This window comes from Mytilus californianus, unplaced genomic scaffold (assembly GCF_021869535.1).
Source record: "Mytilus californianus isolate M0D057914Y unplaced genomic scaffold, xbMytCali1.0.p SCAF_9, whole genome shotgun sequence".
NCBI lineage: Eukaryota > Metazoa > Mollusca > Bivalvia > Mytilida > Mytilidae > Mytilus > Mytilus californianus.
The window spans coordinates 92,462,677-92,596,474 of NW_026262745.1; the positions used below are offsets into that span (position 1 = coordinate 92,462,677).

A 133,798-nucleotide genomic window follows, 5' to 3' on the forward strand; every position below is an offset into this window, starting at 1 on the left:
AGAAAATGATAAGATATAGCTGCAAATACACTACGTATGAAATAAAAATAAGCAGTTTGAGATTTTCATATTTTATCCTGATTTTGTAAGTTTCAGAAGTTCTACATATAAAATTGATATTGCTTCTTTTTCTAAGGCTTTGCCAAATGAGATAATGTGACATATCCTGTACCAAGTCAGGAAAATGGACATTGTTATATTATAGGTCGTTTCTGTGTGTGTTACATTTTAAGGTTGTGTTTTTGTTGTGTCGTTGTTCTCCTCTTATATTTGATGCGTTTCCCTCAGTTTTAGTTTGTAACCCGGATTTGTTTTTATCTCTATCGATTTATGAGTTTCGAACAGCGGTATACTACTGTTGCCTTTATTTGAACGTCTAAGTGAGCTGTATTCAAAAAGGAAAATTCTACACCTCTTTTCCATTCTAAATAGAAGAAAGGGGTCATTAAGTGTAAACATTTAAACTTCTAAGATGGTAAGGTTCTCGCATATCTAACGAAAGTCCATAAAGCGTACATTTCAAATAACATAGTAATGTCTCCCATAATGGGCTGAGGAGATCATTGAGTGCAAAAATGGTGTTGAAGAAGGTAGAGTTGTTTCATATCAAATAAAAGGTCATTAATAGATATAAGAAGATGCGGTATGAGTGCCAATGAGACAACTCTCCATTGAAGTCACAATATGTAAAAGTAAACCATTATAGGTCAAAGTACGGTCTTCAACACGGAGCCTTGGCTCACACCGAGCAGAAAGCTATAAAGGGCCCCAAAAATGACTTGTGTTAAACCATTCAAACAGGAAAACCAACGGTCTAATCTATATAAAAAAAGAGAAACACTTATGAACCACATCAACAAACAAAAACCACTGAACATCAGGTTCCGATTTCGAACATTAAAGCAAATAGAGTCATTAAGAGAAAAAAGTTTAAGACGGTTTGCTTGTCGTATATCTAATGAAAGGTCGTAAAGAGTACATTGCAAATATCAGACTTTGAAGTGAAAACCCTTCCAATTGTTTTATAAACAATTGAGATACAAGTTGTTTTATTGTTCGGTTAATTCCTTTTGCCTTTATTTTTTTTTTTTTTTTATCATATTTTAACTCTACTGGCCGAAAGGCCAAGCGAGCTTTTCTCATCACTTGGCGCCCTTCGTCGTCCGTCGAATGTCGTCGACCGTCGTCGTTAACCTTTACAAAAATCTTCTCTTCTGAAACAACTGGGCCAAATTTAACAAAACATTGTCACGATCATGATAAGGGGATCTAGTTTAAAAAAATACCGCCTGCCAAACAAGATAAACGACATGGCTTAAACATGTTAAAATAGAACATAGGGGTAAAATGCAAGTTTGGTCTTTTATACTGAAAAACGATAGTTTTGAAAACCGCTATAGAACACGTAGAAAGAAAAAATCTGACAGGGGCGAAAATGTCTAGAATGTTAGAATGCTGCCCATTTACGTCAAAACTGTCAGATGACTTGTAGGAGTTATTGCTCTTAGATGTCAAATCTTACCTTGTTTTTCATTATTGTTTATTATTTTAAAAACAGATAGATAAAGAGAAGCTTTACTCGACAACACATATCAGGAAGATAAGATCTCTAAGTAAGTCAACCTGGCTACACTGTCTGACGACTCCTTATTGCCCTTTAAAGACAATTTTACCATATATTACGTTTTTGGTTAATATTTTATAAAAATCTTCTCCTCAAACCACTTTGCCAAAATTAAACAAATTTGGTCACAATCATCATTTGGGTGTCTAGTTTTAAAACAAATGTCCGAATACCACACTTGCCAACAAAGATGGTCGACATTGCTAAAATTGAACATAGGAATAAAATCCAAGTTTTGTCTATTGTCTTGAAATTGGTTTGAATAGAGACAATCTGAAAGGGACCGAAATGTTCAGAATGTAGAAAAGATCTATCTTCTGTTTATTTACGTCAAAACTGTCAGACAACTTCTTATAGGAGTTATTTTCCATAAACGTCAAATTCTAACACTTTTTTCATTTTTACTTATAAATATCAATATCTTTTTGACAGTTTCTCTGATGTATTATTTTTATTCTATTTGTGTAACGAGATATGCCAACTTCCTTAATCTGATCACGACATTTAATGTAATACATACATCTTAAATTTTTTTTTACACGGAATGTTCAATAGCTTTACCTAGTTCTTCCTGGTACATATTGAAATACAGAATAAATCATATTCAAATCTTTTAAAGATTAATTATTACAACATATTCATGTAAATCTACATAATTACACGTTAAAACCTTTATATCTCCTCTAAAATCTTCGCTTTCATTCAGTTGCAGCAAATTCATTGTTAAAAAGACCATCTAATAAATCAGAAAACTTTTGTTTGATAATATTGTTTAGAATCGATAAGTCATAACTGTCAACCAATGTTGATATGCCAATCAAAAGCACATTTCTATCTAAAACATTAAAATTTTGCTTTATTCTAAAAAATTTTTCTGTTATTTTTCTAAGGTCTATTAAAACTAGAGGATCTAAAGAGCCTGTATCGCTAACCATGGCATTTACAGCATATCATAGGCATTTTACGTTGAATCATTTCTATCATCATATAAGCAGGCTATGTAGTAAGTAAAGAAAGGTTCAATAGAGACAACTTTTATGGTGCCATTAGATGGAGGGGACACATAAGCAGGTGATGTCTTATGTAAAGAAAGTGTCGATAGAGACACTTTCTATGGTGCTTAGGGGATGGTCATATTATATGTCAATTTAGCAGTCTTGTATTTATTCTAATTCAATTAAGGGTATTAAATTTTGTAGTTGATATAATGCTACTCAATTTAATTGTTTACATATCATTTAAAGATGGTTTATACATTTTTTCTAACTATAAATATATGGATGATTAGTATTTCATTATAAAATATTTGATTTTGCATCTGCATGATTTCATTTCATGTATATTTGCCTGTAGCAACCAACAATCGATCATACTATGTAATTTTCATATCTTTAAGCATGTTCGTTATTTTTATTTGGAAGCAAGTAACTAGTTTTTGTAATTCTTAATTATTAAGAAAATAATATCAATTATAATGTGTTTCTATATTCTACGTATTTTTCAAATGCCATGTTTGCTCATCTCAGGCTTTCCACGTGAGGGAGTAAAATTAACTAAATAGTGGTTGCAGTTTCTACAAGAAAGACGTTTAATCAAATGGTACCAGCTGCCATATCAGTACCTGTACCACAATTGTCAACTACATTCGCATCAAACCAGATAGACACAGTACTAATACTAACTACCACCTCCAACATGATTAGCAATTCTTTATGGACTCAAGTTTATTCAGAGCTTTAGTTATCATACAAAGCTGATAGTAAAATGGCAAATCTAGTTGAGAAGTAGTTTCTACTGGTTATCCCGTATTGTCTGTTCACGAAAATCTGAATAAAAGGTTTCCAGGAAAATGCTATTCTTTTAACTATGATGGCAAATGTGTAAAGTCTTTTTGTCAATATAGTCATTCATGCTTACGGTGTAATGGCGGCCATCCAGTAATAAACTAGCAAATAAAACAGTATAATAGTTTGTCTTCACAAGATTTAAATAGTCAAATTTAAAAGTGATTGATGCAAGACTAGCTATTACAAAATTTGTACTAATAATAATTTAATTTTTGCCCTTAATTTGTTCCCTTATTATGAAGTTAAGCTGTTCGCGGCGGCCTTTTCATTCAACTATCTTCCTGAGATTAGGAGATTAGCGATAAGTAATGTTCAGTCAGTTCATTTAGCTCTATTTCTGATGTGTTATAATCATCTTGCCGAGTCTAAAATAACGGGTACATTTACCTTCACGGACCAAACGTTAGGTACATGTGCCCTAATTACATTGGAATACCAACCAAATTCAGGGGCTTCCCTATGCAAGTCGATATGTTTTTTCTAATGGATAGACCTCCTTTACCAGAAGCTTTTTTTGTTAATAAAATGGTGCATCTATCAATTTATTACAGTATTAAATAAAGCATTTGAGAACGATACGGTAAATTATAAACACTTTAGTTATCATTCATTTTGCAATAGCTGTACATAACTGTCAATTAGAGGTGTGCCTTGTGTCATATTCATAGAGGGCGATGGAAATCCAATGCTTAAAAAAGCTAACAGATCATCAAACTTTTTATACTATTTACAAATTTTCTTTTTTTTAATTCGCTTATACATTTAAATTTGTGCATCTATTACAGTAATAAGATCACAATTTGACTTGAACGTTTCCAATATGTTGAAGCAAATTCTAGCTGGCATAGGCGAGCTAGGTTGCTGCTTACAAGGAAGCTATTAACCCAAAGGATCCAAGTTGTAAATTGGAAGTCATCCATTCGAAAAAAGTTACGGCATCATGTGTTGGTTGACTGTTATTGAATACCTGTAAGATAGATAACAACGGATATCTTCCAATTGTCTTAACCTATATTTTTCCTCGAATGTGACATCACCGAATTATATTTATCACTTAGTTTGTAATTACATGAACAACATTACGAATGAAACATGTAAAACAAGATCTGCATACCCTTCCGGATCAACTGAAGACACCGTCCGGTTTTTGTTTGGGTTCGTGTTGATCAGTCCTTAAAGTTTTGTTTCGTAGACTTTGTTTGTCTTTATTTTTTTTTTCTCCATGGCATTGTCTGTTTAACTTCGACGTATGATTTGAATATCACTTTGGTATCATCTACCTCTCTTTTGCACGCTCTCATGATAACACTGTGCTGAACGTTTCTCCTAACAAGAATGAATATTTCACAGCTCAATTTGGGGACTCCAACACACCTTTTAACGGTACTGAATCAGTTCTAATCTAAACTTTGCCGGACATTACGTTCTGTCATTGTAATACTGTTGACCTATTCTTTTTAAACGTCCGTCAATAAGACATCGATCTAACCGCGTTTCTCGTAATAGGTGAAAATGAAGGAAAAAAAAGTGAAAAAAACACCTAATCCCATCTCATAGTCTTCAACATGCTAATTGTGCTATATTCTTATGCAAAAAAAAAAAAAAACAGAATTAAAGATATCTAAGAAATCAAGTGAAAACACAAAATAAACAAACACCGAATTCTTTATCAAAAACAAAGTATATTATAGGTTTACGTTTTAGTTAGATAAACGAGCTTTGGCTAAATAGCGTGTGCGGAAAAAAATTAAAATCAAAGCTAAATGCTTTGTGTTTGCTGTGATTGATGCGGTATTTTTTTTTCTATTTGTCTCGGAGTCAACTGCTGGAAATTTGAATGTCTGTAGTTGCTTCTAATGTACAAAACCAAATGAAGCATAAAAATGATTAAACCTTCTGAAGACAACAATGCCGGAAAAAGTTGAAAATTCGGGATGAGTCAAAATTTACAAAATGTAAAGGCTAAGAATATATAAACAATGTACACAATAAATTGAGACAAATGATGGTTGAAATCATCTGTATTTCGCAGTCTATTGTACTCAGTAGTTTCCTTGCAAGTCATTTGAAAGTTAGAAAATGTTGTGTATAAAGCAAGCCTTTTTTTGTTTACTTTTTTTAACTCTTGTTTCCTTTTAGGAGAATTTATTTCATTGTTTTGCTGAAATGTCAAAAAAAAATACAGTTGTTTCCTCATTAGCGACCATAATTCGATATTTAAGTTTGTCAGAGTGTTGAACCCTAGGACTTTCCAATCCATCGAAATTTGTTACTAACACTCTTTTATCCTGACCATCTGGAGATAAAACTACAACACTGTCGTTAGGTGCTCACAATGTATACAAAGCCCGTGTATCAACCGAATGTCCATCATTTGTGACCTCCCATATTACTGCATGTAACAACATTTTTGTCGCAGTCAGTGTATTACAGGTTGTTGTTGTTTACTGCAATATATCCAAACGATAAATCAGCTTTGACTATGGTTGATACTTTATAGTTATCCAAACTTATCTTTTGTATTCCTTCCTTGTGAATGCAGCACATTAATGAGTCATTGGTCTATGATCGGGTTGTTGTCTCTTTGACACATTCCCAATTTCCATTCTTAATTTTATTACTATAGACCAGTCAATGAGAGCAGTTTTCGTGGGGATTTTTTTTTGGACTAGTTCTGCTTTACTTATTTCGACAATATATATATATATATATATATTGACTCACAAATCCATGTGAAATGGCTAGTTTGGTGTTTTTATCGATGCATGTTATATCCAAGCAAGTGTTGGTAAGATTCTTTAGGATATCAAACAAATGTTTCCAATCATATAAATAAGAAGATGTGGTACAAGTGCCATTGAGACAACTCTCCATCCAAGCCACAATGTATAAGACGTTAACAATTATTGGTCAACGTACACCCTTCAATATGGAGCCACCGATTTAGTTGTGTTCGAAAGACTATCTTGATTCACCATATTAATCATTTTATTGATGATTTTAATATTTAAACGAAGTCTACATTGTTACACAATTAACAATTTAGACGAAAAATTTTCTTTTTCTACGAAGGTTCGATTTCATTTGTTTTTGCCTGTGGTGCTTTCGTATTAACCATGTTTTCATTTGTGACAATATGTCTGATATCTTTTTCAAGAAACACGTGCAGCGGGGAGATACAACTGACCTCTTATCTTTTCTCGTCCTATTTTGTTTACCTAGATATGTACGTCAACATCCTTAATCTAGTCACGATAGTACATACCTTGATATTGAACCCTTTATGCTAATACAATATATTCATTTAACATAACACGTTTGAGACAGTGAACATTTACTTTTGCTGGATAGAATATTCGAAAATGTATATCTTAATACGCGTAGATACTTGGTTTTTGTTCAATCAAATTGTGTCAAACTTGGTGGTTTTTAACCAATATTTGTAGAATTTCCATTTTTTAATATTCACATTTTAAGTAATATTTGTCTCAGTTTTGACAATGTTTTCGATAATTTTGATTAGCTTATAGATATTTTTTCATAAATAACTGTGATTTCCGAAGATTCTAGTTCTAACTTTCACCCAAAAAAAAAGGAGAATAAAAGAATCATTCATAGGTCATGTCGTATGATGCATACTATTGACAAGTTACTACATTCCCATAATTTTTTTATTGTTCGGTTAATTCAACTTGCCTTTGTTTTGTTTTTAATTAATATTTAAAAACACCGAATTAGTGGTGTTCAGAAGACTATCTTGATTCACCATATTAAACAGATAATTGTTGATTTTAATATCTAAACGATGTCTACATTGTTACACAATTAACAATTTAGACGAAAAAATTCTTTTTTCTACGAAGGTTCGATTTCATTTGTTTTTGCCTGTGGTGTTTCCGTATTAACCATGTTTTCATTTGTGACAATTTGTCTGATATCTTATTCAAGAAACACATGTTGTGCGGGCATACAACGTCATATTATGCATACTATTGACCAGTTACTACAGTCCGATAATTTTTTAATTGGCATTGAGCTTAACCTGTTTATCAAACTTTTAAAAATGGTTCTAAGTCCATTTGAAAGTGCAGGAAAGGTATCGTCCATATAGACAAAAAAACTGCCCAAATATAAAAATAAATTGCCTTTTAAACTATCATAAAAGATAGTGACGCACACAATTCTTGTGAGCATTGAAAGTATTTGGAAATTCTACTTTTTAACCCAAATGTTGAATTTTCAATTAACATAGCAGTGCCGCTGACATGAAAAAAGTCATAGACTCGTTTTAAGTGAACATTTTGTAAAAATCTTTTCACTAAAAGTTCATTTTATATAAATTCTACCTAAATATCAACAATTAAGCCATGCAAATAATACCCATAAAGAAAATTTTGAGTTTTGTATGTAGCTCTTTCTCTTTCAACTTTACACTGATTTTCAATAAAATTGCTCAACTAGAATTTTCCTCACAAGCAAAAGGTTTTCAAGGAGAAAAAAAACCTGTCTATGTTTTTTTTTAATCAAAATCACATATTTAATGCTACCAGAGTCTCATTCTATTCCAAACTGTTGTGCTTTATATCTTTTTCTACTTTTGTATGGTGTCTTGCATAACAAAATCATGATAATTACACGATTTCAGGTTTTTCCGTTTACATTGATAATGCATGATTTTTATTTCTCAGAAAGTACTTACATTATGCTGTTTTGTCATTCATGGAACACAAAAGCTACTTCCTTGCAGTGATTATATGCAAAAAATCCATCTACAGGTTGCAGTCTTGTAGTTCACTGCTCCATAGGCTTACACTTGTACTTTCGAAACAACTTATTTTAAATTGTCCTCCAATACAATGATACATAGAAATTATTTTCATATACATATATAATGTATGTAGAAATGTGAAATTGTCATTTGATATTTTTACAAGTCCGCACCACTTCCAGTAAACATGATAACCTTCCGTTTTCCTGGTTTGATATCCCCGACAAAAAAAATTCACTATTTTGTTTAATCTAAATAGATTATTCAATTCCGCATGGAATTTTAATCAAACAGAAAGTATTGAGTCTAGAAAAAAATTCTGAAAAATGGACTATTTTATTTCACTCCATGTTTAAACATGCACCGGAAACTTGAGTTGTAATACATGACTTGGACGTTTGACATACATCGGTGAACAAATAGGAAGTTAAAGATCAGATGTCATGTTTATATCCGCACAACATGTGTTGATTGAATAAGATAGCAGACAAACTGTCACAAATGAAAACATGGTTTATACGAAAACACCATAGAAAAAGAATATTTTTCTTCTAAATTGTTTTATTGTGTAATAATGCAGACTTCATTTAAATATTAGAATTAACAATTAATGGTTTAATATGTTGAATCCAGATAGTCTTTTGAACATCACTAAATTTTGTTATACACTAATCAAAAAAGAAAAACTGGATACATTAACCAAACAATAAATCAATTCATAAATTAGTGCTACTTAGCTTTCTTTTTATATTTTATAAGTAATTATTTGAATAACATATTTTTTGTATATATTTATGTTCGGCGGTTGTTATTCTACTAGATTTAATTTTGATAACGTCTAGTAGCACTTTTAAGTATTAAAACCGTTATAGCTGTTCAAGTATACCTTTTTAGTTTGACCCTTTTATGGGTGTATTTTGTGCTTTAATAAAGTATAAACAAACTCAAGACGTCAATTTACTTGAATATTCAATTTAGTACGTAAGCAGTTTATGATTTGTACATATTTTGTGAAAGAGACAGCAGCAACACATATTTTTTGGTTATTTTCTTTTTCACTCTTCATCATAGTTTATATTCAAAAGTAAATCTGATCTGAAGTATGTATTTTTAATGCAATTCAGGTATAATTAAATGCAGCTGTGTTTTGTTATTCTGAAATGTATTGCACTTTTTATCTCTATTTCATTATTGTACATGTACTTTTGTTGTTTCCTTTGTTTCCTTGATTTACTCTCTAATTTGGTTTGTCACGTGTTTCCTTGTCTTTAATTGTGGACTAAGAAATGCCCTAGGTTTACAAGTTTTATTTAAATCGCGATCCCTCAATCTTATCCAGTAATAATGACGTCATGACCTTTCAAATGCGATAGTGTTGTATGTTTAATTTGGGAAAAGAAATGGAATGATTATTTATTCAAATTGGTTAACGTTACAATTATAACTAATAATTAAAAATCAATTGTTCAGAGAACAATTGAAGGTCTTTCCACCCATAAAGATCAATTTTGATATAGAACTATGAAAATTCAGTTTGAAATATCATATCCAGCGTCAAATGATAGCTTATTGTACACTGATTCCAAAAATATATGGTTTCTATACATTTTTTTCTAAATAAGGGAGATAAATTGTAACTTCTTGTTTGAAATATGTCACTTCCGGTTTTATTTGATAGTTTACTTGATACTGATTCCAAAAATATATTGTTCAATATACTTTTACATTAAATAAGTACAGAAAATAGCTACAACCGGTTTACACAACGTCACTTCCGGTTGGCTTTTCCATGGTCAAGTGTCTTGCAAAAAGTCCCATGGCTTTATCATGTATACATATGAGGTAAAAGCAAAGGTCAAAATCTAGACCGTCAATTTTACCTATGACCTTGAGTTCAATTTCAAGGTCATAAACCAAGGGCTTCAAATCAAAAGACCATAGGTCTTAATTATATATGGTTAATGAGTTATATCACTTTATGCCTATTTTTCATTATAAGAGGGGAGAAAACTCCAATTTAATGTTAGTGTACCCTTTCAACCAAAATTCATGTGTTACGACATTTTGCAACTTACAATTTTGTAAAAATATGTTGTCGATATCTTATACGGTTTTTGAAAAGAATTGAAAATAAGCCAAAATCAAAATTTAAAATATGACCTTGACCTCTGACCTTGACCTAATTTTTTTTTTATCAAGAACCTCAAATCAAAAGATCCTAGGTCTCTATCACTTATGGTTTACAAGATAAAAATGCATATCACTTATATCACATGCATAAGCGGAAATAAGTCTCATATGGAGTGTTCATATCGCTTCGGTCAAAATTGGACAAATCATGCGAAGGATATAACGAGCAATTGTATAACATAAATTTGTCGCTTTCTTTTGCGGTTACGGAGGAGATGCAGTCACAAGGAAAACAGTGTTCGGGGAGATAACTCTTACAAAGAAAATTGTTCGGCTTTAAATGGGTGAAAATAAAAAGTGCATAAACTGTATGATACTATATAAGAAATATCTTAGCGACATATTGCAAAACAAAAATTTTACACGAGAACAAAATTTGGCGGAAGAAAATAATAATAATCAGAACAAAACCAATAGGTCTTTCCACAGAAAAGTGGAAAGACCTAATAAGCAACACAATAAAATTGAGAATGGAAATGGGGAATGTGTCAAGGAGACAACAGCCCGTTCAAAGAGCAGAAAAAAGCGCTTGAATGGTTGGAAGAAGAGTTTATTTTGTACAAAAACAGTTTTACCAGCATGAATTAACACTGGCCATATTGTGTGCTCTATGATAAAACTTGCATGCTAGTTTTATGAACCGGTTATTACTTTTGTATCATGGATGGTATCACAATTACAGCAATTTTGGTCGGCACTGACTAAAATTTGATGCCAATATTTTTTTTCATAATTCAAATTACGGCATATACATTCAGTCGTCTTGAAGTTTTTGGATGGATTCTATTAGTTAGCACTGACCATATACTAAAATGTGGTATCATTGTCATTGGACAACTATACAACAGAGTCTTAATGACGGTGATTTAAGCAAATATAGGTACGTCTTCAACAATGAGAAAAACCCATATGGTACAGTAATCTATGAAAGTCTCTGACATGACAAATGAGCTACATTTGTAATTTTACTCAGAAAAATAAAATACAATAACAATAGCTTGATTTATAACAAAACGATAAACGAATTACAAATATGACAGTCTTCAACAAACGACAGCCATTCTAATATGATGTTCCTCTTTCGCTTTGTAAACAAAGCCGTGTTCCAATTAGCAAAAAATATGTTTGACACATGCGCACAAGCTTACTGTTTACATTCTCGTTATTTTCATTTTTTTATCCTCATAAAATATATATTTTAACTGCTTACATAAAATTCATTATTTATTGTTGTTCAACATCATATATTTACCCTCTATTATTTTTTAAAAACTTATTCATAATTTAAATGGCTGCAACCGATAGCGTTCTTTATGGCTGTTCCGTTCATTTAGCAAACCTCCCCCTAAAACACATGTACGATGACTCATCGTCTGCTCTCAACGTGTATACAACATTATCTCCGTGGAAAATTGGACTAAGAGTAGAGCATAAAAGGTCATTTTATATGATTGCTGACCACTCCATGGAACAAAATGCTGTTAGGCAGTTTATTATTCAATCTGTGAATGATGGTGAAACAAAAAAGGTATTCAGGCATGAAATATGTGAGGTAAAAGTTAGTTCTTCATTCTCAAAATTGACAAAGGAGACCATCTTTAATTTTGAAAATATGGTACAGTCCAAGTCTGATGATGAACTTTTTCAAATTGATGAATCCATATCTGTTACCAAAGACCCACCAGCCAAAAAAGCCCAGATTTAAGGAGCCGCCTAGCAAGGCAGAGATTGAGAAATAAACACTGGCAAGAACTAAGCCAAGAACCAACCAGCACACAGTACGGGGTGTTAAACTACTTTGATGTAAAAACCATAAAATGCAAAATAATTGCAATCGAAAGAAAATACAATCATAAGTTTATGGTAAATTGGTTATTATAAAACCATTTTAATGATAAAAAAAAAAAGATACTAGTGAGATAACAATAAACGTCAATGAGTCAGAAACCTAGCAATATTTTTTTAACCCTTTTCAAACATGAAATTTAATCTTCTATGTTATAGAATGTTTCTCAAGTAACAAGAGTTGGAAAAATATTTCAATTGTTTGTAATGTATTCATTGACATGATGATGCAAGTTAGTATTCTTAAATGAGACGTACCTTCTATTGTCAAGACAAAGAAGAAAAAAATAAAATGTTCATGATATTTGTTTTTTTTTTCTTGTACCTGAAATAATAAATTAATGCACAAGATTTACATTAGTTATGTTAAAGGCCAAAAATTTGAAGAGCAGGTTCAATAATTCCAAAATTATTTTTAATTAAGCATGGTCCAATGAAAACCATTTTCTCTCTCTGGCTTTTATAGAGTATGCATTGGAGACCTTGCTTTAATTTTTTGCATTTTAAAATATGATGGAGGAGGGTATACTTTAAAACGTTAAGACATTGTTCATTTAAATTTCAGTTGAACCAGTTATCTACTTTGTTACCATTAGGGACAATTATGCAATTGTTGAACAGAGACACACTTCTGTAGGCCATAATGGACCGCATAAAACATACAATCACATTAAGACGCATTATGCCAACATAAGCCGTGAAGCAGTAAAAACTTTTCTGAAACTTTGTGATCACTGTGCTCTTAGAAAAAACATTCTCAGCTTTTGATTATTGTTCTTTATATTCAATATATTTCAAATGTATATTCTGCTTTGTTAAAATATAATTTCAAATTTTGTAGAAGTTAAACCATTCTTAAGCAATATTGTATAAATGTTATAACATGTACGAGGTATTCTTGTACATATTATAACTTGTATTTTTGCATTGTGCAAGTTATAACATGTACAATATTTCTGCACTTGTTATAACATGTAATAAATCGCAACTTGTACACGACATATACATAGCGTTGTGTAGGCTTTAATGGGGGAGTGAACATTTCTTCTGTTTCTTTTTTTTCCGCACCACTTCCAGTAAACATGATAACCTTCCGTTTTCCTGGTTTGATATCCCCGACAAAAAAAAATTCACTATTTTGTTTAATCTAAATAGATTATTCAATTCCGCATGGAATTTTAATCAAACAGAAAGAATTGAGTCTAGAAAAAAATTCTGAAAAATGGACTATTTTATTTCACTCCATGTTTAAACATGCACCGGAAACTTGAGTTGTAATACATGACTTGGACGTTTGACATACATCGGTGAACAAATAGGAAGTTAAAGATCAGATGTCATGTTTATATCCGCACAACATGGGTTGATTGAATAAGATAGCAGACAAACTGTCACAAATGAAAACATGGTTTATACGAAAACACCATAGAAAAAGAATATTTTTCTTCTAAATTGTTTTATTGTGTAATAATGCAGACTACGTTTAAATATTAGAATTAACAATTAATGGTTTAATATGTTGAATCCAGATAGTCTTTTGAACATCACTAAATTTTGTTATACACTAATCAAAAAAGAAAAACTGGATAAAGGCAACGTTAATTAACCAAACAATAAATAAATTCATAAATTAGTGCTACTTAGCTTTTTTTTTATATTTTATAAGTAATTATTTGAATAACATATTTTTTGTATATATTTATGTTCGGGGGTTGTTATTCTACTAGATTTAATTTTGATAACGTCTAGTAGCACTTTTAAGTATTTAAACCGTTATAGCTGTTCAAGTATACCTTTTTAGTTTGACCCTTTTATGGGTGTATTTTGTGCTTTAATAATGTATAAACAAACTCAAGACGTCAATTTACTTGAATATTCAATTTAGTACGTAAGCAGTTTATGATTTGTACATATTTTGTGAAAGAGACAGCAGCAACACATATTTTTTGGTTATTTTCATTATAAGAGGGGAGAAAACTCCAATTTAATGTTAGTGTACCCTTTCAACCAAAATTCATGTGTTACGACATTTTGCAACTTACAATTTTGTAAAAATATGTTGTCGATATCTTATACGGTTTTTGAAAAGAATTGAAAATAAGCCAAAATCAAAATTTAAAATATGACCTTGACCTCTGACCTTGACCTAATTTTTTTTTATCAAGAACCTCAAATCAAAAGATCCTAGGTCTCTATCACTAATGGTTTACAAGATAAAAATGCATATCACTTATATCACATGCATAAGCGGAAATAAGTCTCATATGGAGTGTTCATATCGCTTCGGTCAAAATTGGACAAATCATGCGAAGGATATAACGAGCAATTGTATAACATAAATTTGTCGCTTTCTTTTGCGGTTACGGAGGAGATGCAGTCACAACGAAAACAGTGTTCGGGGAGATAACTCTTACAAAGAAAATTGTTCGGCTTTAAATGGGTGAAAATAAAAAGTGCATAAACTGTATGATACTATATAAGAAATATCTTAGCGACATATTGCAAAACAAAAATTTTACACGAGAACAAAATTTGGCGGAAGAAAATAATAATAATCAGAACAAAACCAATAGGTCTTTCAACAGAAAAGTGGAAAGACCTAATAAGCAACACAATAAAATTGAGAATGGAAATGGGGAATGTGTCAAGGAGACAACAGCCCGTTCAAAGAGCAGAAAAAAGCGCTTGAATGGTTGGAAGAAGAGTTTATTTTGTACAAAAACAGTTTTACCAGCATGAATTAACACTGGCCATATTGTGTGCTCTATGATAAAACTTGCATGCTAGTTTTATAAACCGGTAATTACTTTTGTATCATGGATGGTATCACAATTACAGCAATTTTGGTCGGCACTGACTAAAATTTGATGCCAATATTTTTTTTCATAATTCAAATTACGGCATATACATTCAGTCGTCTTGAAGTTTTTGGATGGATTCTATTAGTTAGCACTGACCATATACTAAAATGTGGTATCATTGTCATTGGACAACTATACAACAGAGTCTTAATGACGGTGATTTAAGCAAATATAGGTACGTCTTCAACAATGAGAAAAACCCATATGGTACAGTAATCTATGAAAGTCTCTGACATGACAAATGAGCTACATTTGTAATTTTACTCAGAAAAATAAAATACAATAACAATAGCTTGATTTATAACAAAACGATAAACGAATTACAAATATGACAGTCTTCAACAAACGACAGCCATTCTAATATGATGTTCCTCTTTCGCTTTGTAAACAAAGCCGTGTTCCAATTAGCAAAAAATATGTTTGACACATGCGCACAAGCTTACTGTTTACATTCTCGTTATTTTCATTTTTTTATCCTCATAAAATATATATTTTAACTGCTTACATAAAATTCATTATTTATTGTTGTTCAACATCATATATTTACCCTCTATTATTTTTTAAAAACTTATTCATAATTTAAATGGCTGCAACCGATAACGTTCTTTATGGCTGTTCCGTTCATTTAGCAAACCTCCCCCTAAAACACATGTACGATGACTCATCGTCTGCTCTCAACGTGTATACAACATTATCTCCGTGGAAAATTGGACTAAGAGTAGAGCATAAAAGGTCATTTTATATGATTGCTGACCACTCCATGGAACAAAATGCTGTTAGGCAGTTTATTATTCAATCTGTGAATGATGGTGAAACAAAAAAGGTATTCAGGCATGAAATATGTGAGGTAAAAGTTAGTTCTTCATTCTCAAAATTGACAAAGGAGACCATCTTTAATTTTGAAAATATGGTACAGTCCAAGTCTGATGATGAACTTTTTCAAATTGATGAATCCATATCTGTTACCAAAGACCCACCAGCCAAAAAAGCCCAGATCTAAGGAGCCGCCTAGCAAGGCAGAGATTGAGAAATTAACACTGGCAAGAACTAAGCCAAGAACCAACCAGCACACAGTACGGGGTGTTAAACTACTTTGATGTAAAAACCATAAAATGCAAAATAATTGCAATCGAAAGAAAATACAATCATAAGTTTATGGTAAATTGGTTATTATAAAACCATTTTAATGATAAAAAAAAGATACTAGTGAGATAACAGTAAACGTCAATGAGTCAGAAACCTAGCAATATTTTTTTAACCGTTTTCAAACATGAAATTTAATCTTCTATGTTATAGAATGTTTCTCAAGTAACAAGAGTTGGAAAAATATTTCAATTGTTTGTAATGTATTCATTGACATGATGATGCAAGTTAGTATTCTTAAATGAGACGTACCTTCTATTGTCAAGACAAAGAAGAAAAAAATAAAATGTTCATGATATTTGTTTTTTTTTTCTTGTACCTGAAATAATAAATTAATGCACAAGATTTACATTAGTTATGTTAAAGGCCAAAAATTTGAAGAGCAGGTTCAATAATTCCAAAATTATTTTTAATTAAGCATAGTCCAATGAAAACCATTTTCTCTCTCTGGCTTTTATAGAGTATGCATTGGAGACCTTGCTTTAATTTTTTGCATTTTAAAATATGATGGAGGAGGGTATACTTAAAAACGTTAAGACATTGTTCATTTAAATTTCAGTTGAACCAGTTATCTACTTTGTTACCATTAAGGACAATTATGCAATTGTTGAACAGAGACACACTTCTGTAGGCCATAATGGACCGCATAAAACATACAATCACATTAAGACGCATTATGCCATTATGAAGCAGTAAAATCTTTTCTGAAACTTTGTGATCACTGTGCTCTTAAAAAAAAACATTCTCAGCTTTTGATTATTGTTCTTTATATTCAATATATTTCAAATCTATATTCTGCTTTGTTAAAATATATTTTCAAATTTTGTAGAAGTTAAACCATTCTTAAGCAATATTGTGTAAATGTTATAACATGTACGAGGTACTCTTGTACATATTATAACTTGTATTTTTGCATTGTGCAAGTTATAACATGTACAATATTTCTGCACTTGTTATAACATGTAATAAATCGCAACTTGTACACGACATATACATAGCGTTGTGTAGGCTTTAATGGGGGAGTGAACATTTCTTCTGTTTCTTTTTTTTCAAAATACGAAACCGCCATTTAAAATCACTAGTTTTGATATATCAGTATAGTTTGTTCGGAATTCCGTGTCCTAAATTTTCTTCGACTTTGAACTTTGTTAAGCCTTCAAGTATTCGAGTGTTACTGATTAGGTTTTCTTTGTAGTTGAAACACACGTCTGGAGTACATAATAATAACTGTTCTCTTTGATGATTTTTTTTTAAATTTTTTTGTGTATGACATATCTCAATATCAATTGACCGAATCAATTTACACTAGCCATGTTTATGCTTTATGATAAAATGTATATGCTGCTATCATAAATCAGTATAGTTGGTATCTCAGGATGGAGTGTATAATAATTAATAACACCAATATTGGTGTACAATTACTAAAACAATTCTTAGGCTTTAATTCTTAATGCCAACAACGTTTTTAATCTCATAAAACCAAACCGTCAAAACAATTGGTAGCTTTTATATCTGAGAAAAGAAATGTATAACACAGTTGTTTACCTGCATCATATAACAGTGGCAATATTTGTATTATATTTTGAAAAATATATACAGGTTTCATGTATACTTCCATTTTGTACAAAAAGAATAGATCGCCTAATATAAATGAAAGCAAAATAAATATAGATAGCTAAAAATAATTGAAGGGTGTAAATAGGTGTGACAACTTTTCTTCTTTTAATTCAAAATACTGTATGGTCGTCTTAGCATGTCATATTGTATAACAAAATATGACTTTTCCCCAGTACAAACGTTTAAGACTTGATTAATTACAACTTCGGTAATACCATGAAAATACGGATATGATGATATTGAAATTAACTGTTACAACATCTTGGAAATTATTTTGAATTAAGGAATTTAATGAAGAAAAAAACCTGATTCTTTGCACTATAAACTCTTTATTTTTTTAGTAAGTTTAGGATTTTTAAATATTTTGGTCTCGAACATGACGGAAGAGATATTTGTTGTAGAAATGCTCATCTGGTGCAGAAAAACGTGTACCATTAATGTTATTGCAAGAAACTTTAAACATACTTTTGGCAAAGATATAACCAAATACTATAATATTCTATTGTTGGGAGATATCAGTTGTTATATGCTTGTAAACTTGTAATGTAATACATTAAAAAATGCCTGTGTAGTTTCTGAATATACAAAAATGGTTAACGATCCTACCTGTCATACAAAGCGCAATAATTCAAGTTTTATATATGTTCAACTGACAAATAAATCTAGTTTGTGTATGAATATAAGACATTTTATTACTGTTTGCAATGATATCCACAATATAAATCAGTGTACAGATAAAGTCCGAAATAAAAAAAAAAACACACACACACACAGACAGACAGACGATACAAATTATAGAAGCATTAAGACTACATACCAAGAACAAGTTCTGTAAAACTTAGTCAATATTGAATTATTTTAGAACAATAGGCCAAGATAATATACATCAGGCATATTTAGCTTTTGATAAGACTGTCGTAAATATAAAAAAGAGAAATAAATGCGAACAATCTGCACCTTTTATGAAGCATGAACAAAGAGAATCAGTGTACAAAAAGACAACTAACTGTACAACAGCTATAACAGAAACAAGTTTAATAAAACCTTGGAATGTTATAAACAACATCTGGTAATTAACATAAAGAATAAATAAATTAGAATTATTTTACGAACGCTGAATTGTTAGATCTTGAACAACTTACTTCTGATCAAATAAATAAGATAGAGAATGGAAATGGGGAATGTGTCAAAGAGAAAACAACCCGACTAAAGAGTGAAAAAACAACAGCCGATGATCAGCAATGGGTCTTCAACACAATGAGAAAATCCCACACCCGGAGGCGCACTTCAGCTGGCTCCTAAACAAAAATGTGTACTAGTTAAGTAAAAATGGACGTCATACTAAACTCCTAAACATATAAATAAAGTGTATAACCTGTTATTACAGATATAGGCAGCAACTTCACAAAATATAGCATTATCTATGATGACTAAAACTATATTTAGCGAGCAAAATGAAAGAAACAGAACACTTGAATGTTTTTTTCATAGATAAATATATCTTAATATATTGGCAACTACTTAGCTGCTAACCAAATTCTTCCATGTGTTACAAATATACACGAAAACGAACTGTCTAACACAAAGTAGATGCATATTGTATGTACTAGTTCATGTGAGTTTGTAGACGAACAATAATAAATAAACAATAACAAGGCAACTGGAATATATGGTTTTCAGTTAATTTCCTAAAATTAGCACATATAAAATATTGATCACAAAACTGATCCCTGGACTGATTGGTAACATAAACAATTTTTTTTCAGACCATCTTAAACATATACACATTGTTCCACTCCACATGTGCTCGCCACGTGCAAAATTAACTATAAAACAGTAAGTATACTTCCTGTCATACTACATTGGCTAGAGGTATAGGGAAGGGTTGAGATCTCACTTAACATGTTTAACTCCGCCGCATTTTTGCGCCTGTCCCAAGTCAGGAGCCTCAGTCCTTTGTAAGCCTTGTATCATTTTTTATTTTTAGTTAATTGATATGTTTTGGAGTTTATTATGACGTCCATTTTCACAAAACTATTAAACATTTTTGTTTGGGGGCCAGCTGAAGCTCGCATCCGGTTGCGGCATTTTCTCGCTGGGATGAAGACCCATTGGTGGCCTTCGGCTGTTTTCTGCTCTTTCGTCGGGTTGTTGTCTTTTTGACAAAATCCCATTTCCATTCTCAGTTTTATTCCTGTATTCCTTATATATTTATGAAAGGGCAAGTTAAAATCAGTTTGTTGAATACTTTAATTTATATTTTGCACCCATATCGTTTTAATCTACATAAGCATTTCAGACGACTCTTCAAAGAATAATTGATGATAAAACAATTGAAAATTGTCAAAACAAATATAATTGGTCAATATTAATGAATCTTTTCAAGGCGTTCAATTGTCTTTCTCACGATCTTTGATTGCCCAAACTAGAAGCATGCAGTGTTTTAGATTCTGTTCAAATATCATAGAAGAATACTTGTCATTAAATCGAAACAGAGTTTTCGAGTATTTCAAGTCTAAGCAATAGATAAAATATCTACAAAAAGGTTCCATAAAATGTTCTATTCTGGGTGTTCTATACGTGTTAGCATATTCCTCAATTACTTCACACAGTTCTCTATAAGTATGCCAATAAGGATATACAACAAGATATACGTGATAATTGAAAAATAAAATTAAGGCGAATTAGAACAATGTCAAGGAGGTAATAGAATATTGAAAAGGAAAACACAAATTACCTACATTATAAAATAAGCATGACAGAAACAAACTGTTCTTTCCGTTATTAAAATTCAGATGAAATTCCGGTACAAGTAAAGTATACAGTGTATGGTTTGAAATCTTTCAGATATTCTGCAGCAAAACTATGTCATGAGTTACCACATTTTAAGTGCATTGTTCGGTTAAAAGTTCTAAATCATGCAGCGAAAAGTCGTTATTATTTGAGAAGATGTAGAATTATGATAGATCTTAACATTACATCAATCTCTTGTTGAGAAGTGGGATTGTTCATTTCGATGTAACGATTATGGTATGATATACCGGAACGATGTCTTCCGTGATATTCATACAGTGATTAGACAATCACTTAGAATCACTTCTTCTGGCGTAACAAATGATTAGTTTGGTATCTGTTTGATCTTCTTATATGCATTTAATCATAAGTGTCTGACTTCCATTCATATTACGTGTCCTTATATAAAGAAAGATATGACGTTTGCATTTACTATTATATACGACTGCTCTAGAACAGTTAAATTAAGCCGAAAATACATGCAGAAATGTTCAAACTAACTAGTCCTAAGTAATATCCTAGTTATTTCTTTTTGAAATCATGTTATACAAAACTTAAATTCTGTCGAACAACTGGGAGGTTTAGCTAGCTATCAAACCAGGTTTACCTGAAAGAAAATGTCTGTACCAAATCATGAATATGGCGGTAATTTGCTATTTGTTGCGTTGATTGATAGCGTTTGCTTTTGTTAGTTTTTATGGACTTCCCATTTTTGATTTTACCTTGGCGTTGGCATTTCTGTTATACTTTTTGTTATACTTATAATACCACAAAGTATGTTCCAATGACATATTAGATAATTCAGAATTACTTGAGTGATGATATATTGTAGCTGTACATAATGGTTTTGAATATTCTCAGTATCGAGTCATCCATAAAGATTTGTAATTGTTTAATCACAACAAACTGATTACATCTTATGGACATGTTTGTTATAACTTAAACCTTCATTATGTATAGACATATGCATACAACATCTAAGTAGCATTATTGTGTAGGTTATTTAATGTTTGTTTATTCCTTTCAATTTTGATTTGTTTCATTTATCAAATCTTGTTTAACATATTAAAATGGAAAATCAACAGTGTTCGAAGAAAAATCTTGATTTTCGATAGTTAACCAGTTTTTATCACATTTTATACTTAAACGAAGCTTGGATTATTATATAAAATACTTTTAAAGAAAAAAATCCTTTTTTAAGGTTTTATTTCATTACGTGCTATTTTCAGTGTTTGTGTATTTACCATGTTTTTTTTCATCAAATATGACACTATTTCGACAGCGAACATTTACTCTTGGCAAAATCGATCTATTGTTTGTCAAAATGTCCGAAAAATATAAATATTTTATTATATTTCATAATTGTTTTTGAATTAAAGTTTTCTTGTTGCTTTTATATTTTAAAGTTTTTGAATTTCTATTTAAATGTTATGTATATTTCGAGTTTAACATTTTTTTAAATGAGTTAATTACAGTTTTTTAAATAATCTTGATTAGCTTTTAGATGTAAATTGACAAACTTATTTGGTAAACTATGGATATGAGCATTGGTTCTTTATTTCCTGACTTTCCTAACGATCTTTTGGATAATATAGTAGTTAGTTTGCTATTTGCCAAATGTCTATTTTTAGCTCAAGGGTCAAGTGAGCTTTTGTTATCACTTGGCGTCCGTCGTCGGTTGTCGTCCGTCGTCGTCGCCGTCCGTCGTCGTCGTCGTTGTCCGTCGTTGTCGTCGTCCTTTGTTCGTCGTCATCGTCCGTTAACTTTTACAAAAATCTTCTCCTCTGAAACTATTGGGCCAAATAGTACCACACTTGGCTTAAATCATCCTTATGGTATTTAGTTTAAAAAATGTGTCCGATTACCCCGCCAATCAACGCAGATGGCCACCATGGCTAAAAATAGAACATGGGTGTAAAATGCAGTTTTTTGCTTATATCTCTAAAAGTAAAGCATTTAGAGCAAATCTGACATGGATAAACATGTTCATGAGGTCAAGATCTATCTGCCCTGAAATTTGCAGACTCATCAGACAACCAGTTGTTAGGTAGCTGCACCTGAATTGGTAATTTTAAGGAAATTTTGCAGTTTTAGGTTATTATCTTGAATATTATAATAGATAGAGACAAACTGTAACAGCAAAATTGTTTATCAAAATAAGATTTACTAATAAGTCAAATGACCAATATTGTCAATTGACCCCATAAGGATTTATTGCCCTTTAAAGTCAATTTTTCATAAATTTTTGTAATCTTATACAAAAATCTTCTCCTCTGAAACTACTGGGCCAAATCAAACCAAACTTGGCCTAAATCCTCCTTAGGGTATCTAGTTCACAAAAATGTATCCGATCACCCCGCCTATCAACTAAGATGGCAGCCATGGCTCAAAATAGAACATAGGGGGTTTACTATAGAAGTCTATGGGAAAATTGAAAAAAATACAATTTCAAATGGTCACAACTTGAAAACTAATTTAAAGAATGATAAGGATCTTCAGTAACAAGTGTAAGACTACAATGGGATGACCTGCTTTAAATTTAACTACTGGGCCAAATGAAACCAAACTCGCTCTCAATCATTATTGGGGTATCTAGCTAATATTATTTATTGTGATTTTAACCTTATTGTTACATGATTTCCAAAACCACAGTAGATACAGGTGAGCGACACAGGCCCTTGAGAGCCTCTAGTTTCTACATGCCATCATTCAAGCCCTAGATAAATGTTTTGATAAAAAAGAAGAAGATCAAAATATAAAAAGATACGGTTTCAATTATTATAATACAGTTCATTAGCTTTGAACAAAACAATACAGATATAGTAAATAAATTGCAACTATGAACCTAACGTTTAAAGTTTAAAAATCAGAACATTACATAAGAATCGATTGGTTTCCTGGTATTCACAGTTGTGCACGATCTGTCCTCATAAATAGGTCAAATACTTAAATAGAGACACTTAAAAATTCTTTAGTATACTGGTTATGTTGTTATCTAGTCCTTCTTCAGACTTACAGGGAAAACAATTTACTGAAAAGTATAAAAAAGAAAAAAAGAAACGATACAATCAATAAAACTACCTAATTTCTATGTATTTATATCAGCTGTATATATATGTTCAAAGGCATCAAAAGAGGCAAACAGTAGTAACCAGACGTATAAATCCTGTAAACAAATACGATACTAGAAACTAAAAGAAAATATTCAAAGTAATCAAGTGAACTCGTAACGAAGCAAGGCGGGTGTGTCAGTGTGGAGCACAGTATTTTTGTTATTTTACTTTTCAATATGCATGCATAACCCGCTTTGTAATCCTGACGCATGATCAGTAAAAACGTCAACATAAGAATAAGGGCATACTCAGTTTATAAAGACGAAAGAAATTGTGCATATCGGAGGTTTATTAGAGGTTTGAAATGACATAAACAAATAGTACGTCGTCGTATAGAACAGACCCAATCTAATTGATTACTTGATCGGTAAATATCAATTATATAGTATATAAAGTAAGGCATTATAGTTGTAATTTAAGTTATTACACTGCATAATAATGTAAGTTACATGGAAAATGTCTTTCAATTAAACAATACATAAAGACATGACAAGAATTATAACCAAGACATGACAACAAACTCCTACTTGACGTTTTCGAGAAAATTTTTGATGTCTTGTCAAACGTAACATCATTTAAAGAAGGATTTTGTGAGAGATTCAACGTATTACAAAAAATGTTTACTTGAATTGTCACTTTTTTCATTTGCGACGTGGACCAACGACAACCGGACAACATTCAACTAATATTAAAACATAAACCACATAGAAAGTTATACATGGCCTCGACATAACAAACTGTCAAACAATTAAAACCTTAAAACCAACGTCCAGATTTATTCACTAAACATTTCACAATGATCAAATCTAATAGACAGATAAAAACGACAAACTCTACAGGCTCCTGACTGTGATGTGGATTGATTGAACATGCTCGTAAGCGCTCAATCCTCACATAACCTGAAACAGCACACCATAAGTACAAACTGTAAAATGATAACGAAATCCCTGACTATTTGATTTGCAGTGATACATAGATAAGGTTCATTGAAACTAATAACGTCACTTCATACACGAGCAAAGAGAACCAAAACGAATATAAGAAAGGACAAATATTCAAAGTTCGTTTTCATTTGTATTATTTACAATTTAACATAGTTAACACTTTGATTGGTAGAATAAACCGTTAGAATATGAACAAATAGTATATTTTGACACACGAATACCGTTTTATAGTAAACATGCACTATAGATTTTAGTAACTTATTTCAAACAGAATACCACATAATATACTTTACGGTGATGTTGTTTACCGAGCCCGGAAATAAAGATACTATCCGTGTAAATTAATCAATCCTTTAAATACACTTATTCTAAAAAGTTACCTATCAAAACTGTAATTAAATCTTTGAATGTTGCTTTTTTTGGTATTAATAATGATTCTGTTAATTGAGTCCATACTAAATATCATTGTTGTATACATGTGTGCTTTTGCGGTACAACAATCTGTCGATACCTACTTTTGGCATTGCTCAAGGCAATTTTTTTCTTTGACTGCTAATTACGTCTTCACACTAAATCCATTGAATTTGGTTGTGTACTGATTGCTGTTTTAGTCTAAGATACATAAATTATATATCAGTTGTTACTGGCTTTTAACTAGGTGTCAGTAACTGCGAGTACTCTCAGATCTGTGCTTAGTATCTTATCTGTTGCTAAGGATGAGGAAATAATAAATTTCATGCCACATCCGGTCTGTGTTTTTGTTTGATGTTTTTCAGCTTTGAATCCATCTGATGAGTTTTATAGTTTGTTCTTACGTTGAACTAGTACACCGCTGTCCATGTCAGGAGACTAATTCAGAGGTTGTCGTGCGTTCATGTCTGTCATATTTGTTTTTCGTTAAATGTTTTGTTATGAATTAAGCCGTTAAATTTCTCAATCGAATTGTTTCATATTTTTAATTTCGGGAACTTTTAAAGCCGTCTATACGGTGTGGGTTTTTCTCATTGTTGAAGGCTGTACGTTTGCCTTTAATTGCTGAAATCCACTTCATTTGACATTTGGTGGAAAGTTGTCTCATTGTCAATCATACCACATCTCCTTATTTTGATATTAGATACATGATTTTTTTAGCTTTGAGCTAGCTGTCTGAAACTGTGAGTACTCTCAGATATGAATTTTGTGTCTTTTTTTTTTATCTTGGTATATATAAATACCCTTCCACGTCCGGTCTGTGTTTCTGATAGATATTTTTCTGTTTTGTATCATGCTAATGAGTTAAGCCTTTTTCAACTGATTTATATAGTTTTTTTCTGATGCTGTACTGTTACACCCCTGTCCCAGGTTAGGGAGAGGGTTAGCGCCTACAAACATGTTTAACCCCACCTCATTATATATGTAGCCTGTAGTTCAGTCGTTGTCGCTTGTTCATGTCTGTTATATTTGTTTTTCGTAAATTGTTTTGTTACAAATTAGACTTGCTTTTCTCAATTGAATTGTTTCATTTTTTGATGTCTGGGCCTTTTGTAGCCGAGTATACGGAATGGGGTTCTCTTATTGTTGGATGCCATGCAGTTGCTTTTAATTACTTGAATCCACTTCATTCGAACTTTGGTGGGTAGTTTCCCAATTGGCAATCATTCCACATTTCATTATTTGTATGCGTATAATCACTGTAGAAATTCATAAACAATATCTATCCTAATGATCGGTGCAGATTCGTTATTTATTCGGATAAACATGCTGATAATAACTTCAATGAATGATTTTGTCTCTTCTTATAATTATGATATCAAAATTTGTTATTTTACATGTTGTATTAGATATCGGATAAGTACGAGTAAATAGCTTACATGTATGGTCAAAGTCTAATGGCCTTGATATAAATCCATCAATAAAAAAATGATATGTCTATTTTAAACGGCAAAATTATTGGCTTATGAGGAAATCTGCCGTAAGGCTATCAGTTCGTTCAACCATTTATATACTCTAGGATTGCTTCGAGTTCCGAATATCTTGAACTGAAGAGACACAGGATAACAAGATGGCTAAATATTACCGGGTGTGTATTTCAACGCATTACTTAAAAGATATTTGTTTACGAATTTATTATTTATTGTGCATATATAGGAATTTGGTTTTCAAATATGAATTGCACATATGGTAAATCATATCTTTAAACCAGAAATCCGTTTTAATATATTAAAAGGTAGTTTGGGCTCTTAAGAATACATGAATATGTTTAATTCTAATAAGCAGCATGTTAAATTGCTTATAATCATCATCTGAATAAGAAAAATGCACATAGAAAAACCTAGACTAAAAATAGTTTTTTTTTTAAATGTTATGATATAAAACAAGTCAAAAATATATATTATAAAAAAAAACCAAATAGTAACTAGTAGAGAATTTCTATTTTAATTTGTATATATTCGATCATACGTTAGGGTTAGACATTTTTTAAATAACCATTTCAAATAAATTTAGTTATTTCTTAGGATAGCATAAGGTTCACGAAGAGGTAGGGTTCGTTTTGTTCAATTCTTTTGAATATATTTCGGAGAACTGTTTATTGGTAAGTCTTATTCCATAGGTGTTCTGATTTTTCTTCATTTAATGGTTTTGTGTAAGACATCTTCGTATTTTCCTCATTTTGTCAGGGTAATTGTTAGGACAAATCTGTAAGACCGTATTAAAAAGGAAAATTTACAACAAGAAGCTTTATCTATTATTCAATAAATGTATACATGAGCTTCTAAAAAAAAAAACAGGAGCTGGACTTGTTCATTAACTTCACGTTGCCCTATATAGAGGATTTCCTTTCGACGAATATGTAAACCAACCACGGTTGAACCAACTAACTACCGTGAGCTATTCATTTCCGCGACTTTCGTAAAAAGAACAATAGCGTAAATATAAATTGTCGTTTATATGTTACAATTCTTCTTTTCCATATACAAATTCATTCTGACAATAAGAAAATCCCGAATATATATATCAAGGCGAAGACAGTAAGAAAGGGCTACACGCGAAATAAAGTATCCTCAAAAATAAGTTTGTTTACAGTACACACAATACAGTATGTGTATAAACAGTTCAGCAGCTCTTGCATATGGAGTAAGCTCGTGAAGATTTGAGTTTTTATTTCAAATTGTAATATGAAAACTCATCAGATATATCATGTTTTTAATCTAAAATACATCTTGCTTAGTCGGGTGGTATTATATATTAGGTCTTTTTACTTTTCTCTGAAAAGACCTATTGTATTTCTTCTGATTATCATTAGGTCTTTCCACTTTTATGTATTTGACATAAGTGATACATTAATGTATAGCATAGATGGTAAGTGATAGAGACCTAAGGTATATTGATTTGGGGTTCTTGGTTCACTAAAATGAAATTGAGGTCAAGGTCAAAGGTCAAGGTCATAACCGGAAGTGACCTTGAGTTAACCGGAAGTAGTCATTTTTGCACTTATTTCATGGAAAAATACTTAGAAACTATATATTTTTTAAATACGCATACATAAACCTATCATTTGGGACCGGAAGTGATCTTAAATAAACCGGAAGTACCTAATATCTCCCTTGCTACAGGCATAAATATAAAGAAACCATATATTTTTGGAAGCAGTGTGAATAAAGCTATCATATCAGAACGGAAGTGACTTTTTTAAACCGGAAGTTGACAATTATCTCCCTTATTTCAAGCGAAAATATATATAAACCATATATTGATTGAATCAGAATGAAGAAACCTATGCTTAGACGCCAATAGTTACTTTGAGTAAACCGGAAGTAGCTTCTCATCAATAATTTAGACAATTGATGTGGAAATACCTTCAATTGTTCTCTGAACAATTAGTTTTTAATTTTTATTATTATTATTATTATTATTATTATTATTATTATATTTATCTTCCACCGCCAAACCCTTTTCTTGGGGTATACAGCTGTTTCGCAAGATGTCGCTTACATATTTTGGATATTATATCGAACAGTTATTGCCCTTTTTAAACTCATCTTTTTTAGTCGAAGACTTTTTTTATTGTAAGAGTTATCTCCCTTAACACTGTTTTTCTTGTGAGTGTATTGGCTGATTTGGATCAAAGCGATTCGATGAAATCTTATAGGAGTTATCTAGTTTTACCATATAAATTTGTCGTTATGTTTTTGTAACTCATAAACCGTTAGCCGTATAAACCTAGAGTCTTTTCATTTGAGGTCCTTGGACCCTAACTAAGAAAATTAGGTCAAGGTCAAATGTCAAGGTCATGTTCTTAATTTTGACATTTGCTTGTTTTTGCATTTTCTCTTACACTTTTTAAGATATATATGAAAAAACTAGTGCAAAATGTTTGCTTTACTGTGATTAAGATATGATACATTAGGTCTGAAACAATCCAATGACATCTAATAGGATTTTGTCATGGAAAAGTACATAGAAACCATATGATTTCTAAATACTCTTATAAAAACCTATCATTTGAGACCAGATGTGCCCATCAATAAACCGGAAGTAGTTAATTATCTCCCTTATTATAGGCAAAAGTATATAGAAACCATATATTTTTGTGTATATACAGCTAACATATGAGACCAGAAGCGACATTTTCTAAACCGGAAGTTGAAAATTATCTCTTTTTTTCAGGCAAAAATATATAAAACCAATAATTTTTGGAATCTGTGTGAATAAAGCTATCAAAAAAGACAAGAACAGACATTTTCCAAACCGGAAGTAACAAATTATCTACCTTATTTTTGACAAAAGTATATAAAAAACATAATTTGTTTTAATCAGTATGCACAAACCTATTATTGGACGCCAATTTTAACTTTGAGTAAACCAAAAGTAGCTTCTTATCAATAACTTTGAAAATTGATGTGGAAAGACCTTCAATTGTTCTCTGAACAATTGGTTTTTATTAATATGAAGATTCTTTTTAAGTTCTTTTCAGAGATACTCTTGCAACTCATGTTAAAAGACATTCAGCGACGTTCCTTTTACCTATAGAGTATGGTTGTGAAACATTTCGTTTATCTTAATTGTAAACCATAACTCGTCAAAGATAAATAAAGGCAACAGTAGTATACCGCTGTTCGAAATTCATAAATCGATTGATAAAAAAACAAATCCGGGTTACAAACTAAAACTGAGGGAAACACATCAAATATAAGAGGAGAACTACGACACAACAGAAACACAACATTAAAATGTAACACACACAGAAACGAACTATAATATAACAATGGCCATTTTCCTGACTTGGTACAGGACATTTTAAGAAAAAAAGGTGGGTTGAACCTAGTTTTATGGCTAGCCAAACCTCGCACTTTTATGACCATGTTAAATATAACACTAAAATGACACCATTACATGACATGAATACAGTACAACATTACGGACAGAGAATTACGCAAATAAACAATACAATATAGTACATTTGGCATCGAAACAACAGAAACACTGAAGTGAACAAACAACAAACGACAATGCAACACACACAGAAACAAACTATACGATAACAATTGCCATTTTTTCCTGACTTGGTACAGGACATTTATAGGAAAAAAATGGTGGGTTGAACCTGGTGTAGTGGCTAGCCAAACCTCCCACTTTTATGGCAATGTTAAATATAACATTAAAATGACAACATCACATGAAAGGACTACAATACAAATAAATGGGAGAACAAATAGGACAGAGAAACATACGAACAATAGCTAACAAAAGGTACCAAGTTTAAAATTTAATACGCAAGCACACGTTTCGTCCACACAAGACTAACCAGTGACGCTCAGATAAAAAAAGTACGAAAGCCAAAACAAGTACAAAATTGAAGAGCATTGAGGTCCAAAAGTTCCAAAAAGTTGTGCCAAATACGGCTAAGGTTATATGTCTGGGATAAGAAAATCCTTAGTATTTAGAATAATTCAAACAGTAAATTTATAAAAATGACTATATAATAGATATACATGATAACACCGAAGTGGTGACTAACTACAGAAAAAAAAACGGTTACATAAAACAACATAAACCAGCTCATAAAAATTCACAGCCGATTTAGCAAAAGAGATCAACGCAAAAAAAGTGACGGCACATTTGAATTTCTGAAATTTCCCCAAAATAGGATAGAATTAGGATAGAATTTAAGATTTGGTTTATAATACTCATATAACATTTATTAATAACAATGAAAATTACAATACTAATTAATATAAAATGTGGTAGTAATAAGATAATTAATAGTATTATCTAGCTATGTCGGTGTTTCATCTAAATCGTAAACTAAATATATCATATAAATTTAGTTGACCCAAACTAAAATCTAATAAATGAACTGGGTGATTAATTATCTTTACCATAACACACGAATACAACAGAAAAAAAAATAAAATTTACAACTGCAAACGATAAGACATTTGACAAAATCCGATGAGAATAACGAATTAACATAAAAACTAAATACATGAATTTTGGATAGAAAAGTACCGTGACACGTCTTATAGCAATGCGAATTCACACTCAGCAAAACAGCCACAATTGGGAATAAGTCACGTTCGGTAATTAAAAGATCAGACGACGTAATGTCAAACCACAATCTAACACATGGTGAAAATGTCCTAAGTTAGTTTGAACAGACACATCGTATGGATCGCCCAATTCGTGATGGTGTCCATAAAATTTACGTAGTGTCAATTTTAATCTGTCCTCCTCATAACTTTGTTGGAGCAGTTTCTGCGTTAGGAGCACACTCCTGTATATGAAGTCCGTATAGTGTGAACATGCACGAGCATAACGTATCAACTGAGATATGTAAACACCATACGAAGAGGTAAAGGGTATGTTACTCCTGAGAAATGGGAAATTGATAATTGGGAAGTTGAAATCGTCCCGTTTATCATAGATTTTTGTGTGAAGTCGTCCATCTGTGTCAATATTGAGGAAAACATCAAGGTATGAAGCAGTCCTTCTAGTATCAGTAGTATTCTTAATGAATAATGGATAAAAGGCTTCATATTCGAAATACATCAAGCTTCAATTTGGTTCAATTTATTTAATTTTAATTCATTTTATAATGATATATGTGATACACTTGCAACTCATTGTAAAGGAAACTACAGCTTCGTTCCATTTTCTTATCAAGTATGGTCGATTTGACTTTCGATACACCAATGTTCAAAATGTAAAAAACTGCGGAGCGTATGATTATGCCATGTTCATGGTTGGATGGTGTCCCTATTGGAGCGTATGATTTTGCCGTGTCCATGGTTGGATTGTGTTCCTATTGGAGCGTATTATTTTTCTATGTCCATGGTTGGATTGTGTCATTAGTACGGTCCTTATACTCTTACACAGTGTGAAACATGTCTCCTAATTTCGCTTTAGCTCAACATTGTGAAAATACGGATTTTTAATATTTTGAGTTGAATTATTATATTTCACAAAAATGTAACTACTATCAACTACAATATCTTTTTTATTGGAGTCTTTGTTAGATTTTTTTTTCATTTTTGTTTGAATTTATAAATAAGTTGTATATTTGCACAATTTTGTCTGCTGCATCCCTATTATTGTCAAATTATTTATTATGTCTGTTTGGGTTACTCACCCAATTTGTCAATACCACGCAACTATAAATAACAGTCAAACTATAGGGAGTTTTAGCTAGCTATAAACCTAGATTTAGCCCATTATTTTCTCAGGAAATGCCTTAACAAAGTCCGGAATATGACATCGCTCGTTCCGTTGACTGATAACTTTTAACTTAGTCTGTTTTTATGGACTTCCTCCCTTTTTGTATTTACCCTCGATCTCGGTATTATTGTAAATACATGTATTTGTTTTGAAATGAACGAATGCTTGCCGCCTGAAAGACAGTGTAACGCTTAAAAACATTTTTGAATGAATATCGTTTCTGTGCGATGTGAAATTAGAAATAGTCTTTTTAAAGAATTGTGTATATACTCAACGCAGCTGCCACATAGATATGTAACTTATTTTTTTTCTAATTATTCTTTTATTCTGTGCACATGTCAAACATTCTTTTGAAGAAACAAGAATGTTGCAATCGCAGCGTTTAATTTCTACGAATGAATATATACACGATATCTTTAGCCTCGACAATTAAAACTCTGGAATTCAACAACAACAAAAAATCTGATATAACTAACTCTCATATTAAATAGGATCAAATATTCATCTGAAGTAATATTTATATTTACAGCTATACATGGTAGTTCAGACTATGGTACATGCGTAGGACAAATCTTACCCGAACAGATACCTCGACAGATAATACTGGGACAAGATCAAGAAGAACAACAGAGAGGTATTATTGGTGAAAGTGGAACCACTGTTAACTTTATTTTCAATTGGTACAATTTTAAAACAATCAACTTGAAATATCAATGTAAATAAAAAATAAATATATCTATAATATTATATATAGTGTAGCATTCTTCATTTTTCATGGTTATAACGATCAAGTGATTCAAATGGCATTAAGTATATGGACGCTATGTCCATGCCTAAGCATGTAACTGTAATACGCTAATGAGTCTTTCTTCTTTTGATATAAAATGACCGGTGATTATTACGTCTGATATTGAATTTAGTTTCTGTTTCGCCAACATGCTGCAATTCGCAAGTTCCACAAATAAGAATATAAATACTATACACCGTTTTGCAGTTAGATGTAACATAGAGGTTGTATCGCTGCTATGTTACTGTTGAAAGAGTTTTCAGTGTTAGCGACTTAACAGCACTTACAATTTCTTCTTCTGGATTGTTTGTAACACCCGACTTTAGAAGTCTCTTTTATTTTTTACTTTAGATGTAACAAGCTTATCTTTGGGATTTTTTGGTCTGCGATAAGCAATAACAGGAGGTGATGGAAAAAATTCTTTTTATGAAGAGTCATTTCCAATAGGACGCCAGTGCTTGCGGACAGTAAATCAATTATTTGTGAGATCGGGATGGAAGAAGACAACAAACAGAATTCCATCCGTGCTGGTCGTCTTATCTTTGTATTCTATGAAGAACTTTCGATCTTTTTCTCGGATTTTATCGAAAGCTTCTGTAACATTATTTTTTGTATCCTCTTGATTTAAGTTACTTTCTGAGTTGTCTCATTCAGTAGTTGAGTTTGTGATACCGAGGAGCAAACTTGCTTTAGTCTGATGGCTTGGCTTGACTGTAAAAAATGTTCGGGTTTCGTGTTTCGGGTGACAGCTTTTCGGAGAGATAAACTGTTTTTTTTTAAGTTTTCTATGTGTGTAGATCAGTTATCATGACTCCGTTTTTTTACAATTGTGGTGGTGTCGAGAAACGCAATTTTCTCGCTTGAAAATTCAGATATAAATTTTTTTGAATGACGGAATTTGTTACAATGATCTAAAAAATATTTTGTAAATGTTCTGCAGTATTGTTCCATTTCATGTCGATATCATTAATAAAACGGAGCCAAGACAAGAGTTTGTATGGCAAACACAAACGAATGCTTTCTTCAAGATTCCACTTAAAATTCTCGGAAAAAGAAAGTGCCATTTTTGTTCCCATACTAGTACCGTCAATCTGTAAAAAAATGGTGGTCGTTGAAAATATAGATTTTTTTTTCAAGCACTAGTTTAAGTAAGTAAACTAGACAGTCAGTTTGGGGATGTTTATCCTTTCGAGTGTTCCAAACATTTTCACACGCGGTTATTCCTTCATTTTTTTGGAATATTAGTGTATAAAGAATTCCGTGCCACGTCGGGTCTGTGTTTTTGTTAAATATTTTTCTGCTTTGTATCGATCTGATGAGTTAAGCCTTTTTAATTGATTTTTATGTATAGTTAAGTCTAGAGCAGGGTTGGCGCCAGCAAACATATTTTACACAGCAAGAGTCTTTATGTGCATGTAGTTCAGTGGTTTTCGTTGGTTAATATCTGTCAACATACTTTTTTTTTTTTTTATGTTGGAGCAGTTTATAACCGACTATACGGTATGGGATTTTCTCATTGATTAAGGCCGTACGGTTGCCTATAATTGCTTACATTCACTTCATTTTAACTTTGGTAGATATTTGTCTCATTGGCAATCATACCACATCTAATTTTTATGCAGGTCGTGGTTTTTCATTCTTTCCTAGTCCTATTCCTCTTTTGACACTGGCTGTACCCTTAATAGTAATAGGAATGTTGACAATGATGACGACTGTCAATAGTGAAGCAAGTGTTACACCAACTACTGTTCCGTTGACTGTTCCAACAACTGTTTCGGTTATTGTTCCAACAACAAAAGCAGCTGCACAAACAAGTAAGTTTTGTTTGATAAAACTAGTACCGTCTAATGTGTAGACAAAATTGCATTATGTACCGGCTTCAACGTCAAACCTTATTAGAATGTTTATAATATTTCACCGATGAAAGCACATATTTACTCATCAATAAGAAAACTCGGTGTTAGATAATTTCAGAAATAAATATTTTCCCTACAATATTTCATCCAAATCATGCAAGTATACCACGAAACATAGATGCTAACCTTAACCGTGCCTTCCTAACCAGCATTATTATGATAGTTATTCAACTTTATGGGGTAGAAAAATCAAGTATTTTCTTTCCAATTGTTTTCACGTTTGTAACATTCCACACCAACCACCAATACCCGACCAATTATTAAGATTAACAGTATAACAGACCACACCAACCACCAATACCCGAATCATTCTTAAGATTAACAGTATAACATACCACACCAACCACCAATACCCGAATCATTCTTAAGATTAACAGTATAACAAACCAAACCAACCACCAATACCCGACCAATTCTTAAGATTAACAGTATAATATATCACACCAACCACCAATACCCGACCCATTATTAAGATTAACAGTATAACATACCACACCAACCACCAATACCCGAATCATTCTTAAGATTAACAGTATAACAAACCAAACCAACCACCAATACCCGACCCATTCTTAAGATTAACAGTATAATATATCACACCAACCACCAATACCCGACCCATTATTAAGATTAACAGTATAACATACCACACCAACCACCACTACCCGACCAATTCTTAATGATTAACAGTATAACATATCACACCAACCACCAATACCCGACCCATTATTAAGATTAACAGTATAACATACCACACCAACCACCAATGCCCGACTCATTCTTAAGATTAACAGTATAACATACCACACCAACCACCAATGCCCGACCAATTCTTAAGACTAACAGTATAACATATCACACCAACCACCAATACCCGACCCATTATTAAGGTTAACAGTATAACATACCACACCAACCACCAATACCCGACCAATTCTTAAGATTAACAGTATAACATATCACACCAACCACCAATATCCGACTCATTCTTAAGATTAACAGTATAACATACCACACCAACCACCAATACCCGACCAATTCTTAAGATTAACAGTATAACATATCACACCAACAACCAATACCCGAATCATTCTTAAGATTAACAGTAGAACAGACCACACCAACCACCAATATCCGACTCATTCTTCAGATTAACAGTATAACATACCACACCAACCACCAATACCCGACCCATTCTTAAGATTAACAGTATAACATACCACACCAACCACCAATGCCCGACTTATTCTTAAGATTAACAGTATAACAGACCACACCAACCACAAATACCCGACCCATTATTAAGATTAACAGTATAACATACCACACCAACCACCAATGCCCGACTCATTCTTAAGATTAACAGTATAACATACCACACCAACCACCAATACCCGACTCATTCTTAAGATCAACAGTATAACATATCACACCAACCACCAATACCCGACCAATTCTTAAGATTAACAGTATAACATATCACACCAACCACCAATACCCGACCCATTATTAAGATTAACAGTATAACATACCACACCAACCACCAATGCCCGACTCATTCTTAAGATTAACAGTATAACAGACCACACCAACCACCAATACCCGACCCATTATTAAGATTAACAGTATAACATACCACACCAACCACCAATGCCCGACTCATTCTTAAGATTAACAGTATAACATACCACACCAACCACCAATACCCGACTCATTCTTAAGATTAACAGTATAACAAACCACACCAACCACCAATACCCGACCAATTCTTAAGACTAACAGTATAACATATCACACCAACCACCAATACCCGACCCATTATTAAGATTAACAGTATAACATACCACACCAACCACCAATACCCGACCAATTCTTAAGATTAACAGTATAACATATCACACCAACCACCAATACCCGACCCATTCTTAAGATTAACAGTATAACATACCACACCAACCACCAATGCCCGACTCATTCTTAAGATTAACAGTATAAGATACCACACCAACCACCAATGCCCGACTCATTCTTAAGATAAACAGTATAACATACCACACCAACCACCAATACCCGACTCATTCTAATGATCAACAGTATAAGATACCACACCAACCACCAATGCCCGACCAATTCTTAAGATTAACAGTATAACATATCACACCAACCACCAATACCCGACCAATTCTTAAGACTAACAGTATAACATACCACACCAACCACCAATGCCCGACTCATTCTTAAGATTAACAGTATAACAAACCACACCAACTACCAATACCCGATTCCGTCTAAAGATTAACAGTATAACAAACCACACCAACCACCAAAACCCGATTCCTTCTAAAGATTAACAGTATAACAAACCACACCAACCACCAATACCCGACCAATTCTTAAGATTAACAGTATAACATATCACACCAACCACCAATACCCGACCAATTCTTAAGACTAACAGTATAACATACCACACCAACCACCAATGCCCGACTCATTCTTAAGATTAACAGTATAACAAACCACACCAACTACCAATACCCGATTCCGTCTAAAGATTAACAGTATAACAAACCACACCAACCACCAAAACCCGATTCCTTCTAAAGATTATCAGTATAACAAACCACACCAACCACCAATACCCGACCAATTCTTAAGATTAACAGTATAACATATCACACCAACCACCAATACCCGACCAATTCTTAAGACTAACAGTATAACATACCACACCAACCACCAATGCCCGACTCATTCTTAAGATTAACAGTATAACAAACCACACCAACTACCAATACCCGATTCCGTCTAAAGATTAACAGTATAACAAACCACACCAACCACCAAAACCCGATTCCTTCTAAAGATTAACAGTATAACAAACCACACCAACCACCAATACCCGACCAATTCTTAAGATTAACAGTATAACATATCACACCAACCACCAATACCCGACCAATTCTTAAGACTAACAGTATAACATACCACACCAACCACCAATGCCCGACTCATTCTTAAGATTAACAGTATAACAAACCACACCAACTACCAATACCCGATTCCGTCTAAAGATTAACAGTATAACAAACCACACCAACCACCAAAACCCGATTCCTTCTAAAGATTATCAGTATAACAAACCACACCAACCACCAATACCCGACCAATTCTTAAGATTAACAGTATAACATATCACACCAACCACCAATACCCGACCAATTCTTAAGACTAACAGTATAACATACCACACCAACCACCAATGCCCGACTCATTCTTAAGATTAACAGTATAACAAACCACACCAACTACCAATACCCGATTCCGTCTAAAGATTAACAGTATAACAAACCACACCAACCACCAAAACCCGATTCCTTCTAAAGATTAACAGTATAACATACCACACCAACTACCAATACCCGACTCATTCTTAAGATTAACAGTATAACATACCACACCAACCACCAATATTCGACCCATTCTTAAGATTAACAGTATAACATACCACACTAAGATTAACAGTGTAACATACCACACCAACCACCAATATCCGAACCATCCTAAAGATTAACAGTATAACAGACCACACCAACCATCAATTCCCGACTCACCCTAATGATTGACAGTAGAACAGACCACATCACCCTACAATACCCGACTCATCTTAACTAGCTTGATGTCTTCAGTTATTGTTGATGAAGTCTGTCTTACCAGCTTGATGCGTTCAGTCATGTCGGTGTAACCAGCTTAATGTGTTAATTCAAGTCTGTGTATCCAGCTTGATGTCTTCAGTTATTGATGTTGAAGTCTGTGTTACCAGCTAGATGTCTTCAGTTTTTGTTGTTGAAGTCTGTGTTACCAGCTAGATGTCTTCAGTTATTGTTGTTGAAGTCTGCGTTACCAGCTAGATGTCTTCAGTTATTGTTGTTGAAGTCTGCGTTACTAGCTAGATGTCTTCAGTTATTGTTGTTGAAGTCTGCGTTACCAGCTAGACGTCTTCAGTTATTGTTGTTGAAGTCTGTGTTACCAGCTTGATGTCTTCAGTTATTGATGTTTGAGTCTGTGTTACCAGTTAGTTGTCTTCAGTGATTTAAGTCTGTGTTACCAGCTAGACGTCTTCAGTTATTGTTGTTGAAGTCTGTGTTACTAGCTAGATCTCTTCAGTTATTGTTGTTGAAGGCTGTGCAACCAGCTAGATGTCTTCAGTTATTGTTGTTGAATATAAAAAAGAAGATGTTGTACCGATATGATTGCCAATGAGACAACTCCCCACAAGAGACCAAATGACACAGAAATTAACAACTATAGGTCACCGTACGGCCTGTAACAATGAGCAAAGCCCATACCGCACAGTCAGCTATAAAAAGGCCCCGAAATGACAATTTAAAACAATTTAAACGAGAAAACTAACGGCCTAATTTATGTACAAAAAATGAACGAAAAACGAATATGTAGCACATAAACAAACGACAACCACTGAATTACAGTTTCCTGACTTGAGACAGGCACATACATACAGAATGTGGCGGGGTTAAACATGTTAGCGGGATCCCAACCCTCCCCCTAACCTGGGACAGTGGTGTAACAGTACAACATAAGAACGAACTAAAAAAATCAGTTGAAAGAGGCTTAACTCATCAGATGGATAAAAATACAAATAATACAAATACAAGTGAACGTGTCCGGGTACTTGTACATCCAAACAACAAAAAGACACTAAGTACAGATCTGAGAGTACTCGCAGTTACTGACAGCTAGTTCAAAGCCACTAACAACTAATCAAAAAAAACATGCATCTAAGACTAAATTATTAATCCGTACACATCCAACATCCAATGGATTTAGTGTAAAGACGTCATAAACAGTCAGAGAAAAACATGACCTTGTGCAATGCAAAGATACAGGTATCGACAGATTGTAGATCCATGAATGTGTATATGTATATAACAATAATATTTAGTTTGCTTTTAATTTACTGATAACAAAATCAATATCAGTACCAATAAAAACAATATTTAACGATATAATAACAGTGTTGAATTGGTAACCTTTTAGAATAAGTTTATTTAAAGGATCGATAACTTTACCAGGATCGTCTGTGTTACTAGCTAGATGTCTTCAGTTATTGATGTTGAAGTCTGTGTAACCAGCTAGACGTCTTCAGTTATTGTTGTTGAAGTCTGTGTTACCAGCTAGATGTCTTCAGTCATTGATGTTGAAGTCTGTGTTACCAGCTAGATGTCTTCAGTTATTGTTGTTGAAGTCTGCGTTACCAGCTAGATGTCTTCAGTCATTGATGTTGAAGTCTGCGTTACCAGCTAGATGTCTTCAGTTATTGTTGTTGAAGTCTGCGTTACCAGCTAGATGTCTTCATTTATTGATGTTGAAGTCTGTGTAACCAGCTAGACGTCTTCAGTTATTGATGTTGAAGTCTGTGTTACCAGCTAGACGTCTTCAGTTATTGTTGTTGAAGTCTGTGTTACTAGCTAGATGTCTTCAGTTATTGATGTTGAAGTCTGTGTAACCAGCTAGATGTCTTCAGTTATTGTTGTTGAAGTCTGCGTTACTAGCTAGATGTCTTCAGTTATTGATGTTGAAGTCTGTGTTACCAGCTAGATGTCTTCAGTTATTGTTGTTGAAGGCTGTGTAACCAGCTAGATGTCTTCAGTTATTGATGTCTTCAGTTATTGATGTTGAAGTCTGTGTTACCAGCTAGACGTCTTCAGTTATTGTTGTTGAAGTCTGCGTTACTAGCTAGATGTCTTCAGTTATTGATGTTGAAGTCTGTGTTACCAGCTAGACGTCTTCAGTTATTGTTGTTGAAGTCTGTGTTACTAGCTAGATGTCTTCAGTTATTGATGTTGAAGTCTGTGTAACCAGCTAGATGTCTTCAGTTATTGATGTTGAAGTCTGCGTTACTAGCTAGATGTCTTCAGTTATTGATGTTGAAGTCTGTGTTACCAGCTAGACGTCTTCAGTTATTGTTGTTGAAGTCTGTGTTACTAGCTAGATGTCTTCAGTTATTGATGTTGAAGTCTGTGTAACCAGCTAGATGTCTTCAGTTATTGATGTTGAAGTCAGCGTTACTAGCTAGATGTCTTCAGTTATTGATGTTGAAGTCTGCGTTACCAGCTAGATGTCTTCAGTTATTGTTGTTGAAGTCTGTGTTACTAGCTAGATGTCTTCAGTTATTGATGTTGAAGTCTGTGTAACCAGCTAGACGTCTTCAGTTATTGTTGTTGAAGTCTGCGTTACTAGCTAGATGTCTTCAGTTATTGATGTTGAAGTCTGTGTTACCAGCTAGATGTCTTCAGTTATTGTTGTTGAAGTCTGTGTAACCAGCTAGATCTCTTCAGTTATTGATGTTTGAGTCTGCGTTACTAGCTAGATGTCTTCAGTTATTGTTGTTGAAGTCTGCGTTACCAGCTAAATGTCTTCAGTTATTGTTGTTGAAGTCTGCGTTACCAGCTAGATGTCTTCAGTTATTGTTGTTGAAGTCTGCGTTACTAGCTAGATGTCTTCAGTTATTGTTGTTGAAGTCTGCGTTACTAGCTAGATGTCTTCAGTTATTGTTGTTGAAGTCTGCGTTACTAGCTAGATGTCTTCAGTTATTGTTGTTGAAGTCTGCGATACTAGCTAGATGTCTTCAGTTATTGTTGTTGAAGTCTGCGTTACCGGCTAGATGTCTTCAGTTATTGTTGTTGAAGTCTGCGTTACCAGCTAGATGTCTTCAGTTATTGTTGTTGAAGTCTGCGTTACCAGCTAGATGTCTTCAGTTATTGATGTTTGAGTCTGCGTTACTAGCTAGATGTCTTCAGTTATTGATGTTTGAGTCTGCGTTACTAGCTAGATGTCTTCAGTTATTGTTGTTGAAGTCTGCGTTACCAGCTAGATGTCTTCAGTTATTGTTGTTGAAGTCTGTGTTACCAGCTAGATGTCTTCAGTTATTGATGTTTGAGTCTGCGTTACTAGCTAGATGTCTTCAGTTATTGTTGTTGAAGTCTGCGTTACTAGCTAGATGTCTTCAGTTATTGTTGTTGAAGTCTGTGTTACCAGCTAGACGTCTTCAGTTATTGTTGTTGAAGTCTGCGTTACTAGCTAGATGTCTTCAGTTATTGATGTTGAAGTCTGTGTTACCAGCTAGACGTCTTCAGTTATTGTTGTTGAAGTCTGCGTTACTAGCTAGATGTCTTCAGTTATTGTTGTTGAGGTCTGCGTTACCAGCTAGATGTCTTCAGTTATTGTTGTTGAAGTCTGCGTTACTAGCTAGATGTCTTCAGTTATTGTTGTTGAAGTCTGCGTTACTAGCTAGATGTCTTCAGTTATTGTTGTTGAAGTCTGCGTTACCAGCTAGATGTCTTCAGTTATTGTTGTTGAAGTCTGCGTTACCAGCTAGATTTCTTCAGTTATTGTTGTTAAAGTCTGCGTTACTAGCTAGATGTCTTCAGTTATTGTTGTTGAAGTCTGCGTTACCAGCTAGACGTCTTCAGTTATTGTTGTTGAAGTCTGCGTTACTAGCTAGATGTCTTCAGTTATTGTTGTTGAAGTCTGCGTTACTAGCTAGATGTTTTCAGTTATTGTTGTTGAAGTCTGCGTTACTAGCTAGATGTCTTCAGTTATTGATGTTTGAGTCTTCGTTACTAGCTAGATGTCTTCAGTTATTGTTGTTGAAGTCTGCGTTACCAGCTAGATGTCTTCAGTTATTGTTGTTGAAGTCTGCGTTACCAGCTAGATGTCTTCAGTTATTGTTGTTGAAGTTAGTGTTACCAGCTAGATGTCTTCAGTTATTTTGTCTTTGGGTTTCTGTCTCACTAACGTAAACCATGGTCTTAGATATGTGTTTCTTTCATTGACGTTAACCCTGATCTTAGATATGTGTTTCTCTCATTGACGTTAACACTGATCTTAGATGTGTGTTTTTCTCATTGACGTAAACCCTGATCTTAGATATGTGTTTCTCTCATTGACGTAAACCCTGATCTTAGATATGTGTTTCTCTCATTGACGTAAACCCTGATCTTAGATATGTGTTTCTCTCATTGACGTTAACATTGATCTTAGATATGTGTTTCTCTCATTGACGTAAACCCTGATCTTAGATATGTGTTTCTCTCATTGACGTTAACATTGATCTTAGATATGTGTTTCTCTCATTGACGTAAACCCTGAATTTAGATATGTGTTTATATCTCATTGACGTAATCCCTGATCCTAGATATGTGTTGATTAGATATAAATTTGGACACTGAGTCTCGAGTTTAAGCTGAACTCAGGATATAAACAATTACACACTTTTGAGCGAATTATACAATTCGATGAAGTCAAATACATAAAAAATGTACGTTGTTTTCAACATTTATTTCTAGACATATAAACAAATAAATAACAATTTATAATGATGCCGAAACAGAAATCTTGAATAAATGGAATATAAACCTCAAGCATGAATCGATATTTTGTAATAAAATTAAATAAATGTATTGTGCATATCAACCTTTTGTAATAATGCTGAATTGTAATAATGCTGAAATAGAAGTAATGAAAATCAACGATTTGTTATAATGCTGACACGGGAGAATTCTGTAAATCGTCGAGTTGCCATAATGATTTCAACACAATTATTATATAAATAAATATTTGTAATAATGCTGAATTGCAATAATGCTTAAACAGAGGTATCTTATAAATCAAAGATTCGTTATAATGCTGAAACAGTTCTGTTGTGTCAATCAACAATTTGTTAATATGGCGACGTGTTATATTTGTTGACAGAGAATTAGTGTGTAAATCAATGATTTGTTATGATATTGATACTGAAATGTTGGATAGATTGACAATTTGTATTAAAACAATTAGCAGGAACAAAAATCAACAATGTGTAAAAATCTGAAATGTAATAATGTTTAAGGTAGATGGGGGGTCTAAATTAAAATCCATAGAATTCTTTAATAACTTGTCAAAATGTATTTTATACCATGCTTTTTCAAAACTCTTAAAAAGTATGGGTCACTGGGATTTTGTTCACGCTACAGGTTGTGCAAAATTGTCAGATTTTGTATAGTTTATGCATGGAAAACCCAATTTTGTGTGATAAAAAGAAAACTATACAATAATAGAATTTTAAGACAAAATATGAGAAGATAGCTCTAATAATATACTTTCAGGTTAGAAAAAGAAAAAAAAAAAAAATGGGGTCACCGGACTCGTTTTCTTGCATCATGATAAAATAGGTAAATTCACACCTCATTCTATTATAAAAGTAACTTTATCTGAGTTATCGCCCCTTATGTGGCAAAGTTCAAAAAAATAAATAAATCAAACAAAAATATTCTGTTTTTTGTGAAATACATCCATAAATATGATAAAACACATAAGTTTCTATATCAACACGAAAAGTCTTACACATGAATTACATACTACTCTCGAAATTTGCACATTTTATTTAAAAAGATATAGATCGATCGTTAGCTGCTATTTCAAAATTCAAGATGGAGAAAGACACCCCAGCTACATCAAACAGAAATATCATATAGATCAAAGATTTACAATATAATAGTTGCTTAAACAGGAATGTTGTGTAAATTGGATATTTACTAATGCTTAAACATTGATTGATTGATTGTTGCTTGCTTAACGTCCAGTGGCAATTATTTCATGCATATTCAGGACGAACGGTTTAACATAAATTTTGAATAATGCTGAATTGCAATATTGCTGATACTGAAGTATTGTATGAACCAAATATTTGTAATAATGCTTAAACAGGGGTGTCTTATTGACCAGCGATTTGTAATAATGCTTAAACGGGGATGTTTTATTGATCAGCGATTTGTTATAATGCTTAAACAGGGGTGTTTTATTGATCAACAATTAGTAATAATGCTAAAACAGGGGTGTTTTATTGATCAGCGATTTGTAATAATGCTTGAACAGGGTTGTTTTATTGATAAGTGATTTCTAATATTGCTTAAACAGGGGTGTTTTATTGATCAGCGAATTGTAATAATGACTAAACAGGGGTGTTTCATTGATCAACGATTTGTAATAATGGTTAAATAGAAGAAGAAATCATTATGCTACATATTCATCTTTACGGTTCTATAACATTGCTCATTGTTCTCCATGTTTAACAAAAGTTATAAACTTATATAATAGTTCACAAAAACCAACAAAACATAAATTGTACATGATTTTTCTGCATTAAATGCAGTACAGTTGACTAACAACCAAAACAACCATGCTTAATGTTCCAATACAAATATTAAATAAACGGTTTCCATAAATAGTTGCTATATTAATATACTATAAAAGTCACATTAAATGCACGACGTCCTCTGAAATTCAACTGACTAGTCACATTAAATGCATGACGTCCACTGAAATCCAACTGACCATATACTTTGAAACAATAAATTACATTTTGTTATAAAATCATTAAAAAATTATGTCAAATTTTCTTCAGATAAAGATAAATTAAAGAGAAATAAATCTGTTACAAGTGAAAGACAGAGAAAAAATATCATCTCCTGGACAAGTAATGGAAACATTGTAAAACTTGAGAAAAACGCATTATTATGGACTCCACAGTTTCGACACAAACAACCAGTTTATATTTACCTGCAAAAAGAATGAAGAAGATGCCATGGTGTTTATCCAAATTAAACGTCGAATAAAAACAGACAAAACCAGGATCACCAAGAAAAATATCGATACAAAAAACAAGCCCACAAAACACTTGACAGAAAACAAAAGATTGAGACGATGAAATCCAGTAAAACAAAAATAGGATCGACCTGTAGTACCTGAAAGGGAAACAGTTCCTGCTCTACTTGTGGCACTCGCCATGATGCTAATCATAAACAAACTAGGATTGACCTGAAGTACCTGAAAGGGAAAGCAGTTTTTGCTCTATTTGCGGCACTCGCCATGCTGCTCATCATAAACAAACTAGGATTGACCTGAAGTACCCTGAAAGGGAAAGCAGTTCTTCCACTTTTTGTGGCACTCGCCATGCTGCTCATCATAAGCTAACGTTCGGTGATTAGTCACATTAATGTCGACAAAAAGAGGTCGGGGTTTGTGATACTCCTTTTATGGAAAAAAAAGTTTCTTTATAATATTTGTTCCAAATGGAAGAAATATTTTTCAATATTACTTTACACTGGAAGATAATATAGTTAGTGGATTTTCTTCTAACGGAATAAAGGGTATAGAATATTACATATATAATAGAATTATATATTGAAGCATTATTTATAACAACGTTTACAAAGGAACTTCTGCTTGAAGAAACAAATATAAGCTGAACTTCCTGCCAAGGTTAGGCTAAAAAAATATCCCTTTACATGCACACATGACGGAAATATTTAATATGAGTATTGTCAGAGTTGACTTTCTGGGTTAGATGAACTGTCGTTTGACTGCTATGTTTGGACTTAACCAAAAGCACAGCTTGCGGACAGAGGGGGATGAGCAAGGGCCTTAAACATTTATAACAAACACAGTGAAATGGGTTTTACGATCTTCTTTCTTCAAAGCGCAAATGAAAGTCATATTCAATTAATAACAATATAATAGTATATAATGCAAATAATAGAAACATAAAATTCATTTAATTTTCCAACATAAATGATCAATTGATATTTTGAGTATTTAACTAAACAAACTTTACGTAAATGCATGAGCATATGCATTTAAACTGACGAACAAGTATGCTTATAATATTTCTAATAAATAAAAGCTTATTTAGCATTCAAATATATGAGCAAGATGAGTACTAAATTTTAAACGTATGAGCATAATGCGTGACCTAGTATTTGAACCTAAGAGAGCATAAAGCATGACTGTGCTGAACAGCATAAATATCTTAACAATGAACATGTATGCTTATGATTTTTCTAATAAATAACAGCATCCAAATATGTGAGGAAAATGCGAGCTAAATTTTAAATGTATGAGCATAAAGCGTGACCTAGTATTTGAACCTATATGAGCATAGCGCATATGCTAAACAGCATCAGCATGTTGAAATCTTTTATCTTTTGAATGATAAACATGGTAGAGCAAATATTGTGCTTGTGAAAATTTAAACTATATAAAACCTATTAACCCAAAAATAATCAAATCAGACAATGAGCATTGGTTGACAAATAGTTTCTGTAATTCTGTTTAAAAGGAGAAATACTTTTGTAGGTGAATTATAGGAATAACCGAAATGGAGAAAAACCTAACTCTACGAAACTAAACGCGATTATCCAAATATTGTGAATATGAAATAGTATCATGTAAAATGGGGAAACTAGCTTTAAAAACATACATGATCGCTTTTATCAAAAATTCATGACTCGTTATGATGATATAGGGCTAAACGACAAGACTAGGTTACGATAAATAATTACTTATTAATTTAACCTACACATTTGGAAATTACGCATACAGCGTTTCTTAAATAATCAACATCTTACCCTTGCGGAACTGACCTTAATTCTTATTAAGTATGAACAAGCGATAAGTTAAATTATCATTTCAAACATGCAAGCGTAAAACAAATTTTTATAACGCGTTTAAAAATACCCTTGCGTACATTCGTGTTTTAAAACACATACTTACATCTATTTACACTTATTGAGAAACAACATTTGATCTGAAATTCTTTACCTGCAGAACTCATATATATTTTACTTTAACTTTACTGAATAAAAAGGGAAATGAAACTTTATAAAGTTTCACGATTCATGTGAATAACTAATGAAAGACACACTAAAAGAAAAAAAAAAGATAAAACGAAGTATATCAACTTTGCATAAATAAAATACTTGACTCACCTGAAACAGTTATAACAAAAACAGTGAAATGGTTCTTACGATCTTCTTTCTCCAAAAGCGCACATGAAAGTGACACTTTTGAGACCGAAATTCACAATTTCGCGTTACTGTTTCAGGTTCGACCAATCAGATTAGTTAAACACCAAAGCCGCCTTAGTTACCCTGATATTTTGGGGTAAAAAGGGACGTGGAAAGATCTTTGCCTGGACAGAACAAAGAACCCTATTTGACCAGGTTACCTAGACCTACATGTATGGTGTTTACACAACAACTTGTTTATAGACTTAGTAAAAAAAGCATGTCTAATTGTGTCCATTTAGCTTAGCGCTAAACATCTTATATTGATAAAAATAATGTTTAACAAAGAGAAAATCTAAAGTGACAAATGCCAACATAAATATCTGCTAAAAAAGTACTTCTTATTCTCAATTTATCGGGAATATTAAAATATTCTTTTTTGCTGAAAACTTAATTTTCACAAAAATATTAAATGAGGTATAAAATGACTCTATGACAGTATGACAATGCTTAAATTTTTGGTAAAGGATTTAATCATGCAATAAAAAAATAAATAAATGACATGGGTATGACAATGCTAAAAATATTGTTAAAGGATTTAACATGCACTTAGAAATTTAATAAAAATGATAAATTATAATAAAAAGTATAGTAATATAATCATGATCATGATGGGTATGTTGCATTTATTTTATGTTTACTCGGTGCATGTGTGGTCTAATTGAGATCTGTACGTATATAAAAATAAGGAGATGCAGTATAATTGCCAATGAGACAACCATCCACCAAAGTTCAAATGAAGTGGGTGTAAGCAATTATAGGCAACCGTATACGTCCTTCAACAATGAGAAAACCCCCATACCGTATGTTCGGCTATAAAAGGCCCCGACATGAAAAATATGAAACAATTCAATTGAGAAAACTAACGGCCTAATTTATAACAAAACAATTTACGAAAAACAAATATGACGGACATGAACCAACGACAACCACTGAACTACAGGCTCCTGACTTGGAAAAGGCACATACAGAATGTGGCGGGGTTAAACATGTTTGTGAGCGCTCAACCCTAAGTTTACTCGGTGTATGTTTGTCTTGGCCTTGATGACAATCATATCATTCGAATTTACACCCAAAAAATGGTTCTTATTGTTATAGTAATGGTTGGTTAAAATATATAGGTTTCCCTCCTCTAATAAATAGTAATTTCATGTCGAAATAGTCTGAATCAATTTTTGAATAAGTTGTAAACATGACCATGCAATTAACTACTCTACACATGCTCAGTAGAGTTTGATTATCAATGAACTCTCAGCAATGGGCGTGGTTTGTATACATTTTCTGGTATAACTGAAACATTGCACGATTTAATCTGATTCCAATAAGTCTCCAGTTCTTTTGGTTTGACACCATGTGATGTAATGATATCATTCTTATAAGAACATGGATTGAAGTCTGGTTTCATATTGTTAAAACCATATAAATAGTTTGGTGTAACACGCATTTTTTTCAAGCACATTGCAATGTACACGTCCTCTAGATGAAAGAACGGAATATACTCAGACGTCTGTAAAATAGTCAGGACTAAGTCCATACTTATAATATATCCAGTTCCTGAACACATTGGAGGAAATTTGTCTTCTTTATATCCTTTAAACGACACATACCATTTAGAATTTCTATCTCTGTGTGGGGTGGAAGGACCCCAGCAATATCCACCTATGAATTTAGTTGGCGCTTTTTTTGTGAGAAAAGGGAGTAGATATGTATTTACATACATGTCAGTGTCTGTCTTCATAACGTACTTAGCTGACGCGCAATATCTCACGGCCCATGAAATACTGAACACAGTTTTATATGTTAAATTTCCATATGAGTCGATAAAGTCAATTTGCACAATATCTCTATATAATGTACTTTCTTCTTGCAAACCGGACTCCCTCGTAGAAACACGAGTTCCCTCCGAAGTTAGCCGATGATTTCCTATCACAAATAAGCACTTTATTGCCGTGTCGTTTCGGTTACATTCGTATCCCCATGATTTTCTTATGGCTTGTCTCTCATTAAACTGTTTTTGGGAACTTGATATTAGAATGATAATGTCTATATCATGCGATTTCTCACAGAGTTTGTCCTGATTAAGAATAATTTCAAATTCATGTCCAAAGCATTTCAACTTTGACCCTTTTAGTATGGATTGATTCACACCATTTGTGGCATTTTGATGGTCTGCATCAATTGTTCTTTTCTTATCAGTATTTCCTACAGTATAAGATTTCACAATATTGCGTTCAACAATTTTGTTTCTCCTGAATCTGTTGAACTTACCACTGTTTATAGTATATAGAGATAACGATGCCATTAAAACTAGGGTAATAAAAGCAAGCAAATAATATCCAACAGAAGATTTGGATCTGTTCATGTCCATTTCCGTCATTGTGTGACTGAGAACAGTACTAGTGTAAGAAGTATTTCTATTGTTAAAGTTTAAAATTAAATTTTAAAACAAATATGTATATATAACTTCACTTAAATACGTTTTCACTCATTTTCTATAACAATTGTGTCCTCTCTCTGAACCAAAATTTCTGTGAGTTGACTAGACTATTCATATGTCTAGTCAAGTCAAATTGAATGCTGTTAACATCACCTATCCAAATAAACCAGAAATGTCTTTGTAGGTTTCTCCATGTGATTAACTTTTGTAATGTAACAGGGTATCAGATACGAGAAATTAATTTCGGAACGTGTCTGTTGATGATCAGATCCCGGGGGACACATAGTCTGTTTATGATCACATAGTTTAGAGGCAATCCTGTTACATCTGTCTCTTGTGCTGCTGTTTGTTAAATTGATTATTTTGTAGTTAAGGTAGTTCCAGATACTACATGCATCGTTCATAGAACATGAAATCCATATGAGGAACCGACAACTATCTGCAATTATGAATTATAAATAAGTAAACAAATTATGATCACATATGCTCCACACTAATTGTTGGCATTAGTAGTTGTCAGTGTCATTTTTCAGATTTTAAACGCGGAGTCACGTGATTATTTTATACGTTTTGATTTAATTTTGTCTTTTAGTGTTGTTTTACTTGTAGTTTGCTTTTGTTGTCTGCAGTTCAAGTATTCCAATATAGAAACTTTTTAAAAGGGTTTCTTAAACGGGATAAAGTGAAGGGTGAAAACAAGACGTGGTTGTGACAATCGGTAAACCTCGACAAATTCCGTTACCTTTCATCGTAAAATCTTTCGAAGTGAGTCGAATGTATGTCATTCGTAGTACCGATAAAGTACTTTTCTAGACCATTCAATTTGCATGTGCATATCTATCCATCGGGATGGGCGTGGAGTATTAGAATCGCACTGAAATAGTTTCTCTTCTTTCTACTAATTTAATTAAGATATAAGGGGACGACCATTTGATTTCATATATGAGGATATTTTTATAGAGGAATACTCATTTGAATATACTCGTTGCTAGGCTGGCTGAGTTTTTTCTCGCGAAAATTTATTTCCAAATTTGTACAAAATTATTTCCTGCATTTTAATGTATAATATTCATTTAAATACTGTTTTTGGCAAACAACAAAAAAACAGCTATTACCAGGTCAAGATATTTATTTCCAAAATCCTCCTTCCACCCAGAAAATCAATTGGTAATTTCCTAATAGATTGAAGAAAATTTATAAGAATACAATAATAAAAGACTTACCCTTGTTTTATTAATTTTGTATTTACAATGTGTCATATATCAAATTTATTCGTTCAGTGTATGTTCACTTGTTTTTGTTAATATGTCTTTTGATTGAGTTAAGCCATTTCAATTGATATTTTATAGTGTGTCTTTCTCTGTTGTGATGTTACACTATTGTTTCAGGTAGGGTAAAGGTTGGCGTCTATTAAAACGTTTAAACCAGCTGCATTTGTTTGCACCTGTCCTAAAGTCAGGAACCTGGTGTTCAGTGGTTGTCGTTTGTTGATGTGGTTCATATGTGTTTCTCGTTGCTCGTTTTTTATATAGATTAGACCGTTGGTTTTCCTGTTTGAATGGTTTTACACTAGTCATTTTTGGAGCTCTTTATAGCTTGCTGTTCGGTGTGAGCCAAGGCTCCGTGTTGAAGGCCGTACTTTGACCTATAATGGTTTACTTTTACAAATTGTAACTTGGATGGAGAGTTGTCTCATTGACACTCATACTGCATCTTCTTATATCTATTATCAAAATCTTAGATGAAAAATTAAACATCCATTAGTTTTGATTTAGATAAAACAACATATCAGCTGAAAGTATATTAGTTTTATAATCATTAAGTTATTACGGGCCTATACATAGAAAATTTAAAGAAATTCATTTGACTTGTTATAGACTGGTTCCCGGTCTGTCAGATAAAATCAGTAAGTTTTCGGCCTTTGCAAACGTTTGTAACCCTATAACATTTGTATGCGCATGTCCAAGCCAGTAGCATGTGATCCAGTGTAAGAGTCTTGTTGTTGCTGTCTGTCACATTTTTTTCGTTTATTATTTTATTAATTAAACATAAATCTTTTGAGTTCAGTTACACATTGTGTTACCCTGATTCCTTTTACGGCGTACTTTAAGGGTATTGTTCATTGTTGAAGGCCGTTACATGCGTGACCAATAGTTATTTAAATCCTTGTTCTTTGGTTTTGAGGGGGGTGGGGGTGTATTTGCCTCATTAGTAATAATATCATAACTCCTTAGTATACAAGGTGTAAATCATTAACTTTTCTTGAATTTCAACATTTAACTATCATTCCGTCTGCTTTTATATTCTATTGTTATTTTCAGATGGTTAAACAAAATTTTGTTTATTTAAGGAGAGAAACATTAATTTATATTATGTATTATGAATCAAATCAGATAAAATATGAAAAAAAACGACAAAATATTTTTCTACGAACTTGTTAGGTTTTTTTCATTTTTTATTTACTGTGAAGTCGTAAATTTGAACACAGAAACATTAATTATGTTTAATTTGCCATTAAAGTTTTGGACTTCACTTCTAAGTATCAAACCCCTAATTTTCACTGGGGTATAGAAATATGGTCAACCCAGCCTGAAGCTGTCCGACAGTAAAACCCTTGATAAAGTGGGGAGTCCGTTATGCTGTGCGGGATATACAAATACGCAGCCACGTCCGGTTGGAAAAGGAACATTAAATCTGATGCTTTGTGAAGGGTGACTGTAATACACGTTAAAGAACTGTTGCTACAACTATTTGAGGGTTCCGTAAGTTCCTATCCATCACGACCCATTTACCACTGGCAGTACTAATTTCTAGCCCTTCACCCTAGTCGGACTACCTTGCACAACCTACATATTCCATTGATTGTTATTTGTTCTCGTCATGAATATGCATGAATATGCATGAAATATTTGAAACCGGGCGATAAACAAACTATAATCAATCAAGTTTTAGTAAGTAAGTAAGTAAGTAAGTAATCTTTATTTAAAGTATGGTTTTCATATAAACATACAGATAACGTAGAAACGGGAGCTCTCAAGTCGGCTTAAAGGAGTCAATAAACTAACATACGATCCGTGTAAACTTATCCCCAGGTGTCTTTCTGTATATCGGGGGAAAATGATCGTGAATGTATCAGTAATGATAGTCAAGTGTTGCGATAGAATCGTGAAACTTCTGGTATGGGATCACGAAGGAAATCTTCTCGAGAAGACACATGCAAGGTCAAAAGATGATCTAGTTTTGAATTATAAGGACAAATTTTGAAAAATAAAACTGTCTGTCAAAATGGTTCACTATTACGATCAATATCTTAGAAAATCAGAGTATAAAATTGCATCGTTTTTACAAAACTTTAAAAGGCAAAACCTTAAACATTTTCATTTTCTTTTCTCAACACATAAAAACCTTTTATTCCTAAATATTTCCTTATACAATTATCTTAGTCGTCCATGTAACAAGCTAAGGGTTCCTGTTTACAAAACGAACCATCTATTTAGGGGTAATACAAGGCTAAAAATGTAGTCCCCTTTTTACCTAGGAATTACAATTGGTTTCAAAAATATATCCACATGATGTTAGAAGCATCCATTTTCAATTTTATTAAAAAAATATATAGTCTTAGGGAGCTACCACTTGATTTTTGTGGGGGGGGGGGGGGACTAGGATGAAAATTTTGTCCTGCTATTTTATTTTTCCCTCTTTTCGGTCCTGCCTTTTTATTTTTCACTCTATTCGGTCCTGCCTTTTTTTTTTAGTTTATCCTGACTTTTTTTTTACATAAATTGTCATCCTGCTTTTTTTTTTGCAAATAATCTCATCCTGCCTTTTTTTTTACTCAAAACTCCTGTCCTGCCTATTTTTTTTCAAATTTCATCCTAGCCCCCCCCCCCCCCCATAAAATCAAATGTAGCTCCCTTATACAATAAACTATATAATAAAATAACTTCGTTTAAAGTTGATATAAATTGTTTGTCTAAATTAATCTTCATTATCATTGATTTAATTTTTGCCATATCGATAATGTCAACTTTTATTTGTGTTTTAGCTTATATTTTCAGATATTATAAATATATTGTGGTGCTATAGGCGTCGTGTAGTATTTTATCATAATTTACCATAGAGTCTATTTAGAATATGTAATAATTGTGTCTAGAAAAATGTTATATTTGAATATTCCTCTGTTTATTCCTAACATCATGTCCTTTTCAACAAAAGGATTATTTATTCCTATGTTTGATTGGATAAGTATTTCTTGAAGCTTGTTTAAAATTAACTTTGATGTTCAACGACTAAAAACAAGTGTTGCAGGGTTTCTATGTTGTTGTCATTTTGACAAATATTGCAGTTTCCATTTGAAAGCGTCAATTTTTGTAATATACCTTCAGTATATAAAATATTGTGCATGGATCTCCAATGATTTGTTTTTTTTTACTTTATTTTGAATGCTCATGTTTTTTAATCCTGACCACAAATTTCCAAATAAAAATTGTTTCCAAATATATTTGAGTTTTAGCTTTGATGGTTTTATTATTGATTAAGTTCATAATCTTAAGGTCATTTCATATGTTTAATTTCATTTCATTATGCAAATTCTGATTCAAAATTTGCACGAAATCGTTAGGAATTGCCTATTTAATTCTGGAAAAATAGGAAATACAATTTCTCCGATCAATAAGCTTCCTAAACATTTCATTACCGCTAACAAAATCAGTAGTTTCTGATTTCTAAATGTCCTTGGTAGTTTTGATATCGCTTTTTAAAAGTGAAGGATATACCAATGAGAATGGAAACGGGGAATGTGTCAAAGAGACAACAACCCGACCAAAGAGCAGAAAACAGCCCAAGGCCACCAATGGGTCTCCAACACATCGAGAAAATCCCGCACCCGGAGGCGGGCTTCAGCTGGCCCCTTAAAAAATGTATACTAGTTCAGCGAAAATGGACGTCACACTCAACTCCAAAACATATAGATTAACCAAAATTAAAAAAAAAAATCATAAAAGACTAACAAAGGCCAGATGTTCCTGACTTGGGACAGGCGCAAAAATGCAGCTGTGTTAAACTTGTTTTGTGAGATCTCAACTAATGGTTTGTTTTTTAATAAAAGATTCTCGTAAAAATACATCTATTTTATTGAATGGTATAACAGTATGTTGTATGAAACCGGATCAAGTATTGATAGTTTCCTGATTAAATTGTGGTAATTGGCAGCAGGCATTTCTGTCTACCTGGTTAACTTTTCAGTCCCATATAGAATTCCAAATTATATTATTTAGCTCTTTAGTATATCTTCCCGTATCTCCTCGTATTTCAATATCGTTAGAACAGAGAGAAAGTATCATATTTTTAAATATAAGTATTTTACCTGTAAATATAAGCTTCCTACTTTCCTATACGTACATGCACTACAAAAGTCTAAAAGTCTGAAAAGACCAGTTTTTGTCTTAATTTGCATGAACTTTTACTCGACATTCTCCAAAAGTATGACTTGTGTCTTAAATTTTCTTGACAAATTCTCATTTATATTAAATTTGTATGAAATTTACTCGACATATTCTCGACATTCTGAATATGGTCTTAAAATTTCTTGACAAATTCTTGACATTTGAATACTGTCTTGAAATTTCTCGACATATTCTCGACATTCTTATTTTTTCTCAGTATGGCTTGACATATTCTGAACATTTTGAATCGTGTCTTAAATTTACTTGACAGTTCTGAGTTTTACAAATCATGACCAATATTCATGATATAACTTTAATCTTTATTTCTCTTTATATGATATACTGTTGTTTCAAGTTGCACTTCTTTACAACAAAAATAAAAGTTGGGCATGTAAAATAATTCAAAATTTGGGTATATAAATATTTTTACAAATGCAAATATGGCTATGAAATCTAAAGTATAAAATAATTCAAATGTGGGTGTGTTGATATAAAACAATTTCAATGTGGGTTTTTAAATAATTACAAATTTTGATTCCTAAATCTTATAAATTAAATGATTCAAACCAATCATATTGTAGACATATTTCATTCTACATTCATAATATTCAATGTTGATATGGTAAATAATTATTATACCAAAATGTGGTTTATATAAATAGCAAATTATGATGATATACAAATCATTCATTTAACAGAAAAAAAAATTGTGTAATGTCATCTGTTGGAATATATTAAGTATTACACATGGACAGGATGTTCCCCATAAAATTAAGGTATTCCACACCCCAGAGTACACGCAACTGTCAAATAGAAGTTATTGCTTTACCTGTAATCAGCCATACAACTTATCAGTTGACCGACCATGCCACTACAATTTAAAAAGTTTGTTGATAGATGATAATGAAAATCATCATTTTGATGAAAAAAATTGAATTGAAATGGATTTTCTTCATCAAAATTATGAAGTTAATTATTTTAACATAAAAACAAATTGAATAATTCCCAAAGATTAAAAGAAAATTATTATCTACTCCAGGAATAATAAAAAAAATGTATTTATAATGGGTCCCATCAATGATTTCTATAGAAATCATCGGTCTTATGAAATGGTTCTCACACAGACTTGCATAATATAGATCTAAACATTTTTTTCTTTTCAGGAAGGAGTTATCACAAACATTTATTTTTGATAAAAAATTATAAAATTCAACACTCACATTTGAATAAAAAATGTTTTTGGGTTGTTCTAAAAAATGAATAAGGTTTTTGAATCAAGATGGGAACAAATTCTTTGACCTAAACGAAAGCCCCCCCTCTTTTTTTAGCCACAAAAACCCAAAAATGAATTGTGGGGTCCAAAAGAGATACAAGACACCTATTTTAGTAAAGCAAATTTGACTGGCAGTTTTGCGAACGGCAAAAATCTAAATGCTGTTTGTCAATACCTTTGACTTATATTCCAAGTGAAAACAATTACTTAAATGTTTAATAAAAATAAATCAAAATTAAACTACATGGGGGATTATTCAGGGTATTCCAACTTAGTTGCACCAAAAGGGTATCTTACTATACCAAATTAATCCTTGATTCTTCAAAGTTGAGTTTAGCCATAATAAAATGGAGTATACAACAGCAATAGAATGTCATAAACAGTGCAGAATAAGTCTGTTCACATTTCAGGCGAAATTTATACTGTTGAGATAGTGTCAAGACATATTTAAGACTGTCAAGAATGTGTCGAGACATATTCAGACATTATTTAGAATGTCAAGAATATGTCGAGACATATTCAGACATTATTAAGAATGTCAAGAATATGTCAAGACAGATCGAGACAAATTTAAGACAGTCAAGAATTGGTCGAGACTAATCCAGACTCTTATCAGATAATACAGGAAGTGTCGAGAAATTTTAAGACAATGTTCATACTGTCAAGACACTTGTCAAGAAAAATCAAGAACCTTATTAGACAAATTCATACTATGTCAAGAATTTTTAAAAATTATTCAGACAAATTAAGAATGTCGAGTAAAAATTCATGCAAATTCAGACAAAAACTGGTCTTTTCAGACTTTTTGACTTTTGTAGTGATGTATATACAAGTTTTAATTTTATCAATTATTTTTCTCCATATATCTTCGTGAACGGCACACACTTAGTTTAACATTACATCTGATCCATTTGATTTTATCAAATTCAAATTTAAATCTTTTCCTTTCAGAAGCCCATAAAAGCAAGCCTTTTGTGAAGTCGTGACTTTTTCTAGAGCCCGAAGCTTGTTAATATAAGGGTAAAATCTTGAAGGAACTTTCTGTATATTTTTTGTTCTTATTAAATACCTCGGTGTCATCTGCAGATCTAATTAGATTTTATGAGCTAGACTGATTTTATGAGATCATGAAAAGGATCGTGAAATATCCGGGGTCGCTTATTTGTCATTGCCCAAATTATTGAAAGTGATCGAACAATTTTGTACTTAATAATGAACATTTGTTATGTAGTTGGTACAGAAAAGACTAGTTTTCCATGACTTTTCCGGTTCACATTTTGTTAAGGAATAATCTGTGGTAGGCTTTGACGGTTTTAATGCAATTTGGTCTGTTTTTTTTTTAAGTAAGACCATGCCGACTAGTCCGTTGTATCTTAAGAATGTTTCATCTGATATAAAAAATGTTTTTATAGACAGTAATTATATCTTTTAGAAGAAGATCATTGTCGATTTTATTTTAAAAAAAATGGTGGAACACTTTTGTAAAAAGACATTCTTTTTGGTAAACAAATTCACAAATTTTGAGAAATTACTTTTTGAGCTAGAATTTTAGTGAAAAATTATAATTGACGCTGGGAATTTCAAATTTGAGGCATGTAAAACTCGGGGGGAAAGTTGTTAGTAGTATCCTTTAACTTTACTTTCCGCTACATAGATGATGTTCTCTCACTAAATAATTCAAAATTTGGTGGCTATGTTGAAAGACCTATCTCACCGAACTGGAAATAAAGAATACAACAGATACAGTTAAGTCAGCCTCAAATCTTGACTTTCATCTAGAAGTTGACAATGAGGGTCGGTTGAAAACAAAACTTTATTACAAAAGAGATGATTTCAGCTTCCCAATTATGAACTTTCCATTTTTATGTAGCAACTTTCCAGCAGCGCCTGCATACGGAGTATATATATCCCAGTTGATACGATATGCCAGGGCTTGCTTTTCCTATCATGATTTCCTTGAAAAAGGGTTGCTGCTCATAGGGAAGCTTTTAAACCAAGAGTTCCAAGTGGTGAAGTTGAAATAATCCATTCCTAATTTTTACAGACGCCATCACGAGTTGGTTGACCGTTACGGAATATCAATATGTTCCTAATGTCATAACTACAATCCCGTCCGCTTTTCCCGAATGTGATCACCGAATTAGGCTTATTACCGGGTTTGTACTAACATGAGCAACACGGCGGGTGCCACATGTGGAGCAGGATCTTCTTACCCTTTCGGAGCACCAAAGATCACCCCCAGTTTTTGTTGGGGTTCGTGTTGCTCAGTCTTTAGTTTTATATGTTGTGTTTTGTGTACTATTGATTGTCTGTTGGTCTTTTTCATTTTTAGCCATGGCGTTGTCAGTTTATTTTCGATATATGAGTTTGAATGTCCCTTTGGTATCTTTCGCCTCTCTTGTAAAACTTTGGTTTTCTTATGTGCTAGGATTCCAACAACGATTTTTAATAAGGTAAATTATGGAATTTCAGATATAATCCTAGATTCATATTTTTTATTAAAAATAGTCCCCTCCACCCCCCCCCCCCCCCCAAAAAAAATTAAGTGCCTATAGATAGCAACACATAACAAACACTAATGGTTTACTTTTATAAATTTTGACTTGGATGGAGAGTTGTCTCATTGGCACTCATACCACATCTTCTTATATCTAAATCTATTTGAGTGTGAATTAATCAGTACACAGATTAATACAATTACACAAATGAAATTATAAATTGCCTAACAATGTAATTTTAACACACTATTTAGTATGTAAATATTAAAATGTTAACAATATTTACAATGCGATAAAAAATAAACGCAATATTTCGCTAGACAAAATAGCTTCATCGAGCTATAGAGAATGACTCCAATCTGAAAAAAGTAGAAGACCTAAAAACATCCGTGACAAACTAGTGACAGCTGTATTAACAAAGCAACCTACTCCACCTCCCGGTTGCTACAAACAATGTGGAAAAAGGAATTGCTATTGTTGTTAAGCTGCCAATACTAGCAGTTCTTTCATCAGCTCCTCTTCCAAAACAAAGTTATACCATCTACACAAATTCAAACTGTAAAACGGAGAACTCAATTTATGTATTAACATGTAACACCTGTTGAATTCAGTACGTGGGAAAAACAATGGAACGAATTTTATATTCGGCTAAACAACCATCGATAATGGTACAAAACCAACAAAAACTGTCCCCTCACAAGACGTCTTCGCTCAAAGAAACATTCTTTTGATAATGTTACTTTCCAAATCATAGAAGTGAACACTTAGTTGGACACCACGACGAGAAGGAGAAGAGAAAACTTTAAAATCCATCAGCTCCATACTTTAGAACCTGATGGGCTTAATGAAAAGACGAGAAAAGATACATGAAAGATAAATAATAATTAATTATACAGCATCGACCTTTATATATATCTCTGTAATATTTGCCAATGGACGTTGCAAACTTCAACCGCAAATTTCGTAATTAAATAGATAATCTTGAACTTCATCCAAACTTTAAATTATTTACAAGGCAGCAAAATTCATGTACAATGAGCTGCAAAAGTTTCTTACCTGCATCCGATTTCACCTAGATAGATGCAAGCTCGATGAAGCTAGTTTGTCTCGCGAAATATTCAGTTTATTTTTTATCGCATTGTAAATATTTTTTAACATTTTAATATTTACATACTAAATAGTGTGTTAAAATTAAATTGCTATAAAACAACTTAAGAAGAAACTTAACATTGAAAATTGCTAAATAATTTAGTCACTAGAACATGAACTAGGAGACATGGCCTCGAAATTGTCGATAAACACAACAAATGACCTCAAGTGCACTTGTCCTCATTTCCATAGACTGTTTAATAAAGAAGCATAAAGACTATGCTACTAGTTGGATTTATAATATTTTCAAATAAATTTCATAAATAACTTTGTATTCGGTTTTAATTGTTAAAATGTATCTGTTTATATGAATGATAACCCGCATTTCTTTTAAACCCATTTCAAAACAAATATTATACAGGATTAAATTTCAACTATCGAATGTGTGAACGTGTTTTTGATTGTCCAGAAAATATTTCAATGTGGTCATGTTTTATGAAAATTCAAACTCCTCGATGCTGAAGTACTGTCCAACTGTATTGCACTTAGTATATAAATAAATGAACTAAATATTAATCGTCTTCCCCGAAATCATGTTTCAATGAATGGTTGTCATATCGACCTGCGTCATTTCTATATTTATTTACCTGTTTGTCGATTTAAAAATAAAAAATGCTTAGAATGAAATTATGTCACAAATACTGCACATCCGATATCTATACACGGCTAATCGATAACATATTGATGTGAAATGGTTATATTGAACATGTATACCCCCCCCGGTTATTTGGGATATGTTGTTTTGTAAAATAGTTGATACATGTCATTGGGTTGGGGTTAGGTTGTTAGAAGGGTATGGATGGAGGTCATATTTCTGTATTCTTTATTTTTGTCACTCATTATTCTTTATCTTAAAAAAAAAACGGCTTTTCTGTAGTTACTTGATAATTGTATTCTGGACATTGTTCTTGTCTGTAATCAATATAATTTAAACAATTCTTTATTTTTTGCAGCTATTTTTTTTATATTCTAGCACCTCATTATTCTCTTTTCTTTATTTGTTTTGCCCATTGTTCTCTATTCTGTAAACCCCCAACCAAACCCTCTGTTAGGGTAAGTGTCACTGTTGACCTGCAAAGTAATTTGGCTATTTACTTAAGGTCATATAGTTCTTCGTTTTAAGATATTTACTTATCCTGCATAGCTTACAAAGGTCTAGGTTAGAGCGGTCCTGATGAAGGTAATTTCAGAAAGCTCTTCGGACGCACATTATTTTAATCATTCAGTGTATTTGAAATCCTGGTGCTAAATGCAAAATTCTTGAGAACAGATTATCAGTGTTTTGTACTTTTTCTTCGAATTGATGAATTTAAAGCTTGAATTTAACATTCAGAAATCGACATAAGCATAGTAATTGCTTTATTTTTAACAAGACTTACCTGTTGTTTTTTCCAAGGAGTCATATATGATCAACCTGTGTTTTTAATGTGTAGCGCTACACCTGACTGAGTTATCGACCGAGGTTAAAATATCTTTTAATGCTATTCAGTATTTTAGTCTGCAAAATAATCTCCCCTTTTCATTTGTTAATAGGTGTTTTTTTGTTTAACAGGATATCTATAACATGTGACAAAAAAAAACAAAAATGACAAATAATTTGATTGTATTCTTTGAGACATAAACGTATAGGAAATTTTAAAAATATGTATGAATATACAATGTATAATTCAATAACAGACAAACATAAAAAAAGAATTGATTGTATACTTTGGTTAGAGAAATACACGTACATATGTTTAAAAGATTTACAAATATGTATGGAATCGGATATCAAATGTATAATTTAAAAAACAAACTAATACGTCATTATTATACTTTATAACTTTGGTTATGGCTTCCGATTTATGGGGGACAGGAGGGGAAAGAATGTTGTTAGTTGAGAAGTCAAGCCCCTCCAACTGATTTGAATCGTTTTACACTTTGTCTTCACTTACTGTATTGGTTTCACTCATTTTTTAAAGAGGGTTTTATTTATTTTTGAAGTGGGGTTCACTCATTTTTGAAGGAGGGTTCACTCGTTTTTAAAGGGGGTTTGACTCATTTTTGAAGGAAGTACGTTGACCTGTAATTATGTTCATATCTTTGTATTCGATGTCTCATTAGTTACCATATCACATCTCCTTATTTTTATACTAGACAAAATTTCCTGTGACAAATCATTCGAAAAAAGAGAGACACCAGTGTTATTATTTTTAATTCTTTTCTTTTTTTTTTTTAGATATACTAAATTTTTTAACGAATCTGTTTTATTTCCTTTAAGTTTTTTTGTGATTAATGTTAATTATTAAATGTCTTTCTAAAAACAAATTTACTGTGATATCATAGGCGGATCCAGGGGGGTCTCTCCCCCGTTTTGTGGGAAAATTTGGTTGATTATATAGGGAATCACTGAAGAATGACTGGAGCGGGCCCCCTTTTAGACAGTCAGTGCCCCCCCCCCCCCTTTTATGAAAATTTCTGGATCTGCCACTGGATATAGTCATGAAGAGTTTTACATTAATTTCATTAATTAATGCGTTATGAATATGAACCATGTTGTGTACTGTCAACGTATATTTGTTCCACCTTACAGAAGTTCCACTGGAAACTTTGTTATAAAAAAAAGCCCACCTTACTTCTCAAACCTAAACACTAGTACATGACGTCATATATAAACCTGCAATTGAAGATTTTTTTTCGATGAATAACAAAACAACTTGAAACAAACGCATAGATAAAGCTGTAAATCTTTTCAATGTTAGATCCTCATTCTCTAACATCTGCAGCGTAATGTCTTATACTAACAATGGATTATATTTGCTTCTTCTGCAGATAAAGAAAGGCCCTTATAATAGGTTGACAAGAGTGTAACATCATCCAAGTCAAATAGACATAATAATAAAAATCGAAACATTATATAATTAAAAGTGTATTATAATATGACGCTCTTCTTTTGCTTTGTAAATAAAGCCATATTCTAATTCCAATAGAACATGGAGTGCTTGTGCGTGACGTCCATAATTACCATTGCAACGCCTGTTTAATTGTTAACAATACCAGATATCAAAATGGACATTTGTGTTGTTATTGTTCGCTAGGAAATTAAATAGAATCATTCTAAAAGTAAGTTTATACGTTTCTGTTCATTTCTTAATCGAGCAACGGTTGGTTTCCTAGAACGTTTTCGCTTCATCAAATCAAAATTGTCCGCTTCGAAGTACAAAAGTTCTGAATTTTCCTATTAGTATCGAAATAAAACTATCATGCCATGCTATATGCTCATTTCAACATGACATTTTGTGTAGGCATCATATTTGTCAACACTTTCTGCACTTAACAACTCGCTGACGCTCGGTAAAAATTCTTACCCATGTTAAAATGAGAATATCACATTGCATGGAAGAATTATTTCTTAATCAACAAGTAAAGGCATAACTTAAATGTCTTCATTTTCTTTAATTTTCAAATATAATTGAACAATTGAGCGACTATAAATGAAAAACTTAACCATCATTTCTATAACTGCTACACAATTCAGCACCTTTTTAAGTATACAAATGCATTCAATAATTTTAACATGATCAGTTTAAATGGTTGTCTAAAAATCCATCTGTTTTAGCACTGGTGTTCAACATGTATGAGCACTCCACTTATATTATTTGAACAATAGTACTTTTATCATTCAATTATACGGAAACATTTATATTTACTTTTATCATTCAATTATACGGAAACATTTATATCAGTTGATCAAAAGTATTTTTATCATTCTATTATACAGAAACTTTAAAAAATAAAGTCCAATTTACTTGTATATATGGGTGTCAGTTCGAGAAATGAAATTTGTAATTCACAGGATAAAAGTTTTGAAATATAAAACTAAACTCAATTAATAATGTTGTGGTACCTCATATTTTTTTTAATAGCGGTAATCAAACCTTTCTTTTCCGATTTTAAACGTGTTAAATAATGATGACTTTAAATTGAATTCCATTTTATCCTTGTAATCTTTATAATTACTTTGATATTTCGCCAAAAGTGAATTTGGATTACCCACCATTAAAAGTATAAGTCTTGAACAAAGGAATGCTATTCAAATAAAACATAAATTCATTGGATTCAGTCAAGTTGTTTCAATAATAATGCAGCGTTAGAGGTCATCTGTCATCCTCTAGAGGACAAGGCACTGACCATACGTTTCATAATTTCAGATTTGTACTGGTTCCATGTTTCCGCGGTATATAGACTGTCTCTTGCTTCCTCTGGGTTCATGTACTCTCGATGCTGTAAAAAATACCTTTTCGTCAATTAAACATTGAACATGCGCATGTGTAAACACACCTTCTTCCGGTATGTGAAATACCCGAGTTGATCTCTACTTAAGTCTTACGTGTTTATCACGTCGAAACCGATTAAGACAGTACGGGAAAATCTGTTTCTGTCGGAAAAAGATTCATGTTCAACTCTAAAATTGCTATGCTATGTTTGTATTAAATTAAATGTAGTTTCAAATCATACTTTGAATTCTATTTTAAATTAGTTCAGTTGCAATTTAGCATCGATTAATTTATTTTGATAAATGCATTGTTCCAACAGGGAGACGATGGTTAATCTATCTGAAAATGTCAAACATGCAATACATTTGTCTTTTATGGAATGGTATGCACTATATTCAGATAGTATGTGTTATTTTGCTGTTTGCTGTCAGTATATTAATCACGGTAATATCTTTGGCATGAACTTTCAGCATAGTTATATAACGGTAATATCTTTGGCATGAACTTTCAGGATTGTAATCACGGTAATATCTTTGGCATGAACTTTCAGAATAGTAATCACGGTAATATCTTTGGCATGACTTTTCAGCATAGTTATCACCCTGACGGTAATATTTTTGGCATGAATTTTCAGCATAGTAATCACGGTAATATTTTGGCATGAACTTTCAGCATACTAGTAGTAATCACGGTAATATCTTTGGCATGATCTTACAACCTTTCGGTATTTTTGACTAACAATGCTCTTCAACTGCGTGTTTGATTTGACTTTCTTGTTTTAACATTTGATTATCTTAGCTGATCCTACAATAGCTTCGTCTCTCAATATATAGAACTTTTTGCTTCCTTTATCTTTGAACCAAGAAAGTTTTTGGCATATTAGTTAGTTGTAGAATAGGTTCCCTTCGCAGTTGGCATACAAATACAGATATTGTTTTATTTAAATTTGTTGTGTCGAAATTATTATTGAATACGGAATGTATCGCCCTCATGCATAGATCTTAACCCTTGTACGAGTTCGGCTTTACTTTGAATCGTTTTAGGTTTTGTCAGCTCTTCAATGTTTGTATTAGGTTTCGGATTTTCAAAAATTTTGGTCTCGAGCATCACTGAAGAGACATAAGTTGTCGAAATGCGCATCTGGTGCAGTAAAATTGGTAGCTATTAATAAAGGTTAATTATATTATTGTTAGTGTAATCTTACCATAGTTTCCACTCTCAGCATTGTATTATTTTTGGCATGTAATAAGAAAAATCGTTTACTGATTCTAATAACTTCTGCACCGTCACTAACCTACAAGAAAATACACAACATATTATTTAAATGTTACACAAGACCGCACCAATAACCTCTGCACCGTCACTAACCTACAAGGAAATAGACATGTTACACAGGGTCACATTAATCTACAGTAACAATTTCGTCCTTCTTCAACAAATAATTAAGAATTAATTTGATAGTTTTTGCATATGTAAAACGAGCGGAAGTAAACTAGCCATAAATTCACACACATGCTGATAACCCATATCAGCCCTATGTGACGTCAGGTGGTCGGGATGATATGAGGTTATCAGCCTGGGTGTGTTCGTACATTAGCAGAATAAAATAAAAAAAGATTAATATATGTCCTTAATATCGGGCCGAGTATCATCCAACGACCAATATAAACCCTCGAATAACGTCTCAGGCTGATATGGGGCCTCGGGAAGATACACGGGCCGATATGGAAAGGCCATGTATTAATCTGCATGTTCATAATAGTAGTATATGCATATCAATCATAACAGGAACTCACAAAAATATTTGACAGTATAACAGACCAAATCAACCACAAATACCCCGACATATCATAAAAATTGACGTTCAACCAAAAACAAACAACATGTGGTTCAGATATCCGGACTTGGTACAGGCATATAAATTGTAGGATTAAACCAGTTTCACGTCTGTAAAACCATCTCGCCTTTGCCTATTTAAATGATTATCACAAAATTAACACTCACATTTAAAACTTGCACAGTCCAGTTACCAAAAAATTCAAGCCATAAATTTCAGATTGTAAACAATAATGAAAACAGTTTTAGAAGAAAAAAAATGATGAATTGAAGAAAGAAAAGGGACAGTGTGAAAATACCCGAAATATATGTGACCTGAGATTAACAATGCATGTCTTGAGGCAGCAAATTTTGCAATCAATCATATTTTACATCTATTTCCTTGTTAACCAAACAGATTCTACTTATTTATAGAACAAATCCAAGTTTTACATAATTTACGAATTATACAAAACTCTAAGATTTGGCCCATCTTTTGGGAATTTTAATTTATAATGCTCTTTAACTTTTTTAGCGATTTGGTTTGATTCGAGCGCCACTGATCAGTCTTATGTAGACGAAATTCTAAACCTGTAATCTCTGATGAGGTTACGTTCTCAGACTAAAGCCTGTCCCTAGTCAGGAGCCTGTAATTCAGTGGTCATCGTTGGTGGCTGTCTACAATATCTGCTTTGTTTTATATTTTATTACGCCAGTGCCAGTTATAAATCAATATAAATATGGTTGTACTCTTTGTTGAAGGTCGTCCATACGATGACCTATAGAAGCTTCTGATTGATAGTTGTATCATTGGTAATTACTTATTATATATAACTATTTAGTGTAATAGTATTTGTCCCTTTGGCATTAATGGAACAGAATTTATTAACACTTCTTGAATATCCGTTTATATCCCTTTTCTCTGTTTTTGTGGAGGTTTCATTATTCCTGCTTCTGTATGTTTATATTCAACTTCTATGTTTATTTAATCTGATACGTCGTCTCTTGTTGTTTAACAAGACCGGACGGACAGACAGACGGACGCCCGGTATTTATATGTTCACAACAACGCGTCGCGTGTGTGATAAATTTCATTATACGATGCCAAATACAGTACTATGGTGAAATGTTTAATATTTCACACGAAGTGGTGGAATCAAAATCACTATTTATAAAGTATTGTGAATCGATGTGAAAAGGATAATTTCTTGTGATTTGGATAAGGGCGTCCTGCTTAGTTATGATAAATATAGATACTATTGAAAGAAGTTTTGTGCGGAATAACCCATTATTTGCCGTTTCGAAATCTAATGCATTCGGTGAAAAAGTCAAAAGCGTACACCAAAACGTTGGCATTGGCTTACAACGTCATCAACAATGGATACTAGTATTAAACCAATGGCGTGATTTTTTTTTCATTTTTTGGTACGAACAATGATCTCATCAACAATGCTTTAGATGCTGAATAATAAGAGCACCGAGAGTGAAATTTACCATGAGTGTACTCCAGACAGTTCCAGCAAGTGGACTTCATTTTCATTTTTTTTATGAAAGTCATATCGAATTACAACAATCATGATATGTGATGGTAAGACTCACTCCGGTGCAGCACATGCGCTGTAATAACGCTATCGATCCCTTCATCCGGGTAGTTTTGCTATCAATAATGCAGCAATATTCATTACAATCAGGTTGTAAACTTGTCTGTAGTCGATATGTATAAAATTAAAAATTCAGAATTCTTTGGGTTTTTGTTTCGAATTAAATTACTATTTGATTAAGTTCCACTCACCAACGAAACGCCTTTAGGTTCTGATGCCATTGTAGGATATAAATGTTCCAAACCCTGGTAATATATATGAGAAATTATATTTAAAAATAAAAACTATTATGTAATTTGCATGTCTATTGTCATCATGTAGCTGATCATTTAATGGTCAAACAATTCATTGTAACAACGTATGATCTGTTACATATCTCTTTGTTTTTGATTTCCAACTTTAAAAATATTTAATGGAAATTTTACTGTCCAATGTCGTTCCCAGAATTGATGCGAAATAGCATTACATTGTGTTTAGGCTATAACTAATGGAATTTATATTACTATGGGACTTATAATCTTTTAACATAGAACGTGGGGCTGCACAAAATGTAATTATGGGGTTATTTGTTACTTTAACACGGTACATAAAAAAGGGGACATTTTTTCATACATAATTGAACAGGGAGGATCAACTTGCTTTTACAAGATTTGATTTTTTTTTAACAAAGTGAAAATAGATACACATTGTATGATGACCGATAAAATTGTAATCTAAATCATTTCAAATATTTGCATAATATCATATCCTGTTATAGGTAGCATTTCAGCATCCTAGTATAAAGTGTTACCTCAGTCATTTATCTATTAGCTTGGAAAGCAATACACATTATACTGTATACAGCAGATAGTAAATGGATGTGTAAAAAGGTTCTGAAACACCCTTCTCCATCAATTCCCAGAAAAAAGTATTGATATATTTCGAAAAACATATTGCTTTAGGGAACCATTCAAGTCGTACTGGAATTATTGAGCGACATGTATTTTCTTTTATTTTTTTGAAAGTATTTAACAATAACCCATGCTTTTTTTTATTCTACCAATACAAAATTCCATTTATTTTTTTCGGATGTCTCTATCAGAAAGATATATAGAATAATGGCATTTTTGTTTTTGATACTGACTCTATCAGCAAAAATATCAAGTGAGCCCACAAGGGTGAGCTGATATTCGAGCTGATGAAGTCAGTATCTAAAAAATAAAATGCCATTGTTCTTTTTATCGGTAATTATGTTTGTTGTTTGAGAATATGAAATAAAACGAAGTAGTAGGTAAAATCATTTTTACGCGTAGAAAACGTTGTGATAGTTATTCGCGATCGGTTGTATGAATATGGAGTCGCGTGCATTCCATTGATAGATTGGTGCGGATGGACAAGAACGCGTGACGTCGCTGCACTGTTACGTGACGTCATTGCATAATATTTTCGAGTATCAGGTCCTGTCCATGATATAGAAAATCATTAGGCAGTAAGATCAAAGGGAAAATGTACAAATTGCCGATATATTGAATATATTTTGTGCAATTTGAAGGACAAATGATTAAAATTTGACTATTTACGGAATGGGAAGGATGAAATCATCATGTTTTTAAAAGAATTTGACCGAAAACTTAAGAAAGCAGGTGAGATAAAAGTGATTTAACCCGAAAATTCAATCTGTAAGGTGTTTCCCTATATGCGAACAAATCATGAACAATGCCTTCTTGTATCTTTATTTCTATTTTGAATCTTGCTTTTTCACGAAAAATCGTTATTTTAGATAGCAATTATACTACGGTTACACTTCCTATTTTCAAACTGAAAAGGCCGAAAGTTGTCAAAGTAGACAATGTTCATTTGTACACGAATAGAAGGCAAACAACATGCACAATTCACCTATATGCGGACAAATTATTGTTCTTCGACTTAGGAACTGGCATATTTGCATTTTATTTAAGGGGCATATATAATCCTATTGTAATGGCTGCCGTCATGATAAGGCAATATGGCAGCTATGCAAATTAGGAAAGTACCCCAAATTTTGCCATATGATGCATTCAACAGTAGTTTTTGGTTGAGGACATTACTTATTGGTATATAAAACCACGAGTTTCAAATTTATGAGATTGTAAATTTGAATCGAACTATTTTTCTAGGATATATTACCTCTTCAACCGGTACTTCTGGTAGTCCTTGGAACCGTCTCGCTACAGCATCTAAACCCTGTTACAGTGTGGTGGAAAAACGTTATTAGACAGTGTAGGGTATAACACATAAGTCAATGTGAAATTATTATTAGTTATATGTGTTTAGTGAACTGATGCACATATACTTGAGGTCATTGTTAAGCAGGTGTTTTCTTTCCTATTTTAAAGATAATAAGCATGAGAATGTTTTTTAATTTTACATTTTGCTTTTAATTCCTTTTTATTGTAAATTCATATATCTTTTATTGTTAAATAAAAAAAAATGTAATAACAAAAATATTGAACTTCAAAGTAAAGTAAAGAAGGGGAAGTCCATTAAAATTGATAAAACAAAACGCTCGACTTTATCAACCAACACAAAAACACTACCATATGCCTGACTTGGTACAGGTATTGTCCGAAAAAAATGGTGGGCCTAACCTGGTATAATATCTAGCTAAACCTCATACTTGTATGACAGTTGTACAAATATAACATTTAAGTAACTCGAACTTGGTTGAGTTAATGAGGGTTGGGCTTGATCTGGCTAATGATTTCCTATAATTTAAGAATATCCTGGGATACCTGATGAAAATCATGTTTAAATTGAACTGTCTATTAATCTATCTATACTTTTTCCTATTCCGAAAGTTATTGTGTAAACAGTTGTTTTAATAGAATAGGGAAAAACAAACCGTTTTTGGGCTATTCTTCAAGGGTTTTAAAGCACCTAAAATCTTCCAAATAAATTCGTTAAAAGATTTTCACTAATAAATGATGTAATGATCATGAATGTGTCAAATATCGTATTCACTTGCAGAGATTGATGTGAAGCAGATTAATTTTTTAGTTGTGTCACAAAATCAACTGCCAATACTTATATCTTTATATATTTTGGTCTGTAATGCGTTTGCATCAGTCAGATTTATCCACGCTTATTCAGCATTGATGGGATACAGAAACTAATATAATAAATAATCCATGTTAACTAGAAGCTTAGAATTCCTCCATGAAAAAGTTTGACACAAATTTTCCAGTAATTTGTAAGAGTTATTCGCCCATAATACATGGATCTTTTAGCACTTAACACAACGTAGGCTTCTATAACACACTAAATTAAAAGAAATTAACATCAGGAACCAAACAAATCGACAGACATTTCATAGTTAGTAATTGTATGAGTTGTCTCCCCTAGGAAGAACCCACATTTTCATTGCCAACCAAGAGAAAGAGGGGGAAATGTATCTGTGCGTTATATTTGTAATCTTTCAATTACACCTATTCTTTTGTTAAGTAGCTTTTTTTTTAAATCAATAATTATATTTTCCTTAAAAATGGTTTAACGCCTATATTTCACTTTCATTATATCATGCTTTACATTGACAGAAGCCTAATTTGTCAGGTTTAGAACCAATTAACGATTAGCAAAGGGAAACAATTGGGTTAAAAGTATATATTAACGGAATCAAATCGGTAATTGGCAAATAGACTATTAAAATTGATCAAATTGCAAAAGTAGGAATTATTACTGATTTAAGTGATTCAAACGGCTCACACTGAAATAGATATAGTCCACTTACAAATATATCTCCGCTCCGTAATAAATCTAACTGTAGGTACGCCTTCCTGGACTGTGTATCTCTTTTCTGTCTTTTGGAATAAACAGAATCAAATTCTGTCTTTTCTCGTGTAAGATATGTTCCATGAGGTTTAAAAGAATCGTCCTTAATGTCTAGTTTAACCACTTGAGTATTAGTAGGTGATTCTATTATAATGGGAGGAAACATTTTTTCTTTCCTGTATTCCTGTACTGGATTTGAAACCTGTAAATAAATTTGGTTAAAAACATCAAGTGATTCCTATTTCGTTTAGTAAGATTGAACATAAACTCAAAAATGCGGTTCAATTAAAAGATGTTCAGAATTTGCCATACACATTGTCTTGAAATCAGGATACAACATTAAAAGAGAGGTGGATGATACCAAAGACATTTTCAAACTCATAAATCGAAGACAAACTGACGAGGACTTCGTAAAAAAGGAAGACAAACTGACGAGGACTTCGTAAAAAAGGAAGACAAACTGACGAGGCCTTCGTAAAAAAGGAAGACAAACTGACGAGGCCTTCGTAAAAAAGGAAGACAAACTGACGAGGCCTTCGTAAAAAAGGAAGACAAACTGACGAGGATTTCGTAAAAAAGGAAGACAAACTGACGAGGCCTTCGTAAAAAAGGAAGACAAACTGACGAGGCCTTCGTAAAAAAGGAAGACAAACTGACGAGGCCTTCGTAAAAAAGGAAGACAAACTGACGAGGCCTTCGTAAAAAAGGAAGACAAACTGACGAGGACTTCGTAAAAAAGGAAAGACGACTGAAGACAAACAACAATCTACAAAACACAATATGAAAAACTAAACACGAACCCCACCAACAGTCTGAGGTTATTAACGTCCGGATGAAACAAATGAAAGATGTAACCTTTTGGAGGAAAAGAACTCACATACATGAGGTATTCAATAGTAATATAAAAATAAGATACATGCATGTAAGTTTTGTTTGGGTTTTAACTTCAGAAAGCGCTTCGACGCACGAAATGTATGCACTGTTTTTGTTTGTTTTCTAGAAAGTATCATCCGCCAAGTAGACATAATCGGCATTATTATTTAATGATACATTTGGACTCATTACCAGTTAAGAAATTATGTCGTTGTACTTAAAATGAAACTGAATCTTTCTCGGATAGAAGGTTTTTCATCTACATCGTGTCTGAACTGCATTCACCTTTTTCAAACCCAATCATTTGAAAGCCATGTGTCTAGTATAAAGACTCAGAAACAGACCGTATACGATTATCCAAATTCAGTAAAATCCAATTTGCCGGAAGGAGTTTGAACGTTAGTTTCTAAGTAACTTTTTAATTCAAAATCGAGAAATTTTAGAAAGATATGTTCTGAGTTGATGATACTTTCGGAAGTGAAAGGATACCATGATAAACCTCTGAAATCTGCCAAAACGACAAGAAACTCTACCATATCTTCTCAACTAAGATATCTAAACACAATACGCGGGGTTAGGTTGTATGTACCGACGAATACAACAATTTATGATAAGAAAACTGAAACCAACGCGGTTGTCATAGATTCAAATAGTCAATAATCTATTGTTTTCAAGTACTAGTAACATACCCAGATACCAAGTACAAGCTAAAAAATGAGCTTTGAATAGGGGATATTATTAACATGTAAAGTGAAAATAAATGAAATTTAATTTACCATAAGTTTTTTTTCTTAAGAAGGTTTGGTATAAGTTCTGTTTTACAAGATAAGAATAAGAAAAAGTCAACTAGTAAGTATCTTCACGTTTATGAAAAAGTACCCTTGAGAAAATGTAAAGGTTCAGAAAGAAGAAATTTACTAAATGAGCTTTTTTAAATGATATACACACCCGATTATCGTCTGCTGGTTGGTTCTCTTTTACTTCAGTATCTGGCTTCATTTCTTCTTCGGTAACAGTCACTTGAAGTGTAAAATAGTTTTACATTATGCACGAATCAACATTTAAGTATATTAAACTTCATTCATTATTATCTGTTTTTTGTCTCAACGCACTAACAACACGGCACGTTATCCCGGTCTTTGATCTTTAGATACCAGAATAGTCGTCTGATCTGTAATTTTTCGACTATGTGGTTTGCTGATTGTAATGTGACAATAATTGGGATTCAGCTACCAAAACTGTGTAAACATACATTACAGACATACAACACAACTGACTAAAAGATTGCATGAACTAAAAAGGATAATCAAGAAGTTGGTTTGTAATAATATAATATGTAGGAATGTAGAAAAGGAATCGGAGGGTACCAGGGGTATTTAAATCTCCAAGGTCGAAAAGAAACTTACAGCTCCATTGCAAAAAAGCGAAAGACGACGGAAAGACAACAAATGCAATGTATCTATAAATTGTTCAGTTATATTTGCTCGGGAAATGTTTGAAATGGTGATCAATAGGCAGATTTCATTTGGTCTCTAATTTCCAAATACATGTATATCAACACTTTTGGTTAATTCTATTAATGGAGATATCTAAAACTTTATAAATCCATACCTTTAGCAGACTTTTGTTTTTTACTGCGTTTTGATTTTGACAATTTATTCTTCAGTAGCTTTGGGTCTGCTGAAACAGGTTTCTTATCTTGAGTTTGAGCAGGTTTCAGACGTTTCGTAATCTGTAGAGAAGAAAATAATATAAAAGTTAACACATTAGAAACACACGGAATTAGAAATGAAACACCAACACACTAATGTCTTGTAAACTACTCAAACACAACATAAATGTAGTAATCTAAATTACTTAAACCTACCATAAAAGTAGTCATCTAAACTACTCAAACCAAACATAAAACAAGTCATCTAAACTACCCAAACCAAACATAAAAAGCAGTCATCTAAATTACTCAAACAAAACATTACAGATAAGTATTTTTTCTCTAAAAAAATATCATATCATTATACATACAATACATAAACGACGTGTTGAGATCTAATATTTACTTGACTTTCATTTCCTGGCTGATATATGTTGATTCAGTAATCGATAATTTAGGCTTTCTGGTCACCAAAGGGATTTGACAAGCAAAAAAGATTCTTGCAACGGTCCAACTATATTTACAAACAATAATCTCATCATAGATACCAGGATTAAAAATTGTACGTCAGACGCGTGTTTCGAGTTACAACAGACACATCAGTAACACTGGAATCCAAAAAGTAAAATAAAGTATGAAAGTAGAGAGCATTGAGGACCCAAAATTCCGAAAGGTTTTGCCAAATACGGTTGAGATACTCTCTTCTGTGGACATTCCGGAATTATTAGTATTGAACTTCTTTTAATGACTCGAATTGAAGGTAACAGAACTTTACCAATGTAAAATTCAAGAGAAACTGCACATTGCATTAAATATGCCACAAACCATTATTTTCCATCACCTAATTGTATTTAAAAAGTTGTAAGTTGTCTAGGAAAAAGAACGTTTTGTATAATATTTTGCCTCTTACTTTGTTCTTACTTCATTACCTTATTAATTGTGACAAGATACTTTCATAATAAATCTCCTGCTTCCAAGAAATAAACGACAACAATTAACCGTTCTTCAATTTTCATCTTCAAATCTCATGAGTCCATTTACAAGATACAAATTAATGTAAAACACAAAACATGGGTGAGTCGCATGAACTTCAAAAGGATCGAGCCGGGTGCATGGACATGGTAAGTATCTCTTGCTTTGCATGCATCATCCGCTGTTAAAGGTCCTTATAGAACAGCCAAAACCGTCTATGGTGCAACCTTTTTTTTAGCATTATAACATAATTTTAGTTAACTGTCAGCGCATGTGCATCAGTAGTACCAATCATGTGGCAGCAACAAAACGTATGATAGGAAATGAAACTAAACCTCGTTAAGTCGAAGAGACCGGACAAAATTATTTGACTTATCAGAGGTTCGAGTCATTCCAAAAGAATTGGATGCGTCCGAACTGCTTTTCTTGATTCACTTTCATTAAGAATGCTAAAAAAATTGAAAGCCAGGACCAAAAGTGATCTTAAACGACAGGCCGAAACCATCTAAGCTCAACTTTGCCTGTGGGGTTTCTAAAAATATTTAACGGTTAGTTTTAGAAAGAATGTTTTAAATCTTGTCAGTGGTGAATCACGGATTACTGGATTCATGATACCCTCGTGGACTAAGGTCATCATCAGCAGATGTATCCACCCAGTGGTAGATTATGCAAATAAACTAAGCATACATTAGTTTACCGGTGTTCAAATATCTTAAATCGATTACAAAGAGACATATCAAGGTAACGAGACCAGGTGAATCGACACCGTAATCGTTTCCTGCTATGTCGACATCACCCGCCATGCGAATTCACACTCAGTCAAAATGTTACAATCTGGAATAGGACACAATAGGTAAGATAACAGATCAGACGACTATACTGGTAACACTTTATAAATCTGTTGCGTCCCATTTATCACATGGCAAAATATATGTTTGGGTTTGACATATCTAACTATTAACGACAACATCTCCATATGAGGATAATTCGATATTTTTTACTTGACATAAAGAAGATAGGTAACGAAGGTATAACAAAATTGTACAGGCAAAATACTGATTACTGATTTAACAATATAATGTTTTGTAAACATCTTGGGAATGCTATAATTATGACTTACAATATACATTTTTTTTCTCGAAAAATGGATAAAAAATTTAGCTTTTTCATACCTTCTATTTGACAAGTGTCATTTATTTTTTAAGCAGGTGTTTTATATTAAAAAAAAATCTTTTCCAAAATCAAATATTCGTTTTAATCAATCTATTAGTAAGTGGCTAAGCAAATCAAAATTTGTGTTCAAAGCATTTACGAAAACCTGTAAGCTGAGAAATAACTTTGTTCATTGGAGGGTAACCATGGTAACATAAGTAAGATGTATAGAAGGATATAGAAAACACACAAAAACGTGCACACCAAATAAACTCTGTGTATATTAGTTTTAACAGGCAGCTTACACCAGCAAGCATGTTCATGCCATCAGCAAAGGAATTGCTCCTTGAGAATTGAAATGTCTGTTCAGTAGAATCGTTTATCTAAAATTGCACATAAAATAAAAAAAAATATTCTGTTTAAAAATATTAAACGCTGTGAATGTTTTGGTGAATCGTTAATCTAAAATTGTAACCAAAACATTTAACTTATAATAGTAAATGGCAACTGACTTTTATAAAGATATAACTATAAATATACAGTTTCTAATTGATTGATACAAGGTATCCGTGCGAAATAGAGACTAGCAATGTAACTTTGTCAATTTCAGTGACACCAATATCACCCTGAAAGCTCTCCTCCAGAAATGATATTGGTTGAGGGTTCATACGGTGGTGGAAATTGAAAAAGCAATATCAGATACATTTTATTATGTAATATGTTTTTCATGTGCCATGACGCATATATTGAGGTATGACAAAGCCTTTCAACCGCGACTGATATCGATATTATCACGGGTGGCTGATACAGAAAGATTGCAATTAATTGTATTATGTTTAACATTTTAATTGTATTAATATTCAGTCAATGATAAATGATCATATCACCTTGAGAATGGTGAGCTATTCGTTATTTAACCATAACAAGTTGCAAACAAGAGGTCCAACATCATACTCAAACTGTCAACATAACTTATGTACAAATGAAATTGGCAATAAAGCTATATGTAAGAAAATAAAATGATCTGTACAGATTTGACATTTTTGAATCGGTAAACATTTTCCGATGTGATTTAAGAATTGAATGCGTCTTTTTGCAATTTCATTGGGGTTTAAAAGCGTTGACCGAAGCACATTATGTATGAAGCGCGGAATACAAAAAATGTGCACATGATCAACGCTTTTTCAATCCTATAAAATTACAAAAAGAAGCTTCTAATTATTATGATTACATTTTATGAAACAACCATGAAATAACGTGGTATAACACATTTGTTTTCCTATACATTGTTGTGACGTTGTCATGGGAAACACGCGCTGTCATGAATGTTGAATTTTCTTGGGAAATTAAATCTTATTTGGGAATTCCCCTTTGTTTGTTGTCAGCCAATCAAAATCACGTATTCTTATGAAACATACATGTAATACTGTCATTTAAAATGGAAATAAAATAAAATTTCCTTCAAAAGTTCCTGCAAAATAGTAAAACACATTTTAAAATAAATGTAAATATATTTTTGATATTTATAAAAAAAGATTATACGTCAATCAAGTCTACCATGTAGAACTTCAATTTATCAATAGACTGGAGTCTTTTGAAGACCGGAGGCTTGCCTGACAATATGCTGTATGTCATATTTGTTTTTAGTTTATTGATTTTAACATATTGATTTTTTTCTCTATAGAAAGTTTTCATATTTGTTCTTACCGTGGTCTTTTATGGTTTACTATACGGTATTGTTTTAGAAAACTGAACGGTGACCTATAGTAAACTGAACGGTGACCTATAGAAAACTGAACGGTGACCTATAGTAAACTGAATGGTGACCTATATTAAACTGAATGGTGACCTATAGTAAACTGAACGGTGACCTATAGTTAACTGAACGGTGACCTATAAAAAACTGAACGGTGACCTATAGTAAACTGAACGGTGACCTAGTAAACTGAACGGTGACCTATAGTAAACTGAACGTTGACCTATAGTAAACTGAACGGTGACCTATAGTAAACTGAACGGTGACCTATAGTAAACTGAACGCTGACCTATCGTTGTTTACATCCTCGTCTTTTCGTCCCTGGTGTATGTTTGTATTATTGACAATTATAGATCAGTGTCCTTCAACAATAAGTTAAACCCACCGGCCACCATAATTGAACAACCAGACTATAATTTGTGTAATACCTTTTGTTTCTATCTGTTTTCTTGGTTTAGTTAGATTCGTGATTAGATTTAAATTTTCTTTTTGTATGTCATCTAAGGTTTCTACTAAGAACATTTTCATCGAACGTTAATCCAGAGAGGGACTCAACAAAATTATATTCATCTATATACATTTCACAAATCTATAGCTGATTGCTTACCTCAGGCAAGGAAAATGTATTACTACGTAAAGCTTTCAGTTTTCGTTGTTTATTCAGGTTCCCAAACATGGCTGAAAATAGTCAGTGATTACAATATTGTTTCACTTGTTCAGAAAACAAATCATGACAATGTATGCGAATATCCCTGTACCATGTATACTTTATATAGTTGTGTCAATTTAGACGGTTACCCACCAAATATAATGAGAAAAAGCGAACATCTGGCCTGTTAATTTGTTTCAATGAACTATAATTTTGGCCAAGATAAACTATTTTATTTAGACTCTTTTCGTTTTTTAGGAATTGGTTGACTTTTATTGGAAATTACATAACATTTAATAAAAGTCAGAACAGGAAAAAAAACACTTAACTCTAATATAAAGGTATAAAAAATAACAAAATATAATACATTACCATCGGCATGACTAGATGACCGTACACAACCTAATTCCTCTGTTGTCCCACGTAACAATTTGTTGTCTTGTTCTGTGTTTACGACAGTCTGTATTCTTACTACTTTAACTTTCCCCTAAAATGGTAAAAACATTTGTGGACATGCACATTTTTAAGGGGACTTTATAAATTTCGTGTTTCCGGAGCGCTTTCTGGTTTTACCTTCACCAGGATCGCTCAAACCCAATCATTTAAAAAACAAATGATGTCAAAATAAATCTAAAAATACGTATGACAAAATTTACCATACATGACCTAACAATGTTGAATTCATTTGTGTACAGGAATAACACATCTTATTCTAATTACTCTATTAATGCTTATTACACTTTTAGTTTTTGAAATGCTTGACTTATTTATATTTTTCAACTGTATATAGTATATTGTATACGGCTCTATTTATGAAAAAAGAGGTTAGAAGATACGAAAGGGACGATGCCAAAATCATAAGTCGAAAAGAAACCGACAACGCAATTGCAAAAACTGGGGTTGGTCTCGGGTGCTTCGGAAGAGTAAGCAGATCCTGCTCCTCGTATTACTCAAATCTGTAGTGTTTTGTAGCTAATGATAAGTACACATATTCTATAAAGGGAAAAATGAATAACAAACATACGTATACTTAAGTATAAGTTATTACTACAGGTATTGACTGTTATGAAACGGGTGCCAGATGTTGAGCAGGATCTGCTTACCCTTCCGGAGCACCTGAGATCACCTCCGGTTTTAAATATAATTCGTGTTGCTCAGTCATTAGTTTTTATGCAGTTTTTAAACTGTTGGTTTGTTTTTTCATCGTTTTCCATTTTTTGCCATGAATAAATTAGTCGGTTTTCTTCAACTCTTTGGAGTTTTGATTCGCCCTTTAGTATCTTATGTATCTTTTATTTATAAAACAAGATTAGCAAATCTAAATTTACTTACCGATTTCACTATATATATCCAAGGGGTTCTGTTGGAATCGTCACATATAACTATATTCTGACTGAAAAATATATATACATTTGTTCTTTAAGAAATTATCATCTCATATGTTGAAAGAAAAATCCACATAGACAATTTTTATTGTGACAAGAACAAATTTGAAGATCTAGTAATTTCCCCTATCAATATCAGCCTTACTTATATATTTAAAAAAACATACTGGAAAGTTTCATCATGAGGGGCTCCGTGGTGTTTACAGAATGTAGAGAATAATGGGCAATATGAATAAAGAATAGACAAAAATGGACAAAAAAAAATGAAAGAATACAGAATAATTGGGAGCTTAAACATAAAGAATAGAGAACAAATTTGGTAAAAAATTAAGAATGGCCTAAAAATTATGCAATATAGAAAGAATGTATCCCCATCGTTTATACTGACAATAACCTTTCACTCCTAGAACGTTTAAGACGTAGATTTTAATAGAAACATTTTAGCTAGTTCTTTACTTTACTTCGTACTAAATTTCAATACTTTTAAGTCTTACAAGAATAAGAACTTGCATTTAGAAACATGTAATATTAGCTTTAAGACATTGGAATCATTAGGAATAGTTTTAAATCTTTTGATCTTTCATTACATCACAATTCGTCCAGTATATTGTCTTCATAGTTTTTGTCTGTTTTACAAATTCGTAAATCACATAAATACACATATGGAAAATGAAAATCAACATTAAATATTTACTCTACTCTATCAGAACATGTTACATAAAAATGTTAGGTTTGATATGTAAGAAGTTTTTCCATTATTTTTGTATTCAAGACAATTTTCTAAATCAGATCATGAATGATTAATGTCTCTATATCCATTTTTAGTAGCAAAAAGCTTTCCAAATTTAATATTCAACTCTATCATATATATTCAATGGTTAAAAAAAATGGGATATATATAATACAAACCCGTAATAACGTAGATCTATGGCATCTTGATTATTGATAAAAACTTCTACGGGAAACTCCATAAATAAATCTAAAGATCTGTCGATAAATAAATAATTATATTCATATTTAATCAAAGAACCTGTGTGAGCACGCTCACATACCCCACGTCCCCACATAAGTGCAAAGGGGCATAACCCCTAGAAAAAATATTGAATCATAATTTCCTGTCGATATGCACATCTACATAGTATGTCCTTATTATCTATAAAGTTTCATGAAATTCTGTTGTGTGGTTTCAGAGAAGTTGCGATGACAAGAACAGGACTGACGGACTGACGGGCGGACTGACTGACAGACAGACAGACAGACGGACGGGTCAAAAACATTATACCCGACGCAAACATTGCGTAGGGTATAATTAAAAGAGAGAAAATTAACAAGATGGCTACGCCATAGCGAAATGTCCGCTGTATAAATGAGGAATTGAATTGAATGTCATAATGTGTCTTTGTGGTACGATTGGCAAACTATGGTTCACTACATATGATGGCAAACACTCATATACCAAGTACATGTATGCAAGATTTCAGTCAAATGGTTACTGAGGAGTTGCGTTCACATGGTGTTATTGTCACAATACTCCAAAAATAGTCGAAGTATCATAACTCCATAAAAATGTTTGGATTAAATGACGGTATAATATTGCCAGCTGTACATGATGACAAACAATCCTACGAAGTATGACAGCTTTATATAAAATGGTCTCAGAGAAGTTGCGTTTGCAATGTTTTCTTGTAACAATACTAAAAAAAGTGGTCAAAGTCTCATAACAATCGTAAAAATTGTTAAATTAAGCTGATGATACAGCACGGTCAAGAAAATATATGACGATCAATTATTCTACCAAGTATGAAAGCTTTATGTCGAATGGCCTCTGCGTATTCATGTGTTTTAGACGGACGGACAGAGACCATTACCATATCCCCGCTGCGCGGCGCACTAGGGGACGAAAACTAATTAACTACTCAACAGCCATTTTTTGCTGTTACAGTAGCATGGAATGCTCATCATAAAATAATGGTGTCTCATTTAATAACATCAACTCATTATTGATCGACGGGGTTTGAATATAGTAATAAAGGAATCATCAATCATCGACGATCTTTCAATGTGAAATCATTATTGATTGCCAGTGTGTATTTTTAATAACGCCCCTTTATAGAAGATGAATGTTTGGTGCCTAACAGACACTATTGTCAACAGAAAAGAACCAGAAAACAAAAAATCCTCAATCAATCAAAGTCGACCCTCCATCCGATCGTTCTTTCTCTACTGTTACGTATTTGTTGCATACAATTGCAGAAGGCACACACAACTAATAATTTGTACTTTCTTTGCATTTAAGGAGACCATGAACTACTCATTGATTTTCATTTTCTTGTTTCTTCATTTTAGCAATTTGCAAATGTACATTGTATATGTTATAAGATGCACAAAAGTCTACAAATATATTGACTAAAACTAAATAGTTGACCATATTTACGTATCTTGGTTGACCATATTTACGTATCTTGGTGGTGGCTTGCTATCATATACCAATCATTAACAAATAATTCATATTAGTTTAGAACATAAACATTCTTCTTAATAATTATTTTTGACGTATATATTTAATATTTAATTTACCTTAAAAATTCTATGGGTGGACCTTGTGTTCTGTTCCGGAGCCTCAGAAAATCCTGAAATGAACCACAAACATGTATTTGTCATTTTTGTATTTAGTCAATCTGTTGCAAATAAGGAATTTCATCGAAAGCAAGTATGAAAAATCTGTAAAATGCATAATACATTTATAGAAATTTGTATAATGATAAAGATAAGTATTATAGAATACTTACGTCTCTATGTATAATAAGAACTTCAACTTGTCCACTGGAAACAAGATGGTGATCACGTGGCCAATTTCCTTCCAGGTCATCAACCTAAAAAAAAATATTCAATGCCAGCTTAGTATGAAATTAGAAGATATCAAATAATTTCGTATTATTTCTTATATAAAAGTATCGTCCTTAATATGTCATAAAGTTAAGTAATTATCAATCTTTCGCATTATATCTAAAGTTAAAACGCAAAACTTACAGACGCATGTCCGTGTATATTTGCGCCCATTTCCTTTTTTTAAAACTAAAAACTTTTTTTTTTCATTTTTGATACTGCTTTCTGAAAACACTAATAAATATAATGTAAACGAAACCTCGTGATCAATTTACTTTACTTTTATCACTTTCCTACAGGTGGCAAATGTAGTGCATGGTCTGCCAACCGGTCCGAAGCTCCAGTTTTTGGTGAGTTTCACGTTTCTTATGTTCTCTATGTTGTGTGTTGTTGTCTGTTGTTTATCATATCGAAGGTGCTTCTTCGATTTGTGGCCCCCAAGGGTGACTGGGGAATAGAAGTATGGTCACCATTGATCTTCCTCCGACCGGCAGTAAAACCCTTGCTAAAGTGGGGCGTCCGTTTGGCTGTGCGGGATGTACAAATTTGCAGCCACGTCCGGTCAGAATGGGGACGTTAAATCCGATGCCTCGTGTAAAGAGAGTGCCACGCTCTTTGCACGTAAAGAACCCTTGCAACAACTCTTTGAGGGGTCCGTAGGTGACCTGTTGCAAGGCTAAAATTCTGTCCCTATCCAATAAACCCTTATTTCCCGTGGCAGTCTAAATTTCTCCGACCTTAATCCCGGAAGCCCCTATTACAGAACCTACCTATTGTATTTATTGTTAATTTGTTCTCGTCCTGAATATGCATGAAATATTTGCCACTGGACGTTTAGCAACCAACAATCAATCAATTAATCTTCGACTTGTGATTTTATATCCTTATATTTTTGTACAAGTTTCTATCTATGTATGACTTTTTACAAAGAAGGTGAAATTGTTGATACAGAAAAAAATGCACCAGTCTTATTGAAGATTTAAAATACATAACCAGATACCATTTCATCGATTTTTCTGCATTTTTTTTATCAAGTATTGGAGTTCGTACAGCACTATCATAGTCGTATTTATTTGTTTAATCAGCTTTTTCCGTTCACAATTTACAAGCGATTTTAGAGTAATTTTCTGTATAGGTCAATACTAAGTAAATAGAAAGCAAAATGATTAATTCGATTTGTCCTTCAATAATGAATTTGTTATCTTTAGAATTTTTTTTATGTCCATTTGTTTTTTAATATTGTTGGGTGGCTGCCTCATCGAAGTTTTCAGTGACTTCCCTTCTCCATTCTTTTGCATTTGTGCGTTTACAAATCTAACGATCGAATTGTTTATGAGGGTCTAGAATGGGTCGAGGAGGCGGTGTATTTCTGTATTCTATCATTTTTTAGACCAATTTTTCTATTCTTTCTTTTGCCCATATAATTTATTCCATATATGTTTGGCCTTTTTTAATATAATAATTTTTTTTTAATTTTGGCCCTTTTTTCCCCTGCTTTTAATTATTTGGCCCGTTGTTGTTCATTATGTTATCCCCTATTCCAGAACTTCTAATATCTTGTTATTACACAGTTTTATTTCTGAATTATTTCAATTTAGTTATGTATAGTCTGCGGAGAAATATATTTTACAGTGCACATCGTTCAATTTTAATAGAGTGTATTAATCTAAAAATAACTACTTAGTACTAGTTTTCGGTATTCATCACACTATCTAAATAGGGTTGTGTAAATTATACATCAGCTTTCATTTACAATCACATCTTTAATTATCTAACATTCCACTTAATAACATGCCACATGCAACGTAATTAAGAAACCTGGTTTTAATGAATAATTTAGTTCTAGGCTCGACAAAATAATTTTACCCTAATTAGTTTGTATATATTGGTGCATGAGTTAATTATCAGTGTTGTTCGGTCACGAGTTGAATATTTTTTCGATTAGTTATAAATAATTCTTTGTATCACATTGACCGCGGACTTTTTAAGTTGAAATAAATTTGAAAATTCAAGGAACTATATCTTTTTTTCTACGCATTCCTAATTCGTTTTGAAAAAAACGTCATCGACCATGTCTTAACAACACACATTGTTGTTTTAGGTCAGATTTCAAATGTGAAATTATCAGTTTTTATTTGGGAAATCACGGTACTTCATTGCAAACAATGTAATAATCGTTGTGAACTACTGCATGGGAGTGTATCTAATTCTAAAAACCATGCCTTTGTATCCGAATTTAAATAGTGTTCTCATGAATAAGGTCTAAGTCACTGTCCAGGACGTTGAGTCCTGAGGGCTGTTCATATAACTCTGGCACGTTTTTTTATATACATTTGAACAATGGGTCTTTAACAACTCGTCTTACAGTATTGTCTATTGTCCATTGTTAATAAAACATTCAGTAATAGTTATACACCGAGGGATAGGTGTGTCTGGATAAGAAACCCCGACGGCCGGAGGGGTTTCTTATCCAGACACGCCATATCCCGAGGTGTATAACTAACTTACACCCAATGCTAAACCCTATATTTTTTAACATTGATTATTAAATGAAAAAGAACGGATAGCATATTTATTGACAAAATCAAACCATAATTTATAAGAAAATCATTTTTTTTTTACATGAAACCCCATAAGTAACCTTACTTTAGCTATGTTCGTTCAAACTTTGACAAGTGAGTAGATTTTACAAATGTCAAAGTTGCTGTTTTGCATATTCCCGTTAAATCCTGGTGCTAACGGATCAGCAATTCAAGGTTGACCGTTTCGTACATTCTTATTACAAAAAAAATACATCATGCTCCTTGTATGCAGTTGTCAATATGGACGGGTATAAGACGGAAGACATTTTGAGTCAAGCGTTGGATTAAGAAGAAGAGACTAAAGATAAAGGCAATAGTATAACCCAAAGTACTAACCTGTATCAGTTTAATGAAGGTAATCATAAATGTAATTTTTATGTTACGGCTTTATAAAAAAAAAAAAGCCCCCCCCTCTTCTCGAGAATAAGCAGACATTCATGAGGGATAGGTGTGTCTGGATTAGAAACCCGACGACCGGACACGCTCAACATACAAAAATACAAATTGAATATTTAGGAACTCCCTTTTTGGGGCAATCCAGGAGGGGGGGTCCGGGAGTTAGAATCCCCGATTTTTTTAAAGATCAATGCTTTAGAATAGAGACATATGACTGGGATCAAAAAATTTACCTTCAAGCAAAGACGTATAAAGGGAGCAACCACTTTAACTTCAAGGGGGGGGGGGGGGGGTATGGTTTTTTGCGAACAATTTTATTTAGTTTTTCAACGCTATCAATCAAATTAGTTTTCCCTTAAAGGATTTTTTTTCATTCAAAACAGATGCTTAATATTTTTTCGCTATTGGAATTTCCTAAAATGTGTTTTTTTAATATCTTGAAACAACTTGTAGTGAACACTATTAGTAATTTCTTATGTTAATGCTATTTAAAAAATAATCAATTTCTATTGTAATGAATAACAATGGACTTTGTTTTTCGGGATGTAGAAGCAGGGGTTTCCAGAAACCCCGCTCGTCACACCCTGTGGTCAAAATCCATTGTTATTGGTAACAATAGATCTATTCAATTTACACTTGTTTAAGAAATTGAAACTATGAAGTATAACAATAGAACTTGGGTGTAACTTCCAATCTGGTTTATAATAATGGTCAGATGTCTAATTGCCAATCATACACCATCCCTTTATTTTTGTATAAGTCTTTTATACACAGAAGTGTAATTGAACTAGGAATAACGCCATTTTGAGTATGATCCCATCCTCTAAAAAACCCACAAAAAAATCACTCAAACGAAAAAAAAAAGATTCGCATGTCAAGATTGGACTTCTGCCAAACTTATGTTTTGAAAGACACGAACTGTTAGTTGTATGGTTGTATGGGACAATTTTGCAACGAACTTTTACAATTATATTTCTAGGTTATATCTGCTATTTAACCACAAAGAGTCTAACAAAGGGTCTAATGCTCGTCACTTGAACACAACTCAAAACGCTAGCGTTGTTTCCGACTGAACAGCACTACAGAACAAATTGAATACTTCGATTTGAGCTTTATAACTAGCCTAACTAGTCTATTTGACAATTCCGTAATTAACCCTGTAATAAGAATCGATTTGTACGAGTTGTTTCCCTTAGGAGGGACATACATTTTTATTAGAAATGAAGCGTTAGAAAGAATGAATTATCCGTGTGTAATGTGCGTATAATGTGTGGGATGTGTGTAAAATGAGTAATGTGTGTAATGTGCGTAATGTGTGTAAAATGCGTAGTGTGTGCAATGTGCGTTATGTGTGTAATGTGTGTAATATGTGTAATGTACGTAATGTGTGTAATATGTGTAATGTGTGTAATATTTAAGTTCAAATCTTTTTATTACATTTAATCTTTTGTTAAGCTAAAAACATTTTGATATTATAATAATATATAGTTAGTTCTCATCAAAAACATTTTAAACATAAAATAACTTTTTATGGACAGCAGCATATTCTGTCCAGTTTAGAACCAGTCTACAATTGGCAAATGGAAACAGCTGATGTTAAAGGTGTGAAATAAACAAAAATCAACTAGGTACTATTCGACTTAAACTGCAATTATCTAAAGTGAAAACAATACATACATCTGTTGTTGTTCCCTTCTCTATGAAGCCTTCATTCCTGGAAACTATACCGGAAGTCAACCGATATTCTTTCACTTTTTGAACTGCAATCAAACCAAAATAAACAATTCGTTTACGACATAATGAATCTGAATAAACACTTTTATGATCTTTTACTAATAAAGACGTTGAAAAAAGAACTACATTTATATGTAATTATCATTAAAAGGTTATTTTATGGCCAAATCAATTCAAAATTAGTTTGTTTATGTTGTTGTTTTGTGAAATCAGAACATAAAACAATGCAATAAAGACAAATATGAAAGAAATATTATAGTGATTTCTACACACAATGGAGATTCATTCTTATGTTCAAAAAGTTTGCAGAAAATATAAATTGTAAAACATTGTCTGAAATTAGTTACTAGAAGAAATGATTTACACCATTTTGCTTTTAAAAGAGCATTTTTTATACAAATAATTATACACATTCAACCCCCACCCCCGAAAAAAAGGAGACAAAATCAATGTGTATTCAAAAGAAATATTTTTTCTATTTGAACATTTGATGGAGTCATTAACAAGATTTAATTAAAAAAGCATTGCTCAAATGCAATTTCTACTCCAATCGTATATCAAATTAATATAAAGGGAGATATAGAATTTACATTGGATCAGTGTAATTTCTTAATCAAACGTTTCAACCACAGAAAACAGGTTCTACATTGAAAATAAAAAGGTGAGAAAAAAGAGAAAGGAGAACATTTCTGAATTGATTACGAGTGGACAACATTTCTGAATTGTTTACAGAGAGGACAACATTTCTGAATTGATTACAGAGGACAACATTAATTTCTGAATTGATTACAGAGAAGACAACATTTCTGAATTGATTACAGAGAAGACAACATTTCTGAATAGATTACAGAGAGGACAACATTTCTGAATTGATTACAAAGAGGACAACATTTCTGATTTGATTACAGAGAAGACAACATTTCTGAATAGATTACAGAGAAGACAACATTTCTGAATAGATTAAAGAGAAAACAACATTTCTGAATAGATTACAGAGAGGACAACATTTCTGAATAGATTACAGAAAGGACAATATTTCTGAATTGATTATACAGAGAAGACAATATTTCTGAATTGATTACAGAGAGGACAACACTTCTGAATTGATTATACAGAGAAGACAATATTTCTGAATTGATTACAGAGAGGACAACACTTCTGAATTGATTACAGAGAAGACAACATTTCTGAATAGATTACAGAGAGGACAACATTTCTGAATTGATTACAGAGAGGACAACATTTCTGAATAGATTACAGAGAAGACAACATTTCTGAATAGATTACAGAAAGGACAACATTTCTGAATTGATTACAGAGAGGACAACATTTCTGAATTGATTACAGAGAGGACAACATTTCTGAATTGATTACAGAGAAGACAACATTTTTGAATTGATTACAACAGGTGCAAGCCAGTAATTAATTAAATCAAGCTTGTGGTATTAATATGAAAATAATGAGAGATGGTATGTTTGCCAATGACACAACTATCCACCAGAGTTCAAATGAACTCTTTTCTTTGAAAGTTAAAATTGGCCTTCAATTCACAAATCAAATAATGACTACTTTTTTAAAGATCACTCACTTTTCCCCGTTAAGATATAGAAAAACCTTTCACTCACTTTCCCCCGTTAAGATATAGTAAAACCTTTCACTCACTTTTCCCCGTTAAGATATAGTAAAACCTTTCGGGGTCTCTTCCTTGATACGATATTACCCTATTAGCGTCGTATCTGAAAAATAAAAAAAAATCAGTCGTAATAAATTATGTCTTAATTTGTTATTTTTTTGTTGTTATGATGGGAATTAACTGTCAATATATAGTACATCTGTGATAGTTTCTTAATGATTTATTCACAATTGTTATGATGGGAATTAGCTGTCGATATTTAGTAGATCTTTGATAGTTTCTTAATGATTTATTCACAATTGTTATGACTTGCACGATTTAGAACTTGCCATCAGGTATAGACCACGTGGTATAGTCACATGTCTATTGTTGAAGATTGTATGTTGACCTCTAGATGTTTTTTAGCTATCTGAGACGTTTGGTTGTTGTCTCATTGGCGTTTACACCACATAGCATTTTATTCATATTAAAAAGTTTGAGTACACCAATGGAGATTTGATGTTTTTACATTGAGATGGTGTTACATGTACATGTATAATGGTTCAGATAAAGGTCAATTTAGTGTCCTGGAGGTCCACTTATTGTTCTAAAGGTCACCTTACTGTCCTGAATGTTACCATACTGTCCAAAAGGTCACCTTACTGTCCTAAAGGTCATCTTGACGTCATGAGTGTTAATTGACTGTCCTGAAAGTAACCTTACTGTTCATAAAGTCACCTTACTACCAAGAAGGTCACTTTACTAGTCTAAGGATACCTTAATGTCATGGAGGTCACATTACTGTCCAGAAGATCACAATACTATCCTGAAGGTCAACTTAATGTCATTACGGTCACCTTACTGTACTGAAGATCACCTTACTGTTTTGAAGGCAACCATATTATCCTGAAAGTCACTTTATTGTCCTGGAGGTGTCATGAAGGTCACCTTACTGTCCTGAAGGTCACCTTACTGTCCAGAAGATCGCCTTACTATCCTGAAAGTTATCCTACTTTTCTGAATGTCACCTAACTTTCCTGAAGGTCACCTTACTGTCTTGAAGGTCACCTTACTGTCCTTGAGGTAACATTACTGTCCTGAAGGTCGCCTTACTGTCCTGAAGGTCACATGAATGTCATCTAACTGTCCAGAAAGTCGCCTTGCTATCCTGAAGGTCACCTTACTGTCTCGAATGTAGCTTTACTGTCCTAAATCTTATCTTACAGTGTTAGAGGTCACCTTGTTGTTCCTGGTTTAATGGTTGCCTTATGTTTAAAAATGTGAAATTTAAAATTTTCTATTTAAAATAATGCATTTGTTTAAGAGATGTGATTCGCTATTGGAAATGTTTATTAAATCAAATATGTCAAATTAAATATGTTGGCATATACAACCCCCCTCTCCCCGACATCGTAAAAATCAAACTTTACATTCTAAAAAGGAGATTTAAAAATCAGCCATGTATCGACTTTTTTTGTTGAATGGGAATTAATCGTCGTTTCACAATCTTTTGCATTTTGGGTAATATCTTGCTAGTTTTACACCAAATCGTTGTGGCTGTTTGGTGACATTTTAAACAATGGATAATTGTACCAATGATATAAATAAATGTTATTTTCATTTTGCACCACAGACAATGAAATCAGCTATGGTTCTATAGATTCTAAATCGTCAAAAAGTTGACTGACAGACACATTGAAGTACACAGCTACTTTACACTGAATTGCATACTTGTATGAGTTGTGCTTAATTTCTTTGTCAAAGTTCCATTATACATACCTTTCATATGCCACAACTCGAGCCAGCTCTGTTTCTACTTCTATTGGAAATAAATTTTTAAATGCTTTCGTGGCTCTTAAAACCCAGGCAATCTGAAATATAAAAGCTAACAATTAACTTGTGAAATTATTTAGGGACATTTTTGCATGTTAAATGATAAAATGTTACCATGTGTTTAAGCATGCTGACATAATCATGGTTAAGCTACAGATTTAAATGAAAAAGACGTAATACATCATATCAAACACATTTCATACATTTTTCATAATAGATTTAAATTGTTGTCTCATTAACGAATAGCAGGAATCATAGTCATTTCGTACCATAACCATTTCGTACCACATATTTCGTACCATAACTATTTCGTACCACCCATTCGTACCATAACAATTTCGTACCATAACCATTTCGTACCATTACTATTTCGTGTTTTTTTTTTTATCCAAACCACTGTAATGGTCTAGTTGAAGAATTGGAGACACAATGTACTATAAGCATGCGCATTGATCAAGATCGATTTGTTTTCAGTGTTTTTGAAATCTACCTAGAAGTACAGCGACTGATATCAGAGTGTACATATTTTTCTGCACTGTTTATGACGTTGATGTATAAAATCTTGAAATAACAGTGCCTGATACATGTACACGAGTATATAAAAAGGTAGGATTTCATTAGGTTCATTACTTTGAGCTACCTTTCAGTAAGCTATTATAAATCAATCCAGTATTTTTAAGTACAAAATGTATGTGCCTCTTGTAACCATGTTATAGGGATTACGTTATATGATCCCTAAAAACCTAGGATTTGTTCCCTTTGAAAACAATTATAGAATTGTTAATTAAGTAGGTAATTTTAAAATGAACTATTCTATGTTTGTCTTATAAAACTGTCTTATTTTAGTTTTTCAGGGCAGAGAAGCGAGGGATTGGACTATGTTCTTTAAATGATAGATGAGTCTTTAGAAGGTTTATTTTGCTTGTCAAGTTTGTCCCTTCTTTTCACACTATATAGTCTATTCCTCCGCTACTGATATTTTCACATTAAGATGTATGTTGTTTGGTGTAAAATGTACACTTACTCGTTTTAGATCTGTCACTGTTCTAAATTCAGGTGATGCTATTAAAGAGAGGCGGACGTCAAATCCAATCTACAAATTAAAAAATAGTATGAGTATGTGTATTGTCATTTAGGAAATAAAGTGTTGATAGCAGATCTTTGATTGTTTCTATAGAATTTGTGCACAACTTTTATAGACTCTGAGCCAGAAAGAGCTAAAATATTACATAGCTACCTATCTATTGATGAAGACCATTGAGCTCAAGATATTTTATGTTTTTTCTTACATTGGGTTTCTCTCTCGTTGATATATACCCGCATCTTCTTTTAGTAAATAACAAATGTGTTCAGAAATATTAAAAACAGTAACAGTACTACAACCGTTCATTGCCACTTTAGAATTTTGAAATAATAGTAGACATCCACTAAGTTCGAGAGTGTGTATTAGACTATCATATTTATCATTTAAACTCACATTGTCAACTGATAAAGTGCTTGTAGTATTTAATTGTGTTAAAAGAAGTAAATGACATTTTTTCTTCAATTAAGTTCGTCTGCTTAATTTTGTTTTATTGACTCAATTTGGCCAGTCTTGAACCAATATTATTTCCGTTTAAGAGTATAAAAGTGCGTAGTTGTCTTTAGTCTTTGTTTGGTGTATGACCGTGCTTGTTTCATATATGTACTTTGTAGTGCGTTGTTGTCTTTACTCTTTGTTTGGTGTATGGCCATGCTTGTTTCATATATGTACTTTGTAGTGTGTTGTTGTTTGGTTATAGTGTTTAGTTATATACTATTAAAGTGTTATTTTCGAAATTTCATTTCAGTATTGTCTCAACTAGCATGCATGGCAATCAAAATGTTAGCAAACCCAGCGCATGTTATAAAGCGCGCAAATGATCAAGCGTCTTCGAAGGATATCAAAAGCATAACGTTTTGCAAATATCACGGCATAGAGGGTAAACAAGAGAAATCCGTGTGTAAATTTCCCGTCGAAGGTTGAAAAGAACAAAATTCATCTGACATGAAAAATATACCAGCTATCAACCAATCAAAATACAGGATACTTATAAAATATAGAAATTAAACTTTATCTAAGTTGAAATTAAACTATTTAAGTTGACGACTTACACTAGATCGAGCGTAGTTATCCGCGTCTTCCTTGTCTATGGACTTTTTCATGCGTTTTAACGTCGCAGCCGTGTTTGGTTTATCTGCTTTGTAGTATCTATCATAAAAATAAAATATCAGAATCATTACAAAATAGATAACAGTATAAATTGGTTTGAAAAATTTATTACAACATATAATATTAGAGGGATTCTTGAAATTGTTTGATTCGTGCAAACTACTTTAATTTGGCATGGTATTCCCTTCCGAACGGTTTAATTTGGCATGGTATTCCCTTCCGAACGGTTTAATTTGGCATGGTATTCCCTTCCGAACGGTTTAATTTGGCATGTTATTCCCTTCCGAACGGTTTAATTTGGCATGGTATTCCCTTCCGAACGGTTGTGATCATACTATGTACACCAAATATTTTTTTTCTTATGGCTTCACATATGCCATTCGACCATTTCTTGGTTCGCTTGCACCAATCAATTATTCCCGTTCATTGTTTAAATAGTACTAAAAATAGCAAGAACAACATTTTATAAAAACATTGTCTTTGATCCTCAAAGGCTTATCAAATATTTGATCTGACCGTGGCAAAGATTATAAATTCGTTTCAAAATGAAAAATCGTTTTCCGTGACTGATTGATTCTTAAACCTTATGGAATGTTTTCTTAAGGGTTTGTATTCTAAATTATCTTTCCGTAGAGCAATATGTAAGGATTCAATTTCAATATTTGATTAAAATCTCACCACTTGTATAACATAAAACATTTACGTATATAAAATTTAGCATAAATTAAAACTAATAGTAAAACATCATTAACTAAGTGAATAATAAAACATATACAAGTGCCATTCTATTAAGAATGTTGGAAGATTATTAACAGAATGACTTATATCAAGGATTTATTACTATATAAATCCTTGCTTATATACAATACTTAAAGTCATATTTAGAAATAAACTAAAACGAAATAAGATCATCGGCTATCTATAAATTAAGATATATTTATTGAAATAAAATGATTGAGTAAGTTTTAGCAACAAATTTAAACGGTTTATCATTTTTGAATAAAACGACATTTTTTTGTCATTAGACCACAGGGGTTTGTTACAATTTGCCGGGTTTACTATCCATTACTATCCATACGAACCCCGAAAAAAAAAACATTTTTCGGGGTTCGTATGGATAGTAAACCCGGCATTCGGGGTTCGTATGGATAGTAAACCCGGCAAATTGTAACAAACCCCTGTGACATTGTATAAAATCGATCATAATATTTTAACTGCTTCACTTATAACACAACTTATTTCGAAGGTTTGCAATTGTAAGGACAAACATAAAAACATGTTTTTCATCTTCAATTTCATTTTTCCTCACAAAACAATTTCTTTCATTTTCTAGTTTATTACATTATCGCCCTGTTTCTATTTTAAGAGCCACATCTAATTTTTGAATAAGCACTTCTAAACTTAACCGCTAGAGTGTAGAGATATTTTTAAGTATAACTTTGAACCATATTGTGACTTATACAGCTTAAAAGTCAGAACCGTTTTACCATTAACCCACGACACACAACTAACTGTTCAGAAGAAACATACAACTTCAACAAACATTGCAAAAATAAAAATATATCAACAAATTATATGTTCGAATGACACTTACTTCTTTCTTGAATTACAAGCCTGTATTATCTTGATTATAAATCTAACTGCATCTTGTATCTACAAAAAAAGTTTAATATATAACTTTACAACTATAAAACAATAAACGAGTAATGGAAGGGGTGTTTAAACATTTCTAAACCAAATAAACAAAACTATATATAATTTTTTCTTGCATTGCCTGATTGTGAATTTTGTCCCCCAAACGATAACAGGCGCGTACATACGTTTACGTCAAAACGCCCGGGCGTAAACATTAATTTTGGGAAAAACATATATTTAATGTCAATAGATTGAAAGAACTTATTAAAAGCACATGAGCCTTGTAATTCTTTTTTTTTTAATGACATGTTAATTGAAGATTAAAGTGACGAAATCTACTTTTTAATCAAATTGCATCATATTATATATTGGTTTATGTTTTCTGTCAAAGTCTGAATCAACTGTGAATTCTACTCATTTTCCTATTGTTTAAAGCAGTTCATTATCTGCTGAGATACGATATGTGGTTTGCATTTTTGTCGATCATGCGACATTTATGTCCCGAAAGCGAGACATAACGATCCTAGATTTCGGTGTCGGCGGCTTGGGGGTCACCAACATTTAGTTTCAGTCTGTGGTTAAAGTTTTTTCAAACATCAATAACTTTGTCAATCCTTCACGAAATTTTACGAAAGTTGGACCGAACCTTTTTTGTGATCAAAAGAGTGTCCAGAGCATAATGATGAAAATATATTTTTATTTTATGTATTTTACTGATAAAAGTACTAGTACTTTTTTGCATTTAATACGTAGATACAGTCTGGGGTTAAAGTTTGTTACATATCGATTACTTTGTCCAAAATTCATCGAATTTTATGAAACTTTGGCAGAAGCTTTTTTATGATTAAAAGAAATAATGTTTGAAGCAAAATTTTTTAAGTATATATATTTTTTTTCCATTTTCAGTATTTTACTGACAGACGGACTTACTCTTTTTGCAATTAACAGACGGTCTGGGATTACATTTTTTGACATGAGAAATTTGTAAAACTTCACAATTTTCAAAATCAAGACAAAGCCTCTAAAGAAAATTTTGATTTGTTTTAAAACTTGCATTTGACAGATAAATGGATTCACTTATTACAGTCAATATTGCACTTTTACACTGACAGCAGCAATCCCAAGCGAGACAGAAGGTTCAATGGAACCCTTTACGAATTTTCATATTCCACCTGACCATTTATACAAGTTAATTATTTCATGTGTCCATTAACGAAATCAGTGCATTAAAAGGAGAGAAAACTAGATGAACTCAGAAATGATTAAAAGTATTACAACATTGAAATGGAGACTTGTTTTTTGTTAATATCTCTAAAGTTCTGATTTTTTTGTAGATTGATTGTATTATCCCCACATCTCCTCTTAAAGATATTTTACAGTAAATGCTTTTGACATTTTTTTCTAAAACCAATGACCATTTAATTTTTAATCAACACAATGAATAAATAAAGGCAACAGTAGTATACCGCTGTTCAATAGTCATAAATCGATTAAGCAAAAACAATTCCGGGTTACAAACCAAAACCGAGGGTAACACATCAACTATAAGAGGAAAACAACGTAACAACAGAAACACTGAACTGCAACAAAAACAAACGCCAACATACATAGAAACGGACTATTAGATAACAACTTCCATATTCCTGACTTGCTACAAGACATTTTAAGAAAAAAATGGTGGATAAATTACACATAACAAATAAACAGATTAGACTTTAAAGTATGTTGCTATTAATGAGTTTTAAACGACAGAAATGGTATCTCTTCCACGATAACGCGTTAGTTTCCGAGGGCTGCACGCTTCGAAACCCCTACCAGGAGGTCCTCTGCCCCAGACCCACTGGGGGCACTCAGACCTACCGCCGAGGTTCGGGTTTAGACTTAAAAATGACCTAGCTACGCCACTGGATTGTATATTGTCAGTGAAAGAAATATATGAAATAAAAGAGAATAGAAAAAGTAAATGGTCTATCGTGATTGTAGGTTTATAATTGAAATACAGTTTGGAATGGACTTTCTGCTTATGATCTGAATAAAGATGTATTGTCGTTTGACGTCCTGTTGTATATATTCTATGACACAAACATGTTAGTGTAGTTGATCATGTAGTTGACATGTGTTTGACATGTGTTTGACATGTGTTTGAGCGACACATGATCTGTTTTTTAATTATATTGCTGAATTATTAACGTATACTCCGCATTTTCTTCTACTGTAAATTCAGAAATTATTGCGTGCATTTATTATTGCGATTTTGTCATTTTAGACTAAAATGCGATTTTAATTTTTGCGATATTGAGAAAAATCCTGTTTAATTCATATAAAAAATTTCAAAATGCGAGTTTAAATTATTGCGATTATAACCCTGTCGCATTTTTCGCAATAATAAAAACATCGCAATAATTTCTGAATTTACAGTATTCATGTTGTTCTGGTTTTGTGTCGTTTGGTTGCCATCTCATTGACGTATACTCCGCATCTTCTTCTATTCATGTTGTTCTGGTTTTGTGTCTTTTGGTTGCCATCTCATTGACGTATACTCCGCATTTTCTTCTATTCATGTTGTTCTGGTTTTGTGTCGTTTGGTTGCCATCTCATTGACGTATACTCCGCATCTTCTTCTATTCATGTTGTTCTGGTTTTGTGTCTTTTGGTTGCCATCTCATTGACGTATGTTCCAAATCTTCTATTCATGTTGTTCTGGTTTTGTGTCGTTTGGTTGCTGTGTTATTGACGTATGTTCCAAATCTTCTATTCATGTTGTTCTGGTTTTGTGTCGTTTGGTTGCTGTGTTATTGACGTATCTTCCAAACTTCTATTCATGTTGTTCTGGTTTTGTGTCTTTTGGTTGCTGTGTTATTGACGTATGTTCCAAATCTTCTATTCATGTTGTTCTGGTTTTGTGTCGTTTGGTTGCTGTCTTAATGACAGATACCCCGGATCTATTTCCAATTAAATTTAACACACTGATTATTAAAATTTTTAAAAGTTATTCATCTGATCTCCTAAATTGCATTCAGAGTGTCATGGGTAAGAAAAAACTGTCATGTGTATGTTAATTACTGCTTGACAATTAATGTCTTTATATCAAAACTATTCAATTACATGTAGGTATTACTTGACAATTTCAATGAACAACCATATGAAATTCAGTTGTACAAAACATGAACGAAGACAATACAAGGCTAATTCTGACAAATTTAATCATTAAAACAACAGTTTTCTTTATCTATTAAGCATTGACGTAAGAAAAAGATAATCACGGGCTTTGATTTTGACCTCGATTAATATTTCACTTTAATAATCTACAAAATCTTTTCAGAAGTCCGTAAATGCATAATATTAAATAATTTTATTTTGTATTATATAAAATGTTTAATTCATTTAAAGGATCGAACAATGAGAATAATTGAAAAAAATCAAATAACAAGAATACGTTTTATTGTAAATTATATCATTCCCAAGCATTTTAATATTGTTTAAAGTTAAATCACACCTGATGACTTAAACATTTGAACAATATGACACTTATATAAAGTCAGGAAATATCATGTAACATTTCGTATTTACTAAGATATTTTATACTTTTAATTCAATTAAATATATTGCTGACTCATAAAAGACACGTTATCTTGTAAATCAGGATTTTATATAAACTGCGTGAACAACCATCGCATACAAATATGTTTTCAGTAGAATGTTTGGATGTTTGTACATTTGGAGTGGAAATTACTGGTACATGTATCAGTTTTAAAGTAATTTTTGGTGTTCCTACTCTGGACAGTTATAGGAGTTGGGTTGCTTGTGGAAATAACCATTTATCTCTGTAAAGCAAAGGCAATAACAAAACGCAGCCCATCCCCGCCCTTGATTAAAAAGAGAAAACAAAAAAGAAAGAACAAAAATTATGTCTTTGTAGTCCGAAGTTTTTGGAATATTTTTAGATTGTCAAAAGACCTTTAAGAGGTTCACATGTCTGCAGAAAACTTTACTGGGTATATAATTGACTGATTATTCTCTCAATTAATTATTGATTGACACCTAATAGTTTGGTTGCTGGTGTAAAACGACATTTTTAGTGACCTAGGTTATATAATGACGGCTAGTTTTTTATTGGTGGAGGAGGTCGGAGTACCCGGAAAGAACTACCGACTGTCGACAGGAAAACTAACAATCCTTGTCAAATAAGATCGAACGAGCACAAACCTAGCCACGAGCGGGGTTTGAACTCACAACCTCCGAATTAACAGGCTAATGATGTAGATGAACTATTTAGACCACTGTTACTTCTGATCATCATTTGACACAATTAATCTCGGCTATACATCATCATAATGTGACAATTAAAGAAGAGATGTGCCATAACTGTGGTAAATTCTTGAGAACAATCCAACGATATACTTAAGTTATTCTCGTCACGAATATTCATGATATATCACTCTTGAACCTATACTCTATAATCTATTATAAATGAAAGATTACATTGACGTTCGTTTTTTTCTTTTAATTTTAAGTTAAAATTGTTTGTTTGTATCTTTTTTAAAAAAATGTGACACGTTTCACCTTCTAGACGAAATCTACTATTTTTGATTATATGAAATAAAATTTGATAAACCTATCTATTTTTGATTTTTGATAAAAAGTTGGTACACCTGCACAGGTGTTGCGAATGGAGATAACGGATAATCGGTGAAAATGTTTTGACATATTATACCTAAGATTCGAAGATATAACTTGTATGTATTATTTTAATGTAAAATGTGATTTAAAAGATAACGAAAACTGATTTCCGAAAAATTAAACATACTAGTGATTTGTTTGCTGTTAAATATAGTCACCCAAAGATTACGGAGATCTAGAGCTTGGTATCATATGAATAGATACTTGTCTAAACTAGTGTCGAAGGTCTAATATTGTACCCTATATATACCTCGTTTGGTTGTATCTTTGTTTTTGTTATTGTCTTATTGATCTACACCCCAAATCTTCTCTTATTTATTATAATGAGCCTTAATCAACAGTTGTCATAGTACACGAATAACATTAGAAAATATAATTTCTTATATCGAAATGTAATATCTTTTCTTCCATGCTCTTCAACTTCGTACTTTATTTGGACTTTTTACCATTTTTGATTCGAGCGTCACTTATTAGTCTTTTGTAGACGAAACACGCGTCTTGCGTACAACATTTTGAGCCTGGTATCTATGGTGAGTTTATGTTATCATACATACCACCAGTAGAAGTGTGCATGGAAAAGGAGTAGGCCCGGTTAGCCCCCCTTTTGATCCCAAAATATAGCGTTTTTATAAAGTAGTTAAAAATGTCACTTTTAGCTATTTATTGGAGAGTAGAATATTTTTGTTACATAAAAATATGTTGTTTTTGACAATACAATGGACATGCATCAGGTACTAGCATCATTATTGTATGCAAACATACTGAAATCGTCACAATTTTAGAAGATTAATGCGAAGTTTTATTGATGCGAAAAATTCAACGGTATCAGCAGCCGGTTGTACGAACGTGGCATTAGCTTAATGGGTAATTAAGTCTTCATTAAGCCTTTATGATGCATTAGGATAATGAAGACGTAATGACTCGTGAGACTCGTAGGTTCGCAATAATAAATATTTTTAAACATCACAATGACGAAAAGTCCGGAAATTTGAAGCTTCTACTAAAAGTTACTTGACAATTTAGACGTCTAATTATGGAAGTTAACGATGTGGAAATAGGACCCTTTAACAAATTGTTGTAATAATATAGATCAAAATCGCAATTCAAATATCACTTAAAAGAAGAAATTTTATCAAAATTTGTCTGATATGGTTAAATGGTCAAAGAAGTAAGTTAAAAGTTAAATTTGATATGTTATTGCAAGTAAACAAAAAAACAAAATATCCAAAACAATTCAGTGTGACATAGAGTTGAATACTAGTATAAACGTAAGCACGGATATAGTGTTGAATACTAGAATAAACGTAAGCACGGACATAGTGTTGAATACTAGAATAAACGTAAGCACGGACATAGTGTTGAATACTAGTATAAACGTAAGCACGGACATAGTGTTGAATACTAGTATAAACGTAAGCACGAATACGTATATTACCAGCAACTTAATTTTCTAAAAATATTCACTAAAATGAAAATGAATCTTCATAGAATTGGTGTGTCCACATCGCTTTTCTTAACCAAGAACACTCAGATCACAAAAATGGAAAGCCAAGGAAGTATAAAAAGTAAAGTCTTGAATACACAAAGAGCTTTATTACCCAAAGGAACCTAATGAGAATAGCCAAATCTATTTAAGGTCAACTTCAAAGTCATCAATTTGAAATGGCAATTTGATTTCATATTGTGCTAGACTCGAAACGATTTAAAGCTTAAAGTGATGTATAGATGACACCTGTCTATGTTGTCATCTATATGTCTATTGCTTGTTGATGTCGTTAGGTTACTGTCTCATTGACGTTTACATGGCATTTCTTTTTAACTCACAAACATATGACTTAAATCTATTCTATAATATGCAACCAGTAAATTACTCGGCAGTCCTCGCTTTCTACCTGTACTTTGTAAAAGTACTAAGTACGTGCGTAAATTTGTACACAAAAGTAAGAGTTAACAATACCAAGGTAACTATGTGATTGCATTGTGATCTTATGTTGATTTGTATGAATAGTTATGAATCAAGGCAGATTACTCATCTAGACAATATTTGGTTAAATGTTTTGTTTTAATATTTTCTCCTGATGAATTAAAATTTTCTTGTCCGTTTATCCACTCCATTTCATATACTGTTTGGTTTACTCTCAAACTGAATATGAATGAAATATTTGCAATTGGACGTTAAGCAAACACCAATCAATCAATTCGTTTATCCTTCTCTCAACAAGCCCATCTGCTTTCACTGTATGACGTGCTATTTAGCTTTGATTAGTGTCAGGCAGGGCAAACACAGATTACTCTGGCCTTAAGTTCATCTGTCTCTCGTTGTATGACGTGTTATTTAGCTTTGATTGGTGTGAGGAAGGGAAAACACAGTTTAATCTGGTCTTGAGTTCATCTGTCTCACATTGTGTTAGTTTAAACATGTTTTATTGTTCAAAAAGGCAAATGGATAAGACACAAGTTTATCAACTTAGTAAAGTCTTCTCTCGCTGTGTGACGTGCTATTTAACTTTGTTTAGTGTCAGGCAGGGAAATTACAGTTTAATCTAGTCTTAAATTCATCCGTCTCTCACAGTGTGGCGTGCTATTTAGCTTTGATTAGTGTAAGACAGAGAAAACAAAGTTTAATCTGGTCTTACGTTCATCTTTCTCTCACTATGTGACGTGTTATTTAGCTTTGATTGGCGTCAGGCAGAGAAAACAAAGTTTAATCTGGTCTTAAGTACATCTCCTTTTTAGAGACGAGTTAATGTTTGTTAGTACCTAATGTAATCTTTACCTTTGATTTGGTATCCCGTGGTCCTTGTGATGATTTAAACTGCTTCAACGTCTCGGCATCCATATGGGCAATTCTCTAGAAAAGAATATTGAAATGATACTAGTAGATAAATGAATTACAAGTATGTCGATTACAACATCGAAAAAATAGCATTAAAACTTAACTCTGTTGTGTTAAATTTCAATTTGGATCAAAATAAAAGAATTTAAATTGCATGCACCATGATGTAATTTTACACATCACTTAAGTCCATTACACAGCTATAAAACTAGCTGAGATATTGAAAAGAACATAATTACTTTAAAATGTCTGTGTTAAAATGCAATTATGAAATTCTGAAACATTTCATGATTGAAGCACAAGAAAAATCACGGGAAAGATATTTGGCCATCGATTGTACTGCTAGGTTGATACATGTTTTATATTTTTTTTTCAAATTCCTTTGACGCATACAAGGAAATAAACGCCATCTTTACTAAAATAAGGAACTTTGAAGAGGTGTGGAAATAATAGCAAATACATAATCAACAAAACGTTGATTCTGACCATTATCAATTATGTATATCTATACTCTTTTATCAAGAGATAAGGCCAATTTCCCATGAAGTTATTTCACACTGTGGCCATTTAAACAAAATATTTCAACCTTCAATTAGATTTATAATATCACAGCCCAATGTATGTATTTTTAATGTTCTAACAATATAATGGTTTATTTCGTAATAGGTCATCAAACGATAAACTCGAGATTAAAAACGCCTAAAGATAATCCAAATCCACAATTTTGACAGATTTTGGCAAATTTTCAATATCTATCCAAAAATATACAAAAAAAGGACTTGTTTAATCAAAACTCTAATTCAATTAGAGGTAAAGCAATGCATAATATAACGGGTACATATTAGTTCATTCTGGTAAACGATATCTTCCAATGCAAAATTTTCAGACACACTCATTTCTATTATATTCTTATTATTTATATATTTGTATTATTTTTATTTTGTTGTCATAGGGCAACCATCTCTTTAAGAAAGAGACATGGCTGGTGTTACAAGTGGAGCAGGATCTACTGACATTTCAACACCTAAGCTCACCTACGTTTTTATGGTTAAGTTCGTGTTAGTCAAGCTTTAACCATAGTGTTGTCTGTTTTTCTTCGACTTACGAAATTTGATTGACCCTTGAAATTTTTTTGTCTTATATTTCTGTGAGAAAGTGGACCTAAATAAAGATACAATATATAATAAACTTTCTCGTTCAAACAGAACTCAACCCCGAAGTTCCTTAATCATGGACGCCTTTTCCGTAAAGTTGACTAGCTATTTGTTGGCAACAAAGAACGATTTATACGTTAAAAGCTAACTATATTATTTTACTTTATCTTTTTCTCTGTTCCAAACAACAAGGTTTATCATCTCGTTACCCTTCTCTATTTTTTTTGTCTTGATTGTTTTGTTATGAATGGAAGGAGATTATTATAAGAATGACGAGACAGCAAGGTAACAACACATTACAACCTATTTAATCAACTAGAGGTCTATATTAACCAAACACCAAGAACTAGAGGTCAACATTAACCAAACACTAAGAACTAGAGGTCAACATCAACCAAACACCAAGAACTAGAGGTCAACATTAACCAAACACTAAGAACTAGAGGTCAACATTAACCAAACACCAAGAACTAAAGGTCAACATTAACCAAACACGAAGAACTAGAGGTCAACAACCAAACACCAAGAACTAGAGGTCAACATTAACCAAACACTAAGAAATAGAGGTCAACATTAACCAAACACTAAGAACTAGAGGTCAACATTAACAAAACACTTAGAACTAGAGGCCAGAAGTAACTCTTGCTTTTCGTGTGGCTGGGTTGCTGTTCATTGTCGTACACTCAACATCGCCTTCTTTTCATATTTGTAAAGAGGCATGGAAAAGGAAAAACTACAAACTCTCGTATAATTTTTCTTTAAATTTCAAATGGTATTTTAAGGGTCCCTCGTTCACAATCCCATCCCAACAAATGACCGATATCGATTCATTTTTGGTTCCATCTCTATTTTTATGATTCCCTACTGTATTTTTTACGCCAAAGTTGGAACTTCGCGTTCTAAAATTAATATCTAAACATTTTAGGTTGATCGTTAAGTGTAATAACTAACCTAATGTATGTACATAGAGATTAGAGATTTAAATTTGGCAATAAAACAAATACATACGTTATAAGAGAAGAGGATATTTTTGAAATGAGTGTATTTAGATAAAAATTTTCATACACAAACATACAGATAATTATATATATATAGTGTCAAGACAGGGGTCAACATCGAAAAATGAAATAATGTTTTGTATCAAACCTTTTGTAAATCAAAATATAAGTTAGACTCTATTTGATATAAATTATATTCAGTCTTAGCAATATTGATTTTAATGTATTTGAATCTAGTGGAATTTAATTAAGACTTTGATTACTTTTTCATTAAATCTTCAAAAACCATACATGTCACATGTCATTTTAAATAAATATCATTTAATATTTGTAATTATATCTATATAAAGTACATTTTTACTTTATAAAGTAGCAGTTAAAGAACACTTGGAGTTCGGTATTTTTGGTGTAACTTTTTTCAGTTTATCATTAAATCTTATAAAATATATTTGGTATAAAGCTCTCGAGACGTTATGTTTGTATTTTTATATGTGAACCGAATAAGAATAAAACTTTCGTATTCGTATTTGTTTTATTTATGTGTGGACATAAGAGAGGTAGATGGAGATAGAGAGAAAGGTTACGATGGTCCTTTGTGCCATTTTCTTTCTAGAAATGTAAAGGTTTTGAAGACACCTCCTTTTCTGTATATTTTAGTGTTTTAGTAACTGCTAGTTGGACTATTTATCTCCCCTAGTAAGAAAAGGGAAATATTGACACCAAGAACGCAGTCAAAAACTCATTCCTGGAAAAAAAACCAGACACGTGACCTCTTTTACACAGACGAATGCATGGAAAAGACAAGCAATAGTCCACAAAACACCTCATTGAAAAAACAAAAACCCCAAATATAAACTGCAAGGTTTGAACTCAAATGCACCGGAAGGGACACATTTCTTTTGATTCACCAAGATAATAGACAATGGTTACCAATAAAAACCAAAGGAACATTCAAACTCATAAGACGTAGACAAACTGACAACGCCATGGCTTGAAACGAAAAACGATGTACTTGTCAAAGTGTTCAGAATGCATAAAAGTTAAATATTTAACAGAAAACGTTGTTTACTTTGTAATGAATTGCACATGTTTTTGAATATTCAAACAAATAATTCCAAATCGAATCGAATATTACATTATATTATGACTATATTTACTTAAAGTTAAAGCAAACACTAAACATTTTCAATTTAAATGACATCGCGTTGTAAATAAATGAAAAGTAAATAATATTTGATGTCTATATACATTCCATATTTATAATAGGAACAGTGCACTTTACGCATAAATACGAAGCGTTGGCATATTTGTCTAGTATTACCTATGCGTGCAAAAAGTACCCACCCGGCAAACAATTTATTTACAATGCAAAGCGACTAGTCGTACCTATAGGCAGCTATTCATTACTTTTCTTTAAATAAAAATTTTACTAAAATGGTCAAACATCTTCGTCTATTATAAAACAATGACAGGGTGTGTATCAGTTTAGTCCTCAGAGTTTTGTTGTTTTGACATGGACATAATTGGTGAAAACTAAAAACAAACAAAAAATTTAACTATTTCCATTTTACCTATGTAAACAAAAAAAAACTGTTAGTTACACGTTGAAACGTGTACAGCGGAGTATTTTTAAGTCGGTAATTTTGAGATCCCAAGAACAGTGAACAGAGTAGCAGTCGACAGGGATAGATTTGGTAATAGAAGAAGCAAAGGGGATAGGTAGAATGGAATTCTGAATATCAATACTATGTAATAAAAATAATATGTGATTTAAGGAGAAATCACACTGTTCTTTAACTCAAAGTCATAATCTTTACCATAACTATCAACACTAGCCCATGCTAGACCTTTAAATATCTTCTTATCTGAACAACGGCAATTTAAGATACTATAATTTTAAGGGTAATAAAACATTTACGGAATAATTTAACTCTTAACAGAAATATAAATCACTCGAAAAAACCATTAGTTTTGTCAAGTAGTAATAATATTAGTAAAACTTTGCCGTTCAGAAGGTCATTATAGTCGCGCGATTTTTTTAAAGCAGTAAAAACTAAATACTAAGGTCTTTAATTGTACATTTAAAAAATCGTAATGTTTAACTTTTTGACTGTAAGATTATGGAATTATTTAAAAAAAACAACAAAAAAAACTATCCAACGTTTTCAAAATAAACAGACCTTTTTCGGTAAAATTACCAGTGGGTCAATTACTGGGTACATAGTCTACTTCTTAATAAGCTAATAAGCAATGTCAAACATTTATCTGGTTTTTGGCTGGGTTCGTTTTAGTTTTATATGTAGTGAATCGTAAACTGTTTGTTTTTTCGTCGTTTTAATATTTGCTATGGTGTTGTTGGTGTTTCTTCGAATTATCCCTTTGTTATCCTCCGTCTCTACTAGCACATTCACTTTCTCCCAACGAAACGTTCATTTTTTGCCTTCATAATTGTCCTAAAGGATTGCTGGAATCAATTTTTCTATTCTTAAAGGACCATATCCGTGTGTTGAAGCCTTATGCGATGACCTGGAAGCTTGAATTGTCGTTCTTCAAATTCGTTATCGTGATGTTTTCCGAGGGTCTGAATGGGGTTTACAGAAAAGAAAATAATGAGCAAAAAGTGCCAAATAAGGGACAATAAAAAAAAAAGAATAGAAATTACTGGGGTGCTAAAATATAAAGAATAGAGAATAATGGGGTGTTTAGAAAAAATGACTGGAAGGAGGCGACAAAGGAAAGTGAGAGACTCAGTTTAGATATCGATGGGATTAAAATGACTAAAGCACGAGTGGACGAAGCATAAAAAATGTAGGATCAACGAGGTAGGATGAAATATTTACGGACTTCCTTGTCATGTACCTCAATTTACATCAGGCTCTTAAAACTGTGACTATAAGCATACTTGTTTTTTAAGAAATTTGGAAAATTTTCAATTGAAAAAAGGAGACTTGAAGTATTAGGATTTAGGTGTGATTTTTATAATTCGACAAAAATCCCTAACTTCATCATTAGACCTTTGAAAGAAGTGACGTTAGGGAACGACCATTTAACTTCAAAGAAAGAGGGGGGGGGGGGGGGAAGGTGTTATGGTTTTTTCCTAAAAAAAATATTCTGATCCCCCAATTTGATGAAAAAAATATTGTGGTCAGGCATATGACAAAAAAAATATTCTGAATCCAGAATTTCCCCATACCTTATAGTGTTAAATTTTGAAAAAAATAATTTGATTGATAGCGTCGAAAAACTAAAAATTAAGCGCGAAACAAATTTTCTGACTCAGACAAAAAACATACCCCCCCCCCCCCTTTTTGAAGTTAAATGGTTGCTCCCTTATACAATTCCAACTGTTCAGATCATAAGAACGACACTTCTTATCACGTTTTACAATTCCATCTGTTCGGATGCCAAGAAAGGCGTTTCTTATCACGTGTTATAATTCCATCTGTTCAGATCCTTAGAAAGACGCTTGTTATCCATTTTTAACGCTAACCTATAATTCTTTCATATAACACATTTTTCCCTCATACAGAATCAAATCTTATAGGTGTATTCTGATTTTGTCATTCACTCTGCTTTTTAATACATTGAAACTTATGTTTGCCATTTACTGATATTTCAACAATACTAACACATTCTCTCTATTCAAAATCTCTGCAATTGGATTTAATTGAAAGAACTTTTCAATACCACCCTCTGATTCTATTCTGTAACATGATTCACTTTTTACAATATGAGTATTATTTCGATTCTTTAATGGGACCATTATTGGTTTACTATTTTTCATTAAAGCTTATTCTGTATAGATATATATATTTATTAAACTCAATAACCTAATACGATAATTTAACAACTTGTGTATATTAAAAAAAAATAATCTCCCTCCTTCGATGTAGCAATCGAAAATACATTCAATATTAAACTGCCTGCTTTAGTTCAGTTGTGTATAGTAATTATTAATTAAACTCCTATTATATGAATTCAATGAGTATTGATTTAAAATTAATCTTGGATTAAATATTAATATTGAATTATGCATTGTACAATGCAAATGGATTAATCAAACAATCTTTTGAAATTGTCAATGAAGGTTTTCTACAGGAGGAAAATTCAGGGCCAGACAGTGTTAATCAAAATTAAGGAAATTTTCTTTTTAGGAGACTGACGACAAAAGGATAGAAGGAATATCTCTATGCCCTTTTCATACAATCAACGCAGAAAATAAACACACCCTATACCACATGCCAACTTGACAATTCAACGTATGTATTAAAATAAACTATATAAAGTCTAATGAAAGGTGACGTCATCGACTTTCTTATCTTGTATTTATTTATCTCCCATTGAAGAATTAACATTTTCTTTAGCTTGTCTTGTGATGAATACTGAATAATGATATATAATATTTCTTACAAAGATAACCATGGGAATTCCTGATTTTTATGGTCTTTTTATGTTTTTAGCTGTTCCTGTATTATATATCTTCTGCTATCCACAGTTTTACTTCTGAGCGTTGTAATAGTTCTATAAATTTGCTTCCAACGCACCAGGTTTTTTTACAATATTAATTTGATTTTTAACAACATAGTAACTCATGTACAACAATTTCTCAATAACAAAATCATTAAATCGTATGCACATCAATTTTCTACGACGATACCCCATAGCACCCCCCCCCCCCCCCATATATGCTAAAAAAATTAGAGAAATAACAAAAAATGGATGACCTTAACACAACATCATAAAACATAAAACGTCAACGGTTAACTTAACAAGAGTGAATTGCAACCTTGAACTGGGAATTATTAACAGACAACAAATATATCAATATCTGCTGTTTAAGACCAATAAATACCATGATAAAATAAATCTCAGTTTATCACTCAGAAGAATGTACATCGAACAAAGTATAATAATGTTGTTTTCGTTTGTAAACCTTTATTGTTAGAAAAGTGAGAAAATTTCGCTTTTTATACTCAGTTTATACATAATATAATAGCGATAAAAATGATATTTTGCATTTCACTGAATGACTTTCAATTTTAAATGGAGAAGGTTTGTTGATTTGTTAATTTGATAAAGGTAATTTAAACCCCATTAAAACATGAACATCGTATCAAAGGAAAACTAGACAGGAAACTAAAGTACCGTAAGTATAGTGATGTAAATGTCTTTTGCAATGTGTTATCTATATTAATAACCCGTAAAATGTTCTGATATGTTTCTGTTGACAACAACCGACAGAAAAGAGTGAATAAAATCAAATTATAATCACATTCACGGACGATAAATAATGTCCATTATCGTAGCGTACACTATATATACAATATGCAACATGCATCTGGTTATCTGTTTGGATAGGAAATAATGAATAAATAAACGATAAAATTATTGTCAACCATGAAATTTAATAACTCGTAAAATTTTGTAATGTATCATGTGCAAAGTCTGATAGCTCGAAAATGACTATGCCGTCGTAAAATTACCCTGTTAATGTGTGAGGGGTCCGTACATTAATATTCAACCAAACATGCAATTTCCCAGTTGCGTTCACAAATATCACAGATAAAAAGAGATGCAATGTATTAATTCATGACACAAAATCCATGGATATAATTGCAAACGAAAGCAAATGCACAATAACTCTTTTCTTTTTGTTTTTCTAAATCTTAACTCCTGTTCAAAACTGAATAAAATGCATATTTATAGATTGTTTCCTTTTAGACATCAACTACGTCTTGTACATGTACATGTTACTGAATACCAAACAAGAAGTTATCAGTCAGTTAGAGGCGGGAGGAGAAGGGAAGAGACTGTAATTGAAGGGAACATTAAAATGTCTATAAATCTAGTGTATATAAAAATGTAAAACTACGAAACAAATGTTCCAAAACTTATGGAAGATCAGTAACACGACGATCCCTTTAGTTATCAAGAGTAAAACTAAATGAATAGTAATAAGCTTTTTCTTTGCGTTGATGGGTTGATGTCTCATTGCCGTATACCCCATGTCTTTCCTGTTAATAACCAATAGGAAAGAAAGACCAAATCAAAACTAAATCAGTTACTTAATTGATAGATACATGTAGCCTTTTAATAATTTGATAAAATTTGAGGACATTTATTCAAGCAAAGTTTTGATAACGAAATCTAACGGAAGAAAGTGAGTTATTTTCAAATAGCAGGTGATATATACCAAACAGATCATTTATGGTGTACGCCGTAGGTTTATATAAAGCAGGTAAAATATATTTTACAAATTATTTGATGGTGTATGCTGGATGTTTATATAACAGGTGATATATACCAAATAAAAAATGTAGCAGATAAAACACATGTCATTTTATGGTGTTGCTTTGTAAAAAATCACGCAAAATATTCAACAGAGATCATTTGATGGGGTACGCTGTATATCTATGTAACAAGTGAAATATATCAAACAAATTAATTGATGGTGTACGCTGAATGTTTATATAGCAGGTAAAATATACAAAACATATCATTTATATTTACAGAAGACAATGTTTCAGTCGAAGTTTATAAATTAAAAGCATCTAACTTCGGATAAAAACCTCTGTTGTTAAAAATCATGTCCAATGACTAGTATGACATAGATGTTACAATAATTGCCGGTTAAGTATTTCTCTAGTGCCAACTTACCAATCCCCCTTTCTCCCCCCTTCCCTTCTCTTTTCTTCCTCTCTCTCTCTCTCTCTCTCTACGCATCCACCTTTAATTATATAAATTTGCACTTACCGATATTTTCTCTCTCTGCACAGGGTCCATTTTACTCATAAAATCCCCTAATTCTGCCCGAGGTTTTAACATGGACTTTATTTCCTTCAATCTATCTGTAACTGGAGCCTTTGATTCATAGTCGGGTTCAGGGATTTCTAACTTTTTTCCTTTTTTCTTAAAATCTTCTAAATTTTTCTCTAATGTTTCATGTAAAATCCAATTATGTTCCATTTCATATATGCCTAATTTATGAAGTTTTGATTTTGCAGTGTCATTATCATCGTCATAATTTGTAAGATAATCCAATGCCTCATCATTGTTTTTATCTGAACTACGCGCGCGGTTTTCTCTATTTTCAGGCGTGGAAATGTAACTGGCGCTAGCATCTCTGATGTTAACGCTTAAATCTAAATCACAATCCGGCTCTATCTGTGGTAATAATAAAGACAGCCGTTCTCCCTTTTCTTCGGAAGCAAGAGATTTTTTCTTCTCATCAATTATTGTTTTGAATTTCGGTAGATGTTCGAGAGATTTTCCGAGATTTTTCGTGATTTCATATTGCGTTACAGAACGCGGCAGATTGACATTACTATGATACAACCGATTAATCCCATTTTTAGATGGCATTTTTGTTGAAATAAAAATAATAAATCCTTGTAATCAAATGAATATTTAGTGGGAAAATGATCACATATTCATCCACATTTACACAAATATAAAGTCACTCCATAATTTAAAGACAACACACAGAAAAACACAGATAAAATCATTAATCCACAAAAAATCAAAAAGACACACCACGTATTGACAGGTGTAAATTCTAAATAAATATCTCTCTGTAACAATTGACAAAATTAAATCCTTTTAATATTTCGATAAACACAAAAGAATTAACGATTGGTTAAAACACATTCTCTCTTCACGACGAGTCGGATTAAAATATGTTCAATAGCTAATTTCCCCCGATTTAAAGCGTGGTTTTTAGCCAGGTAGATAAAGTTTCTACCCCTTTCTACCTGGAGAATGAATTAATAAGTAATTTATAACAGTCAGTTTTTCTCTTTATTTATTATTCATTGACTGGTTAGTAACAGGGTTGTTCAGACTGATATACGATATACAGTTACGTAAATAACACTAAATTAAGTTGTATTTTAAAACAAATTACACGTTCTTTACAAACCACTAAATCCCAACTTCAAATATAGTTCTTTTTTAAAATCAAATAAAATCGCATGCAAAGTATACTTGAGGTGGGCTTTATTTAAACGACTTTAGTACACAATATATGATGGGTTGTTAAATTACATTGGAACTATTTTTAGTATATTAGTAAAAAGTAAGATATAGAATGTCGCTGAATGTAAAATATGTAGATTATCTAAAAGGGGCTGCTACAAGGGAAGGAGACGTGCAAGTTACCACTTCTGGCCCTAACTTTTTTATTTGTGTTTGTACATCATTCTTGTTTTGACTCTCTTTAGGCATACTTTTTTCAGTAGGATCTTCCGGGTCCCCCTTTTTAAAACATCCTGGATCCAAAACTGTAAAATATGGCAAGACTATGAGGTAGCCCTTTTTCGAAAAACTTACACACTGAGTTTAAAAAATCTAAACTAAAAAAACACTCTAAAACTTTCTCACTAGGATTAATAAAGAAAACCACCAAGATTAAAAAAAAGCTTCAATGATTCACACTGAGAATAAAAAATTACGCAATGAGATTGGAAAAAGGAAAAACTCAGCCATTTTGTGTATCGTCGGGTAAGCCTAACTTCTTAACAAAAACTGTTTGTATAAAATACTTGAGCAATCGGCGATAAAAATTAGAATCACAGATAAAATTGAAATATTTTTTTTCTAATGTTTTAGGTATTAAATATTACACATCTACATATATATATTCTTCCCCTCTCAATCCTATCTTTACTCGAACTCTTTTTACTCACGCATTATTCTCCTTTTGCAACCAAGTGGCAGCGCTAGAATTACTCATTTGTATTTTGTCGCACCTATTTTTCTCCAGAGAATAGTATAAACATTATACTCCGTTTTTGGGTGGTGGTGGTGTTTTAGATGGGGTACCGTAAGATGGAAAGAATGGGGGTGTTGGGGGGGGGGGGGGGGGGGTGTTATTATTTTTTACCGGACAAACTCAAAATAAGTCATCGCTATATAAAATTTTCCCATGGCATGTACTTTTGAAATTTCCACACCACAAATAAACAATATACTGTATTTTTCTTCGATGTATCTTTCTTGGTGGTAATTGAATAGTTATGCATTGAAATGTTTTTTTATGATCATATTTTGATGATTATAATTATGTTCTTTAAAATGCAAGTACTATCAGGAATTGTCTTTCAAATCTTTCATTTTAATAATAGATTTCTTGATTAAGGTTACTTCTTCTTTTTGGTTTTAGAGTCTTCCACATAATAAAACTTTATATATCTCTAACCGAAACTAGACGAGTTCATCTAGTGGAGCAGGAACTATAATTCATCCTACGGAAGCATGTGTGTTTATATATCTCTAACCGAAACTAGACGAGTGACACTAGTGGAGCAGGAACTATGATTCATCCTACGGAAGCACGCGTGTTTATATATCTCTAACCGAAACTAGACGAGTTCATGTAGTGGAGCAGGAACTATAATTCATCCTACGGAAGCACGTGTGTTTATATATCTCTAACCGGAACTAGACGAGTGACACTAGTGGAGCAAGAACTATAATTCATCCTACGGAAGCACGTGTATTTATATATCTCTAACCGAAACTAGACGAGAGCCACTAGTGGAGCAGGAACAATGATTCATCCTACGGAAGCGCGTGTGTTTATACCCAGTGTTTTGGTTGGGTTAATGTTGCTAAATCTTTAGTTTCCTGTGAAGTGTTGTATGAACAGTTATTTTTTTGTCATTATTTAATTTTTTTTTTATTCTAGTGTTTTTTGTTTTTCCTCGACATACGGTTCGGATTTTAACTTTTACTTTGTGTAAAACTTGTTAAGTAACTTTAAACTTTTTACTGTTTTTTTTTTCAATTGCGCCTGGTTTTAGGGGAATAATTACAATATTGTTTTATGAAGCAGGACTCATTACTTTTTCTTTCCATGTATTGTAATTCTATATATGAATTATAAGGGAATTGTAAAAGATCACGTCTTCCTGGACTGTTCTTGAAGTTGTATGAAATCTATTCCAAAGAACAGTCACCGATACATAAATATGTAAGTAAAGTGGAACAATTGCTGCATCAGCAGTTTTGGTTTTTCAAGCATTCGTTCGGGGTTTGCTTGAACTTTTTTGAAAGTTTCACTTGCATTTTTGTTTTTGTTGTTCAAAATGCTGACTTTAATAAGTGAAGTTCTTTTCTGATCTGACTTTTTCGTCCTTCTCTATAGGTTATAATGAAAAGACGATATGTACGTTGATTGAATGTTGTTCGCTTAAAATCCAGTGGCAAATATTTCGTGCATATTCAGAATTATTACAATGGGTGAGTTATGCCGGGATGATAGGCGGATAATTTGGACTGTCACTGAAAAATGAGGCTATGTTTGATATGGTTCACTTAGATATTTTACTTAGGGAGACCCAGAGATTTGTTGCAAGGAAATTTTTTTAAAGCGTTGCACTACACAAGGGATCGGATTCAACGTTCCGTTCCGACCGAAAGCGACTGCGTATTCATACATCCCTAACAGTCGAATGTATATCCTACCTTATAAAGGGTTTTACATCCGGATATTTCTAATCCAAGTATCATAATTTTTCAAGAACAAAATATATCTGGTGCATGACATTAACGTCAAAATCATTATATATTCTGTATTGCACATCATATTTGGTATTAAAAAAAAATACAGAATTAAATTTCAGTGTCATATGTATAAAATATTACATTAAAAACAATTACATCATTATATTTCCATTTTAACATTTACACGATAACATTTACATTATTACATTAAAAGTTCTAGGGTAGGCAAGAAAAATTAGTGGTGTTAGGGAGGCATGAAACAAGACTATATTATGGTTCGTCATATATCAAAATAAAGTTGAACATCTTGTTAGAAGGAAACTTTCTCACTGAATGCAAACTTTAAGCTTCCTTTATTAAGATATGACATACATTGGGAATCCATGCAGTTAACTCGATGCAGTTTTCATAACAATATTACATTTTTGACATGCAGGTTGGGCTCATTTCACACGCCTTTTTCTTTATTTCTCACAATATATCAACAAATTCCTTTGCATCAATGCATTAATTCAATATCAATATTGTTTTATCATTCGTTGTATCATTGATTTCAGTAAGCTTGCTATGTCCTTCATTGACGTAATTGCTGGATTTCCCGATTTACTTGTAAGCTTATCAAATCAATCGAAATAAACGTCATGTTTAATAAGCTTCTTACATTTCTAAGTAATAAAGATAAACCGAAGATTGACTGATTGATTGATTCTTGGTGTTAAACGCCACTTTGAGCACCCTGAGCTATATCATGTCGGCAATTTTTTATTGACTGGAGAGAACCATTGACCGACGGTAAAACAACAAACTGGCAATCCTAGTCAATTAAGATCGGAGTTCTGCTGATAGAAAAAGGGAGTATGTTGAAAAGTATTTTGCGTTTCACAGACCATTTACGGATCCCTCAAATTGTTTGTTTTCATGAATATTGTTTGGTAATAAATTATTTTCTTGCTTTGTATTTATTTGTTGTAATTTTCTAATTTCTATTTCATCTGTGTAGTTAGAAATATCAAAGAATTGCTCACTCACTTGCATTTAACAAAATGTTTAACTATTTTCTAAATTAATTGTAAGAATCCATTTGTCTATTTCATATTTTGTTTTAATTTTATTGTAGAAGAAATGTTTACTGTTTTCATTTTATTTTAATTTTTTCAAAGATTATATTTTCATAGCTATCTTTTAGCTCTTTTTAAATATTATTTGAGAATGAATTCTCCTCTTGTTTATGTTTTTTCCCTGTACTTAATTTATGTTATTTTCATCACTAGATATTCTTATTGAATATTTCATTGAAAGCACTTTAATAAAACCGTCAACGCGATACTCAGCTAATTCTAATCCTGCAGCTTTAGTAGCAGATTATATTCTAAACTCTAGTTTGGATTTGCAAAATTATATCCACTAGACTGGTATAATGTATAATCATTCGTTGATTACAAACCAAAACTAATTATATCTCTATTTTGTGCTAGACATAGAGGCTCATAGCTTCCTCATAGAAATCCATATGCTAAATTCCGGGGAGTCTTGGTAATTCCGGGGAGTCTTATTCCCTAATTTCGGGGAGTCTTGGTAATTCCGGGGAGTCTTATTCCCTAATTCCGGGGAGTCTTGGTAATTCCGGGGAGACTTGGTAATTCCAGGGAGTCTTGGTAATTTCGGGGAGTCTTGCTAATTCCGGGGATTTTTGGTAATTCCGGGAGTCTTGGTAATTCCGGGGAGTCTTGGTAATTCCGGGGAGTCTTGGTAATTCCGTGGAGACTTGGTAATTCCGGGGAGTCTTGCTAATTCCGGGGAGTCTTGCTAATTCCGGGGAGTCTTGCTAATTCCGGGAAGTCTTGCTAATTGATTTAATTTATCCAATTTTTTATATGTTGATAGAAACTCTTTCTGTAAATTGATCTTAACACAGAAAACACTTTAGCGCCTTTCTTTGTTTCCTATTCCATATGTGCCGACGTAAATTTTGGGGAAACTTGTTATCATTTTTGTAGAATGCAAAACTTTATAAACCTTGAGGAAAAATGTTTTGACAATGTTTTTACATTTCAGCTTAATAAATGTTTAATATATAATACGAAAAAAATGTTTCGATGCTTAGAGTTAATCATATGTTTCTTAAGAAAATAATACGGATTGGTATATACGTATGTGTTGCATTTATGTAGATAAGAACCTCAACAACTCTACCTCACGCTGAATAGTAGAGACTTACGAGAAGATACATAAATTAGTTATTTTTAGCTCACCTGGCCTAAAAGGCCAAGTGAGCTTTTCTCATCAATTGGTGTCCGGCGTCCGGCGTCCGTTGTCCGTCGTCCGTCGTCCGTCGTCGTTAACTTTTACAAAAATCTTATCCTCTGAAACTAATGGGCCAAATTTTACCAAACTTGGCCACAATCATCATTGGGGTATCTAGTTAAAAAACGTCTCCGATGACCCGGCCCGCCAACCAAAATGGCCGCCATGGCTAAAAATAGAACATAGAAAATTGGATTATATCTCTGAAACCAAAGCATTTAGAGCAAATCTGACATGGATCAAATTGTTCATCAGGTAAAGATCTGTCTGCCCTGAAATTTTCAGACAATTCAGACAACCCATTGTTGGGTTGCTGCCCATGAATTGGTAATTTTAAGAAAATTTTGCAGGTTTTGGTTATTATCTTGAATATTATTATAGATAGAGATAAACTATACACAGCAATAATGTTCAGCAAAGTAAGATCTACAAATAAGTCAACATGACCAAAATGGTCAATTGACCCCTTAAGGAGTTATTGCCCTTTATAGTCATTTTTTTAACAATTTTTTGTAAATTTTTGTAATTTTTTACAAAAATCTTCTCCTCTGAAACAACTGAGACAAATCTAACCAAACTTGGGCACAATCATCAATAGGGTATTAAGTTTAAAAAATGTGTCCGATGACCCCGCCTACCAACAAACATGGCCGACATGGCTAAAAATAGAACATAGGGGTAAAATGCAAGTTTTGTTTATTATTTTTTGAACCGTTATAAATAGAGAAAATCTGAAATGAGCACCAATGTTCAGAATAATGAGCTCTACCAATTGTCCATATGCGTCAAAACTGTTAGACAAATTCTTATAGGAGTTATTGCCCATAAATGACAAATTTTACCATTTTTTTCATTTTTGCCTATTATCCTGAAAACTATGATATTTAGAGAGAAACATTATTTTTTCGTTAGGCCTTATATGATTTAAATTATAATAGACAAATAAACACTTGAAATCACAAAAATGATCAGCAAGGCAAGATCTATTAAAAAGTCAAATTTTGCCGATATAGTTAGTAGACTGTCACTCTTCATAGGATTGCCCTTAAATGAGAATTTGTTTTACCCTCTTTTGTGTTTTGAGCAAAAACTAAAGAAAATAGAGAGAAACTAAACAGACTTAAAGATCAGTAAAACAAGATCAACAAAAATAGAGATTTTTGTCATGAAGTCTATTCTCGTCTACAATGTTGGAGAGTGTCCTTTGTTTGATATGCACATACACCAAGGTGAGCGACACAGGCTCTTTAGAGCCTCTAGTTTAAAAATGTCTGACCTATCCAAATGATCCAAAAAGGGTCTTGATGGGTGGTCCTTCGTTCTGTATTTTTGAATTTTTTAAAGTCATACTTCTCTTACTTTAGATCTGTTGCCCATTGTTCTCTATTTTATATTTTGTGGCCTATTTTTCTCTCTTCTATATTTTTTGGGCACATTTTTTAGTAGTATTTGCACATAATTCTATATTCTATAATTTGTAAACCCAATCCAAACCCTCAAACAAACATACATTTGAGTTATATTAAAGTTCTACGGATCTTTTCATAAAAAATCTTACGACTAAAATTGATCGGGAGTTATACTCAAATGTGACTTATAATTATTTTTTCTCGTAAGTTTTTTTGAGAAATGAGTCGCTGGTTAAAGGGAAATAACCCAATTTGGACAGTGTTCCATGCAATAAAGGTTACAATACATCATTTTGTGTAAAGTAAAAGTAGGACAAAATATGCAATACATAAATAGTCTTAAAATAAAACTATGAAATTAGAATAATCATGATAATACATGTATGTAAAATAGTTTTTGAAGTTACTGGATCATTTTTCCAGTTTTATGTATTATCAGAAATCACATTTGATGATTTCATTACCTTTAAAGTATCTCCAAATGAAATAATAGTATTCTAATCTTATGTTCATTTACTAAAATGTAGATTGTGAAAAAGATATGTGGGCTTAATTCACATTGGAAAATGACGTTGCAAATCGAAATGTCTTTTGTTTGAAAAGAGGAAAATCAGATGGCGAAAAAAAACTTAACATGGTATAAAAATATTGTTTTGGCGAAAGAGGTGGCGGAAAACAAATTTGACCCTGGTAACTATTAATAAATTCCATAGATCTGTTTAACTGTATTCAACCTATTAATATAACAACATGTGATTTATTTACCCTTTAAATAATTATTTCGCATTTTAATCTAAAGACAGATAGATAACAAAATTAGGTCTAGAATAGAGAATGGAAACGGGGAATGAGCCAAAGATCCAACAACCCGACCAAAGAGCAGAAAACAGCCCAAAGCCACAAACGGGTCTTCAACGCAGCGACAAATCCCGCATCCGGAGGCGGCCTTCAGCTGACCCCTAAACAATAATGTATACTACCTGTAGTTCAGCGAAATGAACGACATATTAAACTCCGAAACATACATATGAACCAAAATTAAAAAAAAATACACAAGACTAACAAAAGCTAGAGGTCCCTGACTTAGGACAGGTGCAAAAATGCGGCGGGGTTAAATAACATGTTTTGTGAGATCTCAACCCTCTCCATATACCTCTAGCTTAGGTGAAATAAACAAACACACAGTAAAACTCATTTTGATTAGTCCTACATGTATGTGTAGTGAAATCAACAAATCAAAATATTTTTAAATTTCGAATATTTCTACAAAAATGGGAGTCGTAGATGCCAATTTCTTGGTTTTGGTCATGCAAATTTTACGTTGTAAAGAACTGCACTGATTGCAGTTCTGTACAACGTAAAATTTGCATGACCAAAACCAAAAAAATTGTATCTACGACTCCCATTTTTGTAGAAGTATTCGAAATTTTAATCAGTTTGATTCCAAAAACAAGTACATCGAGGATGATATTATAAAAATGCTGGACTTTTTGATCAGCCACATGTTTGTTGACTTTGATGGATTAATATTTCAACACGCAGTCGGTATTCCAAACGGAAACAAGTATTCACCCCATCCCAACCGTCCGACATGTTCATTATTCAGTATCCATATGAATCATAATTCCTACAAAACCTTCTCAAAGACAAAATAATGTTGCTAAGCTATTTAATTCAATTTTCAGATATATATGTGATGTCCTGTCACTCAATAACACGCATTTCAATGAGTGCTTGCATCTCATATATGCCAGTGAATTTGAAAAAAGGATATCAACGAAACTAGAATGTCAGCTTGATATCTTGATATTTTCTTCGATATAGACACTGATGGGCGACTTCAAACTAGGATATATGACAAACGTGATGAAATCGCCTTTCCAATTGTCAAGTTCCCATTTCTTAGCAGTAAAATACCTCTGCCTCATCATGTGGCGTTTGCATATATCATTTGATACGTTAAGTTCGTGCATTTTCGAACTATACTGACATCATAAGCAGGGGTGTGATAATTATCCTGTCGATTTACCGGTCTTGCTTTTTGAGTTCATGCGATTTCGTTTGTTTTTGTCTTTTTCGTTGATTCGGCATTTCTAATTAAATAAAAGGTACCACCCTTTCCTCTTACCGATCCGTTCTTTATTCTTATTAGGCATATTTCAGACGAGAGATTCTCAAGATTAAACTTTTACATCACGCTATGCTTCATAGATTACGCATTTCCACTTAATCCAAAGATTGACGACTATGTTGATTGCATCTATCCCAATGAGCTTGAAATAGAGGATATACTTTTAGTGTTCAATATTAACTTGTTGCGTTCGATGGGCTTTTCTAGATTTGTCTTCATCAGGAACACCCATAGTCCATACCCAACCAAATGAATGCCAAGTATGTATAGGAATCTAATCACGTGGAGATCTTTGTGATCAAAAGAGACCTATGAAAATAAGCAAATTTATCTACTTGGTGAACCTTGATTAAGGGAGTTGTAACCTTAGTTAAAATGAAACACTTTTTCAATTTATCAAAGGAGAGCTATTGCAAAAGTAGGTTTTAAATGATGTACGTACCGAAGCATTAACAATTGCGCTGATAATACCCTTGGGAACTAACAGAAGACCAGTAATCATACAGACCCACTTTGTTATTGGTTTGATCTTTTAACTGTGTTGATTCGAGCGTAATTGACGAGTCTGGTGTAGACGAAACCCACGAACATATAAAAACTGATGACTGATCATAGTCTGAAGTCTTATGAACAACTGAAGTATGTTATTTTGCAGATTCAAATTGATTTAAATTTTCGAACTCAGGTGCCAAACAAGTGGCCTTATCATCCGAACCGCCCTTTTTGCTCGATGCATTGAATTTTTTCGACAATTTCCGTTTACCATCATTTTTCAGTAAATCAATTTAAGAAAAAATATTGCATACATCGAGCAGCACTGCTGTGCATTTTCCCGAATAGTCATTCTCTGGCCTTTGTTAGTCTTGTATGTTTTTTAATTTTAGTTCATTTATATGTTTTGGAGTTTAGTATGACGTCCATTTTCACTGAACTAGTACACATTTTTATTTAGGGGCCAGCTGAGGCCCACCTCCGGGTGCGGGATATTCTCACTCCGTTGAAGACCCATTGGTGGCCTTCGGCTGTTACATGTATCTGCTCTTTGGTCGGGTTGTTGTCTCTTTGACATGTTCCCCATTTCCATTCTCAGTTTTATTTAATTACAAATACGTAATTTTTTATTCAATTATATAATGAAACAGGTTTTCTGCTTTTAATGCTACGTAAAAACATTGTATCATAAAATGATGTTTGACTCCATTCCGTTAAGTTATATCACAAAGAATAACCAGTGATGAAAATGACAAATTTGCCTGCTTTCTATTCCATTCACGAAAGAAATTAATTGCATAGCAGAAAATATGAGATAATAAGCAAACTATATTAAAATCCTTATTTGTTTTGTTTTTTATCATGATGATATATGTCATGTAGTGGTAATATATCTTATATTGCAGCACTGCCTAGTACGAACAGGTTGTAGTTGTTCTGAAAAAAAAAATATGATAGATTGTAAGATTGATTTTTTCATATGACACATGCTTCGTCTTTTCTCGAGACGAAAAAGAAGCTTAGTCTGTATCCGTATTTTTCAATGATTTTGGAAACATTAATTTTCATAATATCAGTTTTGGAAAATAAAAACAAGTGAAAGACGAAATTAAGGTGGTACCCAACACCTTGACTAATATTAATTTGGCTCGTTTAATTTTCATAAAATTTTGACAAAATGTTTACTTTGACCCTTTGACAAAAATATAAAAATTTAAAAAAATTTGAACCAACCACTTTATCAGAAAAATTTCATTGGTTATATAGCAGTTTGATAAACACTAATTTTGATCATTGAGAAGCTTAATATTTCCTTAACAATACAACGTAATTAAAACGTTTAGCTGATTTTTACAGAGTTATCTCCCTGTAGTGTTAGGTACCACCTTAAGAACCGTGTTCTCCTTTCCTGTAATGATACTGGTTTTAACAAAGACTTATAGGGGAAATCAATGGTGGTATAGTTGTATGCACTTTTCAAAACAAATTGTGCAAAATTTATCTTTGTTTCAAATAAAGAAATACTTGGCATGAGTAAAGTTTTATCCTGTCCAGTACTATAGACAACATTTCACATTACATTGCATTGCATATAAGAAAATAACCATCACTGGAAATTAACCAATCAAATATTCACCCCTTTTCTCCTGTGTACAAGCTTTAGTAACCTAGTAACCTCAAGTTTCCAAAATATTCTATAGAAACACCAAATAAAAAAAATAATGGTGCTTTGAAACACCCCGGCAAGATATATGTTTATGACTCAGAATTTTTTTACTGCAATGAAATGTAGGATTAATTTCCTACAACTGTCAAATTCAAGGGAATATTTTTTTTTGACCCTTTTTCGTTTGCAACCGGATGTGACGTACTATGATTTGGTGGTATTACACCTATATGACAAACCATGAACTGTTGTTTTGAATTATATCATATGATAGCAAATGTTGGCATATTAGTATCTGCATCATCAATGTCCTTTAGAGCATTAGCCCAAACATCTTCAACTGTTTTGGGTGGTAGAAGTGATAGGACATCAGCTCTCCGAATAAGTAGATGGATGTTGTCGTTTTCTGAGAATAAATATTGATGCACCTTAGAGCCGAACAGACAAGGAGAAGGAACAGAATCTCTTGGACTTGCATTCGATGTACTGCCAGCATGAAATAACGAGGGATTTTTATGTCAGAAGCTTAGGATATAAATTTCAAGCCCGCACTTACTTGTAAATTATGTTTTAGTTTTAAGTTTTATGACAGTGTTTTTTTTTACTATTAATTCTAATGACAATACCTCCCGTTGAAGAAGCCATGGATCCCAAACCGATATTACTAAACGTTGTATGACAAAAGCATTTACGAAAATGCTGGTGAAAGACTACATTATCTCTCTGATAAAAAAAATCTAAAAAAAAAAACCACTTTATATTTCAATTTGAAAGTACATATTACAATAGATCCACAAATGCTGAATGACCAATCAGAACAATGTATTATGGCCAATCAGGGTTCCCAGAATGCACTGTTCATTCATTCATCGTTTGTCGAAACCTTTGATATTTCTTTTCCTGATTAAATGTCGTTTTTTATGAATCACACTATTGCTTAAAGGCTGAAATTAAATTAGACTGATTTTATCCTAATATAAAGTTAAAAAGTTATTATAAAAGTCAGTGGGGGGTATTGCCATTAGAATTTTCTTGATAAGTTTAAGGGGTTATAAACCTGTCATCTCCTTTACATCTTTTATTGAAACTTACAACTCCATAAGGAATATAAATAGTAACTTACCTACAATTCTTGCAATATCTGAAATAAAGAATGTATACCCGATAATTATATGTATACGAAATAACTATATTCATATTTTGCAAACGTATGATTATTCTATAAACTAAAGATAGTTCCTCTCCGGTTTTAGTGCATAGTGTTCATGTTTTCTAAATCTTTGTAATGCACCTTCAAAAAAGAGGTACTTGTATCACTCACCTGACACACATAAACTAATCATAGATACCAGGATTAAAATTTTGTACGCCAGTCGCATGTTTTGTCTACAAAAGACTCATCAGTGACGCTCGAATCAAATAAGTAAAAAAGGCCACATAATAGTAATAAGTACTAAGTTGAAGAGAAATATATAACAATATGTTTAATTTCAAGAATCATCATCTTCAAAAACAAACAAACAAGAAATTCTCTGAAACTGACATTATCAAGATGATTGATTTCTTGTTTGACAACATCTTTTTTACGTTTGAAGGACGTGTTTTTCAACAAACAATGGGGCATTCCTATGGGAACCAATTGTGCTCCTCTTCTTGCAGACATGTTCATTTATTCATATGAGGCTGACTTCATACAGGAACTTCTTAGGAAAATAGAAAAGAAGGTAGCAGTAACCTTTAATTTCACTTTCCGCTATACAGATGATGTTCTCTCACTAAATTAATCAAAATTTAGTGAGTATGTTAAACGCATCTATCTCATCGAACCTGAGATAAAGGATACAACAGATACACTCTCTCATATCTTCAATTACATCTAGAAATTGACAATGAGGGTCGGTTGGAAACAAACCTTAACGACAAAAGAGATGATTTCAGTTTCCCAATTGTGAACTTTCCAATTCTATGTAGCAACATACGGCAGCGCCTGCATACGGAATATATATCTCCCAGTTGATAAGCTATTCCAGGGCTTGTATTTCCTATCATGACTTCTTTGATAGAGGGTGGCTGCTCTCAAGGAAGCTATTTAACAAAGAGTTCCAAGTGGTGAAGTTGAAATCATCCCTTCGTAAATTGTACGGATGCCATCACGAGTGGGTTGACCGTTATGGATTATCTGTTTTACTACAATCCCGTCCCCTTTTCCCGATTGTGACCTACCGAATTAGACGTATCACCGGGTTTATACTCACATGAGCAACAAGACGGGTTTTACATGTGGAGCAAGATCTGCTTACCCTTCCGGAGCACCTGAGATCACTCCCAGTTTTTTTTGTTGGGTTCGTGTTGCTCAGTATTTAGTTTTCTATTTTGTGTTTTGTGTATTGTTGTTTGTCTGTTTTTCTTTTTCTTTTTTTAACCACGGCGTTAAATGAAAAATACCCGTATAAACAAAATCAACGTTTGTTACGGTCTACAAGTCATGCTGTAATCTTTTGAAGAGAATAATTAATACCGGGGTTTGGGGGAGGGGGGCATAGCCCCAAGAAGCTATCGAGGTTTTGTTATTTAGACAAGAAGAATCTATCAAAATTTCGTTTCATCATAATCATGTTAATATGCCTTACACTATGTTATACTACAGATTTATTAGTTGATTACTGGTACCTACGTCATTTTCAATGTTCAAATGAATACATAAATGTTCTCAAAACATTCACCACTTTTTCAAATCGAATTCTTTCAGTGAATGTCCAAGATTTGTAATTCTTTACGAATAAAAGGAGATGGATATGGGTATATTTTAATGAGACAGCAAGCCAACAAAACAAAACAAAAAATTAAAAGTTATCTAGAAAAACAACTGAAACAACTGAGAATTATTTAAAATATTTTTTATGATGATCGTTTATTTTTAAATTCGTGGATCACGAACCAACGAATAGATGATATTCACAAAACGACGGACGGAAAAAAAAAATCGTGATAAACTAGAAAATAATCTGAAAGCACTACGGCACTTTTATTGGTTGCATTTTACCCTGATATTTCTTGGAAGGTCCCCAAATTGGACTGAAGAGCTGACACATTTACATTTTCTTGCATGTTTTTGAACTAATTCCTATTTTGAAAGTGACAACCGGCGAAGTACTAACGGAAACATCTATGTTATTATTAAGTCTTCATAATAAATGAAAATAGTATTTGTTTGATTTTTTTTATATAAAATGCACGAATTAACAAATATGTAATTATATGTTTCTCTGGAATTAATGACTCCTTTAAACATTAAAAATTCCCTGCTACGAGAATAAAACTTGAGAACAACATACAAATTAGTTTTTGTGCATGTTGATTGAAAATGTCAACACACAATGATGTTTCAGTTTTAGACGTAACCCGTTATTAACGAGGGTATGAATTTGGGTCTTCATTTTTTTTATATTGTTTAATTCTCAAAATTGATTATTTAGCTGAATGATCAAGTCATTCGATTGGAGAAGGCTTGTGAGTTGGAGTATCATTTATTTCACGGAATTTGCTTGGGGTAGGATTAAACAAATCTGTCAGCTTCAATTGTATCCTCTATTTTGACTCCAACATATTTACATAACTGTATCCTACCGCAAAGAGGGTTTTCGATTAGGGGAGGAAACTGGTCCATAAATCTTGAATTCGTGAAGTGTATGAATCAATAACGGCAACAAGACGATACAAGTTGGTATATTAGCGTTTAGTAGCGAATCTCCTGCATCAGTTGGATTGTATATAAAGGACACGGTTTTATTTTTGTTTTTTTTATCCCTCGGTTGCCTCAACGTAAGCTACATGTACGCCAATGCGGCTGCCAGTGACGGCTGAACGTTTTACATTTTTTGTTTTTCATTGCTCTTATACTCCGTAATTTATTTGGCGTCCCAACTGTTTTTGAAGAAATGTGCGTCAGCTGCACAATATGACACTCATGGCATCATTAAAAGTAGACGTTTCGTTCCAGAAGGTATTCCAACCAAGTGAACAGCGCTGAGTTTTTTTCCACCCCAAGTATAGATGGCCTTAGACACCTTTGACACAAGTTTTAATTTTCAATGCTCTTCAAGTTTATAATGATTTTTTTTGTTGGTTTTTGTGGCATAATAAATTATGAAAATGCCTTTGTTTAGTTTTTATTCCTATAGAATATCGTAAAAACTTCTAGCCATGTTATTGTATGTATAGTATAGAAGGGCGTAGATATATTCTAATGTGTTAATAATTGCTTAGTCCATCTATTTTTTGCCGCTTTTTGAAAATCTGTAAATCTGGATTAAACACATCAACCAAGTGAAAAAGCATAGCAACCTAAATGTAGGCTGAGCAATGTTAAACTGGGGACATTTATGAAAAACTGCAAATAAAGTAAAGAGGACTCTTATAATATTTTACATTTTTGCACTCATTTTTATCGCTACACACTTTTTTTTGTTATTACGCTCTCCGTGCAGACTCATTGAAACGAAAAAAGCAGAACACTGAAAAGCAATTTCTTAAAAAATGTTAAGCACTGCTAGTATTTACATTAAAATTATGACATCGTATAACAATACTTACAGAAGCTGTCCTTTAGAACTGAAAAGTATCAACATCATAAAGTTTAAAACACGTTGAAATAAATAATGTACAACATGAAGCCAACTAAGGAAAAAAAAATGAAATACAATCAGGAGGATAATTGTTCGTTCCTGTTTTAGTTGAAAGATGAAGGGACACACTTTCGTTTGAAGTTCATACAAGTTCATAGTTAAAAGTCTCGGCGGGAATAGGTAAATGCTAATTATGATAGTATATCGGTTCTGCAGTCATCTCTTTAGTTCTCCAAAAGTTCAGAATTATAATGTATTGCTTACACAGATGCACAGGACGAATCTAAACCGAAACATTTTTCGTTTACATTTACCCAGGCTATACATTCTTCTTTTATTTCATTCAAATTAAATTTATGATTCATATACGTATTTTTTTTTTTTGGTCAAGCACTGTGTCAAGTTTATATTTAACCTTTGTATGACGTTGAAAAATGACGTTAAGATCAATTTAGAGATTTTTGTAGTGTAGCCTTGTTTATGTTGTTCAATCTAAAATATTTTACCTCTTTTCACCTGACCAATTGATACTAGTTTATTGGTACAAATTATAATGGGGATGAGTTAGCACCGTTATATTCCACTGTTGACCTTGATCTTAATGATTTCTATTGCGTTAATTCTGTATTTGTTCTTATTCAGATTTATAATGAAACTCAAAAGCCTTCGAAATCTTAATGCAATTGATAGGACAAATTTGACAAGAATATTAATCAATTATCTAACTTTATAAATTTCAAAACGATGAATTGAAATGTAAAGTTCCATGACTAAGGTGAAATTCTTCCTAATCTTTCATGGACTACCTAAAGAATCTTTAATTCCGTTGTTGCAATAAAGTGGAGAAAATTCTGTATCGGTTGTTTGTTTAAAACATAATATTGATACACTATCTATTTCATGTATTTAGTGAGGCAGAATTGTATCTAAAAAGTTGACTTTCGTGTGATACAAAATTGAATCCGAAATATTTGATTTGATTAGATATGCACACCAGGAATTTATTGCTCTTCAGTTGTGCTCCAAACTAAAAATTCGTAAACCGAAAGTAATTAATTATGTTAGCTTTCGTCGTTTTTTCGTTTATTTGCCATGACCGTGTCAGGTTTTTTTTCGGATTATGAGTTTTGAATGTCTCCCTGGTATCTTCCGCCTCTTTTTTTTTAACTTTGTTTTTCAAAGTATCAAAATGTTCCTTTTCACTTTTGTTTGCAAGTGAAATGTACGTTATTTGGGATGATATGAGTAAATAAACTTATTGCTGTAACGTACATATGTGATGTCAAAGAGAAAATGCACAGCTTCATTAATGTAGCAGAGATCTAATTGTATCTTCGATATCTCATGCATTTATCTTTTCATTACAGATAATTAATAAATGGGTTGCAGAAAGATTGTTCTATTTATATTTATTCCCCGAGCCATTTTGTCCATAGTTATAATTTTACCATTAAACCTTAATTTTTTAATGTCATTTTTAAAATGTTATCTGGAGATAGCGATTTTAGTACTCATTACATAGAACAAATGTATACAACTGTAACACATAGATAACTAATAGTTCATTTTTATTTGAAAACCCATACGTTAGTTCCAGCCAAATTATAATGTGCTCGTGTATGCCTGTACCAAGTCAGAAATATGACAGTTGTTTTCCACTCGTTTCATGTGTTTGAGCATTTGATTTTGCCATTTGATAAGGGACTGTCCGTTTTGAATTTTCCTTGGAGTTTGGTATTATTAATTATTTTAATTTTTATGCATTAATGTATAAATGTTTGAATTGTTTCGGTATATAACAGTGAGTCATTTACGACAGTATTTGTTAGTGTCTTGCAGATATAATTCATAATTAATGTGTTCTGAAATCGACATCAATAGCAATACATTCCGTTCAAACCGGCTATAAGGGCTGGCTTGGAACTGCAGTGAGGTTAGTGTTTCTGCTTTATATTAAAGGCCTCGCTGTAACCTTTAGGCAAATAAAAGCAATATAAGCTGTTTTCTTGTGGGTTTGGTTATTTTATGTAAGCGAATGATTTTGTGTCTTGAACTGATACACCATGCCCTTGTTTTTAATTATACAATACAGGCTTCAATTAAAAAGCTCATTCATTATCATAAATTCCCCGACAAAAAAAAAGATGACTAATTGTCTTCCGTTATTTTTTTTTTTGGGTAGTATAACCGATAATACATAAAAAAAAAGGATTCACTTGCACACAAACCTCTCCCTATCTTGTCTATATGTCATTCAGCTAAACAAATAAAATGGAAAAAAATCATATATTCAGAGCAATGACGAAAAAATTTAATCTCAAAATATGCAAGTTTTCTTATTCTAATGTAGATTTCAAGGTTTGTAACATATGTCTAAAAATTTAAAAATTAAAATAACAAAAATACACTCACCTTTCGACAATGCTGAAACAACAATAACAGATGTATAATTATATACAGTTTACTATGAGCATAAATAATGATGATACATTGGTTCCAGAAATGTGACAATTATTTTCAGAAAAAAAGCTAAAATAAATTATGTAATCCAAATGAGTAATTTAAATCTTCGAATATTCTTCTGAAGTTTATTTTTTATGAATGCAAGATGTGACAACGAACATTAAAACATACCAGTGACTACAAGAAACCTAATTTACGTTAAAGAGAGGCGAAGGATACCAAAAGGACATTCAAACTCAACAAGGTTGTTATTGGACGTATCTATATTGTTTTCACCGTTAACTTGATTGACTGAATTAAGATATCAATTAGAACAGACATGATTAATTTTGTTGACGCTAATTGCTCTTTGAAATAAAGGAATGCTATCAATATTTGTTGGTAACTGTAAACATTGAAAAAGCAACCCTGAAAAACAAAAACCCATCGAAGCTCTCAAAAGTTAAAGTTATCTGCACGTATCATTTACAAATCAAGCGAGATGACCCTTCCCATTGTTAAATCTCTAATAATTGTCCGAAACTTGGTAACTTGAACTATTAAAACCAATGACTTACCATTAAAAAAACAATTGATGATACAATGAACAATTTTCAGTTACGGTATATAACCAAAGGTTAAGTGTTGTCGTCTTGGAAAACATAACATATTTATTTGTTGTAATTGATTTTTAGCTTACATCAGTTACCATTTTATATCTGTAATTTTTGTCTTTTGCCTTATTGTTACTAAACACAATTTGAGATTTTTGTATTTGTTTTGCACTACCGCAGGTTAGGCGAGGGTTGAGAGCCCCCAAACATATATAACGCCGAAACGTTCTGTATGTGCCTGTCGAAATATAAGTAGAAGTAGTTAATCGATGCTCAGAGTCAGGATCATAAATTTCAGTAGTTGCCGAACGATTAGCTATCATATCTGTTTTTCGATTATTGTTTGAACATAAATCATGCCGTTGGTTTTTGTTGTTTGTCATGTCTGGGCCTTTTATGGGTTGTTTTGCAATATAAATTTTCCTATTGATGAAGGCCGTACTGTGACCTTTAGTTGCTAACATCTTTGTCCTTTGGATAATAGTTCTCGCATTGACAATCATACCACTTCTTCGTATCTTTTTACTAACACCAGAGCTTTTTTTTCTATTTTGTTTATTTTCATTGATGATGTTAACCCTAATGTCTATTTAGTTTTAATCATGCTCAACACATTATATTAATTGTGTTGACAACAAATTTGGTATAAAGGAGAACGTGCGTCAATAGTAACTGTATCTGTGATTGTTTCAAATTATGTTAATTTTATCAAAACTAAATAGTTATTAAATTTGTAAGTACATGTACATAAAATACATGATGATGTTTAACACTGTGGAAACTAACAGACGAAGTAACTTATACACATCATAGAATGCGAAACAAGTTTTTGGAAAATGAAAAATTTTGAATACCCAAGTCGTACCATTAAGTTCACCATACGTGTCTTCGTTCTTTATTTTTTTTAAAATTTTTTCATTCGAGCGTCACTGATGAGTCTTTTGTAGAAGAAACCCGAGTTTGGCGTACAAATTTTAATCCTGGTATCTATCTATATGAGACATAAATAATCAGTCAAATTAAGTCTGCAGTAGTTTACTGATGTTCAAAACGATTCTATGTAACAAATCCGTCGTTATGATATGTAAGGCACATCAAAAAGTTTTCAAATGTTTATATCATTTATGACTATTGAACAGTGGTATACTACTGCTCTTTGATCGGGGTATTGTCTTTTTGACCCATTCCCGATTTCCATTCTCAATTTAACTATTGCCTTTATAGATACATGTATCCAAAATATGAAAATATGAACGATTCTGAAAGGTAGATAATCGTTCTAATTGAATTTGAAATTTGGAAGTCAAGTGATTAATCAGTGAAAATAAACTAAGCAGTACAAATTAGAAAAAAAAAATTATATGATTTTATTGTCATAAACTCATCTCTTAAAAATTATTAAAACAATACTCACCTTATTTTCCTAAAATAACATAAAAAATGTATCAATACATAGTAAAATATATAGTAAAGCAAGTTACACTTGAAATGAGTATATATAGTTCTTTCCGTTGGAGTAAGGGATTTTCCCTGTATTTAATATAGTTACTATATTTATATGTTATACATAACTGGATAGATCAGTTGGAAAACGGGTTCTTGTTATTTTGGAGCTAAATATATATATATATTAGTTAATATGAGTCTTATATGTCATATGAGTTTGAAAATCTGGCTTATACTTAACAACTACTATCTTAGTTTTTTAAAATTCTATAGGATGTCATTATGCTCGATTAAAACATGACCAGTAGGACTGTCAATTTTGCATTTCTACATTGAGCGCCATCAGGATAAAAAGATTAAGATAAAATGTTTTGAAAGTATTAAAAACATATTAAACAATGTTTTTATATTTTTTTCAGCACTTCAACATTTGTATTGCTTTACAATTCAAACTTTTAAGAACAAGATATAAACCTGATGATAGAAAATTCCAGAAACGCATGTACAGCACACGGATATTTCTTTTTTGCTGTGTTTTTTTCCTATTTTTGCCATTTGTACCTATTATGTCTGTTTGTGTTGTTTACACATCGTTGTCAACATAGTGTAATTTTATACGACTGTCATAGAGATGAGAGGTTTAGCTAGCCATAAAACCGGGTTTTTTCCACCATTTTATATATAAGAAAATTTCTGTACCAAGTCAGGAATATGACAGTTGGTATCCATTCGTTTGATGTGTTTGAGCTTTTGATTTTGCCATTTGATTACGAACTTTCCGTTTTGAATTTTCCTCGGAGTTCAGTATTTTTGTTATTTTACTTTTTTCATACGTTTTTATAAATTTTAATATGAGGTTTTACATGGAAAAATGTCAAATGGTT

The 133,798-nt window shown here is 32.3% G+C and overlaps 2 protein-coding genes and 1 long non-coding RNA gene across 5 annotated transcripts; all 3 read right to left on the reverse strand.

Annotated features, from left to right (window-relative positions):
• Positions 1 to 43,489: 43,489 nt before the first annotated feature.
• LOC127714358 (beta-1,3-galactosyltransferase 1-like) lies at positions 43,490 to 62,340 on the reverse strand. Its single transcript, XM_052220423.1, has 2 exons — positions 62,229 to 62,340; positions 43,490 to 50,924 (listed from the first exon to the last, which is right to left on the reverse strand). The coding sequence occupies exon 2, from the start codon at positions 50,423 to 50,425 to the stop codon at positions 49,289 to 49,291; it is 1,137 nt and encodes a 378-aa protein (XP_052076383.1). The 5' UTR covers positions 50,426 to 50,924; positions 62,229 to 62,340; the 3' UTR covers positions 43,490 to 49,288.
• Positions 62,341 to 64,264: 1,924 nt separating this feature from the next.
• On the reverse strand, positions 64,265 to 113,058 carry LOC127714357 (uncharacterized). 3 transcript variants are annotated; one of them, XM_052220419.1, is made up of 22 exons: positions 112,036 to 113,055; positions 103,071 to 103,145; positions 95,574 to 95,632; positions 93,922 to 94,018; positions 92,813 to 92,881; positions 91,735 to 91,826; positions 90,006 to 90,079; positions 88,287 to 88,369; positions 83,535 to 83,618; positions 83,323 to 83,375; positions 81,655 to 81,732; positions 80,693 to 80,753; positions 79,733 to 79,847; positions 79,319 to 79,389; positions 77,261 to 77,338; positions 74,792 to 74,912; positions 74,129 to 74,199; positions 72,267 to 72,509; positions 70,667 to 70,723; positions 68,713 to 68,766; positions 66,310 to 66,399; positions 64,265 to 65,112 (listed from the first exon to the last, which is right to left on the reverse strand). In XM_052220419.1, the coding sequence occupies exons 1-22, from the start codon at positions 112,642 to 112,644 to the stop codon at positions 64,993 to 64,995; spliced, it is 2,454 nt and encodes an 817-aa protein (XP_052076379.1). In that variant the 5' UTR covers positions 112,645 to 113,055; the 3' UTR covers positions 64,265 to 64,992. The 3 variants fall into 3 exon arrangements, with proteins under 3 accessions (XP_052076379.1, XP_052076381.1, XP_052076382.1); XM_052220421.1 differs by lacking the exon at positions 70,667 to 70,723 and having other exon boundaries at positions 112,036 to 113,058; XM_052220422.1 differs by lacking the exon at positions 77,261 to 77,338 and having other exon boundaries at positions 112,036 to 113,054.
• Positions 113,059 to 122,676: 9,618 nt separating this feature from the next.
• On the reverse strand, positions 122,677 to 128,400 carry LOC127714369 (uncharacterized). Its single transcript, XR_007987706.1, has 3 exons — positions 128,381 to 128,400; positions 124,911 to 124,928; positions 122,677 to 123,057 (listed from the first exon to the last, which is right to left on the reverse strand). It is a non-coding gene; the product is annotated as an uncharacterized LOC127714369 (long non-coding RNA).
• Between the last annotated feature and the right edge of the window lie 5,398 nt (positions 128,401 to 133,798).

Coding starts and splice junctions, on each gene's coding strand:
- LOC127714358 (XM_052220423.1), bottom strand. CDS start 50,425: ATGACGGAAATGGACATGAACAGATCCAAATCTTCTGTTGGATATTAT.
- LOC127714357 (XM_052220419.1), bottom strand. CDS start 112,644: ATGCCATCTAAAAATGGGATTAATCGGTTGTATCATAGTAATGTCAAT. Junction 95,633..103,070: donor CACGGGATACCAAATCAAAG/GTAAAGATTACA, acceptor CTTTTTTTGTAG/ATACAAGATGCAGTTAGATT. Junction 79,848..80,692: donor GGATATATATAGTGAAATCG/GTAAGTAAATTT, acceptor TTACCATTTTAG/GGGAAAGTTAAAGTAGTAAG.